A 122,205-nucleotide genomic window follows, 5' to 3' on the forward strand; every position below is an offset into this window, starting at 1 on the left:
TGCCACCTCTCGACCAATAACATCTCACACGCCCCCGTAACTCAACCTCTCCACCAATCACATCTCACACCATGCCACCTCTCGACCAATAACATCTCACACCACACTCCTAACTCAACCTATCCACCAATAACATCTCACACCATGCCACCTCTCGACCAATAACATCTCACACCACACTCCTAACTCAACCTATCCACCAATCACGTCTCACACCATGCCACCTCTCGACCAATAACATCTCACACCACACTCCTAACTCAACCTATCCACCAATAACATCTCACACCATGCCACCTCTCGACCAATAACATCTCACACGCCCCCGTAACTCAACCTCTCCACCAATCACATCTCACACCATGCCACCTCTCGACCAATAACATCTCACACCACACTCCTAACTCAACCTATCCACCAATAACATCTCACACCATGCCACCTCTCGACCAATAACATCTCACACCACACTCCTAACTCAACCTATCCACCAATCACATCTCACACCATGCCACCTCTCGACCAATAACATCTCACACCACACTCCTAACTCAACCTATCCACCAATAACATCTCACACCATGCCACCTCTCGACCAATGACATTTAACACCATGCCACCTCTCGACCAATAACATCTCACACACCCCCGTAACTCAACCTGTCCACCAATAACATCTCACACCACACCCCCAACGTAACCTTTCCACCAATAACATCTCACACCACACCCCCAACGTAACCTTTCCACCAATGACATCTCAGACCACACCCCGAACTCAACCTTTCCACCAATAACATCTCAAACCACGCCACCTCTCGACCAATGACATCTCACACCAGACCCCACAGGCTGGAATACTTCATTCTTTTTCCCCATCCACTCCTCAGGCTTACACAGTTGAGTTGTATTTTTCTTCCCATTATTACATCCATCATTCATCGTCATCTTAACTTATTTGCTGTTGTTTGTCATATGCAGTAAATTTCCGTGTGCCTCTATTTTGAGCCTTTTGATTATGATACTGCGTTTTTGCTCGCGTCTCGACCGATTACGACTAACATTTATTTCTGTCCATGAGATATGAATCTCTTGTGTTCTCTTTTGCAAAAAAAAGAAAGAAAGTTACATACATTTCAAATAGCTGTCAGCTAAAAACCCAAACTCTTCCTTTCGTCGAACAATTTCAATAAAAAGGCACATTTAAAAAAAATGTAACTTTTCCCCCTCGTTGGGATCCTAACATTCTTGCTGTGTTTCATCATTTTCAGTATATGAGAAAAAAAAAAAAAACACCTTCTGGCCCAGTTTTTGTACAGTTTTTATTATTTATTATTTCTTTAAAACCCACAGAAGCCTTCCCGCTGCCAGTTGTCTCGGCGCTTGTGAGCGGGGCACTGTGTGCAGAGCACTGTGTGCAGAGCCCGTTTAATATGAATGTTCTGGCAAAGTGAGCAGAGACAGGCGCGGGCTCCAGGTCTGACGGCGTGAGATTAGCCCTGTCCCAGGGAGCGGGGGAAGGAGGCCACGTCAAAGCCCCACTCCTGCAGGCAGAACTGGAGCAGAGCCAGGGAGGAGAGCCAGACTGTCCCACATTCACACCTTCCTGCGGTAGTGAGGAGTTCCGGTGCGCTGAACTACAAACGAGCGTGCATAATTAGATTGGATGCTGAGATATAAGTCCGTATAACATTACGTAACATTATAGTTATTTAGGTGAGTCTTTATTTTTTTTTTTCCAAAGCGACTTCCAGTTTATTCAACGAAGCAGGGGACAATCCCGCCAAGAACAATGCGGGGTTAAGGGCCTTGCTCAAAGGGCCCGACAGCTGCCTGGATCGAGTCATGGCTACACCGGGGGCTTGAACCACCAACCTTCCGGGTGCCAGTCATGTACCTGAGCCACTAAGCTACAGGCTGCCCCTGCTATATCAGGGCCCTGTTATCTATTGCAGTACAGGAGTTTGAGAGGAGGTAATTGGGTAGAGTTGGAAAATACAGTGGTGACGGTCTGGAAGTTGATCAGGCTTACTGTGTGACTTACTGGGCCAGTTTTACAGAAACAAATTAAGGATTAAATTACATTTTAGATTCTCTACTCTGTATTCCAGGGCAGACTTTTAGTCTGTCTGCAAAACCAGTCCAATATCTGATTGTTCTGTGAATAGCACTCGCACATGAATGATGGACGAGTCTATTTGTGTATCTGCATAATGTGTGGACATGTGCACTCTGACAGAAACTACCCCCCCCCGTTGTTCTAGATGGAACAGCCCTCGATGGACCCGAAGCACGTCCCGTGGATTTTGGAGCCTGGGCAGGAGGCGAAGAGGGGAGTTAACACCAAATATGAGACCACCATTTTCTAACGTGCGCACACTGCACGGGTCCCGGGTGGGCGCACAGTCTAGAGCGCCCTCTAGAGGCTCCTCCCGGCGGAGTCCCAGGTCGAGCGAGCGTCGCCGCCAACCGCATGACACCGCCACTCTCTCTCTCTCCCTCCCTCTCTCTCTCTTACTCTGGAGGGGTCTGCAAACGCACAAGCACCACCCCTAGGGTGCGTTTCTCTGTCCCGCCCTGTAGGGGGCGCTGCTGGCCGTAGTGTCAATCCCTATCTAATCGCCCCTCACCCCCCCCCACCCCCACCCCACGCCTCCTTTCCTCCCAGAGCCTCTTTCGGGCAGATATTTAAACCTCTCCTTTGGTAACATTTTGGCTGGGAGTGGGGTGCCATCTAGTGGTGAGAGTGGAGGAACTACAAGAGAGGCTTTTTTTAATTATTTTTTTTAAAGAGCTCAGCTTTGATGTGTAGGAACAGACTGCTAAGGAAGGACGTCTTGCTTTTTACACGATGTAGCAAACTGTACTTTTTCAGAAGTTGAAGCCACATGCCTTGCAAAGCTGTCATTCTGTCAGGCTGCTTTTTTCCTTTCATGACTTTTTGAGCCGCCATTCTTTTTAACGTTCTTTTTATCGCGATCCTGCCGACCTTTCCTGTGGCCAGCGTATGTCGTCCGCTTGAAGCAAACCGATCCGGTTGGATCGTCGCGAACGGAGACCCGACGCAAGAGGGAGCTGTCGAGGGATGCAGAGTTTCCCAGTAAAAGCCGGGAGGTTGAGCCGCTGCTTGTACGCCATCTTGTTTTGGTCCTCCCTCTAAGAATAGAATAGAGTAGTTTGTGGGGCCCAGTGCAGCACGGGAAGTGTAGTTTCGGGAACGTGGGCAGAGGGGAAGCCATTGCTGAGTTTACCTGGGAAACTTGGCTGCGGTCGGTGATGTAATCTCATTCACAAAGGCAGTGTATGACAATCACGTCTCTCACTGTGGATTTCAAGGAATGTAGCCAGCCTCGAAGCCTGGACCAACTGAACACACCGCGAGCACAGTCGCCAAGTCACCCAAACACCGTCACATGCGGGACTGTGAAGCTTTTAACTGAATGTAAACTTTGTACAATGTATGTTGTAATGTTCTCAGCCCCTTCCATGGGACATCCCCCCCCCCCCCCCCCCCACACACGGTTTGACCTCTGAACCCTGGACTGATAGATGTCTGGAGGAAAGTAACCATGGTTACCTTAAAGAGATACACACGTGTGTGTATAAGCGACCTTGTCTCAGAAGCACCAGTGGGGATGCCTGGTCCAGCCAGAGGGGAGAAAGGACTTTTTTAAAGATTTGAGGGTCTATTTTTGGTCAAGACCCATCAGAATACAAATATAAGTGATTATGATTATGAATATGAAAATGAATATTAATGTAAATAGTAATTATTCATATTATGGATATGTCTATGAATATAATTATGGTTATGGATATAAATATGATTGCAGTTACACTTATGGTTATAGATATGATTGTCATGGTTATGAATATGAGTGTGAATATGGATATGCTAATTGTGAATGGACTGGCCTTGTGAGAATTATTAAGCTACTACTTGGTGACCGGCACAAGTTCATGAACTTGTGGATGACACGCCACCCCAGCAATAGATTTACCAACAAATTCAATATTAAATTTGATAAACGTTTAGTGTAAGATTATTACAACTTGACCAATTTTATTATTATCATTATTATTATTATAATTATTATTATTATTATGTAACTATAGTCAATGTTGTCTTGTTACATTATTTTTTCAAAGATTTTCCCCACCTGAAGTTATATTGAAACTAATTGGCATCCGACAATGAATAGAAGAACAAAATTTTCCAACCATCGGATGGGTCGATAGCTACAGTGAACCTGAGTTTAAGCTAAGAACAATGTGTAATTTCTTGTTTGGCTGAATTGTAATTAATGTCACACGTAATATTTTTGCTGCAGTAATACTGTAAAATAATACAATACAGTCCTCTTGTAAATGAATATATTGCCAAATTATTGTTCATATATGTCAATTAAATTCTTACATAAATATGGTACCAAATAAAAAAAACATGTTTTATTATTATTAAAAGGGTGAAATTAAATTATATGGTGCCTGTTTCTGCTTACTGATGCTTGTACATGGGCTGAGTTTTCCAACTGTACTCACAAAGACCGATTAGCGCACATATGTGATACAGAGATGTGGTACTCTTATCTGTTATCACACAGTTGTCTTACACACTGTAATACAGAACTGTGTTAATGGGCTCAGAGCTTACATAAACCACTCAGAACCTGAAGCACTGTGTGTGTGTGTGTGTGGGTGTGTCATGGGGAAGCACCGATTCATCACAAGCTACAGCAGAGATGTTCAGCAGCACCTGTTTGGTAGGCCCACCTGGACCAAACGCCTCCCTGCAACACAGCTGCAGTGTGCCTGAGTCCGATTCCCCCGGCTCTGCATAACAAGGTACTTTCAATTACCTGACAATTATGAATTAACACAAAATGATGCCGATCAGCAAAAAGCTTTTCTCTCTCATTTCGTGATTCTGTTTGCATCAACCGAGCAAAGATTTCAAAGGGAAAAAAACCCCCAAAAAAACCCACAAATTCTGAAAGATCTTTGAATTATGTTGTTCTCTGCTTTCTGGAGCTTTTGGTTACGATATCATGTCCAACTGTCTCTGGTCTGCCACACTCTTAACCCATCTGGGTGTCTCCCTAACATATTTAAACATGGGTTTAACCCACAGTGGCCCAACCCTAACCTTATTCGTTAGCTTTCGAGTTCAGTTTCGCCAATTGGTACGAAGTTGCCCCCTAGTGATGCCAATATTTTCGCACAAAAAGCCTATTTTCCCATTGGACTCGTTTCGTGTTTTAAATAAAAATATTTCTGCCCCATACATTGACATTATGTCTATGCTACATATTCAGTACTGTGTACACTCTTATGAGTCAGTAATTGTCTCATTTTGCTTGGATTTCAGCCAGAAGTTTGGATAGCTAGGTCGACAAAATTTCCGCATTGGGCATTCCTCCTTATAGAATTGTTCATGCTCAGTAAAACTGCATGGTGAGCACTGATGGACTACACTCTTGAACTCATTCCATAGATATTCAATAGGATTTGGGTAAGAGATTGGGTGAGAGAATTTACCTCTCTCTTGGTCGCGGGAGCCCTCTACTGGCTATCCGCAGTAGCGCAGCCGTTTTGCGTTTGTCTGTCACCCACAGAGTAAATGAAATCGCCAATCCGAATGGCATTTCAATAAACAATTTCATTTGGAACATTTGCGGTGTCAAGAGGGAAATGTAATTCACATATTGAATAGATTCATTTGATTATGGGCAGCTTTAGACGTGAAGGGAAAATACATTTCCCTTAAACGAAATGTGTACGATTATAGAAACAATTTATATTAACGTATCCAGGACATATTAAATGGTTGTCATCACAAAACAAAATTACATTTTGAGGCAAGAAGTGATGCATTTATTGCCAGTATTTGTACATAACAGGAACATATAACCGAGGTGCTTTCAGTGTCATACATATCTAATTGCTAAATAGAGTTATGATTTTTTTTCCTTTACTGACTTAAAAGCGTTAGCTCAGCGTTCGAACTTTTATTTTGATATGAGCACACCACTCCCCCACAGGAAGTGGTTGGCCATGTTTTTTTTTTTTTCCAACTTCACTGTCAAATGGTTGTAATCAGCGGTTGAGCACGGGTTTATAGTTTGTAAATTCAGTCTACTTCCTTGAGTTGTATGATCATTCATCATCAAAGGATCTGCAGCGATGGAAACCAAATGTTTCTCAGATAGCAACGCAGGTAATGTAGCTAATTATGTAGCTGCCCACTTCTGGCGAGCTACTGGTTACCGCTGTAATGTTCGCTCAAAAAGCTTCTAATGTTATGTCTTGCTTCTTACTATTAATCCTCAGTCAAGTTTTATTATTATAAAACTGAAAATGTGTCAGTTAATTTTATAACATTGTTACGAACTTGCAAGCTGCCTGGCACTTCGTGTGCGTATTGTCCAGGTACAATAACGTTACTACTTACTTCATTGCCTGTTCATTTACTAGTTTCAATGGCAACGCTACATGGCGGCATGGCTGCAGAATTGGACAGAGCAGTTCCTGTGCCATGTAATTAAAGCAGGAGGTAGAATATAACTTGAGTTTATTTTCTTTGTGTGCAAACGTGTTGGCTACACCGACGCTATATCGTGGAAGCATATTGTTTTAATTCTTACTGGAATTGTCTGCTTGTAAACTACAATTAATGGCTCCACAGAGTACAATTTTGGGAAACCTTAAGAACCCCTTCGCAAAGTTACACGTTTACAACGATTACAATGACCTTGTGCGTTTTGAACCTGTAAGGCAGTGTTGTTATAAAATGTATAAATCGAATAGCTGTGTGAGAGTAATGCAAATTATATAGGCTAGTTAAACTGTTAGGCAGCTAGATAGCTTATTAAATAGGCCAACAGGCTGACACTGGACGAGGGCAGAACACCATTACATTTCGGAATGTATTGTCAGGTGGTTGGGACCACTGAACTCTAACCTCTGATTTGCGTGGTTGGGTCAAACCATGTCGCGTGATGATCACTGCTGCTTTCTGAAGTGTTTTTATGGGGCATGCTTCTTCCGGTTCTCATAGCTCACGCTCGCGTGAGGTGTGGGCACGGATTTTTTCTGGCTACTTCCTGGTGCTTCCCAGAGATATTATGATTAGCACCAAGCTGTTTTTTTCCCCCAGGTAATTCCCAGTAAAAAAAAAAAAAAATTGTTAGACAATTATGATGTCATTGTAATGCAGTAATTATTCCTCCCCATCTCTGTAGTCATTTTCTAACACTTTCATTATTCTTTTTTTACAGATACCTCCTTTCCTCTCTCCTCCCTGCGCCTCCTGGTTTCTCCGCTGCATTTGGCCTCTGCGGCCATGTGGCAAATGACTCAGCGGGGAGAAACGATGCATTATGGGAAGCTGGAGGAGTTTGTGACGCTGGTGACGGAAACAGTTCCGGAGCTTTTGACGTGCAGACAAAGGGCCCAGCTCATCCAAGGCCTGCGAATGAGGGTGAGAGACAGAGAGAAGAAGGAAAGGATAGAAGAAAGGATAAGAATGATGGGTGGGATATGGTGTCATTGTAAACAATAAGATTATCAATCAGTGTTTTGTGAAGCCCAGCTCTGAGATGATTGGGGAGAGTTTGGGACACGAAAAGCAAGAGAGGAAAGTAGGCAAAATAGGCAAAGTAGGCAAAATAAAGACTTGAGAGAGGTGTGAGGATGTAGACAAGGGTCTAATCGTGCAATGGAGGGCCGAGGTTCTCAATCCAATCTGTCATTACACCGGCTAATTAACACGCCTTCAACCAGCGAGGAGGGAACTAATTGGTGAAATCAGGTGGTGTAGTGATTGGTTGGAATGAATACCTGCATTCTCTCGCCCCTTCGTGGCACGTGATTGGGCTCCCGTGATGTCGACAGAAGTGGAAGGGAAGTAGCTTTGAGAGCGTATGGAGAACGCGAACCAAACTGAATTGCAGTTCACAGCACTGACTCTATCTGACTGTTTCAGTTTATTCTGGAGTTGTGCCGCAGTGAGCCCCTGGCAGACCCACAGATCATACAGGCCCATGTAAACAGGCTGCAGTCCTACAGCGCCCCCTGCAGTCCAGCAGGAGTAAGTACAGTATAACCAGACAGAGCTAAAGTGTTGATTCAGCTGCAGCTGATCTGTATTGGCTATAATGGAATGTTACCTGCCGTGTTTTCCAGGTGAATGATGCAGAAGCTGAAGTGTCGGAAGCAAATTTTCTGGAGCTGGTGCAAACCTTGCTGAAGGACCCAGCGCAGAGAGAGCACTTTTTCCAGGTCAGATATCCTCAGAGTTTCTCGCTGTGTTTCCTCTCAGTCATATAATGTCTTTCAACCTCCAGTTGAAGGACAGCTCTGCATGTGTGTGTTCCTCACCTCATGTTTGTACCCACTCATCTTGTGCCAATACTGGGTTCCAAATTCACCAAATTTTTTAAATCCTCTCTCTGCCCCCTCCTCTCTCAGGACGTGTTCCCGGTACAGTTTGGACTGAAGTATGATGCCACTCTCCAGGCACTGGTGTGGGAGTTCCTCTCCAGGCTGGAGCTCCTGCTGCCCGTCCCAGATCTTACACAGGTACCTCCAAACCACCATGGTCCTATCCGAGGTCCTACTGCTCATCACTCTTTTATACACTTGGCAAACATGAATAAATGTATACATTATTTAGCTGAGGCTTTTATCCGAGGCAACTTGCAGAACTTGCAGCAAATACCGTTGTGGTCCCAGTTCTCCTGAACATCTCCCAAGCCATATAAGGGGCAGGTTGGCTCCGTCACAACAAATTCACGTTTCCGGTTCCGTCTCTGCAATGACGTCAATCATATTTGTTTACTGCTGTGTGAAATAGGCTCTGCATCGGCAAGCTAGCGAGGCTTTTGTGAATACGTAGTGCTTCATCTGTAATATATCGATTATTTATATACATTGAACCACGAAATAGGCTACATCTAGCTAGCTAGATAGAAGATCCATAGCTAGCTAGGAATAAAAACCAGCTATGGCTTATCTTCCTTGTTAGCGGCTGTCTAGATATTTCTTATTTTGCTAGCTAGGGAGCAAACTTAAATGTATATACTATGTCATGCTTATCTACTTCTTTACATATATTTATTGAGGAATACTGATATTGATTTACTGGTACTGATATTAGTCCACCGAGAGATGTGCACTAGTTATCTCTCGCTATCTTAAACTGTAGGGAAATTGGCAATTTATATGTTTCGAGAACTTACATACACCGGGCTAAATAAATGCTCGACAGAGTAATGACTAAGCGTATGCCGTTCACAAAAAGACACGCTAGCCAGTTGACGCTACCGTACACATCAGGGGAATGTATCTTAAAGATCGCATCATAGCAACCCAAAGATAAAGCTTGGCAACCACGCTGTCGACTTGACGCTAACTCATGACGCTAACTTGCGCATGAGGGGAACGTAACTGAAAACCGGATAAGTTTTGTAAGGGGAATAGAATACAACAAGTTCTATCCCCTTTACAAAACGTATCCCCTCCAGAGTCATGTTTCTGGTTCCGTCTCTGAAATGACGTCAATCATATTTGTTTACTGCTGTTTGCAATAGGTTCTGCATCGGCAAGCTAGCGATGGTTTTGTGAATATGTAGAATAAAAAAACAGCTATGGCTTATCTTCCTAGTTAGCGAGCGATCTATCCGTCTGGCTGTCTCGCTAGCTAGATATTTCTTATTTTGATAGCTTGGGAGCGAATAAAATATATCTACCCGTGTCATGTTTATCTACTTCTCTACATATATTTATTGCCGAATGGTTTGCTGTCCATTTCACTAACTAACTAGCTAGCGGTACTTATATTAGTCCACCGAGAGATGAGCACTATCTATCTCTATCGCTATCTTAAACTGTAGGGAAATTGGAAATGTATACGTTTCGCTGACTTGCATACACCGGACTAAATAAATGCTTATAGACAGTAACCGTATGGCGTTCACATAAAGACACGCTAGCCAGTTGACGCTACCGTACGCATCAGGGGAATGTATCTTATAGATCGTATCATAGAAACCAACAGATAAAGCTTGGCAACCACGCTGTCGACTTGATGCTCACTCAGTCGTTAAGACGTCATGACGCATGAGGGGAACGTAACCGGAAACCGGAAACGTGACCCCGGAGCGGATAAGTTTTTTAAGGGGGATAGAATTTGTTGTGACAGCTCCTTCAACCATCTTGTCCCTTTCTCTCTGTCTCTCCCTCCCTCAGACGGCATCCTTGCTCAGTGCTGCCCCCGCTGGTCTGGAGGAGTGTATGCAGTGTGCTTCTCATCAACAGCAGCTGAAGACTCTGCTTCAGCACCATAAATGCTTTGGACAGCTCACCACGAACAGTAGGTCTCCGGTGCTCTGCAGTGCTATGTAGAATAAACTGTAAAGGGGTGAAATGTGTTTATGGCCAGTCAGCTAGTACCTCGCGAAGCTAGTTTCCGAACATGAGAATTACTGAACCGGGAAATTCGCGGTAAACAAACGGTAAAATTAATATGATTAACATCGACTAAACAATATAAAGTCGTGAAACACGGAGAAAGAATCACGTTGTTAGGTTACATGAACTTTCTAACACTGAAAATTAAACTTACATGGTCAGTGACTTGTTGCACCGGTAGTGACAGCATAAAACAGAAGCCAATATACGACACGGGAATAAACGGAAACAAACCGTCCGGATAGAAGCGTTAATTTCAGAATAAAAGTCTCTGAACATGAATAATTCACAACAAAACTTCATAAAATTGGTGGTTGGAGAACATCTATAATTTGTCCACAATATCCAATATGGCAGTTAGACTATGTGACGTATGGGCGGAATGTTGATATTGAAGACCACACAGCACAATGTTGTGTGAGTGGTTCAGTCTTTCAGTATGTGGGTATGTGTTTTCTCTCTGTTTAACATCTACGTATTAGATGTTGTTGTCTTGTGATGTGTAACAGGTGTGAAAGTAGTTGAGGTAACCCCCCCTTCTCTCTGTCTTTCTCTCTCTCAGCTCTCCCTTCCATGGATGACAGCATGGTCTCCTCCCTGTCCCTCCCTCCATTGGCCGAAGTCGCGTTCGCCTCTGAGCAGCCAGACTCTGGTGGCCAATCGGAATCCACGCACAACCCCATCGGCGCTCTAAGCCCCTCCTCTTTTGGCAAGGAGGCGGTGCCGGAGTGTTTGATGGACAGCACGGATTACGCCGGGGTGGAGGTGGAGCTTCGGACTAGTGTGGGCTTCAGCGAGGGAGGGGAGGAGGAGAACGGAGGGATAGACGGAAGAACAGAGCCCAACTGTTCGGAGATGGAGAAGGATGGGCAGGGTGAGGGGAAAGATGAGCATACCCCCAAGGGGGACCTGGGACTCAGCAGAGAGAGGGAGAAGGAGAGTGGGGGAAACAAACTCATCCACGCGCCCAAAACTGGAACGACTCACCCTGAGGCCAGGCTGCGGACCTGGAAGGAGGCGGTTGTCACGGGGAACAAGAAGACTGGGAACAACCTGGTGATCGCTCTGAAATGGCTCCCTGAGTCCCAGGGGAAAGTGTAAGAAAAGAGGGGGGGGGGGGAGGGAGGGGTGTGGAAGGATGTATTTTTGTGTGATATTTCTCCATCTGACAAACTCAGAAATAATGTGTTCTTTGTCGCTCCGGTCCAGGAATGTGAACAGACCCCGGAATTTCTCCACCAGGAATGGGAACACAGGTGAGGAAATGCTTGTTGAATTTAGGATGCAATGATTATTCCAGCTTTGATAAAGATCCTATTATTCTCACCAACAAAAACTCAATCTTTTGGCTTAAATATTAGAAATTTACATGTATTCAGGCTAGGCAGTAGTAGCTTCCAGTAGCTTCTGAAGATCTAGCTGCAGGAGACTGGTAACAGGTGTATACATCATACTTAATTATGCTGCCATGTATTGCAGGTGTACTAAAAAAAAGTGTTACCCAGGGTGTTATTCGCTAGTAAAAGGAAATACTTGTTCATTTGCTGTCTTAATTGGTCCAATTATTTGCTCTGTGTCTTCTGTTATTGTTGCTCTCAGGGACAGTTCTGTGTCCATTGTTTCATGTTTCATGCTTCTTTTTAACCTCCTTTTGATAAATTTTCTATTCTGTTTAGTGTTTTATCAGCTCTGTTTCCTGTTGATTTCTCCTCAGGCTGGACCGTGGAGGCCAACGCCCGTGTCTTCGCCTGCTCTAAGTGCCTTGTGTTTCACTCAGACGAAGGGTACCTCCACCAGCACATCAAAACCGTTCACCCGGAGGAGTGCAAGGAGTTTCTGTGGGCCGGAGAACGGAAAGCGGGGAACCCAGTGACCCTGACCGTCGCCCGCCCGGCCCCTGCCCCTGCCCCTGCCCCTGCCCCTACCCCTACCCCTACCCCCACCCCCGAACCCCCGCTCCTCGCCCCAGCCCGGCCTGACCCTGGCGTCCCCCGCACCCACTCCTGCTCGCTGTGCGGCAAGAGCTTCAAGTCCCCGTCGGACCGCACGCGGCACGAGCGCACGCACACCGGGGAGCGGCCCTTCCACTGCGCCCAGTGCGGCAAGCGCTTCATCACGGCCTGGGACCTGACGCGGCACCGGCGCACGCACGCGGGCAAGCTGCCCTTCTACTGCGCGCAGTGCGGCGACAGCTTCCGGAGCTCTGCCGAGCTCGCCCAGCACCGGCTGACCCACCCCAGCCAGCGGCGCTACGGCTGCCGCCAGTGCGGCGGGAGCTTCGACTCCCTGCTGGAGCGCGCCCGGCACCGCCAGACGCACGCCGTGAGGCGGCAGCACAAGTGCCCGCAGTGCGAGAAGAGCTACACGCGGCCCTCCGACATGCGCCGCCACCAGCGCAGCCACACCGGCGAGCGGCCCTACCACTGCTCGCTCTGCGGCAAGACCTTCCGCTCCTCCACGGGCGAGAAGAAGCACCAGCAGACCCACACGGGGGAGCGGCCCTTCCCCTGCTCGCACTGCGGGAAGAGGTTCACCCGGCTGCCCATCCTGACCCGGCACGAACGCATACACACCGGCGAGCGGCCCTACCTCTGCTCCAAGTGCGGCAAGAGCTTCCTCTCGCTGGGCGAGCTGTCCAAGCACCAGCGGTGCCACACGGAGGAGAGGCCCTACCTCTGCGCCCACTGCGGGAAGGGCTTCAAGCGGGAGGGCACGCTGATGAAGCACCGCAGGACCCACACGGGCGAGAGGCCGTACAGCTGCTCCCACTGCGAGAAGACCTTCACCGACCGCTCCGGCCTGAACCGGCACGAGCTCATCCACACCGGGGAGAGACCGTACAGCTGCTCCCAGTGCGGGAAGACCTTCCTGTCGTCCGGGGAGCTCCTGAAGCACCAGAGGTTTCACACGGGCGAGCGGCCCTTCAGCTGCTCGCTGTGCGGGAAGACCTTCACGCAGTCCTGCTACCTGAAGCGGCACGAGAGGAGCCACACGGGGGAGAGGCCGTACAGCTGCCCCCAGTGCCGGAAGACTTTCTCCTGCTCCACGCAGCTGAAGAGACACGCCCGGGTCCACGCCGAGGAGAAACCCTTCCAGTGCTCCGAGTGCGGGAAGGGCTTCAGCCATTCGTACCTCATGAAGACGCACCAGCAGACGCACGCGGTCAAAGAGTGCTGAGGCGAGCCGTTCGTCGGGTTGTCATGGGGACAGCGAGGGCATTGGTTTGTGTGTCGATGTTTTGACAACGTCTTTGTTCGATGCGAGTTCACGACAGATCAAAATTGCTGCGTCACAGGTTCGGTTGAAATGTAAGTTATGTTAACTCATGCAGTGATTATGTTCACCCGTACAGTAAAATCTGAATGTATATTAGGGTCTGATTCAGCTTCTTTCAAAAAGGGAATTTTTTTCAAAAAAAAGTAAGCTCTGTTGGGTTAAAGACAGCTGCTTAAAGTGTACTGGAACTAATTGCACTATTTTTGCATTGTTTGTTAAATGTTGATTGTAAAATCTGTAAAACTTGTATAAATGTCAAATAAATAATGTTTGTGATCACAAAGAAGCATGAGGAGCATGGTAATCCCACAATAATTGGGAGAACACATTGTAGTTGTTGGATGAAATGAGCGAGGAATTGATTTAATAGCGACTTCCACGAATTGCACTTCTGTGTGGAGAACACGCCACAGTGTTCAACCGTGTCCGCGTCGTGTTTTTATAACTTGGAACCGTGACCGTTTATTTTTTTTTTTTATTATTATTTTTTTTTATTATTATTATTTTTTTTTGATATTCGTACTGAACTTATATTTTCAAACTTTAGGCTAGATGCAAGAAAACCATTTATTTTCCTTTGCACTTTGTTGGAGGCGCTTAGCCTGAGCCTCCACTAACAGCTAGCGCTCTCTGCAGACACTTGCTATCTTCCATCACCGGGATCTGTCGCATCGCTACAACGAAGAGAAGACATTGACCTAAGTAAGTGAAAATGCCATTGAATGTATGCTTGAAGCGTGCTGAAGTCGTTGTCGATTGTTCGAACTAAAGCCACTACAACATATTTTTCTGCACAAAAAACAACTTCTAAATATAGCTACCGGATTTGACCAAATTAGCTTTTAATTTACTGAAACTTGTATTGATAAATTGTCATTTTATTTTATGGTCTATTTCATGCGGAAATTGTTTCAGAATATATACTACGGAGTCATTCATCCCACTGAAACAGAAAAATGAACTGATTTAATCCACGAAGAAGATTTCAAATTAATGCAAGTTTCATTAGCTCATTTTCAAATGTTAATAAAAAAAAATAGAATGAAAATGTGTTCCTTAATTTACGTGGTACCTCGCTGCAATTACACCTACTGGGCGCTGGGAGTCGCCAGCCACACAAATTTGATTTAACCGGCGATCCTTCGATAAATTAAACGCCTGTTCGGTCTTTAAATGCTCAAATAACTGAAGTCAACGAACAAAAAGTCCTGTGTTGTTGATCTGCTTTGACGATATTCAGGTGTGGGGAAAAAGTTATCTTACTGTTGCCTGGAAAGAGTTAATACAAACTCCAGTTAACTGACAGTTTAAAAAAAAAAATGAATTATCCATTTGTTTATCCAGGAACATATTAAGGCAAAACCGAAGTGCTTTCAGTTTCATACATACCTAATTGCTATTTTTTTTCTCTCCTTTTCTGATTTAAAAGCGTTAGCTCAAATGTTAGAACCTTTATTTTGATATGAGCCCATCTCTCTCCCACAGGAAGTGGTTGGCCATGTTTTTTTTTCTTCTTTTTTCCAACGGTTGTAATCAGCGGTTGAGTACGGGTTTATAGTTTGTAAATTCAGTTCGACTATAAGTTCCTTGAGTTGTATGATCATTCATCATTAAAGGATCTGCAGCAATGGAAACAGAATGTTTCTCAGGTAGCAACGCAGGTAATGTAGCTAATTATGTCGGTGCCCACGTTCTGGCGAGCTACTAGTTTCAATGGCAACGCTACATGGCGGTATGGCAGCAGAACTGGACAGAGCAGTTCCTGTGCCATGTAATTAAAGTATTCAAATTATCAAATCAAATTATTGTTTTAATTGCTTCAAACCATTGCCCGAAGTGAAGGAGTTCAAGTATCTCGGGGTCTTGCTCATGAATGAGGGTAGAAGGGAACATGAGATCGACAGGCGGATCGGCGCAGCGTCAGCAGTAATGTGGGCGTTGTGCTGGACCGTCATGGTGAAGAGGGAGCTGAGCCGGAAGGCGAAGCTCTCGATTTACCGGACGATCTACGTCCCAACCCTCACCTATGGTCACAAGCTTTGGGTAGTGACCGAAAGAACGAGATCGCGGATACAAGCGGCCGAAATGAGCTTACTCCGTAGCGTGGCTGGCTCAGCCTTAAAGATAGGGTGAGGAGCTCGGATATCCGGAGGGGGGTCGGAGTAGAGCGGCTGCTCCTTCGCGTCGAAAGGAGCCAATTGAGGTGGTTCGGGCATCTGATCAGGATGCCTCCCGGGCGCCTCCCTTTGGAGGTTTTCCGGGCACGTCCAACTGGGCGGAGACCCCGAGGTAGACCCAGAACCCGCTGGAGAGGTTATATATCTCTCCTGGCCTGGGACCGCCTCGGGATCCCCCAGGAGGATCTGGAATGCGTTGCTGGGGAGAGGGAAGCCTGGAATACCCAGCTTAGCCTACTGCCACCACTAAGCGGGTGATAATGGATGGATGGATATTGTTTTAATTCTTACTGGTATCCTCTGCTTGTAAACTGCAACTAATGGCTCCACAGAGTACAATTTTGGGAAACCTTCATAACCCCTTCGCAAAGTTACACGTTTACAATGACCTTGTGCGTTTTGGACCTGTACGGTAGGGTTGTTATAAAACGTATGAATCGGAACAGCTGTGTGAGAGTAATGCAAATGCTATAGGCTTGTTAAACTGTTCGGTAGCTAGGCCAACAGGCTGACACTGGACGGTGGTTGGAACCACTGACTTCTAACCTCTGTGAGTTGGGTGGTTGGGACATACTATGTCGCCTGATGATTACCGCTGCTTTCCGAAGTATTTTTATGGGGCATGCTTCTTCCGGTTCTCATAGCTCATGCTCGCGTAAGGTGTGGGCATGGATTTTTTTTTTCTGGCTACTTCCTGGTGATTCCCAGGGATATTATGGTTAGCACCAAGCTGTTTTTTTTCCCCCCCAGGTAATTCTGAGGAAAACTTAAATATTGCTGAGACAATTGTGATGTGATTGTAACGCAGTAATACTCATTACAGGCCATCTCAGTCATACAGTGTTATTCCTCCCTATCTCTGTAGTCTTTTTCTAACACTTTCATTCTTCTTCTTTTTTTTTTCTTACAGATACCTCTCTTCCTCTCCTCCCTGCGCCTCCTGGTTCCTCCGCTGCGCTTGGCCTCTGCAGCCATGTGGCAAATGACTCAGCGGGGAGAAACGATGCATTATGGGAAGCTGGAGGAGTTTGTGACGCTGGTGACGGAAGCAGTTCCGGGGCTTTCGACGTGCAGACAAAGGGCCCAGCTCATCCAAGGCCTGCGAATGAGAGTGAGAGACAGAGAGAAGAAGGAAAGGATAGAAGAAAGGAGAAGAATGATGGGTGGGATACGGTGTCATTGTAAACAATAAGATTATCAATCAGTGCTTTGTGAAGCCCAGCTCTGAGATGATTGGGGAGAGTTTGGGACACGAAAAGCAAGAGAGGGAAGTAGGCAAAATGAAGACTTGAGAGAGGTGCCCCTGGCAGACCCACAGATCATACAGGCCCATGTAGACAGGCTGCAGTCCTACAGCGCCCCCTGCAGTCCAGCAGGAGTAAGTACAGTATAACCAGACAGAGCTAAAGTGTTGATTCAGCTGCAGCTGATCTGTAATGGCTATAATGGAATGTTACCTGCCGTGTTTTCCAGGTGAATGATGCAGAAGCTGAAGTGTCGGAAGCAAATTTTCTGGAGCTGGTGCAAACCTTGCTGAAGGACCCAGCGCAGAGAGAGCACTTTTTCCAGGTCAGATATCCTCAGAGTTTCTCGCTGTGTTTCCTCTCAGTCATATAATGTCTTTCAACCTGACTCCAGTACTCTACATTTTTAAATCCACTCTCTACCCCCTCCTCTCTCAGGACGTGTTCCCGGTACAGTTTGGACTGAAGTATGATGCCACTCTCCAGGTGCTGGTGTGGGAGTTCCTCTCCAGGCTGGAGCTCCTGCTGCCTGTCCCAGATCTCACACAGGTACCTCTAAACCACCATGGTCCTATCCGAGGTCCTACTGCTCAACACCTTATATACTGGGCAAACATGAATAAATAATAAATACATTATTTAGCTGAGGCTTTTATCAGAGGCAACTTGCAGTTGATTCATTTCTGACTTCATAATCAAAATAACATGGCTAACAACAGCCTGGTGGGGAGACACGGTCCAAATACTGTTGTGGTCTCTGTTGAGACAAACAGAACAAGCGTTAGCATTTATCCAGTTCTCCTGAACATGTCCCAAGCCATATAAGGAGTAGGTTGGCTCTGTCACAACAAATTCACGTTTCCAGTTCCGTCTCTGCAGTGACGTCAATCATATTTGTTTACTGCCGTGTGTAATAGGCTCTGCATCGGCAAGCTAGCGATGCTTTCGTGACTATGTAGTGCTTCATATGTAAAAATATTTATATACATTGAACCACGATATAGGCTACATCTAGTTAGCTAAATAGAAAGATCCCTAGCTAGCTAGGAATAAAAACCAGCTATGGCTTATCGTCCTAGTGAGCGAGTGATCTATCCGTCTGGCTGTCTCGCTGTCTCGATATTTCTTCTAATAATAATAATAATAATAATAAATACATTTAAAAAACGTATACCCTCCGGGGTCACGTTTCCGGTTCCGTCTCTGCAATGACGTCAATCATATTTGTTTATTGCTATGTGTAATAGGCTCTGCTTATATTCCTAGTTAGCGAGGCTGAACTGAACCTGAAACCGGAAACGTGACCCCAGAGGGGATACGTTTTTTAAGGGGGATAGAATTTGTTGTGACGGCTCCTTTAACCATCTTTTCCCCTGTCTCTCTCTCTCCCTCCCTCAGACGGCATCCTTGCTCAGTGCTGCCGCCGCTGGTCTGGAGGAGTGTATGCAGTGTGCTTCTCATCAACAGCAGCTGAAGACTCTGCTTCAGCACCACAAATGCTTTGGACAGCTCACCACAAACAGTAGGTCTCCGGTGCTCTGCTATGTAGAATAAACTGTAAAGGGGTGAAATGTGTTGATCAACTTCATAAAATTGGTGGTTGGAGAACATTTATAATTTGTCCAGAATATCCAATATGGGAGTTAGAATATGGGACGCCCAAAATGTTGATGATTGAAGAGGCATCACATGCCACACAGCACAATGTTGTGAAAGTGTTTGAATCTTTCAGTGTGTGGATCAACGGCATTTTCTCTCCGTTTAACAGTCTGTGGTTTGTATGTGTATGATTTGTAACAGGCATGAAAGTAGTTCAGGTAATCCTCCCTCTTGCTCTCTCCTTCCCTCTCTCCTTTTCTCTCTTCCTCTCTCCCTCCCTCCCTCTCTTCCTTTCTCTCTCAGCTCTCCCTTCCATAGATGACTGCGTAGTCCCCTCCAGCTGGAGAAGGATGGGCAGGGTGAGGGGAAAGATGAGCAGAGACCTGAGGGGGACCTGGGACTCAGCAGAGAGAGGGAGAAGGAGAGTGAGGGAAACAAACTCATCCACGCGGCCAAAACTGGAACAACTCACCCCGAGGCCAGGCTGCGGACCTGGAAGGAGGCGGTTGTCACGGGGAACAAGAAGACTGGGAACAACATGGTGATCGCTCTGAAATGGCTCCCTGAGTCCCAGGGGAAAGTGTAAGAAAAGAGGGGGGGAGGGGGGGGTGTGGAAGGATGTATTTTTGTGTGATATTTCTCCATCTAACAAACTCAGAAATAATGTGTTCTTTGTCGCTCCGTTCCAGGAACGTGAACAGACCCCGGAATTTCTCCACCAGGAATGGGAACACAGGTGAGGAAATGCTCGTTGAATTTAGGATGCATTGATTATTCCAGCTTTGATGAAGACGGGGATCCTATTATTCTCACCAACAAAAACTCAATCTTTTGGCTTAAATATTAGAAATTTACATGTATTCAGGTTAGGCAGGAGTAGCTTCCAGTAGCTTTTGAAGATCTAGCTGCAGGAGACTAGTAACAGGTGTATACATCATACTTCATTGTGCTGCCATATATTGCAGGTGTAGTGTAAGTGCTACCCAGGGTGTTAATTGCTAATAAAAGGAAATGCTTGTTTGTTGTCTTAATTTGTCCCTTATTTTTACATTACATTATTGGCATTTGGCAGACGCTCTTATCCAGAGCGACGTACAGTTGATTAGACTAAGCAGGAGACAATCCTCCCCTGGAGCAATTCAGGGTTAAGGGCCTTGCTCAAGGGCCCAACAGCTGTGCGGATCTTATTGTGGCTACACCGGGATTAGAACCACTGACCTTGTGTGTCCCAGTCATCTACCTTAACCACTACGCTACAGGCCGCCTATTTGCTATGTGTCTTCTGTTATTGTTGCTCTCAGGGACAGTTCTGTGTCCATTGTTTGATGTTGAAGCCTTTACATCAATGTTGTATGCGTAAATTTGTGTGTTTAGTGTTTTATCAGCTCTGGTTCCTGGTTATTTCTCCACAGGCTGGACCCTGGAGGCCAACGCCCATGTCTTCGCCTGCTCTAAGTGCCTTGTGTTTCACTCAGATGAAGGGTACCTCCACCAGCACATGAAAACCGCTCACCCGGAGGAGTACAAGGAGTTTCTGTGGGTCGGAGAATGGAAAGCAGGGAACCCAGTGACCCCAACTGCTGCCCGCCCCGCCCCTGTCCCTGTCCCTGCCCCTGTCCCTGTCCCTGTCCCTGTCCCTGTCCCTGTCCCTGTCCCTGTCCCTGTCCCTGCCCCTGTCCCTGCCCCAGCCCCCGAACCCCCGCTCCAGCCCCCGAACCCCCGCCCCAACCCCCGAACCCCCGCTCCCCGCCCCAACCCCCGAACCCCCGCTCCCCGCCCCAACCCCCGAACCCCCGCTACCCGCCCCAACCCCCAAACCCCCGCTCCCCGCCCCAACCCCCGAACCCCCGCTCCCCGCCCCAGCCCCCGAACCCCCGCTCCCCGCCCCAGCCCCAGCCCGGCCTGACCCCGGCGGCCCCTGCACCCACGCCTGCTCTCTGTGCGGCAAGAGCTTCAACACCGCCTGGGACCTGACCCAGTGACCAGTGCAGCCACACCGGCGAGTGACCCTTCCCCTGCTCGCAGTGTGAGAAGAGGTTCACCCAGCTGTCCGTCCTGACCCGGCACAGGCGCATACACACGGGCGAGAGGCCCTACCTCTGCTCCAAGTGCAGCAAGAGCTTCCTCTCGCAGAGCGAGCTGTCCAAGCACCAGCGGTGCCACACGGAGGAGAGGCCCTACCTCTGCACCCAGTGCGGGAAGGGCTTCAAGTGGGAGGGCGCGCTGAACCGGCACAAGCTCATCCACACCGGGGAGAGACCGTACAGCTGCTCCACGCCGAGGAGAAACCCTTCCAGTGCTCCAAGTGCGGGAAGGGCTTCAGCCATTCATACCTCATGAAGACGCACCAGCAGACGCACGCGGTCAAAGAGTGCTGAGGCGAGCGTTGTCATGGGGACAGCGAGGGCATTGGTTTGTGTGTCGATGTTTTGACGTCTTTGTTCGATGCGAGTTCACCACATATCAAAATTGCTGCGTCACAGGTTCGGTTGAAATGTAAATTATGTTCAGTACAAATCAGAATGTATATTACGGTATGATTCAGCTTCTTTCAAAAAGGGATTCTTTTTTTCTCAAAAAACGTAAGCTCTGTCGGGTTAAAGAGAGCTGTTTAAAGTGTACTGGAACTAATTGCACTATTTTTGCATTGTTAAATGTTGATTGTAAAATCTGTAAAACTTGTATAAATGTCAAATAAATAATGTTTGCGATTACGAAGACGCATGGGGAGCATGGTAATCCCACAATGTCTGGAGAACACATTGGATTATTGGATAAAATGAGCAACAGTGTTGCAATGTAATGTAATGCAAGGTGAATATAACGTTCAGAGTGTTTTGTGGTGGTCTATTTCAGAACACTAAATACAGGTGCGAGGAATTAATTTAATAGCGACTTCCACTAATTGCACACCTGTGTTGAGAACACGCCACAGTGTTCAACTGTGTCCGCGTTGTGTTTGTATAACTTGGAACCGTGACGTTTTTTCATTTTATTTTATTTTATATTCGTACACTAAACTTATATTTTCAAACTTTAGGCACGATGCAAGAAAACCATTTATTTTCCTTTTCACTTTGTTGGAGGCGCTTAGCCTGAGCCTCCACTAACTTCGTTTTGAGTGCACGCAACCATCACCGGGATCTGTCGCATCGCTACAAAGAAGAGAAGACATTGACCTAAGTAAGTGAAAATGCCATTGAATATGTGATTGAAGCGTGCTGAAGTCGTTGTGGATTGTTCGAACTAAAGCCACTACAACATATTTTTCTGTACAAAAAACAACTTTATTATAAAAATAGCTACCGGATTTGACCAAATTAGCTGGTAATTTACTTAAACTTGTTTTGATAAATTGTCATTTTATTTTATGGGCTATTTCATGCGCCCAAATAATCGACGGAGTCATTCGTCCCACTGAAACAGAAAAATGAACTCCAAGAAGAAGATTTAAAATGAATGCAAGTTTCATGAGCTCATTTTCAAATGTTTCTAAAAAAAAAACTAAAAAAAACGATAAAATAATACAAAAAAGATTTATAAAAAAAATATTTTTGATAGAATGAAAATGTGTTCCTTCATTTACGTGGTACCTCGCTGCAATTATACGTACTTGGCGCTGGGAGTCGCCAGTCAGCCACATAAATTAGATTTGGCTGGCGATACTTTGATAAATTAAACGCCTGTTCGGTCTCTGATTTAAATGCTCAAATAACTTAAGTCAACGAACGAACTACTAAGTTATGTGTTGTTGATCTGCTTTGGCGATATTCAGGTGTGGGTTATCTTACTGTTGCCTGTAAAGAGTTAATACAAACTCTTGATAGCTGACAGTTTTTTTATTAATTTTTTAAATTTCTCATTTATTAGCACAAACAAACGGCACGCGGAAATTCAGCCGTTGACTTTCAGCAATGTTTACTCGCATTGTAGTTTATTTACATTCTTTTCGGTATGTTGGCAATAATAACGTTAGGCTAGTATCATTGTTATTCAGTTAAAAGAGGCCCTGAAGCTATGTCTCTATACTTACTAATTTGTTGGCTAGCTAACAAATATTCACTTGCTACGATAGTTAACGTTACTCCAGCTAGCTAGCTAACTAACGTTAATTAAGTTGTTAGCAGCAGGCTATCGTCTTGCTTGTCGAAAGTGTTGGTCGCTAGATAACTAACTTGGTTATCTTCTCAAGCTATTTAAGCCATTAGTTATATTTAGTTTGGTAATATTTAGTTATATTTAGTTGGGTGGCTTATTTCATATTGATAAATGTATTTAGGCAAGCTTGGTTTGCTAGTAACGTACCAGTAACTGTTAATTTCTGCTCCTCTCCATCCTCGTAAACATTGGTATTTTCATTCGTATACTTGCGCTGCTGATCCTTGATAAAGCTTTTGCGTTTGGAAAAAGAGGAAATTGCAATACGCGGGGGCAATATTTCAACTGCCTTTCTTCTACATCTGATAATTCTCTTATTTGTTTTTATCAGCTGCAAGAGGGGGGACTTTGAGACCAGAAAAGAGACAGTGTCGAAGAAAGAGACGGTTCTGGGATTTCACGGAGATGCATCATGGCGTAGTTACGGTAATAAGTGCATTTTCTTGGCGATTGTATTAACTTCATGGGATATATCTAATTATAATTTAATGATACACGCATGGATTTATGAATTATCAGCCTTTAAACAGAGGTTGCCTAAATTACACCATTTCACGACAGTTACAAGAATGGCTCACAAACAGTGGGTCTCCAATTGACAACTGATTTGACAGCCCCAAACAAGCCCAGTTGATTTTAAAGTCAGAGTTTTACAAATACTCAGCATTTGTGAATCTGCACATGCGTCTCGACTTGAAAATGAATTGACAGTCACAATCGCTATAATCACAATATTCAGAATGCAACATCTTTGCCATTTCTCCCATATTCTACGAAAAACAGAATTATGCATGAATGCAACTTCTGGTTCACGTTGGTTTCTATGGGTGAATCTGAGTACATTGTGAAAAGCAATACTGATATCTTAGCATAAATGAACACTGAATCCAGCACTGTTCTAGAATTTTTACATTTTATTTTATATATGATGCACAATACCTCGACAACATATCATCACTTCCAAATACTATAGAATGAAAACATTTTCCTGGCTTTTTGGCTGCAAGTGGTAATAGCAGTGTAAACGAGCATTTTAGAATTTGTATTTGTTTAGTGTTTTTAATCACTTGTATGTTGGGAATACAAAAAAATACAAGAATTTTATCTTGTGGTATTGAAATCGATTGTTGAATGTTCGCTATTTGTTGGCCATTCAGGTCTTGGCCAGGGTTTCTGCAAATAAATAAAACTGTAATGTAAAAGAACATGAATTCAAGATATTATAGGTTATAGCTTGTGAATTCCATATTGGGTTTTTGCCTGAAATGCACAGAAACCCGGTTGCTCTACATCACAGGTGGACAATTCCAGTCCTGGACAGCTGGTGTGTATGCAGGTCTTTGTTTTCATCGATTACCCTGGCTACACGAGCCAATTGACTGTTTTCACCAACACTGGTTGAGTCACACTGTAGATTAGATTGCATCACAGTAAAAGTGACAGTCTAGGGACACAATAAGTCTTCAATGTAGCCAAAATGTCAGTCAGCCGGCATAAACGTTCGGGGCCGATTCAGAAATTACTGCCGAAAGTCGGCATGACAACCGTAATCAGATGCGGCCCTCGTTGCCTCCCTCTGGTTCTTCCGGTTCTCCTGGTTCTCCGCCGTCGGAATGCGGTTCTTTAGCGTTCCCCCTCAGTTCTCGGAGGACCTGAAGGCTCAGCCGAAGCGTTTGGTCCACGTCCGCCAAGCGCCTCTGCATCGCTTCCAGGACGTCGAGTTTGGACGGTTTTTGTTCGATCGATGACGGGTTCCCGTCGTCCGGCTCGGTGTGTCCTCCGCCGACCCTGATCGGGGGTCGGCTGGACGAGGGCCGCCGTGACCCCGTGCTGTAGTCCGGCCGAGTTTCCACCGCAGACGGGCTCGTCACCGCACCCCCCCTCACCGTTTCGAAGTAGGCGTCGATGAACGCTTCCAGCTCTTCGATGGTGCTGGCGGTGTCCCCGCTGCCCGATCGGACGGGCCCGTCGCCCTCGTTCAGCCCCTCCACGCGGGTTAAAAGGATCGCGGCGAGCTCCGCCCAGACTTTACCCGAAACCTCCCCCGCTCTCTCCCGGGACCTCCAGCTCGGCTGGTCTCCCGGGAACACCAGGATGGGCCTCTGAGGTTTGGGACCAGAGGCGTTCACCACCTGTCCCGCTGTCCCGTCCCTGCTCTCGTCCCTCTCCATCCGCAGGGGTGGTCCTCCTGGCTCCTGGGCCCGAGACCCCTCCCGCCCCCTGCCTGGTGTAATGCCTTCTCCCGCGCTTCTACCAGGTCTGCTCCTGCTCTGCAGAATTAGGCTAAGCACTGGCAGGATGTGGAGCTTTAACGAGTCTTGCGTCTCCAAAGTCTTGCCTGAACTGCCCCACTTTGTCTCTGCAACACACCAGTAAGCTCTGTTAGAACATTCACAATGTGGCAGCAGTAATGATCGCAGTGCTCTGTGTAATTGAACTGTGTTAGGACTGCAACTCCAGTTTTATGGTTTTAAACTTTTCACTGAAAATCTAATGGTGGACTTCACGGACCATTTCTATTTATAACTAAAAACTAAACTGCTTAATGCTTAAAAAGCCTATATTCCTTCAAAGTGTGAACTTGGAAAGACCGAGCACATGCACCAGAATGTAATCCCTGGGATTCATTGGTCAAACAACTCACCTGTCCATTTTCAATGTATAGTAGAGAATTGGTAACACCCAGGGTTTCAATTTCTTGACTTAACATCTTTTGTAAAATGGAAGATTAGAATTTCAAATCTCACGTGATTACCAGTATACAAAGCTCCATTGAATGAAATTTCTCAAATGCTCATGACAAGATCATGCTTAAGTGTTTAAGACTATATATTTTGACAGACTGCTGAGATGTGATCATGTTTGGCTGTAATAACAATAAAAAGAATAAAGGAACAATAAAAATAATATGAAGTAAAATAAAGGAACGATACGGTGTCAGTATTGATTAAATCACGTTGGCATTTACCGCAGCGATGGTGACCAGTGCAGACGGGTAAGAGCGGATCTGTGTCCAGCTCTTCCTCCAGACGCCGTGCGTGGAGCTGGGCGGTAATCTCCTCGTTCCTCTGCTGTCGTTCGGCCTCCCTCCGCCCCGCCTCCGTCTCCTCGATCTTCTCCAGCAGCTCTCTGACCTGCCCTTGAGCGTCTCCCTCGCTCTTGTTGTCGAGGACGTGGTACCTGTTCCCGCAGCGGTCCACCAGCCACCGGAGGGCGCCACCCTCCGCCTCGATGCGCTGCTCCACGGCGGTGCCGCCCAGCCAGTCGCCGTGGGTGAACAGCACCAGGGCGCGGCTCCAGGCCCCCTCTCCCAGGAGCAGCTCCAGGCCTTCCTCCGTCGCCCTCCGGTGCGTCTCCGTGAACGACGCGCTCGCGTTCACCACCAGGAGCAGGGCGTTCGGTTTCAGGGAGCGCAGAGACGGGGCGTCCCGAATCTCCCGCTCGCCCGCCTCCGAGCGACCCGTTCGCCAGCCCCGCGTGTCCACCACGGTGACCCGCCTTCCGCACGCCCTGCCCTCTGCCTTACGCCAACGCTTTGTCTGCAGGCCGGCTTCAAACGCCTCTCTGCCCAGGATTGTGTTTCCTGCTGAGCTCTTCCCCACACTAACGCCTCCCAGGAGCACAACCGTCAGGTCTGAGAGCGTGGGGATGCCTCCTATCAGGGGGAAAAACAACATTTATTACCCAACTTCAGCAGTGGAATAACACCCGAGCTGGTTATTATTTTAACACTGTGTTGGTTCTGCCTTTTATGTTTACGCTTGAAAAATCAGTACACACTTCAGCAGTTTGCACCCCCACTGATTCCAGCTTTCAGTCTATAATCGGGTTAAAAATGGACTTCATTCCATAAGGAACTGTAAATGAGAATCCTCTTCTTAATTGACCTGCCTGGTAAAATAAAGGTTCGTAGTCCATTACTGGAAATGAACACATGAGTTTATTACACTTGTTAAAAGGGGATGTGAATATGGGTCCTGGCTATTAGTGACATAATATCATCCCTCAATATATATTAAGAGCCATTTGTTATAGTACAGGATTCTCAGTAATGGACAGGAACCAACCCTGCATATGCTGTAAAATAGTAAGGACAATAGAATGTATTATGGCTTGAGATGGACAGACTGTACTCACCGGGGAGGAGTGATCTAATGGCCCTTCTTTGTTCCTGTGCTTTGCTCATCCTTTCTTTTGCTCTCCGCTCCACTGCGTTCCTCCTCTCCTCCTCCGCTTCCCGCGAAATCCCGCCGGGTGCGTAATGCCGGCCTCCGTTCCCCGCCACCGTCTCCTCGATCCTCTCCAGCAGCTGCGCGACCTCGCCGCCGTTTCCGCTGCCGAAGACGTGGCTCCTGTTCCCGCACTTCTGCACCAGCCACCGGAGGGCGCCACCCTCCGCCTCCACGTGCTCCTCCGCGCTCCTCCCGCCCAGCCAGTCCCCGAACGTGAAGAGCACCACGGCGTGTCTCCAGACGCCCTCCCCCAGGAGCTCCACGTGGTCCTCCAGTGCCCGCCGGTGCGTATCCCAGAATGCCCTGTCCGCTCGCACCGCCAGCAGGACGGCGTGGGGCCCGGGCGGGCACAGTCCCGCGCTACGCCGCACCTCCCGCCTGTCGAACTCCGCCGACTCGTCCGCGCGGTAGTTCATCCACCAGCCCGGCGTGTCGATCACGGTGACCCGCCTCCCCGCGGCTCCGCCCCGCCCCGCCGCGCAGCTCGCCGTCCTGGCGCCGACCCGAAACTCGCCGCGGCCCAGGATGCGGTTCCCCGCCGAGCTCTTTCCCGACCGGTGCGCGCCGAGAAGCACGACCCTCAGCTCCGGGAGACTCCGCACCGCCCCTGTAATGCAGTTGTTAGCCAGGTCACTGTTCCCCCTGCAGTGCATCTGATTATCCGGCTCATTAACATCCCATGCAAACACCTCACCCTTTATATGTGAGTATGAGTATGAATGGGTGAATGAGGAGTATCAATTGTACAGCGCTTTGGATAAAGGCACTACATAAATTCCAAACCATGTTTCTGCAGTGCTGTATTAGCACGTTAGCAAGTTTGAGGTGTGACAAATACGTTACGACAGTGTTTTTCAACCATAGGGTCGCGACCCCACGTGGGGTCCCGCGGAATTGAAATGGGGTCGCCTGAAATGTGTAGTATTTGATAAAAAAATTTTTTTTTAAAATTATTATTATTTTTTTTTAATCAAGCCTTGTAACTTACCTAACTGTACATGTATTTCCTGATCAGGGAAAATAAAATGTCACTTTGTGCACTAATCTGGCTACTCTGTATTTGCAACATAGTATAACAAACATGATCAAGAACTAATTCTAGAAAAAAAAAAAAAAAAGTCTCTATGGTCGCCAGAAATGTGTGATGTCAAAATGGGGTCATGAGCCAAAATGAGCCAAAAAATGTTGGGAACCACTGCGTTACGAGGTATCTTTCAGTTGTATGATCACTTCTGAGAATATAATAGTGTCTTGATTGCATAATCTGACTGACTAAATGGCAAAATAGCAAGAAAGGTAAGATTCAGAGTTCTGTCTCACAATAGAAGCTCAAAAATAGGTCATTAATTTGGTTCATTGAGAACTGCAGTTCACTGATGAGTCTGACCATTATGTGTAAAGCTGTGCAGGTGGGAATAAACTCACCTGTAAGGAGGGATCTCTGCTTCTTCACCTCCGCCTGTCTCTGTTTCACTCTTTCATTCACCGCCTCCCTCCTTTCCTCCTCCTCCTGTAGAGCTTTTCTGTCCGTCTCGTAATGTCGACCGCCGTTTCCGGCGACCATCTTGTCCACCTTGTCCATCAGCTCTGCGACCTGGGCAACAGTCGTCGGGGCCTTGTTGCTAAGCACATGGTACCTGTTCCCACATTTCTCAACCAGCCACTGAAGGGCCTTCCCCTGTTTCTCGACGTGTTGGCGCACGGTCGTGTGCCCCAGCCAATCCCCCCAGGTGAACAGCACCAAGGTGTGCGCCCAAACCCTCTCGCCGAAAAGCGCCAGGTGTTCCTCCGCGGCTCTCCTGCGCTTCTCCGTGAAGGCCGAGCTCGCCTTGACCGCCAGGAGAAAAGCGTGGGGCCCAGGGAGGGACCGAGTGGCACCCCGCCACACGATCTCCTGCTTGAGCAGCTCCGGGGTGTCCCGTGCCTGGAAGTCACACCACCAGCCGGGCGTGTCCACTACGGTGACCCGCCTGGTGCCTGCCTGTCCCCGTCTCCCCACGCACGCGCCGGTGCGTACCCCCGTGGGGAACGTCTCTTCGGCCAGGACGGTGTTCCCTGCCGAGCTCTTCCCCGAGCGTCGCCCGCCCAGCAGAACGAGACGCAGCTCCGAGCGGCCGTGCTCGTCTCCTGCTGGAGGTAAGGAGAACGTGGGTCTGCTTTAAAGCGAGCTGCTTTAGCCCTTTAAGGTTGTAAGATCGTCTTACAGAACATTCTAATGTGCTGATGTGACAATCGCGACTGTTGTGTGAAAGCGAGGGAGTTCTTGAATACTGACATCGACATTCCAAAACGCGTGCTCTTCAAATGTTTAATCCTGGTACTGCAAAATCGGATGTCAAGATTTTTCTGTAAAAACCATAATCACTTCAGAGTGCTGAAGTATAATAAAACGCAGCCTCTTGCATGCATTCTTTGATGGAATTGTGTGCAGTTTATTTGTAGCCACAGTTCTCCACCTACGTTTATAGAATTACAGATTTGAATGTCAAGTCGTGTTGGTTTTATTGTAAATGCAGAGCAGAAAAAAAAAAAAAAAAAACTTACCACCAATGGAAGATGAGCCTCTGTTATCCATCCCCCCCCCTCACAGATTTAATTAAAAGTTTTCCAGTGTGGCTTACAAATTCTGAACATATCTTCTGTGTCATCGGCGACCACAGTCGTCTGGTGAGGTGAATTCAGCCCTGCATTTGGCTGCTGTCATATAACTTTGGATAAACAGCTGCATAAATCAAACGTTCATCCGTTCCTTCCGTGTGTTTTTGGACGAGTGGCTTTATTGAGTTTTATGCGTTTATGGTTCTAAAGGTTAAGTCTGTGCGTTTGGGGCCACTCCCGCATTGTGCTGCCAAGCTCCTCGCCCTTATCCTTGCGGTAGGTCAGACACAAATCAATCCGAACCCAGGTAATTACCTGAACAATCGGTACCTCAGCCTTCACGCCCAGGTTAAAGGGATGGGGTGGGAAAAGCGGCAGTTCTGGGCCCTCGAGGAGCGTGATTTGAGGTGCGGGGGAAGAAGCGGTTTCGTTGAGAACGTTATTTGAGTTGCACATTTCCGGGCGTGGCTAATGCGCGTTTTATGCCTCAGACCTCTGGACGATCTGTGCGGCTCTTTGCCAGTGCTGACTCGGTCGAATCGGGCGGCAGGCTCTTGGCGCTGGGCTCGCTAGACCGCTTTACCGTACCTTTCCCCCCTGCTCTGCCTGCTTTCTGTCTTCTGCCTTCTGCCTGCCCAGACGTCTGCTCGTCAGGTGGGAATTGACTTCATGTGCAACTCGCGGGCTATTTATAGACACGTTAACAAGGTGGACGTAGTAGGCCTGCTTTGGTTTAAACTGGATTGAGACATGGAGCTGGTTCTGGTCATTTTCCTGTTGTTGTACAAGGGTCATTTTCCGAGTGATCACTTGGAAACGTATTTCCCCCCCGAGGGTTTTCAGGGCACTTGTCCCGGGTTATGATTCACACTTTATTGTACGTCGCTGTGGATAAGGGTGTCTGCCAGATGACTGTAATATAAGCAAAACTGGACGAAACTGGATTGCGATGTTTGGTGTTCTGCAGTGGGGGGATGACTGTTTAACCGGTGCACTGAGAAGGGACTGCAGTGACCTCGTTTCTAGGATGGGAGCAGTTCAGCTTCAACAAAAAGTCACAACCACTTCTGGGACGTGTATGTTACTGGTGTACAGTGAGGTGTAAAAAGTCTCTCATTCCTTGTGAGTAATCAGCATATAGTAAGACACTGCCCTCTACTGTGAAGTGTTTAGCTACACTCAGACATGGTTAGTTCTGACAGGGCACCACCTAGTGGTGTATCCAGTGGTGTATTGTTGCAATAGCGATAGATTGATCGTTACATTAACAGCACTTTTCTAGACACTCAAAGCGCTTATGGTGAGAAGGCGGAAAGTCGCCTCAACCACCGCCAATGTGTTGTACCCAGCTGGGTGATGCACGGCAGCCATTTTGAGCCAGAAGTGGGGAGGGAGAGAACAATGTTTTTGCTAATTGAATCAGAGGATGATTAGGTGGCAAGAGTGAAAGAGCCAGGGTTGGGCATTGCAGCTATTCCCGCAGTGTCATACGCTGTGATATTCTTTTGAGTTTGAGGAACCGAAGGTTCCGATTACGCAACATTTCTGTGCCTATTCCATCCCTGGGAGATGTCAGTTCCTCGAACTCGTTTTTGCGATCGGGAGCCCAGCTGCACTCAGAAGGGTTTTTAAAGCAAGTGGGCGGCCTGTCGCGTAGTGGGTAAGGTGCATGACTGGGACCCGCAAGGTTGGGGGTTCGATCCCCGATGTAGCCGCAATAAGATCCGCACAGCTGCTGGACCCTTGACCCTGCATTGCTCCAGGGGAGGACTTAGTCAAGTGTAAGTCCCTCTGGATAAGAGTCTGCCAAAATGCCATTAATGTAATGTAATGTAATATAATGTAAAAGTGTCTCCATTCATGGCTTCTGCCCAAAGGCCACATCAGGTTCAGCTTTACCAACACGGTTCTCTGTGCCAGGAAGACCGTTTCCCCCCCCATTGTGTATGTAGCACACCACCCCAAAAAAAGAGACTGAACCCCGTGGTCACTGGGATAGATACTGAAGCCTTTTTATTTTTTTTTTGGAACACACACATTTAGACTGAGGCAGCGGCCCCAGCGCGGCTGCCCCAGCGCGTACACGATCATCCTTCTAGCAAAGTGACGAAAAAAATGCACACGAACGGCACCAACGACGAACAGTCTGGACTGGACGCACACGCCGCACAAAGAGAACCGTGGAGAAAAAAAATCAAAATAAAAGTGCTACCTACCTATACACGACACTCGGCTTATTTCTCTTCCTGGTCTGAGAGAAGGCTGGGGAGGTAGGGAGAGAGGAGAGTGTTTTTGTTTCGCACGATCAACGGGGGGGGGGGGGGGGATAGCTCCCCCCAGGGGCGGAGCTTAGTCCATCCTGCGTCATGTGACCGCCTTTCCGGAACAGTCTACGAACAGTTTCAGATGGACAGAGGAGGCCATGTTCTGCCTCTGCCATTCTTTAGTCCATTCTTTAGTGGTGGAAAAATTACAGAGGTCCTGCGTGGATTGAAAGTGTCTTTGTGGGCCTGCAAAATAAAATCGGTAATCGCAGAAGTAGTCGCTCCGTTTCGTAGTAGTGCGCCAGTTCCTATGCTTGGATGTGCCCGTGGCAGGGGTTCTGTCTCCTGCTTCGCCCAGTCAGGGCGGACATTTTGATTCCTCGAGGTGCTCAATGCTGCCCCCCTGGTCTGGGAATGGCGTTTGGGAACACATTAAGAACAAGCACTGCACAGCCATTTCAAATGGACCACAAGACAATGCACACCATGTTACATTTATCACTGCCTGTCCATGCAAAAAAAAACCAGGTTCTCTTTGGAGATGGCTGCCTCAGGTGTTTCCACTGTTTTTACAGTCTGTTTGCATCATTACTCAAAGGACCTCATGGATTTGTGGAGTTTCTCCTGCTGTGTGGACTGACTCAGTTTGTTTTGGACAGAGAATAGACTCTGTGGCTTAACTATTCGGTGCGTAATTTATGGAACAGTACTTTTGTCTGTTAACACTATGTTGGTCATGGACAACAGTGACTTCAAGTCATTCAGAACACAAACCCGTACGTTCCATATTTCTGGGGGATGTAAAGTGTGACTGTGTTGAGCAAATCCAGATCCTGTTTGGTTTCACTTTTGCTCAGTAATCATGCCAACACTGGCTTTGTGATTTTGATAAATAGCCGTTTAGGTTTTGGTTACATTTAGGTTTTCATAGTGCAGAAAACCTCAATGCAAAGCAATCGTGTTGAAATTGGAGTTGAAATTGGAGTGTGGGGAAAATGTAAAACGATACCTTTAAATGCACATCAGGATATTTGAAATGACAACTTGGAAAAGGGCGTGTGTGTGCCCTTGTCAGCCCAATTGAGTTCAGTGCAAAATTACAAGAGACACAAAACTACTTCGTGATCATCAATGAACAGTTGGTCATTAAATTTGCACAAACATTTTGTTTTCCCGGACACCACACTTCATCATCATTTTCATGATTGTAGCTCAACACCCTGATAACATAAACATGGTTTAATCTTGGTGTGACGGCCCTATGGTTGTACATAAGAACACAGCAGCAGTAAGAGGCGAAGTGTAGCCATTCTTCATTCTGCATTCACAATGCAAACGCATAGGAGTGTTTTTGTGTTTGAAACATACAGAGATCGCTCCCCTGAAGATCAGACAGTGTGGAGGCAGTGGTCTGGTCTGTGACTCTTGTGGGACGTCAGGAATGTTGTTTGTTCGAATCTCTCACGCGGAACTTTGTTCCTTTGCTTTCATGGCAGCTTGTTGGGAAATAAAAGCGAGTTATTTCGGGAACTTGCAGTAGAAAATGTAAATTCTTTCTCAGGCAGCGAAATCCTTTTATCATTTCAAGATTTTCTTATAAAGAAAAAAAAGAAAAGGCATTTTTTTAGGCCTCTTCTTGAAACACCTTTCAGATTTACAGCCATGGGTAGAGAATTAATTTGCAGTATCTATATTTATACCTGTGGCACATTTCATAGCTTTGGCTGCTAAAACAAAGTTGCATTATGAAGGCTGTATGCCAGCAACATTATTCGCTTCGCACATAAAATAAAGTTGAGCACTGATGGCTTCTGCTGAAAATGATGGTGCTGTAATTTCAACGGACACTCCTGTTTTAACCTCTAGACTTAATCATTTGAAAAGCCTAATTGAAAAGAGAAGAACTTAATCTGAAGGTACAACATTGAGAAATTGTTTTAGTTTTTTGCGTTTTGTTTCTTTTCCATGATGAAAGTGATGCTTGCAGCACTACTCATAATTTAGGTCTGGAACCTGCTAAGGGGGATTGCCATAAAATGTGTAAAACAGTTTACTCAACAAGAGTTAACTGGAAAACCCAGCCTGGAACGCATTCCCCCCTGCTGATGCTGTACTTGTACACCTCCTGTTCTGACTGCACAGCATCAGTGTAGCAGTGCTGATGTAGTACTTGGCTTTTTTTTCAGACAACCGGTGCCATAGCAGTAGAATACGGAGCAGATACTGTATAAGTGCTTATTATGCATATGTACACTATGCAACTGGCCTGTGACCATTCCCCCCCCAAGGTCCTCTTCTGCCTGTGATTGGCCACTTTCCCGTTGTGGATAAAACCACAAACCCATGCCGTTGCCATGCCGATGCAGCGGTAGCGTGCAGAATTCCCGCCCCCCCAGCCTTCTCTCCGTCCCGGACGATCCACGGTGCGCATACAACGCACGGAAAATTCCGGAGTCTCCCCCGGGGCTGTTTTGTACGGTTTAGACTTACACACAGATTACGTTACGTGACCCCATGGGGTGGCAGTGTGGTTTCGATTCGCTCTCGCTGTCCCCCCCCGCCCCCCATCAGCGATACTCACGTCGCTGTGGCATTATGGGTAACAACTCACTGTAGCTACTTTAAAAAGTGTGAAAACTAAAGCTACCGTGTGACTGGCTTACGATATGTAAAAACAAAAAATTATAATAAAGTTGTCTCTCTGTGAACTACAATTCCCAGCCTCCCTCGAAATGTCTACGGTCGTTCTGCGGTTTTCGTACCACGGCAGTGCGACAACTGGGACAAAACACAGGAGCCTAACATTGTCCATTAGCCACGTTTTGGCTAATCCTGAGATCAACATAAACTAGAACAAAACCAAAAAAGGAATTGTCGCTGACAACGACCGTCAGTTCCTCCGTTCCGCCACTAGAGGGACGGCTCTCTGTTCTGACCCAGATCTGTGGCTTGTTGCAGTTTGGTGAAAAAACGCCGTTCAGGTTGGGGAGGGGTGTGGGTGTGTGTGCGCGCCCGTTAAAGCCCCCTCCCCTCCCCCCTCCCCCCTCCCCCCGGCCAACCCATTTCAGTCGGTTTGGCGACTTGGTCCGTCGAGCTGAAAATCGCCGGGTCTGTCTGGAACGCGGTTGGTCACTGAAGACTCTTTAAGGCAAGGTTCCTTCCCCTGCTTCCACCTCTCAATCAAAAAAAAAAAAAAAAAAATCTGCAAAAACATTTAGTTTTTTTTTTGTTGTCGTTTTTTTTTTTTTTTCTTCTGATCTTGTGTTGACTTTTTGGTCTCAACGAAAAGCCTGAAGCAAGGGAGGATGGTGAATAACCTGCAATTTTTGGAGGGGAAGAGCAGGGGAGGGCGGGAGAGAAAAAGGGAGAAAGAGTTGCTTTTATCCCAAGTGACTTACAGTTGATTAGACTAAGCAGGGGACAATCCCCCCTGGAGCAATGTGGGGTTAAGGGGCCTTGCTCAAGGGCACAGCTGTGCCAATATTATCGTGGCTACACCGGAGTTTGAGTTCGGTTATTTCTCCACATTGAGTAGGCGAGTCGGGCACTCACATTGCACGGTTAGGACTTGGTCACGTTCTCGTAGATGACGTCGCTGGTGACGGACTGCTGTTTCTTCTTCCTCCCCATCAGCTGGACGCACTGGTGGATGAACACGTACTGCTCCTGGGGAGGAGAGGCTTTTTTAAAACGGCTGGTAGCTGGTTCGACCAGTTCAGACCAACTCAACATGGTTTGACCAGCTCAAGCTAGGTTTTGAAACATCTGATAGCTGGTTGACCAGTTCAGACCAGCTCTATGCTCGACACAGTTTGACCAGCTCAACCTTGGTTTTGAAACGGCTGATAACGGGTTAATCAGTTAAGACCAGCACCAACCTGCCGCCATTTTGAGCTCACCACACATCAGCTGAGGTGGAGAGGGAGAGAACGATTATAGCTGATTAAATCAGGGGACGATTAGGTGGCGGATTGAAAGAGCTGATTTGGGAATTTGGCCAGGACACCGGGGAACCCCCTTGAGAGTGTGAGAGTGTGAGGAGTGTGAGGAGTGTGAGGAGTGTGAGGAGTGTGAGGAGTGTGAGGAGTGTGAGGAGTGTGAGGAGTGTGAGGAGTGTGAGGAGTGTGTGAGTGAGAGGAGTGTGTGTGTGTGTGTGTGTGTGTGTGTGTGTGTGTGTGTGTGTGGAGTGTGTGTGAGGAGTGTGTGGCCGGCGTCCTCACCTCCGTCTGCACCATGCAGAGCCGGTGTGAGCGCATCTGCGACACCATGCCCAGGATGTCGGCGAACTCGTGCTCCCGGATGTGCTGCATGAGCCGGTCCAGAGCGATGAAGGTCCCCGTCCGGCCCACGCCCGCGCTGAGGGCAAACAACACGGCTGTCAATCAAACTGCTCTACCGACGACAGGGCTGTCAGTCACACTGCTCTACCGACGACAGGGCTGTCAATCAAACTGCTCTACTGTCGACAGGGCTGTCAATCAAACTGCTCTACTGTCGACAGGGCTGTCAATCAAACTGCTCTACCGACGACAGGGCTGTCAATCTAACTGCTCTACTGTCGACAGGGCTGTCAATCAAACTGCTCTACTGTCGACAGGGCTGTCAATCAAACTGCTCTACCGACGACAGGGCTGTCAATCAAACTGCTCTACTGTCCGCCCCACACCCGCACTTACGGCTGTCAGTCACACCGCTCTACCGACTACAGGGCTGTCAATCAAACTGCTCTACCTCATAAAAAGAGACTTGAAATGTGTAGCCCAGGGATGTTTGTGGCCCTCAGGTTTTTATGCAAGCAGCTGCCTCTGATTAAAGTACTGTTTTAGATTTTAAGTTGTGAGTCTTTGGCCAAGCTCTTGGCCCATCAAATACGTCGTTGTAGATTTCAAATACGCTTTTCTACACTTTAATCAGCTTGTCTGGTGTATTGGAGCCAATGGAAGAAGTGTTTTTGACCTTACGGTCTGCTCTTGACCACTGCGCGTTGCCATGGCGCGGTTGCCGGGTGTCGGTTGCCGTGGTCGCGGCCGCGACCCTACCTGCAGTGCACCACGATGGGTCCTTTCGTCCGCGTGGCGTGCTGCCGTACGATCTGCACGAACTGCAGGATGCTCTCGATGGCGTTGACCGTGGGCACGCCGTGGTCGGGCCAGGACGTGTAGTTCACGTGCAGGACGTCTTGCGTCTCGTCCGCCTGTCGGGGGAAAAAACGCCAAACCGCGTCGCGTGACTGACGGCACCTTCAACCGCAGTACTGCGAGTCGCAGCGCTGCCCCGTGTGGCCAGCAGGTGGCGACGGGTTAAGAAAATGCTGTGAGTGTTCTTGCTTTCTTGAGCCAGCACCCACAGCCCATATGTTCAGATACGTGACCTCTCCTGGCTGGAAATAGATTATGAGCAGAAGGTATCCACACGGGGACCGGGGGACTTAATTAGTTCATGGTCTTACTTCCCCCACGACCCCCATCTCCCTTTTAGCATGACCCGTTCCTTGCAGTTGACAAACGCATACAAGCAATGATGTGAATTAGGAGAACGGAATGCCCATGCTCCGTCAAACGTCAGTTCGAAGCCACGTCGGCTACAGACGTGTTGAAACGTCAAACTTTCTGAATGAATACTTCCGCAAAGGATGCGCTGGTGTTTTCTACAGTGTTCCCCCCGTGACTTCTACTTCTAGCTCCTAGGAGGAACATTCGAGATGTTGGAATGTCCTTAAAGATGGCGGACCTTGCTCGATTTACGGAAGGGAAAGAAGCGGAGAAAAAAAAGTGTATTGGAATGAGCACATGGTCTTATCTGCTAGCACTCCTGGGTGAACTCACGTAGCTCAGTCTGAAGTTCCTCATGGTCCACTCCGGCGCCTCCTTTTCCGAAAGCATCTCCACCACAATCTCCCCGTAGGCCACCGGCTCGTCCGTGAAGGGCCAGTAGTGGTCACACTTCACCTGCAACCATCACAATACGACTACATTACGATTACAGTCATATAGCAGGTCCTCTTATCCAGAGCGACGTACAACAAAAAGCAAATCATAACCAGGGACGAGTGCGCTGAAAACCGATTGAAGCGCTAGCGTGATCAAATTCATAATGACTAACCGTTATAAAATAGAATATATATATAGAATAATCGGATAACTGAAGTAGCAGTCCAACCATATCCTATAGTCGGTTGATCTGTCAGCTGATTTTTATTTTTTGTACCAATCGGAACTCCCGGTGCCGGATGTGCGTAAAAGCTAGTGATGCAGAAACCGACGATTAACGATGGGAAGAGACCTCTAAATCAGAGTTTGAAAATGCACTAAGCCTCTGAGTGGTCTCAATTATGCAGCGATGTGGTCGGCCGTTAGCGGTGTAAAAAATCGATAACCGTGACCAGCAAACGGGACGGTTAAGAACGGACTGTCCCTCACGTCACGTGGTTTCACTCCGCAAATGGTAATTATTGCAATGCGAGATGGCTGCAGTGCGGTCCGTCGGTAATTTCGCTCCGCTTTTAAAATCCTGCCTTGCCCATATTGTCGAGCTGGCACAGCAGATAACCGATTTGTGTTTTATCTTTTTGTGCTCCGGCTCTCTTGTTTAAGTATAAGCTCTCTCATAATACCCACCCCCCTGTACAGACATAAGCATAAGCAGATGTAAGACTTCACAAATAATCCTGTGCTGATCTGGGTAGATTTTCTTTTGCAAATATGTTTACTGTTGTGACAATTAAGCCCAAACGTGGCACTGCTGGTAAAAACAGGGAACGAGACGCAAAATTCAACAGCATTTTCCTCCGTGAAACATAATCTACATACATCTGTTGTATGTAAACGTTGTTCTCATTACATTACAGTACATTGTTGGCATTTAGCAGACGCTCTTATCCAGAGCGACATACAGTTGATTAGACTAAGCAGGAGACAATCCTCTCCTGGTGCAATGCAGGGTTAAGGGCCTTTGCTCAAGGGCCCAGCGGCTGTGCGGACCTTGTTGTGGCAGTTCAGGATGCATGGTTAAATGGGTCCCGGAAAGTTGTGGTTCAGTTTCAACCAAAATCCCAGTGGCTGACATGTCTAATATTTGTCTGTGTACCAAACGATTCTGTTCATTGTGGGTAAATTTCACTCTGATTGGTTCTCTTATTGGCATGTGACGTATCAGAATTAAGTATGCAAGTTTACCATCTGCATTGAGAAGAATGTGAACCAATTGCACTAAGAATATAACTAAAAATAGTGTGTTCTGTTCTGAGATTTTGAAACAGAACTTTGCTAAGGTTAACTAGTTGCCGTAACTTATTTTTTGTATTTTTCAAAGGCGGTTATTGTAACATCACCACGAGCAAGTTTGCAAACATGTCCAATGCACTGCCTTGCACTCCAGCCATAGGGTGGGGTTTCATACTCTGAAAATACCATGGGATGCCAGGCCACTGGTTTATTCCAGTACGGTCGAGTGCTGGCTCCACTGCTCCCAGTGGTTCTCCGTGTGCAAAAGAGCTTCTGGAGGCTCTCGTGAATTGTCCATGTGAAGTTTAGAAACCATTGAATTTGTAGGATTATAATGAAATAGGGGGCGGCCTGTAGCGTGGTGGTTAAGGTAAATGACTGGGACACACAAAGTCGGTGGTTCTAATCCCGGTGTAGCCACAATAACATCCGCACAGCCATTGGGCCCTTGAGCAAGGCCCTTAACCCTGCATTGCTCCGGGGGAGGATTGTCTCCTGCTTAGTCTAATCAACAGTACGTCGCTCTGGATAAATAAGAGCGTCTGCCAAATGCCACGAATGTAATGTAATGTAAATATCCATTTCTTGTTTAAAGACCGAGCCGATCGGTGGTGGTGTTTTTTGGGGTGTTGTCGTTGCCGGGGGCGACGGGACGTGATTGACAGGCGGGCGGCCTCACCCTCCGGCGCTCGTTGCACTGCGTCAGCATGACGACCACGCGGCACTTCTGCTGCAGCACCATCTTCCAGAAGTCGTTGCGCGTCTCCGGCAGCGGCCCCTGGGTGGCGATGTACTCGCGCGGCGACTTGTACCCCTGGGGGGGGGGGGGGGGGAACACAGAGCGGAGAGGCCTGGCCAATGGGAACGCGGCTCAAATCCCGTACAGACAAGAGCTTCTTTTTCTCTCTTTTGGCTGTGTCCAAAAAAAAAAGTTTTTTGGACCGTGCAACCGTTATGTCACCCCGCTGACTCATGTGAAAAGCATTTTGTAAACAGGTCGACATGACCGATACTGGAACCAATCGCAGTGGCTCTCAGCATGACCAGGAAATGAGCTTCAGGGGATAAAAAATAAAAAAAAAAGCCTTCAAATCAGTGCACTTGACTACTGTTGAGTCTACTTGTTGGGTATGCTGGATGGGACTGTTAAGTAGGTGACATTTTCTCTAAAAGTTCTTGAAGTCAGCGGAAGATGTACTAATTTATCTGTGGTTTTGCAGAGTGTATTCAGGAGCACCCTTTTCAGGAAGTAAGCTTTACTTTTTAGGGGTTCCCACGGAGTGGAAGAGGCAGAGCCCTTTTTACTACAAGGGCAGGAAGTCTTACAACACTTCCGCAGTACCACTGGAAAATAGTATGGAGGATATTTCTCACATGCTTAAACGTATGCACTAGACAGGATGCTTAGTCGACAGATGGTACATTCTTTGCGGACACAGTTGTTCTTTTTCAATCACAGCGGTGCCATGAGGGGTTAACCTCCTTCAGCTCATCAGCTGAGCTGTGTGCCCGTGTCTGTGTCTGTGGTCCAAACCGCGTAGTTTGCTTCCTACTTGTACTACATTTAGATGAAAATTGAACCTGAAATTTAGTGTGGGTAGTATGGTAGTGTGTGTTTTCGTGTCTGCGCCTGCCCTGGGTGAGTGCAGCTCGGCAGGAGGACTTACGGGAATGTAGTTGGCGTTGATGTAGTCGGAGCCTTCGTCGTTGTGCATGGAGATCAGCTTCACGCGGCTGAAGTCGTCTGTGAAGGACAGGGAACCCGGAGTTTGTGTGGGATCGCTTCCACGTCATTATCCCCCCCCCCCCAGCTAAAAGCTTGCTCAGCACGAGGGGCCGTGCCAAAAAAAACACACTGCCATCCTCCAAAGATTCATTGCCTGATGTTGGCTGATAGCAGGACTGTCCTGTACCTCCACAAGGCACTGCTCTGATTGTGCTTGAATGAACTCGGGGGAGGGTGCAGTGGACAGCAGCAGAGCTGAGCACGGCGATGGCCAAAGAAGGCGGAGCTGTGGCAGCTATTCCTGCGAATCCCCAAAACCTAGGATGCGATCTGCAGAGATGTTGACTGTGAAAGTGTGCTTCAGAGACGGTGACCCTGTGCGTGAGCCCCTGTCTGATCTGAACGGCTATGTTTGCAGCGCTGAGGGCTGGGGCGAGGGGCGTGGCCAGGGCTCCTGGTGGGCGGGGCCAGTCCCAGCGCACAGGAAGTGTGGGGCTGGCACTCACAGGATGGTGGTTTTTGGGAGGGCACTCACAGGGCAGGATGTTGGTGTAGCGGTTTTTGGCTCTGTTGACGGGCAGATCAGCAGCTTCATGGGACAGGTCCAGACCAACGCTCTTCAGCTCCTGGAAACCCAAAAAAAACGGTGAGACACGATTTCCTTCTCTTAAACCATTAGTTGGGCATTGAATATGATTAATCAGATGAATTTCATTTCAGGCCCAAAAAATGGTGCAGATCTAAGGGCTTTCTTTTGGGATAGGATCAACTTCCATTGGTTAAGCAGTATGACCCTTAACCTATGGGTGAAGTTTGACTATGGGACAGCCTATAGCCTAGTGTCTACGGTACACAACCAGGGACCAGGAAGGTTGGTGGTTCAGTCCCCGGTAAAGCCATGATAAGATCTGCACCACTGTTGGGCCCTTAATTGCTCTGGGGGGGGGTGTTGTCTCCTGCTTAGTCTAATCAACTGTAATTTGCTTTGGATGAAAGCATCAGCTAAATAACAGTTATGTAATGTAATGAAACGCGCACCCCCCCCGGGGCCGGCCGGTGAGCCCGTGAGCGTGTCTCACCTCAAACTGCAGGGAGAACTTGTAGGCCGAGTCCTTGCTCATGTCTTTCAGGTAGGCGTCAAAGTCATCCAGCTGCACTGGGCTGAGGGGACAGAGGGCGGCGGTGGGTTAGACCCTCTACAGGGCGATCTGCCATTTCCTCGGTTTGGGTGGATGTAGCGGCCACCCACGGCTTGCAGTCAAAACAGGTTTATTCTACACTACAATTCCCATAGTTCCCTGTGACGAGGAACTATGGGAATTGTAGTGTAGAATAAACACGGCCTTCTCGCGCGTTTTCCTTCTTCTGATCGTTAGGGTGGTTTCCATTTTTAGGTCACTTTAGAACGATGGATGAAAGTACAAAGTAGTAAAGTTACTGCAAACAAAGACTGCTGTGCTCAAACTCCTCTTGTGTTTATGCAGCTCAGACTCTCCTGTGTTACTGCGAACTACACATCTCCGCACTCACAACACTCGTTTCTTCCATTGGCTTCTGTTGTTTTTCTGTGTATATTTACATACAGAGCGGGAGTGGAGGGCCTGCCACAAACTAGAAATATTAATATCAGAAATGAAATGAAACCATGCAAATGGCCTCCATTGTCATTGCTAGAGAAATGCCAGTGGGAATATGTCTCATATATGGTGTTTGTTCAGATGAAAAGAAATCGTGTTGCCAGCTTCATCTGTGTTTTTCGATCTGTGAAACTGCCACTCCCGAAGAATAAACACGTTTTCCACTGGAGCGGTCACAAGCCCTCCGTGTCATTAGCCGCTATCGCTATTGCTGATGCTGCATCTTCCAAGATGTCTCTGGGAATTGTTTGAGTTTACACATTTCCTTCTACCGCTGTGACAAAATGGGGAAAAAAAAAGTGTCATAACTATATAACTATAACTGAATATTATCTTAAAAGTGCTTTCCAGACGTGACCAAAAAGCCACGCACTCAGCACTCTTGCCTGGCGATATTACAGACGGTTGTGATGTCACTGACAACCCCCCCCCCGTGGCTTTACCTTGTCAGCTTCCGTTTCTTTAAAGCAGTCTTGCTCCTGCAAATGAACACGACAGAGAGGCATTCTGGAGTGAGCGCGCACAGAAACCCGTCCCGCTGTACAATTACACTGATATGGGGGTTTTGGGAGGAGGGTGTGGAGAGGGGGGGGGGGGGGGGGCAGGGTGTGGAGAGGGGGGGGCAGGGTGTGGAGGTTATTCCATTCCGTTCCCGAGTCCCGCCTTGACCGTTAACCGTTACGTGCGGTGCGGAGATGCGTTTAAAATCTACTTAGGGATCACTTACGGCGGTGTCTGTTAACGGCACACTCTGCGGCAGACTGCAGAGTCATTGTCTGAAAGCATCTCGTGCCCGGAACAGTCGTAACACCTCAGGTGCTGCATGACGAGTTCCGTAAGCCGGCGGTCTGATTAAATGTGATGCGATATACCTTTACAGATGTCTCTGTTTTTATAAAACTGAAGAAGCGCTCGCTCTGGATAAGAGCGTCTGCCAAACGCCGGGTATGTAACGTAAAACTAATTATTTTGGAATTCCATTAAGTGGGCAGGTTTCACAGACACGGACTGGACTAAACGGGGAATCTCCGTTCGAACTCGAGTTTAGTCGAGGGCAAGGCTTGAACTGGGTCTGTGAAACTGACCCATTGAGTCGAAGACCCTGGAATACTCATACGTCCAACCAAACACCTTCTCTGCGATTTAGTTTTTTCAGAGAAATACCCGTTTATCCAGCTATTCAGGTTCAATTTTCTACAGCATCTACTGTGGCTTCATACAGTATTCAGACCACTCCACTTTATACACACTTTATTGATAGGGGGAAAAAAAATGGCATTTTAAATGATCCATTTAAAATTAAATCTACAACACAACAAGTGTGCCAAAAAAAAATGAAGGGGTGCGAATATTTTCTGGAGCCACTGTACATGTACAACTGACAACCCCAGAAAAAAATACGCTGGACTGTTTAGGAGTTATTTTCAAATTCTCATTAATGCCCACTCGTGTCGCAGTTCATCACACACGCATGCAAGCATCGTATGAGGATTAATGCCAAAGCCTTGTTCTTATTAGTGCCTCGCCATTAGTGGGTACATGTACACGCATGTCTTCCCTTGTGTTTATTAGTTATAACCATCGATAAAGTTCCTCGCTTCACTTGCATACATGCAGTTCCCTGCCAGGATAGACCGAGCACATCCAGCCTGTAGCCTCGTGGCTAAGGTACATGACTGGCACCCGCAGGCTTGGTGGTTCAAGCCCCTGTCTAGCCACGATAAGATCCGTGCAGCAGTCGGGCCCTTGAGCAAGGCCCTTAACCCCGCATTGCTCCAGGGGGGATTGTCCCCTGCTTAGTCTAATCTACAGGAAGTCGCTTTTGGATAAAAGCGTCAGCTAAATAACATGTAATGTAAATGTAAATGTAAAAGACCTGACCGAAAAGGGTGACTATAACGCACTGTGACATACCTAATTCCGTCATGCACCACAGTTTGCCTTGTATCGTGAGAAGCCCGTTCTAACCGTTCTGTTATCTCTCTTGTGTGTTTAGAAACCAGCAGGCTGTTGCTTTCGTACCGTTACCCATGATGCAGCGGGGGGGTGGCCGTCAGCCAGCGCTACTTACCAGGGATTAATATAAAAAGCCAAAAGATAGTCAGTCCAAAGGCAGGATGGCAGTAGTGTAAGGAAGGCAAAAAGGCTTCTTCGCCTGGGGAGTTTAAAAAACGGGGTACAGATAGGGACAAAAACATTGGGCTCTGTTAGTAAGTGCTGGTAGCAGACAGTGCTTAATAATACTCAATTAGTGGTTCATTAGGCGTTAAGTTGTCATGCAGCTTTAAAAAAAAAAAAAATGTTTTAAAATTGTCACAGAAAAAATAAATGGATAAGTTTGACAGCGGTGTGGCAACCTCTGAGCTCTGTCCAGGGAAACCCCGTTTTACCCCGAAACCCGAGGTGAGTCTTCTCTTTCGAGTTCATGAGTTCATCTACTGCTTGAGAATGTGGCCATTTTTTCAGACATGGTTCCATCCTACTACCTAGTGCCTCTGCTCAACCTAATTGAGTGATTTCATACTGCACTGGTTTGTGAAGTCCTACTTGCACATAATTACTTCCAACTTAGAAGATTAATGGAAATCAGATGGGCTGTTTTGAGTTATTTGACTGGAAGAGAACCAGATTTAGCTAAAAGCACATTTAATTTCTTGTCCCTGGGCGGTAGGTAGGTTACAGCATTGAACGCAAGCAATAATCATAAATTAATTTCATAATCATTTACCATGTTCAATAAGAGCCTTGACAACACCGTGACAGAAATAAGCAGAATCCAGGGGAGCTATTCGGAACAATTTAGTAAACACTCCATGCATGTCTTTGTGAAACGTGATTTAAGCTTTTCAAAAAGCAAGCTTCAAAAGTTCCCAAGCAAATTGAACCCCCCACCCTCCCCCCATAGTTTTTAGATAATGGTATGGCCACATCGTATTGTTCTTTTAAAAAAAAACTGCCACACAGCAAAAAAAAGGAAAAAGAAAATGGATGCCACTCCGTTAATAATTTTTCTTTACAAATGAAGGCCAAAGTGTAATGCATGAGGGCAAAATTCCCTCCTAAGTTGATGACATTTCTTTTTAGGTGTCTGCATTCGCTCATGCCACTACAGTACATGTTTCACTGGCTAAGAACGCTAAGTGTACACTAAGTATTAGTAAAATGCCTAATCTTTCCAATCCTTTCGCCTAATCTGGCAGAACATTTGACTCTCCAGGTCTGGTAGATAAGGGAAGCAACTGAATTAGATGTCACTGTAATCTTTAGTGGCTGCCACATGAACTCAACTCTGCTGTGCTCTGTTTAGGGGGGGGGGGATAATCTTATCACGTCTGAGGACATTCTTCAATTTAAGGGAGCCATCTTGAATTTGTAATCGCTTTAGGCCTGGATCCCTGGGTTCCCTGACATGGGGACGGACTATTAAACAGAATCGCTTAAAATGAGGGGGCGCGCTCCTACCAGTTGTACGGCAGTTTCCCGTCCCTGTCAAACGAGGCGAAATTAACGAAGGTTCCGGCCCCGCACTCCCTGGAAAAAAGCAACGCAAAACGTTGGGTTAATGGAGCGTTTTCCACCCCTTGCGTGAACGCTGTGAGCAGTCGGTCGCCCTCAGCTACTCAATGCAGCCCCCACTGAATGGAGCCGAATGGACGTTTTACTGGAGTTACAGGCTGTTGAGCCGGCAGAGGGAAGATTCTGCCGGCCGTCTTAAAGTCAAGCTGAAATAAAAATTCACTTTTTCCTCAATTTAGTCAATTTTTCGTTGCCAAACGGACACGTCTTAAAGCGTATATTCCAAAAAATTGTAAAAAACTGTAATGCTTCTACTTCCTGGAATACGTGATTTTACGTCATGGTGTACGTTGTCTGTAAGTTGATGAAATGTCTCGTGTTTCTGTTCCCCTCCAATCAGTATTCTGTTCACACTGTGAGCGTGCAATCTCATGTGACTTCCCCCCCCTCCTCATTTGACATCAGTCCTTCAAACGTTCCCCCAAAAGATCCTGTATACGCCATCTCGTGGAAGCTAGTGCTGCTCCAACTTCTGTTTCGGCTTGTCTTTAAGCGTAGTTGTTGCTCTCTCGTGTCAGTGAAATAGTATTCATATCTAGTCCAGCTGGCTGGGGGATAATGTTTTTTGCAACGTTTTCCAAAGGACAACTTGTCAGCATGACTGGCGCTTTGCAGCAACATCAGAGAACATTTCATTACATTGTTACATTTCATTAGTCATTTAGTAGAAGCTATCCAGAGTGCTGTACAGAACGGAGCTGGCACTTACCTGGTCATCTGCAGGTGTTTCTTGCGAAGCACCAGGAAGACGAGCACGAGAAGGCTGACGAGGAGCACGCTGAGGACGACCAGAGCCGAAATGGCCCCCACGCTGGGGTTCATCTCTCGAGCTGAAAGCACACAGGGCCAAAGCACAGACTGAGGAAACAAATATGGACCAAGGACAACCAGAGCCAAAATGGCTCCCATGCTGGGGTTCATCTCTCGAGCTGAAAGCACACAGGGCCAAAGCATAGACTGAGGAAACAAATATGGACCAAGGACAACCAGAGCCAAAATGGCTCCCTTGCTGGGGTTCATCTCTCGAGCTGAAAGCACACAGGGCCAAAGCACAGACTGAGGAAACATATATGGACCAAGGACAACCAGAGCCAAAATGGCTCCCATGCTGGGGTTCATCTCTCGAGCTGAAAGCACACAGGGCCAAAGCAAAGACTGAGGAAACGTATATGGACCAAGGACAGCCAGAGCCAAAATAGCTCCCATGCTGGGGTTCATTTCTCGGGCTGAAAGCACACAGGGCCAAAGCATAGACTGAGGAAACAAATATGGACCCTAGTGCCTGTCATGTCATTCACCGACTCTTCATGGGCTGATGAAAAGCACTTTGAAGCCCGGGAAGTCAAGTTTACCTGTGCCGCCACGGTGCGACAGGTACGGAGTGTGGGGCGGGGGGACCGCGGGGATGCCGATGCAGGGGGGGAGAGGGGGGCCGTTACCTGGGGTGGAGACGGTGATGTAGGCCGGCTCGCTGGGCGTGCTGTAGCTGTAGCTGGTCACGCTGCAGTTGTAGGTGCTGGAGGGCTGGAGCTTGGTCACCGTGGTCACGTGCGAGTGCACTGCCTGGGGCTCCCTCACCTGCAGAGAGCGGGGGAAGTGGCGTAGCGCAGCGGTTAAGGTAAAGGTAAAGGTAAAGGACTGGGACACGCGAGGTCGGTGGTTCTAATCCCTGGTGTAGCTGTAGCATGGTTAGCTCAGCTAGTTCGCTAGTAACACGGATGGTGCAGTGAAAGCGAAGGCTGGTAGCAGGTTATCGCGACAACACTCCCCGATGACGTAACCCTCAAATTCAAAAGAACGTTGCCCTTGGCTAGAGGTGAGTTAGCTGACTGGTAACGCGTTCGTTCAACAAATATTTGGACAAGTGAGAGGCCAGGGTTCAAATCCCACCTCGGACTCAGGCAATTTATCACCTGTTACATAGCCACAATAAGATCCGCACAGCCCTTGAGCAAGGCCCTTAACCCTGCGTTGCTCCAGGGGAGGATTGTCTCCTGCTTAGTCTAATCAACTGTACGTCGCTCTGGATAAGAGCATCTGCCAAATGCCAGTAATGTAATGTCATGTAAGTACAATTCTACTCATTTCTACTCTACTCTATTCTACTCAATAAAAATCAGCCTGAAATTTAGTACGAGTGGTGGCGTGCTAGTGTGCGGTTTCAACACAGCCCAAGTCATTCAGTGCCTCGATCTGTATATTTTGCAGATTAAAAAGATAGCCTATATGATACCCTCTCACAATGGCGTTTTCGTAGCAAAATCGATTCAATTACGGCGCTCATTCATATGCTGTTTTCCCGCTTGTGTCAGGTGCGACATTCCCACCCTGTATTTACATGTGTGTAAATAATTTAATAATTATTAATAATTTACACGGGAATGTGCATATTTGGCAAAAAATTAAGTGAAATAGGATTTTGAGTGTAAATATAAAAAAAACTTAAAAGTACCGTTAAAAGGTATCACCAAGTATTTTAGTGTAGTTTGCTTTCAAAATAGTCATGAGTCTCACCGTCAGGTCTCTGCTGGGCCGGACCTGTCTGCAGAGCACCTGGTAGAAGTCCACCACCCCCTCCTCCACCCACAGCAGGGTCACCGAGGTGTGGGTGGTGTTCACGGCGTACAGAGATTTGGGCGGTGCCGGCTCTGTGGAGGGGAAGAAAAGAAAAAGTGAATTTTCATTACTGCCCTCGATAACCTAATACAGCAAGCATAGCCTTTGTGCATTGTTCTGTAAGAATACTACATATCCAAAGCGCTGTGCAATTGATGCTTCTCATTCACCTATTCATAAACACACTCACACACCAACGCCTATTGGCTGCCATGCAAGGCATTTAGGGGTTAGGTGTCTTGCTCAGGGATACTTTGACACACCGAGGGCGGGAATCGAACTTGTAACCCTCCGACAGCCAGACGACTGCTCTTACCGCCTGAGCCAATGTCGTCAAAAAATAAAAATAATGTCAGGAATAACTCCCTTGTTTCCTTGTCCAGAAATAACAAACGTGTCTTATTGTGGTGGCCTGCTCTTGTCAGAGAGGGTTGAGTAACATGTCTTATTGTGGTGGCCTACTCTTGTCAGAGAGGGTTGAGCAACGTGTCTTTTTGTGGTGGCCTGCTCTTGTCAGAGAGAGTTGAGCAAACGTGTCTTATTGTGGTGGCCTGCTCTTGTCAGAGAGGGTTGAGCAACGTGTCTTATTGTGGTGGCCTGCTCTTGTTAGAGAGGGTTGAGCAACGTGTCTTATTGTGGTGGCCTGCTCTTGTTAGAGAGGGTTGAGCAACGTGTCTTATTGTGGTGGCCTACTCTTGTTAGAGAGGGTTGAGCAACGTGTCTTATTGTGGTGGCCTACTCTTGTTAGAGAGGGTTGAGCAACGTGTCTTATTGTGGTGGCCTACTCTTGTTAGAGAGGGTTGAGCAACGTGTCTTATTGTGGTGGCCTACTCTTGTCAAAGAGAGTTTAGCAAACATGTCTTATTGTGGTGGCCTACTCTTGTCAGGGAGGGTTGAGCAAACGTGTCTTATTGTGGTGGCCTACTCTTGTTAGAGAGGGTTGAGCAACGTGTCTTATTGTGGTGGCCTACTCTTGTTAGAGAGGGTTGGGCGTAGTGTGCAGGAGGTGAGCTGCTTGTCTGAGCGAGCAGCAGGGCGTTGCGAGCAGTAGCTGACCCAGCTTGATGATGTGCGGCATGGAGCTGTTCCGGTAACGCTCCGTGCAGGCGGTCACGGTCAGGTTGTAGATGTCTCCGGGCGGCAGGGCCAGCATGGCCTTCATCACCGTGCGGGTCACCTGGAGGGGGAGGAGGAGGAGCGAGGGCCTGTCAATCAATCTGATCCCTGACAGCCTTGAAAGGCTGATCACAACAACGCATCTGTTTTCACCCAATCCTCACGCCTCTTTAGAGCGGCTAATTTGTGCTGCCATTGCGTTTGGTTGTGTGGGGGCGTGATTATTCTGGGCGGTTTTCCACTGGGGCAAGTTCCGCTAGGAAATTTTTCACCGAGCGTCGACTTGATCAGAACAAAACGGGGGAAGGCAATTCATTTCAACTGACAAATAAGAAATGGGAAAGTAAAGAAGTTTTGTGTGACTCATTGGCGTGCCTACGTCTGCAGTGTGAACTAAATCCTTCCTTCTGTTCTCTCTGACCCACAGCTGAAAGACCTTCGTCAATATGGCAGTTAATTCCCGTACACTGCACTACGCTATGCTGTACTGTCGCTGCACGCATGTTTCACATGGGACGGTAATTACCGAAATCCCTCTAGTACCCATTGGGGCTCTCGAGACGGGTTTAGTTTGTGAAACATTCTCTCATTAATAATCATGCCTTCTGTGTGAAAGAGAGCTCATTACGGCTCACGTACAGCAGCTGAATGGCGAGCAGGAGAAGGCAGGCAGTTTGGATCCTGCAGGACTTAGACAATGCCAACCGGCACCATACCTGCCCGACTTTAATTAGGCTTCAAACAGGCCCTGACATCCGCATCAATATCGCATCTCTTGTGGACTAATTATCTGCCCTCTCTTCTGCTCGACTCTCTGGCTGAGGAGGAAATAAATCTGTTAAAACAGAGCTCGCAGTCTTGTGAGAACATCAGGGAGTCGTGTTGTTGGAACCTTTGGAAGTCCTGTGGCTGATGGGGAAAATGGGTCGAAACTAAGCTCTTTTTTTTTTTTTGTTGTTGCACATTTAGGAGTCGTTGTCAGAACGACATGGACTCGTGTTGCGAGAATGTTAGGAGTTATTCTGTGAGAAGGTTTACAGCGTGTGAGAACTTTAGTTGCGAGAACATTAGGGAGTGACATTACAACAACGTTAGGCAGCTGCATCATAAGAGTGTTGGAGAATAACAAGAACATTGGGCAGTAACTTCAGACAAACGTTTTAAAAATGATAGGGATTAACGTTGTGAGAACATTTGGGAGTGACGTTGTGAGTGTTGGGAGGAACGTTGTGAGAATGTCAGGGAGTAATGTTGTGAGAACATAAGGGAGGAACATAGTGAGAATGTCAGAGAGTAATGTTGTGAGAACGTCAGGGAGGAACATTGTGAGAACCTCAGGGGGTAACATAGTGAGCATGTCAGGAAGTAACATTGTGAGGATGTTAGGGAGTAACGTGAGAACATCTGGGAGGAACGTTGTGAGAGCGTCGGGGAGTAACGTTGTGAGAACGTCACAGTCCTCGGCGAGCGGCTCACATCGGCGGAGATGCGCCTCTTCGAGCCCTTCTTCCCCTCGGCCACCACCAGCCAGTGCAGCATCCTGGAGTGGGTGAGGTCGGTGAAGATCTCCCCGTAGGTCCACCGCACGTACAGCATGCTGCTGCTGTACTCCACCGAGGAGATGTGGGGGGCTTCTGGGGCTGGAGAAGAAAGATGGTCTTTTCAGACACTACCCTCTCCTATTCACCATTACAATGTTATTTGGCTGACTCTTTTATCCAAAGCAAGCAGTAGACAATCCCCCCCCCCCCCCCCGCTTGTGGTGGGAGCAATGCAGGGTTCGGGGCTGAAGGTCCCGACAGCTGTGCGGATCTTATCGTGGCTTCACTGGGGATCACATACCTTAACCACGAAGCTGCAGGCTGCCCCCACCAGTCAATATTCCAATTACACACACGTACTTATGCAGAGAAGCCTACTAAAGTGCACGCAGACTGCATCCAAGAGACCGTTCTCGGATATTAATGACGCGGCTGATGGTCGTTAGATAATCCTACGGCATTCCTGGGAATCGGGGAAGAAGCTTAAGAGCCCGAAAGCTGCCAAACGGCACTTTTTTTTTTAACGAGCGTTTCTGGACACGTGGTGCTTGGTGGAAAATTCCGGCACATCGGCTTGGGCGGTACCTGTGATGAAGCTCGTTGTCGAACTCTCGCAGCAGCTGAGGGCTGGGTCGCCCCACGTCACCATGGTTACTCGGAAGCTGTAGTACCAGGCAGGCAGCAGATCCGGCACTTTCTATAAGGGGGGGGTAAGAGTAGAGGAGCAACACTAAGACCCTCCATCTCGTAGAGTCAATTTGCAGAACATTTGGTCAATAAGCCCTCCTCATTGGCTCGTCTGGTCACATGACCAGGACTGTTTTTACGAAGAAGTTGTAGTACCAGGCAGGCAGCTGATCCGGTACTTTCTGTAAGGGGGGGTAAGAGTGGAGCAGCAACACTAAGACCCTCCATCTTGTAGAGTCAATTTGCAGAACATTTGGTCAATAAGCGCTCCTTATTTGCCCGTCTGATCACATGACCAGGACTGTTTTTACGAGGAAGTTGTAGTACCAGGCAGGCTGCAGATCAGACTCTTTCAAAAGGGGAGACGCTAAGACCCTCCATATTAGGTAGTCATTTTACAGAATGTTTTGTCATAAGCGCTCCTCATTGGCCCGTCTGGTCACATGACTGGAGCCGTTTCAGCGGTCTGCAGTTTCCCCACTTGTCCTTGTATTCCTCCATTGGCCAAGTGCCACTGAGCCAGGGTCCAGCAGGGTGGAACGGGGCGGGAGGACCGGGGGCAGATGGCCTGCCGAAATGTCTCATTATCTTTGAACGCCGTGGGACGTCTCGGTGGTGACTCACCATAAGAGTCAAAATAAACAGGGGGATCCAAAAAGGAATATTATTCGGCCGAGAAGAATGGCTGTTTTCTCTGTGGTTTTCTCTGTGGAGTCATTTCTAGGTAGCATCCAACACAAATGGACGTTTTACTAAGGTAAAGAACGCATAACATAACAATAAGCAACGCTCGCCTTTTCCTACCATTAAAGTGTACCGACTGCTTAGTTTACCTAAAAAGCTAAACCGTATCCAGCACCGTATCAAGCCTGGTCTTGAAAACCAGGCAAGCGGTTCCACACAGTGACCACTCTCTGTTTAAATAAAAATGCTTACAAAAATAAGAACATGCATTCAAGGCTTAAAGGAATGTTTGACAAGGAGACGTACCACTCTGCCTAGCCTCAGGCAAATCTGGAACAACTTAATCAAAGTAACGCTTTGAACCTTAGGGGCCCAATAATAATGGCGCTCCATCTGGAATTTTAGGTCTGCTGCTCTACCCACCGATGCACACTTGCAGTCTAAATCTAAATCCATCACACCTACTGGCTGCAATAACAACTTAATGGATTACAATTATAACGTGAAACCATCGCGGCGATAGGCTGTAATTACATTTTAATTCACGAAAATTACAATCTAAAAGCCATCGCAGCTATAGGCCCTAATAAATGCATTATAATTACAGTGTAATTACAGTCTGTGAAGACACTGAAATGGTACAGCTGGGCTTCTGTATTTCTGGTGCTAATTAAGATGAGTGCAGTAGCAAGGGAGGACAGGGCCTTGTGCCTGCAAGTCCGACTCTTGTGTGCACATCTTCCTCAAAAACAAGCGCTTCAGAACTTTTCATTGCAAGTGCAATTTTTCTCATCGGATATTCCAAGTATGTTGAGGAAAAATATTAGCCGATCAAAGTTACGAGAATGTGTCAATCAAGGAGGAGTTTAAATTACATGACCCTTTATCATTAAGCATGATGTCTGAGCTAGCAAAAATATAAGAGGGTTCATAAGAATATATAATGACAAGAGCAGGCCGTTCACCTGACTTGGGGGGTCATCATTTATCGGCAAAACTACAGAACCCAGCAAGCTTTAAGCCTGGAGTTGAACAGCCAAAGTGAACGAGTTTAAACACCAGCAGGTTGAACAGCCGTAACATTATTAAAAGGAGCCGTTACCACGGACGGAGTGACCGAGGCGGTGGCTCCGATCTCGTAGTAGGTGGTCCACTCGGAGGTCATGGTGGCGGGGTTGAAGAAGAAGGTCTCCAGGGCGTACTTGCGGAAGGCCACGTGGTACGGCCGCCTCCAGCTCAGCATGGCCGCCGTGGGGCTGAGCGGGTAGACCTCCAGGTCCTCCACCCCCGTCGGCTCTGCGGAGCCCACCACAACCCAGTTCAGTCAGTTTATTTACATTTTTTGGGAGCCAGTTGTGTTAGCTGGGGGATACACCGCTTACGAACCCCGTCCCTCGGCGGCCCAGATGGATCAAGCGATCCTGAGAACGACACGCCTTCTGCAAGCCGCCCAGTCTCATAGTCTGTGACCGTGATTCCGAGGTGACCAGGGCGCTGTTGTACGCTGCGATCCTACTAGCCCTCCCTCCCTCGGCGCAGCGAGCCAATTATGCCGCTCCACGTGACCTGGCCAAACTCGACTTTGGCAGGACTGGGAATCGAACCCCGGTCCTCAGCGTGCAACTGACAATAACATTTATTCTAAGCCAATAAATACATTTTATTGAACCCTGTGGGGTAATATTTACTGAGGAGCTGTGGGCAGCCACAGTGCAGTACCCAGGGACCAACTGCAGGCCTCTGCTGTGGTCAAGGCCAGTGGCAGGAGTTCACCTGACATGCATATCTTTGAGTGTGGGAGGAAACCCGAGTGACTGGAGTTCCCAGAATAAACCCACGCAAACACGGAGAAAACATGAGAGCATCCAGCTGGCCAGGATTCCAACCCAGAACCTCCTGGCGAGGCAACAGCGCTAACCACTACGACACCGTGCCACAAAATATTAACAATTTCATGCGTTTCATGCATTTTTTTAAGCGCTAAGACAGAATGAGACGGCATGTGCTTGCAGTCTTCCTGCAGTACGGTCTTTAGAGGGGGAACGGTGGGAGGCGTACCTATCCCGAAGATGAAAGGCTCCGATGGACGACTGACCAGGGGTCCGTTGGTGTGATAGACCACCACTCTATACTGTGCGCCGGGGGTCAGATTCATGATGATTTCACTGGTGGAATTTTCCTGTGGAATATAACGATGTACAGTTAAAAAAAAAAATCCATAAAACTTGCATTGTTAAACACACATTATCACACACATTCATTATCTACAACGTTAATCGTTCCTAATTCTATATGGTTTACCTTTTGTAAAAGCAGAAGTGCAGTGGTCCTGTGCGTTCGGCTCTAAATTATGCAGATTAAATTCACCGCTTTCTACCCGCTGCCTCGAGGTGTAAAAACGGGAGTAATGAGGCTCGGCACGGTTTCCAAATGTTAGTAATGGAGGGAGAACCCAAATTAGCCCGCTCCTGAGAGAAGGCAGTTTGAGGGCATGTCTACTGTATCCCACAGCCTGTAGAGAAAATGGGGACCAAGCATCAGTGCTGTTACCTCTTGACTTTAGCGTGTGCTGAACCGAAAGTCTGGTACTGAAGGAGAGATTTTTTTTTTTCCCTAGGCTTGGAGAGTAGTTCACGGAAGCCTGGTCTCTCCCGTGATTTGAAGGTCGCAGCACCACTGTTACCTTGACGTTCAGTTGTGTTTTATGGGAGGCGGTGTTCAGTAGTGTGTATATAGGCCACAGTGTTGGGGAGTGTTGAGTAGTGTTGGGTAGTGTTGAGCCCCACCTCGCTGCAGTAGGTGCTCTCCATCCTCTGGCTCAGGCTGGGCTTCAGGCAGGCGTGTGCTCAGTAGTGTGTGTATATAGGCCACAGTGTTGGGGAGTGTTGAGTAGTGTTGGGTAGTGTTGAGCCCCACCTCGCTACAGTAGGTGCTCTCCATCCTCTGGCTCAGGCTGGGCTTCAGGCAGGTGTGCGTTCAGTAGTGTGTATATAGGTCTCAGTGTTGGGCAGTGTTGAGTAGTGTTGGGTAGTGTTGAGTAGTGTTGGGTAGTGTTGAGCCCCACCTCGCTGCAGTAGGTGTTCTCTGTCCTCTGGCTCAGGCTGGGCTTCAGGCAGGTGTGCGTTCAGTAGTGTGTATATAGGTCTCAGTGTTGGGCAGTGTTGAGTAGTGTTGAGTAGTGTTGAGCCCCACCTCGCTGCAGTAGGTGCTCTCCTTCCTCTGGCTCAGGCTTGTGTTCAGTAGTGTGTATATAGGCCGTAGTATCGGGTAGTGTTGGGTAGTGTTGAGTAGTGTTGGGTAGTGTTGAGCCCCACCTCGCTGCAGTAGGTGCTCTCCATCCTCTGGCTCAGGCTGGGCTTCAGGCAGGTCAGGGACAGCACGGACACCAGGGAGCCGTTGTGCGTCTCTGGGGACGGGGCCCAGGAGACCACCGCCATGCTGGTGCCCAGCATCTTCACGCTCACCGCCTGCGGCCTCTCCTTGGGCTGCTCGAACCACTCCCCGCTGGGGCCTGCGGCACAGATCTCAGATCAGCCCGTCTCAGCGCACGCTCCGGGGCTGTTTGTCTGAACGCACAGACCCGACTGACCTGAGGTCAGCTCATCGAAACGCATACGCCTCATCTGTTTATCTGAACACTAAGACCTAACCGATCTAAGGTCCGTTTATCTGAAATGCATAGGCCAAAAAGATGTCTGAGATCAGTTCATCTGAACACATAGACCTAATGGTTGAGATCCATTCAACTGAGGGTGAATGGCAAGGCCTGTCATACAAGCCTGAGATCTGTACTATACACCATATACTATTTTAAGTGTACCTGCCTCACAGTTCCTGTCAACTCCCTGCAACTTCATGCCAACCACAGCGCACTTACTGGATTTTCTACCAGTAAGATGATGTCACCACTGTCTTATCAGCAGTTTAATACCGCTGCTCCCCACAAGGAAATGGCAGTTTATGCTGGCTCCTGATAAAACACAAAGATGAATCACAGAGAGGGGGCTGATTCCAATCGCTTATCGCTTGTACTCCTCTTTTGTCTTTTTCTTGCTCCTGACCTGGAACGCGATCGAGGTCCGCCATCCTTAAGGACATTCTAACCCCTCAAATGTTCCTTCTGGGAGCTAGAAGTAGATGTTAAGAACTTTCCTTTCTCGTGAGGTACTATTTCCTAAAGTGCGACGTATATAACTGATCGGTCGGTCCCACCTCTCCCCCAATTCACGTTTTCTCGATTTCCCGGTCCTAGCCTCTCCCCGATGTGTGGAGCTCAGGGCAAGAAAAGGAGAGGGGGGGGGAAAGAGGATAAAGATAAGCGCTTGCATTGAGCCCGGCAGGCTTACTGAGGTAGAAAGTGAAGCTGGTGTCTCCAGGACTCTCACGCGGGTCACAGTCTCCGGCCGAGCTGATCGTGGTCACCAGGGCCCTGTAGACGCCCGCCTCCGTCAGCTCCACGAAGAACTCGTGCGTGTTCTCGTCCACGGTGGCCATCTCCGTGCAGTTCCCTAATGACGATACAACCTCTAAATCACGCCTGTCACCGGTGGTCTCATTTCATTACATTACATTACATTATTGGCATTTGGCAGACGCTCTTATCCAGAGCAACGTACAGTTGATTAGACTAAGCAGGAGACAATCCTCCCCTGGAGCAATGCAGGATTAAGGGCCTTGCTCAAGGGCCCAACGGCTGTGCAGATCTTATTGTGGCTACACTGGGATTAGAACCACTGACCTTGCGTGTCCCAGTCATTTACCCTAATCACTAGGGTACAGGCCGTCTCCAACCGTGGTTCCTGGAGAGCTGCAGGGTCTGCTGGTTTTTGTTGTTACTCTGCAATTGTACGTTTTAATCAACTGCTCACTTGGTTACTTGGATCTCAACAGAGTGCTGATTTTTAAGGCAAAAACAAAGACAAGTAGACCCAGTAGCTCTCCAGGACCAGGGTTGGAGACTGCTGCCTTACACAGTGCCCTCCCAAAGCATTCACATCCTTAATCAAGATGAGCAAAGAACCCTGTTATATAATGAGCGCTATTCTGTACGTTTTTTGTAGTCGATTTTGTTTTTGTATTAATGCAATTACTCAATGAAAATATTTTGTTTGATAGGAAGCAAGATTTTGTCATTCAGTTCAATGCTTCTGGAAAAGGAACTGAATGAAGTCATTGTGGGGAGGATACTGTGTTAGAATTGTGCTTGTTGCTGTTACTCAATCGAAATTGAAATCAAAAGGAGTGAACAGATCTGAACAAAGACTTGAATTGAGGAATGAAGTTAAAGTTATAGTTGACTCATTACAGTCATCTTCTAGAACTAGACTTCTATTTGTGCCTTTACAACCAATCATATTTTAATTGTACCTTATCCAAACTGTTCGGTTTGTTCTATGACTTTTATATACACTTTTCTACGTCGCTTTGAATAAAAGCGTCTGTTAAATAAAATGTAACATCATGACATTTAGTGGGAAATAACAATTTAATGGGGGGCTGGAATTGGGGCAGAATTGGCCCCAACCCATGGCACCCATGGTACCCAGGATATGACTCATCACAATGGGCCTGTAAGTTCCTCCAGACGAGAGCGTTCACCGAATAAGCAAACGTTAGTTTCCCCCGGGACCCGAGCAGCAGGCGGGAACGTACCGTCCCTGTAGATGTAGATGTTGAACCCGTCAAAGGTCGTGGGCGGGCGGGGCGGCTGCCAGCGCAGCTCCAGCAGTACCGGTGGCAGCCTGGTGGGGGCGACGGAGGGCTCGGGAGACAGGGGCAGGCCCATGGCCGATCCCGGCTCGTTGGAGTCCTCGTACTCCGGCACCACCGCGTTCACGAACTCCTCCTCTTCCTCCTCCTCCTCCGTGGGGGCGGGGTCCCCCGTGGCCGGCGGCCAATAGGAGTCCGTGGCGATCCCGCCCCGGTCCTCGTCCGCCGAGACGTAGGTGTCGTTGGCGCCCTGGGCGGGGCCGTCCTCCGCCGCTTCCTCCTGAGACTCCGCTTCTTCCTCCCGGGACCCCGCCTCTTCCCCCTCCATCAGGAGGGCGCTGCGGGTTCGGCGGGAGTGGGGGCCCTCGTGCGCCCCCCCCAGAGGGGCCCCCCTGCTCAGGTGAATGATCCTCAGGGAGACGTTGAGGGGCGGGTTGGGCACTGCGTAGGACGGACACGGATGATGTGACAGGGGTTCTAACATGGCTAACATCTGCTAACATGGCGCGGGATTTGAGCGTGCAGGACATCGTGTGAATTCAAGTTGAGGCATATCAATTTTATTAGTCTTTTTACAGAAAGCTGTCACTAAGACACTTTACAGAGTAACAGGAGGGCAGAACCCCCTCATAAGAAAGGTAAAACTCCCCAGTGGGGGTGAGAAGAAATCTCGGGAGCAACCTGGCTATAGAGGGGGGAGCCCATCCTCCACTGGCCAGCAAGATATTAATAATGATTATAATGATAATAATAATAATAATATACTTAAACTCCATGGCATCATAGGTCAAGACATTACAAGGTAATGTAATGTAAAGGTAGAGTGGATGTGACTGATATATAATAAGAAATCTATCTCATAGATTATATTTATGCTGCTGTACACATATGCCCCCTAAGTTTGGGATAGAAGGAGTGGCGTATGAACCATCTCCTCAGGCCCCAGGACTTACCTGTCCTGTGGTGGGGGAGCTCATGCCCCACTGCACTTTGGCGCACCAGCGTGGTTCTGTTGGCGGTCGCTTCGGACACCAGCCGGAATGTGATGTTGCTGTAGCAGGTGCCTGGCAGCCAGTGCTTGAAGACAGTTTTCCCTCTGAAAAAATCTGCACCGGGGCGGGGGAACCAGAGCGTTAGCGCTAGCATTAGCATCATCGCTGGCATTAGCGCTAGCATCAGTGCTAGCATCAGCGCTAGCATTAGCATCATCACTGGCATCAGTGCTAGCATTAACGCTAGCATCAGTGCTAGCATTAGCATCAGTGCTAGCATCAGCGCTAGCATCAGCGCTAGCATTAGCGCTAGCATCAGCGCTAGCGTTGCGACTGCATCACGGGCAGAACCTCAGAAAGCACTGTGACTGTACACACAACAGGAGGCGCAGAGGAGCCTCAATCAACTCCTTTAATGCCTTTTAATCAAATTAGCATAACAGCAATTACCATGTATCACCATAATTTAAGGTTTGCTCTGTTGGGCTCAATTTTACTTAGAGCATTCAGTCGGCCTCATTTAGCGTAGTTTAGCGGAGTATAATTTATCTGGGATAAATTATCCAGCACAGTTTAATCCCTTGTTCAACAAAACTGAAAGCACTTAACAGATTACCCTTTTTAATGCTCACAGACACACAAAACAGATGCACACACACTGGTGCACGCACACACACACACCGATGCTCACATGCACTTACACATGCGCACACACACACACACACACACACACACACACACACACACACACACACACACACACACACACACACAAACACTCCAATTCTAAAATCAATCATTTAATGTGGGTCCTTGAGGAATTAAATGATCACCATGGCAGTAGATTGCACAGTCTATCTCCCTGGTTCTTGGGAGAAGGGGTGCTCTGACCAGGGCAGACGCACAGGTGTGTGAGGCCGGGGCGTGGGAAAAGGGACCCACCTTTATACAGCATGGACCTCGGCTCTCTGCCCTCCGTGTAGCTGATGTTCACTCTGCTGAAGACGTTGTTCTCGGCCGTCTTGAACTCAAACACCACCCCTGTCTCAGGGGCGGGCTGGTAGTCACGGACTGACACATTTTCAACCGGAAGAGGCTCTGGTTAAAAACATAAAAATATATTTATATATATATATATATATAATATACACATTTCCCGCCCACTTTATTAGAAATGCATTATTTTCCATAGTTTGTGAAGTTCGTTTCACATACACAGATTAAGCCTAATCTTCGATTTAATTCAATTTTGGATCAAGTAAAACAGCTGTAGTTTTGGTAGAAGTATGCTTATTTGTGGCATTTTTCCTGGGCTGTCTGTAATGGGATTTCCCGCGTGACGTGATGTACGTTTGCGAAAAGTCAACGCAGAGCTCACCACAGGAGAAGGAGACTGAGGGGGTGGAGTTAGGGATGTTTCGGAAAACTTAGGTCAGTGCTGGTTGTGAACGTTTTGTGGGCGTTTCAGATACTAAACAGAGCGCTGTGTGCGTGGGCCTCTACAGGCAGTGGGTAGAGGGTCTTCCATGCTGATCCAAGTTGCCACACTTTGGCAATTTTGGTGGAAGTATTCATATTTTAGGGTCTAACTGCCATTTATCTGAGTAAAAGTTTGTAAAAGGATTTCCCACGTGACATGATGTACGTTTGCGAAAAAGTCAACGCAGATCTGACCACAGGAGAAGGAGACCGAGGGGATGTGGTTAGGGACATTTCAAACCTACATCACTGCTCGTTGCGTGCGTTCTTTGGTCATTGTAGAAGCTAAAAACAGAGTGCTGATGCATGTGGGCCTCTACAGGAAGTGGGCAAAAGTGGGTGAAAGCAATACACAGGAAGTGGGTGGAAGCGATACACAGGAAGTGGGTGGAAGCGGGTGAAAGCGATACACAGGAAGTGGGTGGAAGTGCTACACAGGAAGTAGGTGAAAGTGATACACAGGAAGTGGGTGGAAGCGGTACACAGGAAGTGGGTGGAAGTGCCACACAGGAAGCAGGTGAAAGTGATACACAGGAAGTAGGTGAAAGTGATACACAGGAAGTGGGTGGAAGAGCTACACAGGAAGTAGGTGAAAGTGATACACAGGAAGTAGGTGAAAGTGATACACAGGAAGTGGGTGGAAGAGCTACACAGGAAGTAGGTGAAAGTGATACACAGGAAGTGGGTGGAAGCAGGTGAAAGCGATACACAGGAAGTGGGTGGAAGCGCAACACAGGAAGTGGGTGGAAGCGCAACACAGGAAGCGCGATCGCTATCAGCGGGCGAAAGCGGAAGCGCTCACGTGTGAGGACGGTGACGGTCTTGAGGGGCCGGGACCAGGGCGCGCCCGTGTTGCTCAGCAGGCTGACGGTGTAGCACAGGCCGTGGTACGAGGCGTTGAACACCAGCGGCGGCGGCGGGGAGCTGCCGAAGTCGTCGAACAGCAGCAGACGCGCCAGCGGCTCGCCGCCCACACGCACCGCGTACGCCGTGGCGTTCTCCACCAGGTCCCCCGGCTCCAGGGACACGGCCAGGCTGCTGTCATCTCGCACAGACACCCGGAAGGACGCGGAGCTCTGCACGGAGGGAGGAGAGAGGAGAAAGATATCACAGGATATATCACTTATTTTATCGCCATCGAGATGTGGACGTGCACGATGAAGGGCCGCGGTGTCTGCTGGTAAGGCCTTGAGAACAAGGTGTGTGGACTCTTTAGCCAGCAGGCACTGTGGCCCTCCGGGACTGGAGTTAAACCAGCAGACACTGTGGCCCTCCAGGACTGGAGTTAAACCAGCAGACACTGTGGCCCTCCAGGACTGGAGTTAAACCAGCAGACACTGCGGCCCTCCAGGACTGGAGTTAAACCAGCAGACACTGTGGCCCTCCGGGACTGGAGTTAAACCAGCAGGCACTGTGGCCCTCTGGGACTGGAGTTAAACCAGCAGACACTGTGGCCCTCCAGGACTGGAGTTAAACCAACAGGCACTGTGTATCTCTGACCCCCTGACCCCATCAACATGGCCCCTGGTGTCACGTGACACAAACATCCATCCATTCTAACCATGTACCCAGAACGCGAGTGTCGATCGTCAAAAATACTCCAGTTCTCATTTCGAGATGAACAGAACCTGCTAATCCTGCTGTGGATTCGTATGTAGGGAAACCAGGATCCCAGCGGGAATCTGTGACAGGCATACGAGACTGAGGAGCTGCGATGGCTTTGGGCCGCAGGATTACCCATGAATCTTCAGTGCTCTTGTCGGGGATTACACCGTGCCAACAGGGTTAAGACACTGGCATGTCCCCGACGGTTACTTCACGTGTTGTGAATAAAGCTTTGTTTGCGTTCGGCAGATGTCAGTTTTCCTAGCAGGGGTAAGACTTGAGGACAATTCCCGACCAGCTCCGGGAACTACGGGAACGTTCTCCCTTTTTCTTCCTGTGTCAGATGAACAAAGAACTTTGTGCCTGAGAAAATTATTCTCCAGGAGTTTAATCGAAGGCCTCATCTGCTGTGTTTTTCTTTTCCGCAAATTATGATCCCAGACATCAGGCTTTCTAGGCACGCCTGGACGTTTTTAAAAACAAATCTAATAAAACCCACACAACCATGCAGAGAGCTGTCGGTTTCATTCATGAAGAATAATTGAAATATCTGGCAGTTAAACTACACGATCTACACAAATGCTTTATGAAACATGTTTTCATCTCATTCAGCCTTCTGCTGAATGTCCCCAGCATGCGGCCAGCTGTTAAAAGGTCCAAATTCACCGTTTTTATCACAAAGCAAGATCAAACGGCTACGCTCTAACCAATAAATCCATTCTTCTGCATGTCGGCTACACACAGGGGACTTTCCTGCTGCTTCTCCAAGTTAATCTGTGCCGATTCTCCACTGTCTTTCACACTGATGGATTAAGGCACCACAACAAAGAACTGGCTTCACATTTTTTTTTTTTCCTTCTCCCAAGCAGCCTTTTATAGCATGCATTTTCAGCAAGATTTTCATGCGAGACCCATTTTTTGTGTTCAATTTTACGTCAGGGCTGCCAAACCCTCTTCCAGGAGATCTACCATCCTGTAGGTTTTCACTCCAGCCCTAACAAAGCCACTCCACATTCAACAGCGAGAGATCTCAACCTGCAGGATGGTAGCCCTCCAGGAACAGGTTAGGGTAGCCCTGCAAGGTATCGGTACAAAGAATGTGCTTGCAAGTATAAAACACTGCAATGGTGATTCAGATTTGTATCCCCCCCCCCCCCCCCCACACACACACACGCACACACACACACGCACAACCCTTTATAGCTTGCAATTTGTTTTCTCTGCCGTGGTGGTTTTGGGCGTTCCTGTTAGAACCTGCTTGGCTCAAGGCACACGATACAGACACACGTTACGGGGGGAGCGCTGGGTCTCATCTCTCCCCCCCCGGCTGGACAGAAAGGGCACTCTCTCTCCCCCCCCTCTGCTCCCCCCCGTCCTTTTCAGCCAAAATGCCAATATTTACATTTTAATCCGCGCTCCGCAGCCGTTTCCCCTGGATCCGGGGGGGTGGGGGTGGGTGGCCACGCCCTATCCGTCGCCATGGCGACGGTGTGCCGCAGGAGGTGCAGAGTGTGTGCGTCTCGACGGGCAGCGGTCGGCGCTGCCGAACGGCGTGTCTCCTCCTTCATTAAACACGCCATTACACCGCCCCTGCTCTCGGGTAACTCCGGCAACAACTCTCTCTCTCTCTCTCTCTGCAGCGAGACCTTTTTACATACAGTCTCGCTCCTAATGAGTCCTGCTTGTCATTTTGTGCTCCTGCAGAAAAGTCTTGTCCTGGCGCCGGCTGTTTCTCAGGAGGAAAGGAGGAATAGAGAGGATCATTTTCTCATTTTCTTTTACGAAAATCGCACATAGGAGTCGCGGGTGCTGATTGCCAGCAGACCAAATGTACTATATTTTTATAATAAGACCGGTTCTTGTGTTGCACCCACAAACTACACAAATCGTTTTTTGACACAAACATCTACGTTATGGTTGCATCAGGGGGAAAATAGCCATTGAACTTGCTTTGCTGTCCAATGCTGGTACAACTGGTGATGCCAATGTGCAGGTTATGATGCAGATTATGACAAATCGTTACACAAAAAGAACCCCCTAGGACAGTTTGACATGAGCGGAAGTAAACAGAGATTTGTTGCCGTATATTGCAATAAGCAGAGGAATGTATGTGTGTATCTGTAATCTGATCAGAGCACTGCATTGGCTGTCACACACACACACTCACACCCGCATACACACACACACCCGCTCACACACACACACACACACACACACACACACACACACACACACACTAACTACACACACACCCACACACACTCACACGCACCCGCACACGCACACACACACTCACACACACCCGCACACATGCACTCGCACACACACCCGCACACACACACGCACTACACACACACACACCCGCACACGCACACACACTACACACACTACACACACACTCACACACTCTCACACACACACACGCACCCGCACACACGCAGATCCGCACATGCACACACACCCGCACACACACACACACACTCACACACACACACTCACACGCACTCGCACTCGCACTCGCACTCGCACTCGCACTCGCACTCGCACTCGCACTCGCACTCGCACTCGCACTCACGCACACACACTCACACCCACACACACGCACGCACACACACACTCAGCCGGTCGGTCTGGGAGGAAGATGGGGGGATCTGGCCGTCAGACTGAGGGGACCGGGAGAGATAATGTGTCTCCGCTTCCCGACGGCAGGCGTCAGGGAGGACGTGCGGGATTATCAGCGCCGTCTGTGAAGTGACTGTCCTCTCCCTCTCCCTCTCCTCTCCAGGATATTCATTCAATTACTCAATCACGGGGCGTCTGCCATCCGCCCCGGCCTCCGTCTGGGGTCTCCTGAGTGAGTGCAGCACGCCACAGCTCTCCGCCTGCCCGTATTTCATCTTTAATGGGGACACGCCATTAAGTAGATCGGGGTTTTTTTTTTTTTTTTTGCCAGATCGGTAATTATGCAGCACAAAGCCACTCGCCAGGGGAACTTTTGAAGATCTGTAGCTTCTACATTGATTTTCCCCCCCCCCCTTTCATTGCTGCGGAAGGGGAGCCCTGTGTGGGGGTATGTGGCCTGTGAGCTCCTGTAAGGGGGATGTGGCCTGACTTGTTCCCCTGGTCCCATTCAGCCCTGACTAAAATGTAGCAAAATGTTTATTTAAACAGAAACGCGTTGAACGTCCTGTTGCTGACCGTGGGCGGACTGACTGACGTAGGTACAGTTTGTGCCTACGTCTGTGAAGGCGTTCTCCGGGCTTAAAAGCACAGGCTTTGCGTCATTATTGATTCGGGCTACACCCCCCCCCCGACACACTCGCCAAAGGGGAGTAAACATACCTCAAAGCCCGTTTCAAAGTGTTGCACCCCTTTGGGAGAAAGGTTACTTGATGCGGAAACGTAGCGAAATGTGGCTTTGAACGTGCCCCTGGTCGTGTTTCCTGATGAATCACACGAGCCGTCTCCGTGAGAAGCCGAGGATCAGGCTTGTGGCTAACGGCTAACGGCTAACGGTGACGTATCCTGGTCCTTCAGTGCGTTTCCTCTCATGTTCCCCCCCCGTGGGCATATGATCAAGACGGCGAAATAAAAATGAAAGACGTTTGCCATTTTCTGTAATGCCGAATTGGCTGATTAGGAACCCTGCGGGAACCAACTCTGTGTACACATTGCTGAAAGGTATTTGAACTGGCAATTTTTAGTTTTCACTTTTCTGCCCTTTCTAAAGAGAGAAAGAGCCCACCATCTGCTCTCAGCTGGGAGGGGAGGGCAGGGCTTGACCTGAGCAACATTCCTTCAGTGTACTCCTAACCAAGCAAAAATGTAACGCTAATAAACCCCCCCCCTTTTTGCTGATGAAGCATTGTAAAATGCCTGTAAAATGCACTGTAACACCCTGCTTTTTCTAGCTAGGGAGGCTGTGATCAAGTACGTTAACTGTAAGAGCCGGATACTCTGGTGCTGATGTAAAAACTGGGTCAGGATCGTTTTGACATGCTGCGTCAACACAGATTGAGGAAAAACATGCTGTTACCTCCATGCTGCCCCCTGTGGGACATACAGGTGTCCTGCAGTGGGATTGTTGCACTCGTATGCAATATAATGAGCCAGCGACTACTTCAAAATATAATAATATAATATCAAATGGTTCCATATTGTACACCTTTCCAGTGCTTTTTTGTAGATCTTGAAATCCACGAGATAAATGTTTGTGTGATTTTTAAGGACCAAAAACAATCTCTGTCCAGTTTTACGTGTCCGTTCTCCAGCTCCTCTCATGAGCTTTAACCAAGAACAGGCTGTTTTAGTGACTGTGTCTTTAAGACTCGATGACATCAATGAACCCTCTTCTGATTGGCTGGTTAGCTCCGACAAGCTCAACGGTGTCTGTGCCTATTGCTTGGATTTGTTCCGGCCGCAAGGTGGGCCGTGCTGAACGAGCAACGAGCGTTTAGTTGTGATGTCACAAAGGGAAATGTCACAATATGGGACCTTTAAGCCCAGCCTTCCGCACAGGCAAACAGGTGAAAGCTAGCAACTGATCACAGCGCTAGAATATCTCTGGCTTATTCTGACTGGTAGCCTGTTGGTGCCTGGATGTCTCGTGTGGCCGTAACATGAGGAACAAAAGCCCATTCTGTTCTGTAGCCATGTCCTCCTGCTCATAGTCATCGTATGCCACGGCGAGGCTAAAGCTCAGGCCTGTCGCCTGTCACCTTCACCAGCTGAGTAAGGCCTACGACAGGTATCTAGATCCCCGTCACACAAGAAAACGCATCAAAAAAGGAACATTTTGTAACGAAGTTGGTGCAATTAAACTGTCTGGGATTGATCCACTTTAAACTCTCTCTCTCTCTCTCTCTCTCTCTCTCTCTCTCTCTCTCTCTCTCTCTCTCTCTCTCTCTGTCTTTCTCCCTCTCTCTCTCCCCCTCCCTCTCTCTGTCTCTCCCTCCCTCTCTCTCTCTGTCTCTCTCCCTCTCTCTCCCTCTCTCTCCCCCTCTCTCTCCCTCTCCCCCTTCCTCTCTCTCTGTCTCTCTCCCTCTCTCTCTCTCTCTCTCTCTCTCTCCCCCTCTCCCTCTGGACAGAGTCGAGTGTGCGGAGCGCATTATTTTCTCAGTGAGATTGTTCCGGGACCGTCGCCCCGTTATAGGTTCCCAGGATGCCGAGCGGTTCCCGCCCGAGGCGCAGGGCTGTCGTCAAAAACAGGGACAATATTATCAATTTGCCAATTACCACTTTCTGGATCCGAGGACTTGTTTCCTGCTCAGGAACCTGACTGCGTCTCTCCTCTCTTCCTCTGAGTCGACTCGACTACCTGCAGCTCCACAATTTAACAGCTGTGCAATGGACTACCGTGCAGGTCTTAAATTGCTCAAGATTGGCGATGTGGGTGTTTTTTTTTTTAAAAAGGGCATTTCTGTTCTTTGCCAAGGAGCTTCAAGGTCTACATCAATGTAATAACCTCCCCCCGTGGTTAGTGTACTCGCTGTAGGGAGAAATGGGAGGGTACTTCTTCCCGTTGCATCTGGAATAAAGCCGCAAAGATGGGGATGGTGATTACAGCTGCCGCTGTAGCTGGGGCTTAAGCCCAGGCGCAGGTATTTGTTTCCGTTCTAATGCACGGGGGCGATGCAGCGTTACGTTGTTACTCTTTAAAACGCCCGGCCTCTTTAGGCGACGGGTGAGTCCATTTGCCCTGTCTGGTTTGAGTAGTGTTTTTCAGGCTGTTACGTATGCGTTACACATGCGTAGTAAAATTATATTGAGGGGGAGATGCTGCTGTCCCATGTGACCCACTGCACACAGCTCTCCTTACGTGTGGTTTGTAGAGCTGGATGCTTAACTGAGCCTGTTCAGGTGTAGTCCCTTGCACACGGGCGTAATCGCTATGCCTCCGTGGAATCAAACCTGCAATCAAGCCAAGTTCCCCAGCATCCTGTGCAACGCTACCCCCCGCAAGTAAACAGTCAGTGCAGTATGGACCCATTTCCTTCTCCGGTGTGTCGTGGGATCGTTATTTGAACGAAGAGACCGTTTGAGAATAGACACGCCTCCTTTTAGCTCTTAATGCGTTGTGCTCTAAAATGCACCTTGACGTTCATCTGGAAGGCAGGCTTCAGTCATAAGAGTCTGGAGATCCTGCCCTCCAGGAGCCTCCTCCTCCTCCTCCTAGCGTGGGGTGTAAAGATTTTGGGTTTCAGAAGAGCAAAAAGAAAAATGTGCGTATCAACACGGGCACGCGGGACGATAAATCATCGCCTGGCTGGACTTACAAGCAAGCCCTCAAAGGACTGGACACGTCCACCGCTGATTTGCGCACTCCATGTATTTCCAGTATATTATGAATTCCTTCACGTTGCCGGGCAGCGGCCACTCCGCTGACTGCCGGACGTGTGCCCCTGGATGATTTAAGCTCTTGTCTGATCCGGGAATATTGACCAAGCAGGCCCTGCTGCCGATTGCACTCCATCACACCAACAACATCCCCCCACGCGCCCACAGCCCTGTTCACTCATACTTCCTGTCAGACGTCGGTTAATTACGCCATCGTATTTCTCTTCGTTGGGTCAGAATGACCGTGGATAAATCTCTCATTCTCGAAAGTGTTGACCCCGCCCCTAAGCACACGGGTAGCCCTGCCCAGTTGAAATCGTGAATGTGGTACATTCATTTGGTATTTGAGTCGGCTAGTAGCGTAGTGGTTAAGGTACAAGACTGGGAAGGTCGGTGGTTCTAATCCCGTTATAGCCACAATAAGATCCGCGCAGCCGTTGGGCCCTTGAGTTCAGCCCTTAACCCTGCATTGCTCGAGGGAAGGATTGTCTCCTGCTTAGTCTAATCAACTGTACGTCGCTCTGGATAAGAGCGTCTGCCAAATGCCAATAATGTAATGTAATGTAATGGCATGGCTACCTTGAAATGAACGGGCAGAGGGAATACGCAGTCGTAAATTAAAGGCGTGTTTTACGAACGTATCATCAGAGCGAGCCGTGCTTGTTTTTAGTATTAGCGCTTAAGGAAGCGCAGTAGCGCAGGTGCATCGAAAGCGCTCTTTCATTTCTTTTTAATGGGCGAGTCTCGCCTTCCCATGGTCCTCCCCATAAACCGCGAAAGACCGGCGGGAATAGCAGGCCGCTCGTAAACGCCGCCATTAAACGCGCGAAGAGCCCTCCCTCGCCCCCGCCGTTAAACCGAACGAACGGCCGGGCCGACCCTGAGCGGTTCTGGTCCTCTCCGGTCTCTCGAAAAGGGCCGCACGTTCGCAACGAGAACACCGCCGGGGGGGGGGGGGACTGCAGTTTTAAATGCTTCATACCCGTCAAACGTGTTCCTATAACTCGCCAGATGTGCGACTGTTTCTGAACAGCCGTTGTGCTGTATGTCTTTCTGGTCGTGTTCATTTGTGGCATTATTGTCTTAATCGGACATTATCTAATGTTGGCCTAATGATGACGGTGAGCGAAGACTGCTAGCGTCCGTTTCCTTTCCTTCCCACCTCGGTTGGGTTTGGTAATGATGAACGTGCACACAAATCTGCTGATGGCAGCCGTAGCCTATCATCTCTGCCCTTTAATGAAGTTATCTGTTTTCCGATCGGGTGGATTTTGAAATGGCTGGCCAATAAAGAAAATCTTCATCGTTTTGCGCGGTGCAGTAGAGGCCGCCCACGTGAACAGATGCGATCTCGCGAAAGCATTAGGGCTGTAAAAGTGGATCGGTTGATGCATTCAGACGATGCTCATCACTTCCTGCCGCCTCAAAGCTCCCCGTAAAATGACCTAATACCGTTCCGTAAACAACCTGTGACAAACGCTCGCTTTTATGGACTTTTTTTATTTCCATAAAGAAAGAGGGGGGGAAGTGGACATGGAGAGATTGTGTCTTAAATGTGATTTAAGTACTCCGCAAGTGTGAAGACTCCGATACAAGTGACCTCAGCCCCAAGAGTGAAATTAGACCCTTTTATAGGGTTATGCTACACATTCGAGAAAAATTCTCGAAGTGTTTACGTCCTAAGATGCACGCAAAGTCTAAAGGGACGACATTCCAAATTAGCAAACGGATTTTTGTTTTGAAGTAAAACAAGTAAAGTTTTTGAACGCATTTCTCCCTATCAAATAAACGTAAAATAAATCCAATAAAGCCTGGTATCTCAAGGCAAAATTTATCTGGTATTTGAAGCGTAAAATTGAAAATCGAGCGGAGTTTTGTGCTTCCCTCATCGGTATTGCTGCTATATCAGTGCACACCCGCCATATTTCACTTTCCAAAGTATCAAAAAAAATAAAAAAGACTTCCTAAAACCTCTCATTTCTGGAGCTAAAACGGGAGCTAATCCCAGCAGTGAAAGTGCAGTAAGAGTCCAGCCCCTAATCTCCGCTGCTCAGATGCTCCGGCCCCAGGACCGCTGGAGGCCTTTAGATCGAGATTAGCCTGGGATTGGGTTCACTCGGATTGACAGATGCAGCTGCGTGGGCCAAACTCAATCAGCATGAATTAGTAGGCAGAGGGGGGGGGGGGGGGACAAATCTTTTGTTCCTTCTTCTCAAGTGCAGGATTGCGGCCATGTATAGAGAGCTGCGGATTTTTCTCTGAAAGCGTCCCCCGATTAAAGTTTTTGTCTTAAGTGTGCCTGCTTCCGGGGGGGGGGGGGGGAGATTGTGTTTGTATCCATCGAATACAATGTTTTTCTTACTTTCGAGGCATACACATCGCCAGCCAAAGCCAGTCAGGCATCGTATGCATATCGACCAGACAATGCGACGGGTTTCGAACAATACGGTGTTTGCCATAAGTGCAAAATCTCAGTTCTTTTGTTGTAGATTTTTTTATAACTCGCCTTGGCTGCGGTTTTAATTCAGCGCATTGTTTGCAGTCTGCGCACGGGTAATTCCCATAAACACTTGGTTTAGTGCGTGTTGTCGTTTTTATTTAAATTCATAATTAGTGTTTGTGTCTCCGTCAGATTTACGGTGCAGTTGGGCCGCCTGCTGTCCGCTGCACGTGACCTTGCTCGTTCGCGTGTTTGCTCGTTTGCCATTTTGCTCGTTCCCTCGTTCCGTTCTGCTCGTTTGAATGCTCGGGGTGAGGTCGCATGAATAAGTGATAACGCGCTGCCCACATCGCCTGGGATCCTGTCCGGCCGGCCCATAAGCAGCGAAACCGCATTGGTTTTGCTGGTATCTTTGCCATTTAAATTCAGGGTTATGAATCACGAATGTAATCGAGCTTCGGTCGAGATCAAGGCGACGTGTTGCGCTTCGGGTAAAGCGAAGCTAGCACGTGAGATGCACCTTTATCATAGTCTTCGTTGTTTTTTGTGCTTTCTCCGAAATGCACATTAAAGCTGAGAATGGAGCTGTGTTTAAATGAAGACATAAAGGTTTATGGAAAGCAGCTGTGATACTTTTCTTTTCTTCTTTTTTTTTTTTTTTAATTCCCAGCAAACAAAAGCAATTTTTTTGGGATAAATTGTACAGATCAACTATACACTCTATACACTGTACACTCGGCTGACAAAATTCACGGCATGAGATCAACAGCTTAACATGGTGCAACTTTTGTGTTGACCCCTTCAGTCCATACCATCAAGAAAATAACAATACCTAATGGCAAAAGCATTTTTCAAAGATAAGCCTACCGATTTAAAAAGATGTCACCCTAAAAGGGTCAGCATTGGTGTGACGCATCCACACACAGAAAGCAAGATAGGACATCTGCAATGAGTGTCCTAAAAACCCACAGGGCTGGACAGTCCCAGAATGTACAGTGAGGTACCTTACTGTACAACATTGCAGTGTTTGCCATCAGAAGGAGCCCATGCAGGTCATGTGTACTGTTATAAAGTGTTGGCTATTAGCCAGTGAGCTACACTTTAATGAGATGAATCATTTTCACCCCCAAGTAGTATCTCTAATTAGCATTAACGAGCGGGGAATTCCCTGTCCAAAAATTACATCAAACCGCATTCTCGCCAATTACCCTGTTGTTCTAAAGATTAAACGGGAACGTGAGACTAACTCTTCCACAGAGGTCCCCCCGTCTCCCAAAGCGGAGCGAGGAGAGATGTGGTCTCACTGGACCAGAAGGGGAAACTAAAAACTGTGGAACCCATCAGCGAGCGAGTGCCGTTCCAAATTTAGGGCGGCTGGGTTAATTCGGAAAAATTGTTTCTCGCGTCCAGCGTTTCGAACTAAAGTGTGAAAACGACGTGCGTCTGGAATCTTAACCGGCTGAAACGGAGGTGCTTCTCTACGCCCTATTAAGACGACACGGCCCTTCCTCCTCAAAAGACAAAGGAGAACACTTTTAGAAACCAAAGTAGCCGGACTCATAATTAGACAAACACGCCTCGGTAACACTAACCAGCAGACAGTGACCGCCCTGGCTTCGCTGTAGGATGTTTTAATTAAATCTTGGGGCACCGGCGACGGGGTTGCCTCTCCCTTTGGTCTTTTAATTAAAAGCAAACACATTTGGAGTCCGCGGGACCCCCCGCGTTAGCAGTCGGACCGAGAGACACCCACTCGGAAGACAATGAGCTCTCCCCCCCCATCCTGGAACCCACCCACCGGCCGACTGAATGCCAAGCCACAAAGCCTCCTCACACTGGCTCAACACCCTCCGACTTTAATGAGGCCAGCAGACTGCCGAGATGGAGACGCTCGTAAATCTGTCTCCTCGAGCCCCCGGGGCGTGCGTTTCCCTCGCCCTGACGCCGGCCAAACGCGCGGGGTTCTCCCGACCGCGCTCCTGGACGGAACGGACGCGCCGCGACCGCATCGTTCGCGCCCGTTCCGCTGATGGTCTGTTCGCCCTGAGACGGTGACGTCGTCGTGAACGTTCCCCAGGGGGTGTGAGAGTAGAGTGGAAGAGCGTGACATCACAATTCCCCTGTGAGAAGGGCATTGTGATGTCATACGTCATATGACCTTACATTTCCAGGGCCCAAATGTTAGTACTTTTTCATTGCTGCCTTCATCACAGTCCTGTCCTTGTGTAGGTGTGAATTAGTATTATGATGGCATAATGAGGTTTGATGTGACCAGAAGATAAGGTGCAAATCGCCTAACAGATTGAAGAAAAACTGGGGTTTTTTTTGGTCTTGATCTAATTCATCCAGTGAAGAGCTTTTACTGACCATTTTGTCAACAACCCTAGTACCTATGGTCTAAAGGCAGCACACACCCACACAATATCACCATGACAACGGTTCCAGGAACATGACATCATGAGCTCTCCTTCGTACACTGCAAATATTCACAAGCATCTTCTCTGCAAGTTTGGGCCCCCAGTTCTTGCTAAAATATTTAACTTATTTCATATGATATCGTCAGACCCTTTTCCCAGAAATACGACAACTAGGTGCAATAGTTTTTAGTTCATCATTTGTTTAATAATGCATGAGTAACTACACTGCACTGTCTAAAGACATTGTTAATAGTCCTAAAGAACAGTTTCCAAATAACAAGGTTACAATAACTCCTGGACTCCTGGTTAACACATTTATTAATATAAACTATTGTTAACTTACCGTCAACCAAATGTCATGACATATAATGCTTTTAAATGAGTATATATGTGACTATATTACGTTATTTTCTCCTGGCGAGCCACACAGATTCACTGCAGGTCAAATGTGCAACACTCCACTGGAATACAGTTGCACGATCTGTGTTGACCGATCCGATAAACCTAATTTTACTGTTTTCCCAAGACTAGCAAGTGGTTTGGTGGTGGAATGGGGGTGTGGGGGGTGGTGGTGGGAGTGGGGGTGGCCGTGGGGGGGGGGGGGGGAGGGTTGCCCAGAGACGGACTGCCAACTTCCTCTCTTTCTGCCTGGTGACAAGCAACAGAAGACTTTTCTGCTTAGCCAGGGCCCGTCAGGCCCCCGGGAAAATAATGCACCCTGACAACCGTGGATGAGCACAGCGGCCGTGTACTGTATAGAGAGAGTGACAGGGAGGCCTGACGACCCCCCCCCTCCCCCTGCATAGGGGCCGGGGTACTGGAGCTGAAAGGGCACTTTATTCCCCCTCTCTGGGCAGGTTCTGACCCGCCAGTGCGGCCCACAGCCCATCCAAACGCCGCACACTCGGGGCCCATTCCCTTCTATGGTACGGTCCTGACAAAAGAACTGCAGCCCAATACGCTGGATGAACACGGACTGTAAATTCACTGCCAAACGACTGCAGCGCGTGCATTGTTTGTAGCTGAAGCAGTCGTTATTGTTAAAAATATACATACGTACTTTGTTGCATTGCCTGAATGCGAGCTAACAGCGAGTTGCTGACACCCCATTGCATTAAAAAGTCTGATGAAATCGGTATGATTTTGCAATCGGATGTACATTAGTGACTTTTTGAAGACAAACGGATAGAATGAGCTGGATGGATAAAGCGATTCTGACTCATTAAAATACGACTCAAAGTGCAATCTCTTTGATCAAAATATGTGCAATTAGTGGGGACTTCAGCATGTAGATACATTCACATTGTCGTGTGAATCATTTGCTTTCACAGAATTTTTAATCAACAATATTTAGGCCAACTTGCCGGCCTGGTTTAATTATTATGGTAAATAAGCCAGTCATTATGCAGTTTCTTCAAATAATAAAGGCAGATCGAGGCTCATTAGGCTTTGTTCATACCATGGGTGATGTATTGGTGTATTGGTATTAAAGATCAAAGCCAGAATTTGAATTATATACCAGGCATGGTTGGCTTTGGATGCACATTGTTACTGGTGCTGGCACGCTGCGTGTTGATTAGATCATTATCACACTAATTACAGTGATGGATCCAGACTTTATCACGGATTAGCCCAGTATGGATTTATATATCTATTTTGTTTCTGCACCACCACACAAATAAGTCCAAGTTTCAGCATAAAGCACCGTGGCAGTTATACTAAATCCAGACCACAGTGCACAGAAACGTATCCGCAACTTGGCCACCGTATGGCCATCATGCTGCAGCTAGGATATACTGAAGTACTTATCAGAGTAGGGGGTTCCCTGGTGTCCTGGCTAAATTCCCAACCCTAGATCTTTCAACCTGCCTCCTAGTCATCCTGTAGGAACCCCCTAAATACCCCAAAAAGCAGAAGTATCTGAGAGGCTGTGGTGGAGGTAGAGGCAAGTCTCCCCCTCATCACTGTAAAGCACTTTTGAGTGTCTAGAAAAGCGCTATAGAAATGTTATGATCCATCTGTCTATAATATATGCTCAGGGCTCACTGGAGTCCTGCTATTAATCAGAAATCACGAGTGCACAGTTTAAATGCTTTGCTGTCTCTAGTGGTTTGCACTATTGAGATCAGCACCTTGGTTGTAAGCAGCTGTAGTAAATGGTGGGGATCTACCTTCTACCACTACTTTAAGGTTGTGTCAACCTGCTTGGGACAGCCCCGAGTTGGATCATCAGATTGGAGATAAAGTTCTGGGCACTCAAATCAACCAAAGTGCACATGTCTTTGAAAAAAATGCATTTGCTTCACATTTTACTGCTATAGCATTTGCTACCTTTTTAAAAAAAAGATTAATTCTTCTCACCCTCACCTACAGCTGGGCTGATTGACAGGTCTAATTACTGTACACTACCTGCTGTTAGCTTCCTGTCAATTAGCACAGTCTTATGGGGCTTCATTAGCTTGTGAAACAACAATGCTTTGTTCTAGCAAAATACCACACTTGGAAGGAGTTCCTATTAAGTAGAAAAACCAGGGTCTACGTTAAGCACAGGAAATGCGTATCCAGTAGTTATGATTTTTTTTTTTTTACGGCATAGCGAGTCATTCAGAATGGCATTTGAATTTGCCTGCTTGTAATGAACACCATTATTCCTCTCCACTTCCAAGGAATTAATCAAGAGAGTCTACAAGAGATGCCACGTAATATTTTAAGCCGGGCAAATAATCCCTTCTTTTTCCTTGCTTTTCCGCCAATCTCTGCCAAAAATAACCCCGGCTGCTCTAATCCACCCCCCCCCCCCCCCCTGCACTGGCGCACACCTGGAAGTTACGCCCTCCTGGATCTCGGCATCAATTCAAATGAGTGCAGTCGCCCCTTTCTCGCTGCACACCTCCGTTCTACGTCGAACGGCAAGCTCTGCACACCCGCAGAGCTGTCGCAAGGACGTTGAAAAGGTTTAGGCTACATTTTGTGAAACGACTGAAGTGTGTTGTCGCAGGGACTGGGGTGGCAGTTTGAGGGTGGGGAGCGTATGAAGGGGAAACCAGGACGGATGGGTTATATGACACTCCGTACCCAGACCACTTCACGGGGAGTATCCCGGAATGAGAGATGGTGGTGCACCATAGAGTGTACAAGAACATAGAGTTCAGTGTGGTGCACCATAGAGTGTGTAAGAACATGGAGTTCAGTGTGGTGCACCATAGAGTGTGTAAGAGCATGGAGTTCTGTGTGGTGCACCATAGAGTGTGTAAGAACATAGAGTTGAGTGTAGCACACCATAGAGTGTATGCAAAGGTAGAGTTCAGTGTGGCCTACACTGGTCTCAGACACATATGCACTGAGAAAATGGTAAACAGAGAAATGGCAGTGTGTTTGTGAGCAATATGCTCTGCATCTCATTGCTGCAGGTTTCTGTCCCAGCTTGCTCTATACGGGCTACGGAAGGTTAAGTAGGAACAGCAGTCCAGCCAGATCCTCAGTGTGCATTATACAAAGCGATGATTCATTATATCCACAGTGTAAGACAGAAGGGAGGGTAGCGCTTTGCGTCTCTGGGTATCTTGCCTGCCATCCGTGCTGCTCTATAAGAACCCGAGGTGATATTTGTGTCTTTCTGGCAAGGTATCTGACCTAAATAAGGGTTTGAACTCATTTGTGGCCTGAAATAGACTTCTTTTTTTTTATTTATTTTTTTTACTCCTGAGACCCTGCAGGAAACAAAGGTTTACATTGCTTGAATTTTATCACAAAAAAAAAAAAAAAAGTTTCAGTGAAAATATTTTCTAAAAAATTATTTATATATATATTTTTTTTATTGAATGGCCCTTGTGTAGGTTTCGGTTTCAGCACAGTAGGAAATACGGCTCTGGAGATTACGTCCAGGGACTGAAAGCTACTGAGTTTCCCCTCCCGGGTCTTAAGAGGGCATATGAGCGAGCGCTGACCGCCCATGGCCCACCGTATGCTCCGTGCGTGGACTAATCCTTAATGTGGCCCTTCTGCTGACCCCGTGATGTGGAGCACCCGGCTTAATGCCCTGATTGCGTGTGCACGCTCCATCAAATGTGATTCAGCTGAGGGGCCAACCCCAGGGTGCTGCACACTGAGGGCCAGCCCAAGGGTGCTGCACTCTGAACCAGCCGCACTGAGGGCCAGGCCAACCCCAGGGTTCTGCACTCTGAACCAGCCGCACTGAGGGCCAGGCCAACCCCAGGGTGCTGCACTCTGAGCCGGCCGCACTGCGGGTCAGCCACAAATGCAGCCTGTAGCGCAGTGGCTAAGGTGCAAGGACTGGGACCCGGGAGGTCGGTGGTTCTAATCCCGGTGTAGCCACAATAAAATCCGCACAGCTGTTGGGCCCTTGAGGCCCTTAACCCCGCATTGCTCTGTGTTTTCCCCGATCGGAGGCCATTTTTGTTTGCCGTGCATTACCTTTTCCAAACGGTTGGCTAACGTCGGCTAACGTTTGCAGTCTTGAACGCCGGTCTGGTGAATATGCGTGCTAAGTGGAGAGAATTCTCCTGAGGTGTTCATAACCTCTCCTGAGGTGTGCGTAATCGGGGAACACCAGCCCTGCTCCTCAGAGAAACGGGGGCAGTTGAGGTCACAGCTACACTGCTGGGCTGGGCTGATCAACAGCGCTGAGACTGCTCTCCCGGTGCCCTGCATGCTGAGCCCTTCCAGGCCTTTCAGGAGATCAGCAGTCTTTAAACATCCTGTGTCATTTCAGCTCTTAACAGGGAGTTTGGTGCACAAGGGGAACTTTAGAGGAGAGGCAAAATGAATGTTTGAATGAACCAGGGTTTTTTGGGATGAGTCTTTAGGTTTTTACCCTCTATTTGAATTTAGCTAAGGATGGCCCAGCCTATCTAGATAGATCTCATCAGGAGCTTTCTTTTGATATACTGTAATACTCATTTTGGCCCGAAATTTCACTTACGGCCCTTGCATGCCCCAAACCCTCGATATGGTCCTACACCTGCACCAGAGCAGAACCATATATACTCCCTCAGAGTGTATTTAACACTGGACATTTTACTCTGCACCCCAGTGCACCAACTAGCTTCCTGCGAAACCTGGAATGGCTCAAATTTCCATGCGCCAGGAGTGTTTGTGTTTTTTTTTTTTTTTTCCCATCCCCAGCACTGCAATAATGTAACCAATATCTCCTGCCACTCTGATATTCAGCCACTGGTTATGTAATGTGTCTGCACAGCAGCCATTCAAGGCACACATCCATTCACCAGGTTTCCAGGCCTTATCCGTGTGTCAAATCACTGATCACTGATCGCCGACACGCATTCATGAGCCACTGCGCTCAGCTGGACAGGTGGAATATTAAAGATCCAAACCAGAGATACGACTTGGGATGGCTGTCCAAGATTCAGGCCTCCATGATATGCTGGGACGTATTACACTATTTAACCCCTTTGTCTGAGGCTGACTGAAACCCACTCCGAAAATTAATTTGCAAATGACAAAAATTTTTATTGATTTCACGTTTCAGTCATAAAAGCGGATACATTAGTCAGACTATGATCACAACAAATATGAACTCTGAACCTTGATTGTTCAGTAGACCGTGGTAATGATTGTTTGTTAACAGAGAAATTACATTTACAATGAAACCGCCAATTACACAGTAATCAGAAAGTCAAATGCCTACACTCTAATTGTAGTTTCATTAGAAGATGCAGTTTTCAATGCCATTGAAAGGGACTTAGTAGCCTATTGATGATAAATAATCATTTTCAAGTGTTATAATGCTTCATCAATAAACTGCCATTTATTTAGCCGAGCCTATATTTCCCGTCAATATATCAATATTGTCCTGAGCAATTAATGTGCAATAAACTCCACTTTAAAATCTATTCCATAAAATCGATGTGTAAAGACCCAATTCCATTGTCACTGGACAGCTCAACTTTTTTTTAAGGGGCCGTCGTGTACACCAGCCATCCTCTAGGAACGACCATTCGCTCTTCCGACCCCCATTGCGGGGTTGAGAGTGGCAAAGCTTGCACGCTCAGACCAGTACATCCGCAGTGTACCCCGAAGCCGAACGGCACACACGCAAAACACACCGAGGAGGCGGTGATATCCCCTGCTCTGAATTGAACGTCTCCAAGTGATAATATGCATACATTACAAAAAGTAAAAAGGAAAAAGGAAAAAAGAAAAGAAAAGGCTACGAAGGGGGCAGTTGTCTGTGCTGGTGTATTGACCCGAAAATTCGGCATTAGCATGCATTTCAGAAGTTAATTTAATATTAAAGTGGTTTGTTTAAGCCGGGTTTGTTTAAATCTCTGCGAGATTAATTTCATAGGTGTTCCATGCAGGCCAACGGTGATGGGTGGACCGACCCATTGTTTCGTCTTTTTCCATATCGAGATTTGAACTCGTGTTGGAAATTTACAGGTGGAAATGTTGTCTCAATGGGTAGGCTGAAGGAAGTCTATTCGCGAAACTTGGTTCAGGAACGCATTAAAATATATCGTCTAAGACACCCGGCTCGGTTCAACGTCTTCCTTTGTCAGTCAGTGCCGCTTTTCTGCATTTGCATGAGGCTGAAAACGAGCACTTAATTGCGCGGACGGCGGGGGGATGCGGGCGAATCGCAGTGAATACGCTCAGCCCAAATGCCCCCATTTCGCCCGAGGAAACATCACTGAACCCGACGGCGTACCACAACGCTCGCTACTTTATCCAGAACGAGAAACGACTAAGACGTGCATGCGTTTTGAAACTGTCAGTTTATAAAATAGAAATGGAAATCCGTATATCTGGCCACTCCGTGCCGCAAACCGAACCTTATTTCGCGAAACCCCCAGACACAAACGGTTATGCTTGGTACGGCAACCCAGACAAACGTATGGCAGTCCATTGAATTAAAGGCAAGTCAGAAATAACGGTTTCCTACCTGGATGCTGCAGATGAGACATACTATGTAAGGCAGCATTGAGGTGACGATAGCGACGAGCTCTCCGCAGCACATTGATTTGAGGACTTTTTTGTATTTTAGTGTCGTTGGGTCGCCGGCTCATCGAAACAATGGCGAATTTTCTGCAGCATCAGACCGCTGGCAGTCAGTCCCCCCCCCCCCTCACAACCGACCCAAGGCGAACGAGGAGAGTGTGCTCTCCGTCTCACCAATGCGCCGGTGTGTTGTAGGCTGCGTTCCTATGTCAACGGGCTTCTAATTTCGTCCATCGGTTGTGAATAATGATCGATTTGGTTCGCGAGGCTCGGCGTTCGCGACAGCCCGGCGCGATGAAGGGAAATTAAGCGCTACCCATCACTTTACGAACGAGACTGACACACACACAGGCAACATTCTCCCTCCCCGCGAACGCCCCGCCCTAGTCTCCCATGAAGCCAGCAGCCAGCGAACAAGACTCGCTCACAACCAGGAGAGAGGGGGGGGGGAGGAGGCAATGAGAGGAGAGGGGGGCACACTGCATCTTTTCATACTTTTTCCGTCTCGAATCCTGCCGCTACTGTTGCGGCCAAAGGGCATTGTTGCCCAGAGGTTAACATTGGTCCTGTCCCGCTGTGTGCGTTCTTTTAAATTAGCTGATGAACGCAGAGGTGTGTATGAAAGAAACGGTTTTTTTTTTCTGGAGACGTTTGCATATTGAACCAAACAGAGTCGTGGGCTACTGTGTGGTCTGTGCATATTTACCATTCAAACTTGTGGGCAAATTGTAGCTTTTGGTCCACATCTCTTCAGCTTTCTCAAGGAGTACTGGCCAACTCGAGTGCATTTTCCCCTTTTTGATTTATGTAATTATCAACGACTGTTGCTTTGACAACCATATCCCGAGTTTAGTTTGTAAGGACACTGCAGTTCTCATGCCTTTATCACAACATGACCCTGGAGAGAAAGAAAATATTTGGAAATGGCACTTGGTGCGCCGGGGGATTATTTAGTAAATATTTCAGCTTGCACAAAAACAACCATCTCCAGCACAATAACCTTCCTGGAATTGCCCTTCTGGGTTTAAACAGAACCAGTACACCTCTTCCTCAACGTCAATTGTACTTTATTTACAGGCTGTTAAAGGCTATTTTCTGAAAACACTGTCTTTAATTTAAAATTCGAGACCAAAAAATTCGTGCCTGGTTAGTAGTTTTATTTTCGTCATTTCAAAATAGGTCCGAGGGACAAATATTTAATAGGGTGACTGTTTTGTCTCCCAACTCGCAAGATCCAAAAAGAGTCACTGGGTGTATTTCTTGTTCCAGTCCAACAAAGCATCACCTGGATTATGTCACTCTAAATGTCTTGTACAGTTAAGATTATTCATCAACTATTTTTACTGCTGATTTTCGATTAGCAATTAATTCCACGGTGGGAAGGACCTGGGTAAAGCAATGCACTTCCACCCATCAAAAGCTGTTAACTTACAGCATTCTGATATTTGAAAATGCACATTCCAATTTTCCCGTTCTATGTGTTTAACGGTCATGCACTCTAATTACACTCTAATGACTTTCAATATCGCCAACATCGTGTCATTGGCTTGCTCTTTAAAAATCACGCATGAGCGATCCATTAAAATATAATAATTGAACGCAAGCAAACTGCGATCTCTTCCCGTCATCAAACAGCTGGATGCCGACAGCTCACAGGAAATATGTCACGGTGCGGTACATGGCTTGCAACGGAAGATCCATTCCGCGTTTTACCCCCTCGCGCGCTCCAGTGACGCTTGTTTAGCGTACCCCACAATCCAAACAATGCAGCGGAACGGAAAGCTATTTTCTCCGGTCCTTAGCTCCAGCTTTCCACGAGTAACACAGTGGTCCATACGCGGGGAGGAATCAAACCAATGGCGGTCCCGTTTTTTTAGCAACAACAATGGATTCAACCAATGACGTTGTGTATGTCAACCCTGCCAAAAATCCGAACTGCCATTGGGCGGTGTGGTTATTTCCTGCTTCGCCAATCCGGTGGAATTTAGAACCAGAGTTTGGCGTTTTCGGGGCTGCAGTCTCCTCTCCCATTCCTGCTGACTGACTAATGTTATTACGCACGCACACACACACACACCCACAGACACACACACAAATAAGTGTTTGTAGGTCAGATGTTATTCATATAGCATTAATCATTTAATTACATATTGTGTACACTTGGTGTGATGAATAAAGCCTGCCTTCGATTTGAATAAAAGCCTCGTGTTAAAGTTATAATTAATTTTGGCCCCGCATTTATGCCAATTTCTATCCCTCAATGAAATATGATTGAACATAATAATTAAATATATTAAACAACACATTAAGCAATTTTGTTTATTTCACAGCATTCGGCGACAGGATTGAATGCCTGAGTGAGATTGCCAAGGTAGCCATTGTTTTTAACAGGTCTTTGCTGCTACCTGGTGGTAGAACTTGATATTGCACTTGTTCCGTTTAACTGCAAGATGGCAGTCGGGGACGATCACCGAGGAATCATCAGCTTTCCTCCCTTTAGATATAACGTTGATTGCAAACCAGCTGTTGAGTTCTGCTGCCGTATCACTTTTTCCTTTCACCTGTGTGTTCAGTTGTTTGGCAACTCTTCAATGTTTTTATTTGCAAGCCAATGATCCGGTCGGTTTGCGGCGTGTTGAGCTGATAATAATTAATCAGTGTGAGTTTTGTTTAGTTCTCCGCGGTTTGGTAAAGTGGAAGTGGAAGCATCATATATCTGTTTAGACAGACAAAATCAATGAAAGAGTCTGCTGTTGGCGTTCTTACCCGAACGAGGTAGCATAAGTATTTGGACAGTGGCGCAGTGCACTGTGCTGTGTACGTTTGGGTGCCACGTTGGACCGTCCCAGGTTAGCACGTGTCACCGCACTTCTCATTGGCCTCCTCTGGCTGCCTATTGCTGCACGCATCCGCTTCAAGGTGCTAGCGTTGGCTGCTAAGGGGAGTTAAAATGTAAATGTATGAAATTGTAAGTGTAACTCAATTACAGTACATCCGATGTAGGTCTAATGATGCTGATTAGCAATGCTGTGTGTGGTTTGCGAAGTTACTACTTTTCCCCACTGTGGCAGTGCAATAGTGATTCTGAAATGCAAAAATTTGATTTCAGTTGGATTACAAATCGTTTAGAAATGTAATTGATTCAAAGGCAGGTTATTTATCCAATAATTAAAGTAGTTGGCTTTGACCTGCCTCGGTATAAAAGGGACGTAGTTAAGGGATTGATGAGGATGTATTTTGGGATGTAATTATGGGAACGGAGTTGCTCTATAGATGGTACCGATTTGCAGTAATTGATGTGGGGGAAATATCAAACGGAAATTGTGTGTGTCGAGGATACATACGAGAGAACACGGGGAATCAACCGCTATATAATTTACATAAGTAACACACAGGCTATATACAATTGGAATTGAATTGAAGGAATAGAAAGGAGATTGAATTTAGCTGTTGCAACGTGGAAATGCTGCCCATCCTATTATAAGACACATCAATAAAATCGTATACGTGAATTAATATAGCCGTTGCAGAATATAATATTCCACGGTGCTCTGACATGTGGTCGTAACAATGCGCAATACAATGGAAACGCTTTCAGGAGCCAGGGCGCCGTGAAGCGTCAGTGTATGTTGCGCTGTGCTGAAATCACGCCAGAGGGCTCTAGTTCGCTGCCTGCTCGGAATACAAATGCGGCGGCATGTACAGCAACGCTGTGCTCCAACAATCACTTTTGCGTTTACGTAACTGAAGTGCGGTGGCTCCACTCGGCGTATTGCGATTGACCCTCAATCAGAGAGAGAGAGAGAGAGAGAGAGTGAGTGAGTGAGAGAGATTGAGAGAGAGAGCGAGAGCCCGTGTCAGTCCGCGGTGCTGTGCAGTTTCGTCGGCTTTGATCGGACAGTAACCCGAATGGGCTGGCGCTTGACCGAGTCAACGCTTCGTGTGCAAGCCTCGACCAGCACTCGATAATTCAGCGCGGGCGGTCAAGCGATTCCCACCACCTCCGGAACATCAATGAACTCGCGCTATTTTCGCAGGTCTGCCAACAATTTCGACATCGCCCTTCTTGTTAGGTGAGTTGACGTTTTGAAATGTTTATTTTCGTCCGCGCACCACCGATGTTGGTGTGGCATTTGCCGACAAAAATAACTTGCCCCAACTCGGCTCTTTTTGAGTTTATGCAGCGAACTTTATGAAACGCCTTACTACGTGCATGTTAAGATCTTTTTAGCACATTTATGCCTTGGACATTAAAAAAAAAAGAATCTCCGTTTCTATTTTTAGTCGGACGCGTAGATGCCCAACTCAATGTTAAACCAATTAGGATATTATTACCAAAACGTCAACCTGTTGCAAATGCTAAATGAGAGAAGAATTCAAGTTTTTTTAATGGTATGGTATGGAGTGCAAATGACTGAGCAAAGAATATTGTTCGATTATTGGTCCAGTTGGGTATGCTTAAGGGACAAACGTGTAGGGCACTTCTCAGCACGGTTGCGTTTCTTTGCTCGATGGGGGATTTCGGGGCTGAATCTGAATACCTTGACAGATGCATTCTCCTTCAACAAGAAATGACATGAAACAACCCGAAGACAAAAGCCATGTAAGTGGTTGGGGAAAAACTGTAAGCCGTGTCACAAATGCGAATTTAGCCAAAGGATTCGTGATCTGTCGCAGCGCAGGGGAAACCGTGCAGGGCACACGGGGGTACCGTGCAATGATACCTCGTCATAAATATTTAACCCCCACCCGAAGCAGAGGTTATATAGTCATGTTTTATGAACAGACAAATGGCGTTGCACACCCAGAGCGACCCGATCCTGTGCTGCAGCAGATATCTCCTAGAAGTTGAATCAGGTTAGACTGAGGGTACTAGTGAGTTGAACTGGCTCGGAGAGCGATCCTAGTCGCTCACTAGGCTACTCTATACACACGCCTTGGACTCCCCTCCCCACCTATAGCTTCATATTAGCATTCATCTCGACAGCTTGCGGGTCAGGGCTGGTGCACGTTGTGACGCGCTATAATGCATTTGATCTTGACGGGAATAAAGGCGTTGTGGGTAGGGACAAAAATGATTGGAGGGAGGGTGGGTTGTGTGTCGTTCTTACTGGTTACCACCACACAACGCCAACTACGGTGTCATCGTCCTTTGAATGCATTACATCACTCTTTATCATTCGGAAGTCGGATGAATACCCTACGTCAAATGTATAGCGGTGGCGACCTGTTATAAAAAAAGGTTACATTTAGTCGTTTCCACCTTTTGAATGGTATATGCAGTGACCAGAATGGTATATGCAGTGACCAGGAAGTTTCAGGCTATTGTTTGTGCTTCGATTGCTTGTGCCATATTTAGACCAGTTTGTCATTAGGTGCAACTTTGCCCCGCCATATCTGATGACAAATTTTTATTTTCAGAAATAGTTTTGAATCATGAATAAGTGACACATTTCGGTGGGAATTAATCCAGTTGTAAATAACAAAGCAAATAGAAAAAGGGTACTTCTTTTTCTCTCCCAATGTTTGTGGGTGGACCTGAAATAACATGTACTGTATAATGTCAGTCATCAAGATTTATTACACGTAATTACATTAGTCTAACTGTGTACATTAACTTTCAAGAAACTGCAACCAATTGAGCGAATAATGTAATTTTTTTAATTGTTCCGTTTAATATTAGTAATGTTAGACTTACGTTTCAACGGAGCCGATGTTGTAAACCACTTCCGCGATACGATATTGCTCATATTACGCTCTGGCATCCACTGCTTATAACGCCCCAGTAATCAATGATTTAACAAGGAGTCGGTGCTCTCACAGGACAGTGTCACCATGGAAACATTGACGGTTACTCTTTTGAACGTTTTTTTTTTTCTTTTTTTTCTCTCTCTCTCTCTCTCTCTCTCTCTCTCTCTCTCTCTCTCTCTCTCTCTCTCTCTCTCCAATGTTCCATTGTGCAAACACACACGATATGAACGGTCAGGTAATTTGACATTTCAGCGAAGCAATTTGAGGTGTGGGCGCGGAGTCCTGTTTGCGCTTCTCGGCTCTCTTTGTGCCGGGGCAGACCGGGTGACAACCTTTAGCTCTGGGCTTTGAAACAACGGAGCTAACTCCCGGACCACAAGCCCTCACCTGCCTCCCTGACCGCATGCCACAGTGCATTAGGAACACGACCAGAAAAGAGCCTTCTGAAAAGATTTTAAATTGTTTTATAATTAGCTAAGATAGGGGTCCACTTATTGCCCCCCAAACACACACAATGGTAAATGGAGTGCGTGTATACAGTCACTTTATCCGAGGTGCTTTAAAATGGATGCTTCTCACTCACCCATTCACGCAACCACAGCAGTAGGCTGCCATGCAAGGCACCAATCGGCTCGTCAGGAGCAATTGGGGGTTAGGCGTCTTGCTCAGGGACACTTCGACACACCCGGGGCGGGGGGATGGAACCGGCAACCCTCCGACTGCCGGATGACCTTACCCTGCTGATCGAATGTCACCCCGACACACTAGCGCTGTTCAGCTCCGTCGCCAATCACGAGGGACTCGGGAGACTGTCGCCGGGCAAACGTTTTGACGCGGAATGGGTCCTGCTGGTCGAGAACGCGGAGGCGGAATCTCGCCGCATTCTCTGCGCCTCCCTTCCCCCGGCGGACACCCTCCGATGACTCCGAGAGAGAGAGAGACCAATCGCCTGGCCGTGGTCCGATGCCATCAGGAGGGGCTGATTGAAGAGCCCCCTGTTTAAACTGTGTCCGGCCCTGCCGTTAATGACCGGCCGCTTGTGATGGATTCGTCTGGTCTCTCTCGCTCTCTCTCTCTCTCTCTCTCTCTCTCTCTCTCTCTCTCTCTCTCTCTCTCTCTCTCTCTCTCTCTCTCTCTCTCTCTCTCTCTCTCTCTCTCTCTCTCTCTCTCTCTCTCTCTCTCTCTCTCTCTCTCTCTCTCTCTCTCTCTCTCTCTCTCTCTCTGACTGCAGAAACGAGGCCTTGGGAAGCCACACTCGAGGCACAACATGAGATAGGCTCCGAGTGACTCCAGCAGGGCTAACTGAGAGGCGAGGCTCCTCAGAGTGACTTCAGAAGTGCTAATGGAGGCGCTAGGCTGCTCAGACTGACTTGAGTAGTGCTAATGGAGACGCTAGGCCCCTCAGAGTGACTTCAGAAGTGCTAATGGAGGCGCTAGGCTGCTCAGACTGACTTGAGTAGTGCTAACACACGCTAGGCTCCTCAGAGTGACTCCAGTAGTGCTAATGGAGACGCTAGGCTGCTCAGAGTGACTCCAGTAGTGCTAATGGAGACGCTAGGCCCCTCAGAGTGACTCCAGTAGTGCTAATGGAGACGCTAGGCCCCTCAGAGTGACTCCAGTAGTGCTAATGGAGACGCTAGGCCCCTCAGAGTGACTCCAGCAGGGCTAATGGAGACGCTAGGCTCCTCAGAGTGACTTCAGAAGTGCTAATGGAGGCGCTAGGCTGCTCAGACTGACTTGAGTAGTGCTAACACACGCTAGGCTGCTCAGAGTGACTCCAGTAGTGCTAATGGAGACGCTAGGCCCCTCAGAGTGACTCCAGCAGGGCTAATGGAGACGCTAGGCTCCTCAGAGTGACTCCAGTAGTGCTAATGGAGACGCTAGGCTCCTCAGAGTGACTCCAGCAGGGCTAATGGAGACGCTAGGCTCCTCAGAGTGACCCCAGTAGTGCTAATGGAGACGCTAGGCTCCTCAGAGTGACTCCAGTAGTGCTAATGGAGACGCTAGGCTGCTCAGAGTGACTCCAGCAGGGCTAATGGAGACGCTAGGCCCCTCAGAGTGACTCCAGTAGTGCTAATGGAGACGCTAGGCTGCTCAGAGTGACTCCAGCAGGGCTAATGGAGACGCTAGGCTGCTCAGAGTGACTCCAGCAGGGCTAATGGAGACGCTAGGCTCCTCAGAGTGACTCCAGTAGTGCTAATGGAGACGCTAGGCTGCTCAGAGTGACTCCAGCAGGGCTAATGGAGACGCTAGGCTGCTCAGAGTGACTCCAGCAGGGCTAATGGAGACGCTAGGCTCCTCAGAGTGACTCCAGTAGTGCTAATGGAGACGCTAGGCTCCTCAGAGTGACTCCAGCAGGGCTAATGGAGACGCTAGGCTCCTCAGAGTGACTCCAGTAGTGCTAATGGAGACGCTAGGCTCCTCAGAGTGACTTGAGCAGTGCTAACGAGGACCTCCCCGCTGGGACCTTGCCTTGGGGCCCTAGCTGCAGCCAGGATGCCATATAAGGCCCCAGACGGGGAGGGCTCCCCCCAGACAGGACCCCTGGGTGTGCCTCTGCGGAGAGACGCTTCGGAGCCGAAGGTTACCGGCTCAGATGCCAGACAGCAGGAAAACTCCAATGAAGCCAAGGGAAGTCTGACCTGTTTCAGTTTCCCAAAGACGAAAAAAAAGGCCATGTCTCACTTGGACAAATTATGTTCTATTATTGTTGTTATTGTTTTTAAAAAAACCGACTCCCTAAAACGCCGCGCTCCTCGAAGGTTCCTGCCGTGGATTGGCACAGCTGCTTCGCCATGCAGGTGTTCATTTGCAGGTTTTGTCACCGTCGGGAGGTTTTAACTGGGACGTTTCAGCGCGGCCATCTGCCTCGTTGCGTCTCGATTCTGTACAGCAGGCGCTGGCTGCGGTTGCGAACGTTTCCGACCGTCTCCGTCTCCCGATTGCTCGTTCACAGCTCATTATCTGCGGCACGAGCTAGCCTGCGAAGTTTGACGAGCACCGCGCGTCATCCCCCTCTCCCAAGACAAAAAATGTGAGTCGTAATTGGATGAGGTAACGCTCCCCTGAAGATCAGGCCGCCTGCGTTTCCTCACGCACTTGGGGCGCCCCATCTGGGCTGGCTCCCCACCCCATCAAACTCAACGATTGCAGGAGAGCGCAGGAGCATTGACTGTTTGGAGAGGCGTGTTATCCACCTTTATTATTTTTTTTGAATGAGTAATCGGATGGCGCGTTTCCACGGAGATGCCGGTTTTCGAGGGCCTCCGTCCTGCCTGCCGCTGTTGTTCTCGGCGTGTGGGTGGGGATTCAGTCTCTCAGCGGAGACCCTTGGTCCCTGCCTGCCCACTCTGCGCGCTATTTGTGCTCCTGGAACACTTCATGAAATATGTGGGGGCGAGGGGAAAACACATTCGCAATTTTTCGAGATATTTGTAACATTTTAGGTTACCTTTCAAACCAAAAAAAATGAGAGTGGCTTCGTGTGGCTCTGAGCTCCAGCGTTCGGGCTGGTTCTGGACCCTGAGAGTGCTGGTGCCGGTACAGACTGGGGCCCCACAGTGGAGTGGGAGGGATCCGGTTGGAGGGATTGTTCTGGTCTCATTGCACTGAAACCTGGTGTGGTGGACGGAAGCCAGCTGCACAGACTTTGAATACTGTAAGCTTGTCATGGGGGGAGCTCAGGGGGGTATAGCAGGGAAAGCTACCCTGGGCACCCAGGTGTATGGTGTCTGTGTGTGCACGTGCACAAATCATTTCTATATCCATCCCTGATGCAAGTCTACACTCTCACTAACGATGGGTGTCACGTTGATGAGACTGGTCTAAAGCTACTGATGCTCATTCCAAGTTGTAAGAAGAGCTTTTTTTTCTGTGCCGGTGTCTTTTCCAGGTGTTCCCCGAGCGGGAGATGCTGAGGCGGGAGTGGGCCTGCCGCAGCGGGACTCAGCAGCGCAGCGACTTCGCCGCGGGGCGTTAGGGCGGGGCCGGCATGGCGAAGAGCGCCGAGGTCAAGCTGGCCGTGTTCGGCAGAGCCGGCGTGGGAAAATCCGGTAAGAATTCCCAACGCTCCCGATAACACATTCCCAACACTCCCAATCACACATTCCCAAAGCTCCCAATCACACATTCCCAAAGCTCCCAATCACATATTCCCAAAGCTCCCAATAACACATTCCCAACACTCCCAATCACACATTCCCTGCGCTCCCAATAACTCATTCCCAAAGCTCCCAATCACTCATTCCCAAAGCTCCCGATCACACATTCCCAACGCTCCCAATCACACATGGGTACATTGTGCTGACCACTTGGAGCTACAATTTGAAGTACTTTCAAGTTTGTCAGTATTTCATCAGAAATTAGTCGGTGAGAAAGGCAAGCACAATCTAATGGCCCCTCACTGAATCCTACACTGGCGTGTGTCAAGTAGTATTTAAGTATTCTAATGTTTTTTTGACACAAGTGCCTTGGATAATGACAAATGTAAGTATTGTGAAGTATTTTCAAATATGATATGATGTCGAATGTCAGTTGTCGTGGAGGATTCAGCATGGAAGAACATATGGTTCTTGAGCTCAAGACCAGAGACTTGGCAGCTATAAGATGCACCAGTTAATGTTCTTGCAGTGTTACTGGAACGTTTTGTCAACGTTTTTCACTGCAGTGCCAGTCAGGCGGGCTGTGACATTCCTCCTCCGACGTGAAAACGGAAGAAAAGTCCTGACAGCAGAATCCCCAAATGATCCCTCAAATTGGCTTAATGTGAAAATAATTTTTCCCTGTCATGTCGCCTTCTGTGTTCTACATTAAACCAAAAAACGGTGCTAATTCCTCCGCGGGGACGGGCCCGTGGCCCACTGAGCTCTGTGATGTGCGCGTACGGTAACAGCCCCAGACGCGCCTGTTTTCATCATCTTAAGCTGCCCTTTTTTTCCCCGAGTCTCTTTGCTGCTTCCATTGATTGCTTTGCAGTGAACGTTATCCTCGACTCGCAGCCACCAGTAAGAGCACTTTACCTCTGTCTGCGGGGAAATGCTCTTAAACACTGTCAGTCAGAGAGCCGTTAATGCTTCATCTTAGCAAAGACTGGCAACCCTTAAATATGAAATTAATAACTGACGAATGTGTAAAATACAAGAAATAATAATGATGTAATATATGTTACACAAATGAAGACAAATTAACATTATATAGATATATAATATATATATATATTACTATTGAGATATATATATATATATATATAAAGTAAATGATTGTGTTATTGCAGTATAAGCACATTTTATTTTTGGTTTTGAGTATGGTCTTTGAGATATCTTATTTTGACCGATACTGAAAAATGTTTGGTCATTCTAATCTTGTGTTAAATATTGAAAAAGCACAAAGCCGCTGCACCTACGCAGGAAACACTTCACTCGGGGAAAAAAAAAACAAAAAAAAAAAAAAACTTCAGAGACAAGGCAGAACATTTTCACAGATTTCCAGCCGGCTCAGGTTTCCTCCTGCGACACAAATCATTTGTGGGAATTGGCGGAGATGGCAAGCGAGATTCCGCTTCCACACGCTATAATACGGCTACTGGGGCGTAACTGATACCTGTGGAAAATGTGTCCGTGCGGTTAAGTGTGTCGCTGTGTTGGAGAGCCAGAGCTCGGCTGAAGTGACGGTCCTTCGCCTACAAATTCCTGAGCAAAAACCAGGAAGGAGAGGGCACACCCGGGAGTCATTTTACCGTCTACGGTTGAAATGTTAAAAGCGCTTGTGGCAAAACACGCTGGCTGGCTTCCTGGAGGAGGAATCGGCCGGCTGGATCTCCGCAGGCTTGTTTTGAATGGCTGCTTATTTATGGCAGACGAGCCACTTTAACTGTGTTCACTTTCCTTCCGTTTTTTTTCTTTTCTTTTTTTCTCCCCTCCATTTTGGGGTTGGCAGTTACCAGTGCTGACCTCCTCCTCCTACACGAGCAGCGCTGCAGTAGACTCCTGACTGTTGTGTGCGCTGCCAGATCCCGTTCCCCAAAACAGGGGTCACGCAGTACATCCGGAGCAGAGGCTCCTCTGCGTGGGTGTAACTGGTCACCCGTGGGCGCCCGGCTCGTCCTGGGCAGAAGCGAGCGCGGCTAGAACGGGGGCGCACAACTCCGGTCCTCGGGGGGCCGGTCTGCGTACTGGTTTTTGTTCCAACCGACCGCCTTGTTTTTAATTTGCCGACAGCTCTGTCAATGACCCTGGTTCAAGCCTGTACTTGCAGCACAGTAAAATCATTAGGATGCACTTGCAGCTGTAGCCCGGGCGCTCATACACACGTCAGACGAGATATGATTGAGTCAGTGAAATAATTAAGAGCACAAGTTGGCACAAAATCCTTATAATGGATCGTCCCTTGTTGCGCACCCCTGGGGAGGCTGCTGAGTTCACCCCCGTCTGACTCCCGGGGCCTGTTCTTCAACATGGACTGAAGTCAAAAGAGCTGCTCTGGGTTTTTACTCGGCACAGTTATCCGGCTAGCTCAGTAACCCTGCTTCGTGAAACACCCTCCAGGTGTCACAGAGCCAGCTGAATCACGGCACAAAGGACACACAGCTATAGCTGGCTAACGTGGAAGCTGGCTGCTCATTTCTGCTGTCTAGGCTAGGCTCAGTCAGTGTTCATGATGGGTGTGTTAACTGGCTGATCTGCCCCAGAGACCCTTCTCACAGTACAGCTGTAAGGATATTGTGCTAAGCCGATCTGCCTTTGACTGATGGAGTGGAGAAATCAGTATATTCCTACAGCTAGTATTCCATCACCGAACCTGCTGAAATTAACTAAAAACAAAAGCTATTAGCGTTGACACAATTATACAATACCGTGACAAAAATGGATTCTGTCTTCATAACGACATGAACTAATTTGCTGTACATTTAAGCAGAATAATCAATAATTATCCAAGGAATAATCCAGGAGCCAGAAACATATTTTTAAGACAGTTTAAGACCGTTTGTATTGTTGTATTTATGATTGGATCGGCTGCAAAACCTGAGAAAAGATCCTGTTTCTGCCCACTCGACTCACCCCGCTGTCTGTTGCCATACATCACGGGCGAAAAGAAATGAAACGCGAATGGAATGCCCTCTTCCCGTAACGTCTGCAGGCTTTTTATGAGTCCTGTGATGTGATTTTTTTTTGGTCCATAGTATGGCTCGCATCTCGCTCGGCAGGGAATATTTCATTAATGTGACTTAGCGGTTAGCTAATTCACGGGCGCCGGCACGCAGGCCCATTGGCCGCCTTCGCCCCTTGAGAATCAGTGCCTTGCGCAGGTAATTTTATTTGACATTTGGCAAAGAGGGTCTGAGGCTATGATTCACACGAAATTGGCACTGGAGTGCCGCTGCAGCTGCAGCCTTTCTAGGGTAATCAGTCTCTCCCCCCCCCCCCTACCCCCCGTCGATATTAATGCACTAATATGATATTGTGCCGTGTACCTGTGGGTTTGTGCTGGAGCATTAGCTTTTTAAAAGAATACCGATCTAGGGGAAGGTAATGAGTAAAATGTACCGAGTATTCTAACAAACAGCGCCTTGGAAAAATCTCTTCTATTATTGCATAATGGTCACACTAAATGGTTTCAGATTTTCAGGCGCAAGGTAATGTTAGACAGAGGAAGCCTGAGTGGACCCGCTGCATGTGGAATGACTCATGTCGTGTCACGGCTTGGTAAAATACTTTTAACCGAAAGTTGTGATGAGGGGAAAGGGCATTGCTTGCTGTAGCAATAACTCTCGTAACTTGCGCAGAGACGCAGTGTAATTCACGGCGATGGAGTGTTTCCAGCCGAAAAGGTGGCGTTTTTAACTTTCATAGGCCATTAAAATTCAGTCCAGCATTTCATTCACAACCGAGAACAAATGAAGCCGTGCTCACAAGCAGCAACAACAGCCTCGACGTCTCGGCCCGACGGCGATGTTGTTAGATTGCGTTTGAGTGCTAATTGATTTCCACTGCGAGGGAGCAGGTGTGGTGCCGGCAGAATAAACATCTCTGGCTGGAGCTGTGTGCGGAACTAGCCTCTCCAGGGCGCTGTGTGTGGAACTAGCCTCTCCAGGGCGCTGTGTGTGGCACTAGCCTCTCCAGGGGCGCTGTGTGTGAAACTAGCCTCTCCAGGGCGCTGTGTGTGGAACTAGCCTCTCCAGGGGCGCTGTGTGTGGAACTAGCCTCTCCAGGGGCGCTGTGTGTGGAACTAGCCTCTCCAGGGGCGCTGTGTGTGGAACTAGCCTCTCCAGGGCGCTGTGTGTGGAACTAGCCTCTCCAGGGGCGCTGTGTGTGGAACTAGCCTCTCCAGGGGCGCTGTGTGTGGAACTAGCCTCTCCAGGGAGCTGTGTGTGGAACTAGCCTCTCGAGGGCGCTGTGTGCAGAACTAGCCTCTCCAGGGGCGCTGTGTGCGGAACTAGCCTCTCCAGGGGCGCTGTGTGTGGAACTAGCCTCTCCAGGGCGCTGTGTGCAGAACTAGCCTCTCCAGGGGCGCTGTGTGCGGAACTAGCCTCTCCAGGGGCGCTGTGTGTGGAACTAGCCTCTCCAGGGGCGCTGTGTGCAGAACTAGCCTCTCCAGGGGCGCTGTGTGTGAAACTAGCCTCTCCAGGGCGCTTTGTTTGGTTGTTTCTGGAGACGGCGTTGCACCTCCCTGTCGCGGTTCGTTTCCCTGCGGCCGGGCAGCCCAACGAGGTTCACACGGACAAACGGGAACACGGCATATTCCATTCTCGCGGCACCCACACCAACGCAAAATAAAGAATAAAAAAAGTCTTCGCCCCCCTTCCCACTCCCAAAAATAGCAAAGGAACACAATGAACTAAAATAAGAAAAGAAGGCAAGAGATAGTGGCTGCTTTTCGGTTACCCGCTCGGAGCTGACCTTCTCTTCAGCCGATCGGCTCCTCCGCCTCGCCCTGCTCTGTGGAGACGAGCTCACCTGGAAGCACCTAGAAGCACCTGGGCCCCGGTTAGCTAACGCACCCGCAGGTGCACCTGTACATCTCTGCACCTGCAGCCGTGGTGCAGCTGAACGCGATTCTCCGCCGGGCCGAACACTCCGGACGTCGTCTTTTCTTCAGCGGTACGCGGCGTTCTCTCGTTTTAATGCACCATATTCCTCCTCAGTGATTGGCCCTCTGCTCAGCCTCACGGGCAAGTGAACCTTCAGAAAACCTTTTTTAGTTCAAGAAAGTCGCACAAAACGGGGGTTGAGTTGAGTGCAACTGAGGCCTTTATATGATAATCATGCTCTCCCCCTGACAATATTAATAAATTGATATCATACAGTATATTGTGCTCACAAGCACTGGCATTTCCCCATGGGTTTGTTCTGCAATAATAGCATTTTTAAAAGAATACTGATATGAATGATGAAAATGTACCATGCGTGGGCCATATGAACAAGACTCCTAACACCTAATTGCTCCTGACGAGCTGGTTAATGCCTTGTATGGACGCCTTTTTGGTGTGTGTGTGTGTGTGTGTGTGTGTGTGTGGCATGAATTGTAAAGCACATTTTCTGTAGCCATAGTTGATTCAAAAAGCAACGTAAACACAGTCTGTTCACCATTAAAGTGTGTTTTGTTGCCTATGCTCAACATCGATAACATTAAGTAAAAATGAAACGGGACCACTCAATGGATCCATTTTGTGCCACCTGTAAAATTGTCACAGGAGTGTCTATCTGATGCTTATATGCTAATGCAGGAAGATAATTGCAGGGCAAGGCAACGGTATTCAGGTAAATGTCAGAGGTGATTTTTATTCTCTCTCAATACGAAGAGCAGAGTGCCTGGATGTTAGATTGGACAGAGGCCATAATTATGTTGTCAAAAAAGATGTTTCCTTTTTGTGTTCATTTTTTAGGTCTGTGCTCTGTACTGAGGTCACCATCCTCAGATGCACAAACAATGTTCCAGTCTGGAGGTGCGGTATTAATGAAAATCTATTTTTATAAATGTCAAGAAGAAAAACACTTCGTTTTCTGCCTTCATTTTAAAATGAAAAACTGCTGCTGAGCTCCAGTACCTAACTGGCTCAGGGGCCCAGCCAATCGGCTTTTGAGGCGGAACCAGAGTGCCCAACTGGCCCAGGTACCTAACCAATCACCTTTTGAGCGGAACCAGAGTGCCCAACTGGCCCAGGTACCTAACCAATCAGCTTTTGAGCCAGAACCAGACTGCCTAACTGGCCCAGGTACCCAACCAATCAGCTTTTGAGCCAGAACCAGAGTGCCCAACTGGCCCAGGTACCTAACCAATCAGCTTTTGAGTGGGCACCAGAGTGGCTAACTGACTCAAGGAACCAACCAATCAGATTTGCTGCCATTGCACAACGAGGCAGTGAACATCCAACATCTGAACCGGCCCTCTCTTGGCAGTTCTACGGCCGGTTGTGGATGCGTTCGGGATGCGCGGGCCCCTGGGCCCCCCCCCCCGCATGGTCACCCCGGGACCCTGGGAAAGGACTGGCCCTGGTGTGGGCATGACCATGCTCTGCTCCCTATATCTTCATTTTCTCACAGTTCTCAAACCACAAAATCCTGTTATGGATTCTTCTGCGGATTACCGCTTAACTGTCCTTATCCTTTGCCCTAGTAATTTCATGGTCACTGTTGTCTTTAAGTAATCATAATTACATTTTCTTGTTATTTTTTTTCTTGATTTCCTTTTTTTTTTTTTTTTGGCGCCCCAGTCATACAGTCCCAAGGCCCCAGCCTCAGAATTCCTTTCCTATGAGTAAGCCCCTGAGCAGAAGGGAAATGGTTTCTCGCCAGGTGCTGGGGTCTGGGGTGAGTATCCAGTGCCATCGTTCACAACAGGGCACATGGCGATAGGTGATTAGGTAAGGGGCATTGATCATCCAGCTCTTAGTGTGTGTGTGTGTGTGTGTGTGTGTGTGTGCGCTTTATCGAGTTACGGCTGTGTCTGGAAGTGACATAAATCACCTGGCTGCCAGCCGCGGTTTCGCCCCTCCCAGGTCACAGCCATTTCGCGGCCAAATCAGACTCAAGTGGAAATTACGTTTATCGAGCCAAAAAAAAAAAAGAAAAAAAAAGAGAAAATTATTATTTTTATTTTTATTTTTTGGCCGTAAAAGGCTTTGAGGGCCTCGGGCTGCTGCTGCCGTTGTCTGATCCGGCAAAAAAACGAGCCTCAGAAACGCGAGCGTTTACGTCTCGCCGCGGTGTTTACGTCCGTGAATCAGGTCTGTGTGAGCGCTTCCTCCCTCAGGTATGCGCCCTGGCTTTTGTTGTCAAAACGCAGAAATGATGTGCTCTGAGGCCGGCGTGCTCTCGATCCTGGCTTCTCAACAGGCGGTCCGTGGACGTCTTTGTAGCGTTTGTAGGGGTCCCTTTTTCCCCCCTGTTTTTACCGTAAGGTGGGGGGGGTCTTAGTATGAGATAAGGTTAGACGCCGTTTTACATTGTGTGTTGCGGTGCCCAAAGAAACTGTGAGCAGACCTACATGCACTGGATATCCTGAATAATAAAAGCAAGTAGTTGTGGCTGTGCTGCTTTCTGTTATTATTTATCGAACCTTTATCCTTCCCAACGTAGACAAACATCCCACACAGGAGAACCCCCGTCTCCGGGGCTTCAGCGTCTCTGTGTTCTAGGCGTCTGTATGTTTGTAACACAAACAGCGCTGTCGCCATGTGTTGATGTGCATTTCTGATTCTGCTTTAGCGGATGACTGGTGAGCCAACTGACTGATTGAATGACTAAGTTTCGAGAAGGCCCCAGCTGGCCTGGCCACGCTCCACCCGCGACAGCTGAACCGGGATCGCGCTCGCCAAACCCGTAATCCTGGTGCAAACAGCGGGGGTGCCGAGTCCAGAATCCCAGGGCCGGGGCAGAATCAATGCCTGTGATTGGCCCGGGAGAGTTAGGGGGGAGTCTGCGATGTGTGTGTGAAGTAGGAATGTTTTTGGAGTCAGTGTTCCGGAACTCCAGCGCTTTCAGTCACCGGCAGTGATTGTGACATCAGCGTTAGAATGCTCAGTGAGGAACATTCTGCACTCGGAAATTAAGCGACAGATGCATTGTTGTTCTTCAAGGATCAAATTTACACATATACCATGTGAAAGCGCAGTAATGTTCTCTTTGGGCACAAATTCGTAATTTTTCCCAAGCAAAAAAAGTGCAAATTAAAATGAGCTAAACTAAATACATACAACAGTAATGTCAGTTAAATAGCTAGCTAAATGGCCAGTGTGGGAACCGACGACTAAAGCTGATGTTTCACAAATCCTGTTTGACTACAGGTTCTCAGGTCATTGCTATCACGGTACAAGCTCACCGGCAACGGAGAGGTGGGGTGGAGATGAAGTGAGAAATCCAGCCTCGTATGCCTTTAACGAGTTAAATTGGCCCAGAAGCTGCAGCCAGGGCTGAGGCGACATTTTCACGTTTCCTGCACGAGCCCCGTTTGGCAGGAAGCTGCAGATTTTCCATATTATTTGTTTATGGATATGCCTCTGGGATTAGTGCACTTAACTCCAATCCCAGACCGCTGAAAGGGAACATTTGTCTGGCAGGAGAAGTTATAGGTAACCGTAAGTAGTGTAAACAGAAAGCACACGTGCTTCCCGTTCAGATGACATGTCGGGGTCAGGGGACCCCGACGGGCCGACAAATGACTCTCACTGGGATCCCGGCAAAATTACCATGCATCACCTCTCTTCAAATAATATTTTGTTTATGCATTAGAAAAAAAAAAAAAAAAAATAAAAATAAACTTTCTGATAAAACGGACCTTAATTGGATTTGATGTCCTTGGTAATATTGTGGCAAATGCAATTCTGTTTCCTGTATTGCTTCCAGGAGAGCTGCTGTGTGTTTCTGGAGCGCTGAATTGCAGATGCGATCCCCCCCCCAAGGCCAGTAAAAACATTGCCTGGGAAAAAAGAATCGGCGCTTGATTAAGAAGCCAGACGCAGACCGCATGAAGTCATGTGAGCTTCTGGAACAGTCCACCGAGCTCGCTGATGCTCAGAGGGGCCTGGCCTGGCTGTGAAGGGCGTCTCTTATCCAAAGTGACTTACTGTTGATTAGACTAAGCAGGCGACAATCCCCCCCTGGAGCACTGCAGGGTTAAGGGTCTTGCTCAAGGGCCCAACAGCTGTGCGGCTCTTATTGTGGCTACACCTGGGATCGAACCACCAACCTTCCGGGTCCCAGTCATGTCCCTTAGCCACGAGGCTACAGGCTTGCTACTCAAGCTACTGGCCTTCTCTTTGTCCTCATGCGGCGTGACTTCACTGTGCGGTCAGAGTTCTTCCCGATAGCCTCATTTTTGTTGTACGGCTTATTTCACACAAAAATTGAAATTCGTAGAGGGTGACTCTCCATTCAGAATTGAATTTAGTCTTCAAATCGAGGCTTAATTTGCCATGTCGGGCCTTTAGAGTTTGTCACACAAATCTGACCGTTTTTAAAGCGGTTTCCAGCAGCAGTTCCACCCGTGATGGAAATGAATCGTTGAGCTGTGCTTTCCCAGTGCAGTTATTCTGTGACGACGTAAAGCGTGGCAGATTACTCTCCATTAGTCCTCGGCAAGATAATCTGAGAACAGAGCGTAGATTTGCAGCCGCAGCCAGCAGCCAACATGACCCCTGACTGCCAATTCAGTCCAGTGGCCCCACAAGCTCTCATTTCCTCCCTGCAATTTGCCAACGGTTGAATTTGCTTATTTCTCGTTGAAAAGCCGACCTGTAGATGGGCAGGAAAATGCTCCGGTGAAAAACGTAAACGGGACCGAGCAAGTCAATTCCGTTTTTTTAATCTCTCTAAACGCTCGAGCGCTTGCTCCGCGCCTGCGTTTAAGTCCGCACTGGAGACCCCAGACTGGCCTTTCCCTGCGCAGCCGGGATGGGGAGGCACGCACGCGGCGGGTTTGTTTACCGTCCGTGTTCAGCGCTGTTTGTCCCGAACAGGACTTTGTACCTGTCGCTCCGCATGTCAATTCGGGGGGGTTTGTGGAGCCCCCAATCCGCGGCTCCCATCCGAGGGGGGGGGCTGCTTCTGTGTTTTTATTTTTAGAGCCCCCCCCCCCTGTGTTTAGTGTTCGGCGGGGTCCCGCGTCTGCTCCTGTGTGAGTCATGACTTTCATTATCCTTTTAACAGCCTTTCCCTGGGTCCCTCCTGAGGGTTCTCAGGCTCTCTGCAGCCTAACGACAGGGCCGTAAAGACAGTGCGTGCGTGTGTGTGTGTGTGTGTGTGTGTGTGTGTGTGTGTCTGTGCATGTCTGTGCATGTCTGCGTGTCTGTGCGTGCGTGTGTGTGTGTGTGTGTGTGTGTGTGTGTGTGTGCGCGTGCGTGTGTATGTGTGTGCGCGTGTGTGTGTGTGTGTGTGCGCGTGTGTGCGCGTGTGTGCGTGCGTGCGTGTGCGTGCGTGCGTGTGCGTGAGTGTGAGTGTGTGTGTGTGTGTGTGTGTGTGTGTGTGAGAGAGTGTGAGTGTGTGTGCGTGCGTGTGTATGTGTGTGAGTGTGAGTGTGAGTGTGAGTGTGAGTGTGAGTGTGAGTGTGAGTGTGAGTGTGAGTGTGAGTGTGAGCGTGAGCGTGAGCGTGTGCGTGCGCGTGTGTCGCTCTCTGGTCTGGCCCGGGGCTGCAGATCGCCGGGGCTCGTGTAGCGTGTCTCTCGCCGCGGGCATCGTGGCCGCTCCTGAGCACAAGCCCTGTTTTTACACAGTGTGCGTCTCCGCCCCCCCTCCTCTCCCCCCTGCTCCCACAGAGCGCTTCTGGGCTTCGTTTCACAGTTTACCTTTCTTAAATCTGCCGTCTGCCTCCGCTCCGTACCGCCGCGAGTCCGCCTACGGCGTGCGCATGGCCGTTTGCACCGCCTCATTATTCTAAAAACCGCCTTTTGCTCCTCGTTTTAGAGCTTAAATCTCCGGTCTGTCTCAACACCGCGCTTCTGTTTATCGGCCTGTGTGCAATATATTTAAAACGTTCTGCAACTTCACTGCTTTTAATGGAAAGGATGCTGCAGAGAGTCTGGATCCTTGAAAGGCCGTTGAGATTTATTCTGAAGTTTCTGCTTGGAATTTGAACTTTGTTTCAAGGGCGCGGCCTTCATCACGGTGTCATCCCCTTGGGAGTTGAAAGTTTGAAATTTAGCTGGATGCGCCATATAAGCTTATTAGCCATTCTGAAGGTGACTTTATAAATCCTAAAACCTTCCTTGAGTTTAACTTTTTACCCTTTTAATGGATTCTTTATTTAATCCCCTGTGATTTAGCATGCCCGCGCGGAACTTCCCGGTCGGCCCAGATAAGGCCAGTATTTATTATCTTGCCGATCCTTGTGCCGTTTGTTTCATAAAAAGCGGCCGTTCTACGTCCTTCCCTGCAGAAACCCTGCACCCCGCCTCTCTGGACCGGTCTCCTGGACGCGCTGAGCAACGGGTAATCGAGCCTCCTTTCCGGGAACGTGGTGCAAAAAGGGGTCGAAACGGAAGACTTTGTCTCAGCCCGCGGAACAACAGGGTCCGGTGTCTCCTGCGCCTTTCTGAAGCGCAGGAAACCGAATCTTCAAAGCGCCGGGGCAGGGTAGACGGGGCCGGTCGCAATGAGCGGACCGTTGTGCTGCGTTCTCTCACGGCGGGGGCGAGCGCTGAGACTCACGGCTTTCGGGGCGGGACGGTGTGGGGAAACCCCCCGGTCTCTCACGGGGGGAGGGAGGGAACATGAGAATCCCATTCATACAGCGACCCCGCTTCTCATCTGCTCACAGCCTCCGGGCAGAAGTGAACCGCAGGACTTGTGCTCTGAAAGTTCATCTGTAATCGCAGGCTGCACACGTGGACAACGCCGGTGTAAGTGGCTCGCATTCTACGCTCCAGTGTTTCTAGTCCGTTTTAAGGCTTTCCTTCCCAGTTCTGCATTTTAGCATATTTCTGAACGCTTAAGGAGCGATTAAATGGGAAAAATGTGTGCTCGTCCTGCCAGTTCCCTGCCACGACCTTTACCCGTTGCTGGAAATGTCAGGTTCCTATCAGACACATTATTGTTATTAATAATGACATCGTAATCGGGAAGATGTTCACTGAAAGGCGTGAAGAAGGGAACATGGTGGCTCTCCTGAGTGGCCGTAGCCTGGGAGAGACTTGGCCCTCTGAGCCCTGGGGAGTGAGTGAGTGAGTGAGTGAGTGAGTGAGTGAGTGAGTGAGTGAGTGAGTGAGTGAGTGAGTGAGTGAGTGAGTGAGTGAGTGAGTGAGTGAGTGAGTGAGTGAGTGAGTGAGTGAGTGAGTGAGTGAGTGAGTGAGTGAGTGAGTGAGTGAGTGAGTGAGTGAGTGAGTGAGTGAGTGAGTGAGTGAGTGAGTGAGTGAGTGAGTGAGTCTGTGTCTGTGTCTGTGTCTGTGTCTGTGTCTGTGTCTGTGTCTGTGTCTGTGTCTGTGTCTGTGTCTGTGTCTGTGTCTGTGTCTGTGTCTGTGTCTGTGTCTGTGTCTCCCAGTCACCAGGTGCCCCGTGCCGGCTCATCATCACGCTGCTGGAGTTAATGCAGGAGAGCAGGTGGCACAGAGTGGCGGCAGGGACGACCGAAAGTCAATACAGGAGAGATAAAGGAGTGTGTGTGTTTGTGTGTGTGTGCGCGCGTGTGTGTGTGCATGTGTTTGTGTGTGCATTAGCTTGGAGCAGTGCTGCCCAACCCTGCTCCTGGAGATCTACCATCCTGTAGGTTTTCATTTCAACACTAATTTGGCACCCATCATTCTAAGAATTAGCAGTTCAAGATCTCTAGCTGTTGAATGAGGTGTTGCTTTTTCATGGTTGGAGTGAAAGCCTACAGGATGGCAGATCTCCAGGAACAGGGTTAGGGAGTGATGATGAGGCTGAGGCCGGTGTGGGACAGCTCTTAGGGTTAGGGGTTAGAGGTTAGAGAGCGACCAACATTCGCTCATTTCCAAACTCCGCTGCAAAACGCATCTTTAGCCCCTTAGCTGGATCTCGGTTGCTTTTATGGTCTGATGTTTATTTGTTCTTGATCGTACTTTAATTTGTTGCTGATCCGTTAAGCGTTTTTCGTTTCTTGAGCTTTTATGGCTGCAAACGAGTTACATGAAAGGTGCTCCCGAGCTACTCTTGTCATTAGTACTCGTGAGCCGTCTGCCAATATCCAGTCATTTGCTCTTTTTTTATTTCATTTCACCAAATCCTTCCTTCGGCTGAGTGTGGAGGGGTTTGGCGGAGGGCGTGAGCACGTTGAAACAAAATGGCGGCCGTTGCCACGAAACACAAGGCCGGAGGTCCAGAGGAGTGGCCGTGACCACAGCGATGGGGCTCTCTGGTGATGTAGTGCGGCTCTCAGTGGGAGGGCCCCTTGGCAGCCCTGTGATTTAGTGAGTTTAATTCCAGCGTGACCCAAGGCCCAGGAGATTGAATATTGGGACGGGTTAATTTTAGTCTGAACTATCTCCAGACCCCCCCCCCCCCCCCCCCCCCCCCCCCCCGCAACATCACCGTGGAGACACAGAAATAAACAATGCAACTGTAAAAACAGGATTTTGGCATGTGAAACAGTTACTTGTTTACGCAGTAAATCCGTATGCAAGAATCAATTCTTATTACTCCCTCAAAAGTGCATATTACACACACATGGTCATAGCCTGGGAGGGGCCATAAAATAATCTCTGAGAAATATTAGAAGCATGGAATTGCACTTGTTCAGGTGGTTGTACTGTAATTGAAATGGTCTGACACATTGTTTGTATGGGATTAATCAGAAGTACAAATGTCTTTCTTCATATCAAATTTTACCCTGAAATACATCATTTGTGATGTAGAATATAATTATCATTACGACTACCTTGAGGATAAACCGATCTGTGTTAAAATTGTGTTCGGAAAGTCCCATTGAAGCTGTTGGAAAACGAAATGCGCTCCGTTCTTTAAATCGTCTTTATAATTTCTGATAATAACTTGTGTAAATCGGTAGGTAATCACGCTGTGTAATTGCTAGAACTCGCAACTGCCATTATCTGTCCTCAGAGTTTTTTGGAGTGGGTCTGACTCCATCTTGATGGCAGTGTTGTTTCTGCACATGCTCAGTGCGGTCCCAATCTGCCAGTTTGTGTATCTCCTGCTCCATCCCGAGGCCGTTACGATCGATCTCCAGGTGCGTCGTGGGAAGGCGCCGAGACCGTTCCGTTCGCTTCATTATCCGATGAATCAAAGGATGTGACATTTTGTTTACTGCCCTAATAAAACCTGAAAAAAAAAAAAGCACAATGTTGTCTCCTGTTGCACAGCAGCTGCCTCTGTGGCAATAATAATTTAGGGAGTAATTGGATCATTTGGTGTGGAGGTGCTTTGTGTCTGGGGCTGTGTGGTGTTGGGTTTCTCCACAGCCACAGAGCATCACAGATGTAATCTTATCATTAGCGCGGAGGTCCGTGCCATTTTAACAGTGCCTTCCCCAGCCGTCTTTAAGCACTTCACCCTGATTATCCCCACACTGTGCACATTAACGTGAGTCAATAAGGCATTATAATGCATCATAAGGCATTATAGTGTTTCCCAGGGAGAATGGGATTTGGATGAAAAGGGCGTCTGTGGGTGATTTGAGAGCTGAGGGCTGATATTTAAAAAAAAAAAGATTCTCTTCTGTTACTATGTAAATCACCTTTGGGACAGTCTGCTGTGAAAAGCGCAAGACAAATATAATTGAATTGAATTGAATTGCATAGATGGGAAAAGGGATCTGTCCTCCAGTCCAAAGGATGTGGCTCTGATATCTGCATCATAATTATTCTTGCCTGCCTGCAATGTCAGTTTGCTTGCCTTCATATGGGTCTGGGAATAATTATAATTGTAGTTTTGTTCCGCATTAGATCAGATGTTTTTTTTTGGGGGGTTTTTTTCTCCAATTTGTCTTTTGGTTATATGAGGGAAATAAGTATTTCATTGCACGAACAGTAAAGGTCTTAAATCAGATTTAAGACGTTTGGTAATGGAGCCACACTCCCTGACTGTGTTTGCCTTCGTGTCCAGTGCACGTAATTGGCTGGCAAATGCACAGCTTGTCTGGCGCCATCTTTCAACTCTGGCCAACGAGAATCAGTCACACAGAACCAGAGTTTGTGTCAGGCAACAATTTTACGATTATTAATTCAATTTAGATTTCATTTTGAAATCTGGCATTACTAATTGGCACTGGGTTCCGTTCAGTCGCATTGCCCGCCGTGCAATTAGCTCCTCCAACAAAAGGGGGCGTCTTAACTTATCTCCTAATGATGCAGTGTTGTTATGGGGCCTGGTCAGCAACGGTCGACATTTACCGGATTGTAGCATTCCTCTTCCTGCAGCTCACGGCCCGGGCGGTTATTGGATCCCTGCTCGACGTGAGTCATTCTCGTTTTCATTAAGCACGCTTTCCCGTCAGAACTAAATGAGCCGCACAAGCAGGAACCTTTCCCCGTGTTCAGATTTTATAGGTATCAGGATTCAATTTGGACTGCGCGAAAGAGTACGTCTGTTCATTTTTCTGAAGGATTTAATAGTGTGTGGGGTAGGTGTGTTTGTGTGTGATTGGGTGGGTGGGGGTGGTTTCTGTATATTGTAAAACTGATTTTGACAAGCTTGACATGACTTTAAAAAGGTACAGTTTGGGGAATCACGCTATGCTTGTTTGATCTCTGCCACAATGAACATTGGCTGAGGAGTTTAAGTAAGTTTCTCCTTTAACCCGAACGTGTGGGGTGTTCTTTTCACACGTAAATGGCTCGTACGCTAATGTGCGTAACGGCTTTTAGGGAGTGAGTGGGGGGGGAAGAAAAAAAGTTTCTGAACTTGCACTGACCCAGAAGCGAAATATATAAGAAGAAAAAAAGTTTTTATTGAAAATATGTCTCATAAATGGTGAAATTATGGGCCAATTTATAAATTGAATACAGGTTGTTTGACTCCTGAGCGCGGAATAACTGAGTTTGTTTCTAAGAGAAAAGTGCTGTTCTGTCAGCAATCCTGGTTGGAGGCGTGACAAACTATGGCGAGATAAAGAACCGCTGAATTACTCTGAATAGAAGGCAATTACAGAGCAGAATGAGTGTGAAATGGCTGACTGACCCAGGGAAGGGAAAATGGCTCCCAGGTAAGATTTGCGAACGCATTTCACATCGTCGAGCACTATCAGATGCAATTGCCTGGAAAAGAGGATGTCTCTCTCCGTGAAGGAGAGATAATTACGGCAACTTTAAGGACGAACTGGTGTTCAAACGAGTTTCCGAACGCCTGTTCAAGTGCACTTCGCATCTCACAGGAGTGAAGGGAAAAAAAACGTCATGCAAATGATCGCGCTCACGGTCTCGACCCCACTCTTGATTTTACTAGCTAGAACCTGGGCTGTGTCGTATGTTACTATGACTGGGAAACGGTTGGCTTTTTCTATAAGGGTTCCTCAGGGGTTCCGCAGGGGTTCCGGCTCTCCTGCTGTGTCGCGTCCCGGTTTCCTGACTAACTGTGCTCATTAAAGATCCCCTGACGCTCTTCACAAAGAGTAGGAGGTTCCCCGGTGTCCTGGCTAAATTCCCAACCCTGGCTCTTTCGTCCCGAGACCGAATGAATCATCCCTTGATTCAATTGGCAAAAACATTGATCTCTCCTGATCCACCTCAGCTGGTGTGTGGTGAGCGTTCTGGCACAAAATGGCTGCCATTGCATCACCCAGGTGGGTGCTACTCATCAGTAGTGGTTGAGGCAAGTTTCCCCCTCATCACAGCAAAGCACTGAAAGTGCTTTATCTGTCAAATTGGCTATTGTGCTTGGCAGGGAAAATTGGTGTCTGTGTCATGGGCAAGAGCATTGAAGGACTACACGGGTTTCTTCTGACATTGGTGTGGGTGGCACTGTTGTGCTGTAGAGGCTGCTGGGAATTTAAAATTGGGGAGAGGGGAGAAAGGTAAAGTGGTCTGAGCTCACGTTCCTGCAGGTGTGGAGATGTCCTTCCGTTCAGAGACCGCTGGCACCGGGGGCTCGGCAGAGGATTAAATCGGGCGATGTCAGAAGGTTCCGTGTTCAAAGTAATGGCTTTTGGTGAAGCTAATTTTCGGAGGGGCAGAACCGAGACGGATGTTCTTTCCGGTTCGAGGACAAAAGTAATTTTCTCCGCTGTCTCGTTCGACGGAACACGCCTTCGCTCCTTCACCGGGAACGCGAGGGCCTGGGAGTTTAAAGTGGCCCATTCAGGCGCGTCTGGAGCCACTCGGGCAGGGCACGGCAGGCTCCGACAGCGGCAGAGAGCCCCGTCTCGCCCGACACGTGACCGTCGTTGGCGGGTGCTTTTCGTTGCCTTGCCCGCGTGGCCTAGGTGAAGTCTGGAAAAGGCAACTCTGAAACTGAATCTTTTCACAAGAGCTCTGCACAAAGATACTTTATGTTTAGGGGCGTCATTGGCTCAGGCGGTAGGAGCTGTTGTCTGACAATCGGAGGGTTCCCGGTTCGATCCCCTGCCCGGGCTGTGTCCCTGAGCAAGACACCGAAACCCTAATGCTCCTGACGGGCTGCTTGGTGCTTTGCATGGCAGCCAATCGCCATTGGTGTGTGAGTGAGTGTGAATGGGTGAATGAGAAGCATTAATTGTATAGCGCTTTATGTAGGATAAAGGCGCTATATAAATGCCAGCCATTTACCATATGTACCATATGTACAGCCAGTGCTAGATCAAGGAGGTCTGCAGCCACACGTCAACATCACCGACAAACAGAGTGTTGTTGTGTTCGATATCTCAGCAGCGTGTTGGATATCTTTGCGCATCCCAGAACAGAAGCTCCCTTTTCCAGGGCCCACCTGGGTGGAGGGTTACACATTCCTCTGCTGCGGTGTAACCGGGCCATCCAGTCGAGGGTCTTAAAGTGCATATCCTTCTTAAAATAAAGTGCTGAGTCAGCAGCGCGTACTGTACCGTCTGGAGGGGTGAAGCATGGGGGCGGCTCCAGTGCGAAATCCTCCAAAGACCTTGCACAAATATATTAGGTATTTGAACTCTTTTTGACACATTACAAAGTGTACAAAATGTGGGGCATTAATAGACGTTGTGCCCTTGAGCGAAGAACCTTAACCCCGCATTGCTCCAGGGGGGATTGTCCCCTGCTTACTCGAATCCACTGTAAGTCGCTTTGGATAAATTATTATTATTTTATTATTATTACGTCCCGTTATAGAGTAGCTTTCAGCGTAGTGGAATATATGCCTCTGGAGATGAAGACCCAGAGACCGGAGTCCCCTGTAGGGGGCAGAGACGAGTCACGGTGTCTCTGGGGGGTATTAATGCGTGTGAACAGGCCCGGGGGGGGGGGGTATTAATGCGTGTGAACAGGCCCGGGGGGGGTATTAATGCGTGTGAACTGGCCCGGGGGGGGGTATTAATGCGTGTGAACTGGCCCGGGGGGGGGTATTAATGCGTGTGAACTGGCCCGGGGGGGGTATTACTGCGTGTGAACTGGCCCGGGGGGGGGGGTATTAATGCGTGTGAACAGGCCTGGGGGGGGGGGGGGGTATTAGTGCGTGTGAACAGGCCCATGGGGGGGTTAGGGTTAGGCTTAGGGGGGTGGGGTGGGGGTATTAATGTGTGCGAACAGGCCCGGGGGGGGGGGGGGGGGGGTATTAGTGCTTGTGAACAGGCCTGGGGGGGGGCTGTTGGGCACAGGAATGTCTCAGGCTGTTTCTCACAGCGAGGGGAGATGAAGGGAGGCTAGCAGCGCCGCTCACAGAGGGCTGATAAATGGCTGCGTGCGTCTCTGAAATTAAAACATCAAAAAAAAAAAATGGCACCGAACGCCGGAGCAGAGGGGGCGAGCGTCCCCCGGCCCGCCGGGGAGGCAGACGGACTCTTATCTGAGCGCCGCGCAGATTAAACCCAGGTGTGTCCACGCGGCTGCTGTGTGACGGCCTCATTAATGTGGGGCGGAGCGCACCGGGGGCCCCGTCCCCGAAACTCCTTTCACATTAAAACCCTGCCGGGGGATCCGTGGGCCGGCCGCTGAGCGTGACGCACAGGGCTTTCAGACCTACACGGAGAACGATTTTAATCATGATTAAGCTGACGTTTTTATCCAAAGCCACTTGCAGTTGATGATTAGACCGAGCAGGGGGGATAATAATCCCCGCTGGAGCAATGGTGAGTTCAGGGAACTTCCTCGCTCAAGGTTGCCCGACAGCTGTGCTGATCGTAGCGTGACCGCGCCGGGGCTTGAACCAACAACCTTCTACATCACCACTAGAATGGCGGCAGTGGCTGAGGCAGCGTGTGTTTTAGAGGATGCGTTGGGAGTCTGTGCTCTAGGCTGACGTGCCGATGGATATTGCAGTCGGTGGAAAGCGCTCTGACATGCGGCTGTCTGTATGAAGACGGCATATTATTGGTGTACAGAGAAAAATGCGGATGAAACGATAAGGGCATGTGAATGGTCTGATAAGATCTGTCTCAGGGGGAACTTCAAAAAGGCAGGCTGGGATCCCCGTGAGTCCTGAGGGGAGGGGTGGCAGAGACATTTAAAGAAGAAGAAAAAAAAAATCTCATTTTGTTGACTACTGCAGTGGTGCACGGCTCTTTAGGTTCATATTAGGTTCATGCTGCTGGATATTGAGGCTGTTCAGGTTCAGAACTTTGCCGAGTTCCCGCCTGGGATTTGAACCAGGGACCCTTTGGTTTACAGGTTTACATTTATTAAATGTGCAACATCAGAAATACGGGCTTAGAATGTTCTTAGAATGCATCAGAATGTTCTTAACTGCACCTTCTAATGCTGATGTCACAATCGCCGCCGGTGTGGAACTCCGCAGTGGAGTTCTAGAACACTGAAAAAAGACTAAAACCGCTCTTCAAAGGATTAACCCCGGTTAATCGGCGCCCTTTTCTCGGAAGCGATGAAACTGACAATGCCTCTGTCTGTCTCTCTCTCTCTCTCTCTCTCTCTCTCTCTCTCCCCACAGCACTGGTGGTGCGCTTTCTGACCAAGCGCTTCATCTGGGAATACGACCCCACCCTCGGTAAGTCACACCGCCCGCCCACGGATCCACGGCCTCTTTGTACCCACAATCCCGCGGGGCGTATCATCGGTGGGAGCCCCGGTGGCAGGGCTCACCCCGCGTACAGTACCTTTCACACAGACGGGCCCATTCTTCTCCATTCTGAGAGGGCTTAATCGCCGCTACGCCCGACACACAGGCGTCTCCGCAGAGCCGCTCGGGGGGGGGGGGGGGTCGTCGTCTGCGTCGGGGTGTGTTCGTTTGGGAGAGATAACGTTTTGCGACACGCTCAGTTAATTTCCATTTCCACGCGTCACGCCTGCGCCTGAACTTTGTTTGACATTTTCCTGGGAGGAAATGTCAGAAGCACACCCTGGTGAGTCGTTCCCTGAGGGACCTTCCTCCACGTCATGTTTTTTTTTCCCGCGCTTCTCTGTATTTTTACACGCAGACGCAGTCGGTGCGTCTGAAGCGTGCTCGCTTTATTGGGCTCACTAGGTTTTGGAACATATTGTCCTCCGCCTCACTTGGGAGTGTGTACACTTACCCCAGCAGTTCAGCGTAAACACGGTTTGCATTTAGACAACCTTCTCGTCTTTTACATCATCTGCCATACTCCCGCTCTGGTGTCAGTGTAAGACAGAAATAAAGCAGTACTAGCTAGCATCAGTGAACTGTGTTGAGAGCATCTTTATTGCTGCCCTCGTCTTAATCAAAATATTCCCTCCGTGTCAGTTGAAGCTTCCCTTGTTGTGCAGTTCTTAGTGGCTATGTTTTATCGTCTCATCACCGATAACATGGACATCTCATCTCATCTGAGCTGTTTCGCTGTGGTGCTGGATGGTGAACAGTGGTTGTGTAGCTTCACTCACGCACACTACAGCAACTCCACACAGAAACGTGTTTACGTCTATGGAGGGTGGAGGTGGTGTGTCGTTCTGGATGTGAACAGTGGTTGTGTAGCTTCACTCACGCACACTACAGTAACTCCACACAGAAACGTGTTTACGTCTATGGAAGGTGGAGGTTGGGAGAAGTGGAATGCCGGGATAAATCCAGGGAATTTGCAGTATCTCCCGCTTAAGACCCCTTCAAAGAGCGCACTCACATCTACAGACGGTAGCAATTCCACAGGGTAATTACATTGACTCCCAGTCGTTAGTTATAATGGCAAAAGTATGTAGCAGCAAGAACATTCGCCCATAAATTCAGAAGCTTTGCGTGCGCTTGCTTTTTGCGTTTTGACCAAAACATTGTTGGGGGTTTTTAAGGCTCTAATGCAGTGTACATGGGTCTTGTTCTCTCGCGGGTCCAAACAAGCACGTTTCCCCAAACACAAAAGATCAAGGAAAAATGCAGCAGAAAAGCATGTTCCAATAGGATAGAGCTTCATCTCTCTCTCTCTCTCTCTCCACATTCTGCACAAATACAAATTCCAAATGCAAATAAGCAAACGACAAAATAGCGTTGCCCAAAAAATATCTATATTCTGAAAATCTGTACTGACACCTTTCTGTTCATAATGAAACTCTCCATAATGGTTGAGAATTTTACTTTTACGGTTCAGAAATCATCTCTTCCTTCTCAGATTCCAACGACTCCTCAAGAGTTTGTCATGGTTGCTTAGCGATATAGTTGAGTCACCCAAAACCTCCTTTTAATTCCTTCTGCCGCTCCAGTTGAGTGCGCAGTATTAAAGCACGTCCCTCTGCTCATTCCACACATCATAATGAACGCACAGGAGCCCTGGATTACAAACGGATATCGTCATAGTTCCCGTGTCAGGGCAGACTGGAATTATTGTGTGGGAAAAAAAATGTCCTGTTGGAAGACAGCGATGTCTTCTTTGTTGTGCAGTTTGTCTCACGAGCCTTCATTTTGCATGTGTTTGCAGACAAATTAAATATGAGTACATTTTTCATTAGATTGTATAACAGTACAACAATATCAAGCTCATTCCCCTGTGAAGAAACATGTAAAAGTGTTTGCTTTAAAGGCCCATTCTATTCTTGTTTTTAGTCGGGGGTTCAAGCAGTGTTCCATAACAACTATGACCTCAAACGATGACAAAGCTGTGTTTTGCTGCCCTTTTGCACTGCCCCAACTGGGAACAGCCTGGCTAACTCTGTAGCACCAGTGACCTGTTGATACGGTGGAGTCAGCCGTCTCGATCAACTGTTCCATTGAACCCTCCCATTGGCTATGTAAACTGTTTACTGTTCCCACATAAGTGTATACTTCATTATTCCTTGTGGGTTTTGTTCCTAGCACTTGAATCTGTACATCCCTCTTGCAGTGCACTTGTCCCTGGTTATGATTTGCACTTTACTGTACGTCGCTCAGGATAAGAGCGTCTGCCAGATGCCTGTAATGTCGTGTTGAATGTCACTCCCGTCGGCTCAGTTGACGGATGGGAAAGACGACAAACCAGGGGGCTCGGCATGAATCTCACAACCAAAATATTTGTGTTTAAAGAACTCGGAGTGCTGAGAAGGTCTCGTGGGGAAAAAACTAAATATTTTGAAAGTGGAAAAATGATTTCTCTACCGAGCACATATTGACCTGCCTGTCTAACACGAGGAAGAGAGAGAGAGAGAGAGAGAGAGGCTTTTCTGCAGCTTAAATCACCATGTTTCATTGCTCCTGATCCATTGTGCCCGCTCTTAATGGCTGATAAATTTCTGCGCAAATGAGAAGAGACAGACACCAACTTCCGTTATTAACTCCCCCGAACGAGGGCTGCATTACAATGCACCTGCTCGGTCGGTGCTTCCCCCCCCCCCCTGTAAAATGTTGGCCACAATCAGATTTCCCGCCTCAAATTTAACGGTGAAAGTTACGCACGATCAATTTCGAACACAAATCACAAAAATAACCGCGGTGTTGTCGATCGTCGCCCGTCCCCGATGCCGCCGGCACAGCCCTCCTCTGGCAGAGAGATGAGCCCTTGCTCTGGGCTCTTTGGTCAGGGTAGCAGGTGCAGGACTGACAGCTGAGGGGCGGGGGAGGCGCGCCCCGGTGATGAGAACATCGAGTTACCGCGCGCACTCTCTCCCGTCCGTTTGAGAAGCGGCAGAGGGTCTGGAAGCAGGGTCTCCGCGGGTTTTCACGCCCCGGCTCTCTGAGCTGCACTGAGAAGGGCGCAAGAGCGGCCAGTCCTGGGCCAAGGCTCCTGCAGCACCTCACATTGATCCTTAAAAAAACGTTTACTGCGCGGCGTGAGGGGCGTGATGATCCCCTTTTACACCAGCGCCCCTGGTGTGCGTGCCGTTCCACCTCTTCCGGTGCGATCCGCTTTTCCGACACAAATTGGAAACGGGGAAACGGCCGGAGCCCGAAGCAGCGATGCAGGAACTGAGCGTGTTGCATGCTCAGCTACCTTATCTTACATTCCAGGCCTGGTCTCATTTGGCTCATATAGTTTTCGTTTTCAGCCTTTTTTTAAGATCTCAGACATGTCGTTCAAATGTTCTTTGCCGAACGTCGTGACAGTCCCTGCCGGTAACTGAAATCAGTTGAGCTCACGAACACTGAATTGAAAAATGTAAAAAAAATTCAGGCTCGTTGTGGGCCCGATATTCCGAGATTCGGGAACGCCGACACGGAGCGAGACGGTGCAGAGCCGGCCCGGGCGCGGCGCTCCGGGGGAAAACCAGGCCAGACGAGCACAATCCCCGACCTCCTCAGGTGCCAATCACCCCCGCGCTCCGCTCGCTGGATAAATCACCGGACGCCGAGAGGAGTTGACGTTCCCGGAGACGTGCCGCGCTCTCTCCCCGTAGGGCGGCGGCGCGAACCGAAAGCGGATGAGTTACGGACGCGGGCCTGCTCCTGCGTGCATTTCCCCGCCCGTCTGCAGTCAGTCGGAGCGTTAAATCATCTCCCCTGTCAAAAGGCCATCCCAGACCTGCGGGGCCAGGATGTGGACTGACAGCTACGCTAATGGGATATTGTGCTCTGCGTGCTGGAGCCAGGGGCCTGCTTCTGCTCCACTGCGTCCCAACGGCCCACCACTGAGCCTGGTGCTAACAGCCCACCACTGAGCCTGGTGCTAACAGCCCACCACTGAGCCTGGAGCTAACAGCCCACCACTCAGCCTGGAGCTAACAGCCCACCACTCAGCCTGCAGCTAACAGCCCACCACTTAGCCTGGAGCTAACAGCCCACCACTCAGCCTGGAGCTAACAGCCCACCACTGAGCCTGCAGCTAACAGCCCACCACTGAGCCTGCAGCTAACAGCCCACCACTTAGCCTGGAGCTAACAGCCCACCACTGAGCCTGGAGCTAACAGCCCACCACTTAATCTGAAGCTAACGGCCCACCACTTAGCCTGGAGCTAACAGCCCACCACTTAGCCTGGAGCTAACAGCCCACCACTTAGCCTGCAGCTAACAGCCCACCACTTAGCCTGCAGCTAACAGCCCACCACTTAGCCTGCAGCTAACAGCCCACCACTTAGCCTGCAGCTAACAGCCCACCACTGAGCCTGCAGCTAACAGCCCACCACTGAGCCTGCAGCTAACAGCCCACCACTGAGCCTGCAGCTAACAGCCCACCACTGAGCCTGCAGCTAACAGCCCACCACTGAGCCTGCAGCTAACAGCCCACCACTGAGCCTGGAGCTAACAGCCCACCACTTAATCTGAAGCTAACAGCCCACCACTGAGCCTGGAGCTAACGGCCCACCACTGAGCCTGGAGCTAACAGCCCACCACTTAATCTGAAGCTAACAGCCCACCACTTAATCTGAAGCTAACAGCCCACCACTTAATCTGAAGCTAACAGCCCACCACTTAATCTGAAGCTAACAGCCCACCACTTAATCTGAAGCTAACAGCCCACCACTTAATCTGAAGCTAACAGCCCACCACTTAATCTGAAGCTAACAGCCCACCACTGAGCCTGGAGCTAACGGCCCACCACTCAGCCTGGAGCTAACAGCCCACCACAGACTCTCACAGAATATGAATCATCTTCCGGAATAATAATGACCCGTCCCGTCACCCACTGCGTGTATTAGTTTTTAAAAAAGCAAACTGACATTTGGAAAATTAACGGCTGCTACAAGGTACATTACTTAAGACCACCAACTGTGCTCAGCTGACAGAAAGATAAATCTTCTGAACTAAACTATGTACGTTTGTGTTTCCTGAGTCTGAAATGTGCATCTGGGGAGTGCAATATTGTCCTAGTTTGGGGTGATTATGGGGTTTATTCAAAAGCCCGTAAAAAAGCCTTTTTTAGCCATGTCCGTTATAATCCGTGGAATGCCCTACATAAAACATGTCTAACTGATATTTAAGAAATTTTTTTGTAATCGAGTCCTGTCTCAAGAAGCTGATGTCCTTATTCAAGCGGATGGAGAAGGCTGCATTTAGTACTCTCTTAAATTGTAAGTGGTATTTAAAAATGTTTTGCTTGACACAGCTAACCAAACTGTGTTTGGGTTAGGCATTCAAAGGAAGCAACAAACCAGATTAAAAAAAAATTGAAAGAAAGAAACCTTGATCTTAAGGTCAAAGTGCCTCACACGGCATTAAAAAAACGTATAACAAAGAAAGATTAAAAGAAAGAAAAAAAACAAATTACCCAGAGCAAATGAAAGAGTCGATTTGTTTTAAGCCGTGCGTGTCTTTGACAGTGTTTTGCTGGGGCTGCTCCCGTTGCTTCTTGGTGTGGGCAGGGTCTCCCATTATCACCCCCCCGGGCACAACTGCAGTCCGACACACACCGTGTCGTTTTAACAAGCAGGTTTCTCTCTCTCACACACACACACACACACACACACACACACACACACCTGTGCTGATGGATTGTGCCCCCCGTCTCTTTCCAGAGTCAACGTATCGTCATCAGGCCAACATCGACGATGAGCTCGTCACCATGGAGATCCTCGACACGGCTGGCCAGGTACGCCTATGCCCAACAACAACAACAACAACAACAACAACAAGACCTATTTCTGTAGCCCCTTAAACATGTAATTGCAGCCTAAATATAGATCAGATGACGCAAATGAACTTAATTGAAAATGAATGAAAAGGGTTGCGAAATAATCAAAGGAAATAATTATTATATTAATAGATGAATTGATATTGGCCGGGTTTCCCGATAAAGAACGTTCTTAAGAGATAAGAAGGCCCTTAAGAACGCTCCGGACCCTTCTTACAAAGCCTTCTTACGAAAAATCATCTTAGGCTAAGAAGGTGTTTCGGGAAACGCGCTTGCTTCTTAAGATGGTCCTTAAGAACTTTCTTAGCTTAAGAACGTTCTTAACGCGTTCGGGAAACGTGGCCATTATCATATCAGGCATTCTCCTTCTCCATATAATGCGCGTGGAGCCATCGGCACAATGACTGCACATGTGTGCCTGTCTCTCCGGACTCTGGCATCCCCTGTGTAACTCTACTCAGGCCACCCGTTGCTCATTAAAGTCTATTTTTACGCAACGATCGGAGCCTGGCCTCACAGTCGAAGGCTTTTGTGCAGGGCCTTTAAAAAGCCTGTGATTCAGAATCTGGCAGAGAGCGGATTTGGGGTTTAAAATATGTGCATTTATAATGCGGACAGCTTGAAAATTGTGTTGGGAGTCAAATCTCTTCATAATGCCTCAGAGCTAACATTTATTATTCATTTTATTAGCAGTGCTCGTGATAAAAGACCCGAAGTTATTGGTCGTTAACAATAACAATGAGATCATAGTCTCTTGGGGTGTGTAGACCAGTAATATGAAGGCTGTGGAGCAGGGTAGGTGAGGAATGCTTATTGGCTGGCTGCTAGTCACGTGACATTGCAGCATTCCGTACCAGGCCCCAGTGCATATGTAATGGTGGCATTTTGGTTCTAAGTTAACACTGGCTACTACTGTCAGCACTTCATCGTTCTTTGTTATTTTACTGATATCTTCATTCAAAGCGACTGACAGTTGATTAGACTAAGCAGGAGACAATCCTCCCCTGGAGCAATGCAGGGTTAAGGCTCTTGCGCAAGGGCCCAACGGCTGTGCGGATCTTATCGTGGCTACACCGGGGCTTGGACCACCAACCTTCCAGCTCCCGTTCATGTACCTCAGCCACTGGGATACAGACTGCCCCATGACATTAAACGTGGAGGCGAACACAGCGTAAATGTGTCTGGGCTGGGGCCAGTTGTGTTCCGCTTTATTGCCGAGCGTTCTCTCGTACCATCAGCAGTGACAGAGCGCGGCAGCTCTGGGGTTTTCGTGCCGGTGAATCACTCCTGCTCTCGCCCTCCTGAGACGATTTACATTACAGTCATCGCTTTAACAGATGCTCAAGTCCAGAGCGAATTACGATTAAGCAGCTCACCTCTTTTAGATTCCGTCAATTCACACGGAGGACAGGACGCACGGAAAGGGAGGAGGAGGAGGAAAATAAGCGATTGGAATAAGCCCCATGTTTTCATGCTAATCTCCCGCTAATTAGCATGCTAATCGCGGGGCAGCCTATAGCCTATATCCTAGTGGTGGTTGAAGCCCCAGTGTAACCACTGATAAGGTCAGTGCAGCTGTTGGAGCCCTTAACCCCACATTGCTCTGGAGGTGGGGGGGAGTGCCCTTGCTCTCAGTCTAATCAACTGTTAGTTGCTTTGGATAAAAAGCTAAATAAATGCCCGTTAATTATAACTGATGTAACCTGAGTGCATGCAAACCCCCCCCCCACAGGAAGACGTGCTGCAGAGGGAGGGCCACATGCTTAGTCTAATCAACTGTCAGTCACTTTGGATAAAGGCGCCCACTAAATATAACTGATGTAACCTGAGTGCATGCTAACCCCCCCCCCTCCCCCCCACACAGGAGGACGTGCTCCAGAGGGAGGGCCACATGCGCTGGGCGGACGGCTTCGTCCTGGTGTACGACATCACGGACCGGGGAAGCTTCCAGGACGTGGCGCCGCTGAAGAGCCTGGTGGAGGAGGCCAAGAAGCCCAAGAGCGCGCCGCTGGTGCTGGTGGGCAACAAGGCGGACCTGGAGCACGCGCGGCAGGTGAGCACGGAGGAGGGCGAGCGGCTGGCGGCCGAGCTGTCCTGCGCCTTCTACGAGTGCTCGGCCTGCACGGGCGGGGGCTGCGCCAGCGAGCCCTTCCTGGAGCTCTGCCGCGAGGTGCGCCGCCGCCGCGCCGTCCAGGGCAAGGCCCGCCGACGCAGCTCCACCACGCACGTCAAGCAGGCCATCAACAAGATGCTCACCAAGATCAGCAGCTAGGGGGCGCTGTGGGCCCAGCCCTCAGCTCTGTTTCTACCCACCCACGTCAAGCAAGGCCATCAACACAATGCTCACCAAGATCAGCAGCTAGGGGGCGCTGTGGGCCCAGCCCTCAGCTCTGTTTCTACCCACCCACGTCAAGCAAGGCCATCAACAAGATGCTCACCAAGATCAGCAGCTTGGGGGCGCTGTGTGCCCAGCCCTCAGCTCTGTTTCTACCCACCCACGTCAAGCAAGGCCATCAACAAGATGCTCACCAAGATCAGCAGCTAGGGGGCGCTGCCCACCCACCCACCCACCCACGTCAAGCAAGGCCATCAACAAGATGCTCACCAAGATCAGCAGCTAGGGGGCGCTGCCGCGGGCCCAGAGACAGCCCCTCCACCCACGCACGTCAAGCAGGCCATCAACAAGATGCTCACCAAGATCAGCAGCTAGGGGGCGCTGTGGGCCCAGCCCTAAGCTCTGTTTCTACCCACCCACGTCAAGCAAGGCCATCAACCCAATGCTCACCAAGATCAGCAGCTAGGGGGCGCTGCCACGGGCCCAGAGACAGCCCCTCCACCCACGCACGTCAAGCAAGGCCGTCAACAAGATGCTCACCAAGATCAGCAGCTAGGGGGCGCTGTGGGCCCAGCCCTCAGCTCTGTTTCTACCCACCCACGTCAAGCAAGGCCATCAACACGATGCTCACCAAGATCAGCAGCTAGGGGGCGCTGTTGGTCGGCCCTTCACTCCGTTTCATGCACAATCACCTTTTCAAATACAACGCTCCGCACAAGTGAACTTAAATGCGTATGTCAGGTGACTTTAACGAAGGCCTTGGTCGCCCTCGGTTGGGGAGGGTTGACTCGTCGTCATAATGACGGTTTGGTGCGCAAGGGAGCTTAAGAGCCATTTTCCAAATTTTACAGGAAGAGCCAAAACCCATGTTTGAACACACCAAGGTTTTTGGGAGGAGTCTATTGATTTTGACCCTCTATTTCAATGTAGTTAAACCTACTTACGAGCTGAATACATCAAACTTATAGGCCAGTGGAAGATGGGCTTGCCCCTATAGCCCAGTTCCTCCTGAGTTTTTTCTCACTACTGTTTGAGGGTTTTTCTCCCCATGAGGGAGAAATTTATGTGCTTTTGGGCGATGAGGGCTGATGTATTTTATTTCCATCTGTGTTACTCTGTAAAGCGTCTTTGTGACAGCCATACAAAGAAAAATTGAATTGAATTGAAGGATGGCTCATCTTATCTTTTGCCAGTAGATAGATCTCCTCAACAGATTTCTTTTGATGTACAATACTCGTTTTGGCCCAAAAAGTCACTTGTATGCCCCTTGCACACCAAACCCTTGATATATTAGACAAGTAGTGTATATAACCTATAAATAATGTAGTCAAACAAGTTTGCCTTTATTTCGCGTATGGGGCAGCTCCATGGATTCTCTCGAGAGTCCAACTCTGATGGAGGTCACTGGTCTGCCCGCGCTCACCGTCTGATTCTGAGGGACCCTGGGAAATTGAGTTTTTCCCGTCTGGAACAATTTCACGTTGAGGATGTCAGTGGACTGTTTTATAGAGCGTTGACTGCACCAGTTCCCCGGTGACTGGGTCCTTCCCCTTGAGTGGCCCTCAGAGATGCCCGTGTCGAACGTTCCGGTGAGCGTCGCTGATTTGGGGCGGCAGAGCGTTCCGTTCGACGGTCTCCAAACTCTTGCTTCCGCCGCCCTTTGATTGGCTGGATGTGTCTGTGCCTACAGGGGTTCACAGTTCCCTGAAATATTTGCCTGCTGTGATTCCTCAACAGAACTGGCCCTTTTCCACGTCATAATTTACTTTTTGTGCCCACAGGAGTGGATCTCGTCCGAGTTCTCGCTGGCTGATAAAACCCCCGTATTCTGCTGGTTTTTTTAATTTTTTTTGTAAAATCTCTGGACCCAAATTCTAAATACTTTTTTTAATGTCAGGACCCAAATGTGAAATTCCAGTATCTTTCAGGGACCAAAAACACACACGCACTAGCCTGGCCTCCTAGTCCCCTCCAGGCTCATTTTGGGACCCACCACTCGTGCTCCTGCGACCCAGTTTGGGTGCTGACGAGTGACCCTGCTGTCGGGGGAAGTGGGGAGGGACACTGCATTCTGTAAAAAATATATTAACTGCCGTAGTTTGTACAGCATGAATCTAAACCTTGAGCCGTCGCAAAGCTGAGGCTGCAGGCACACTTCTTTAATTCTCGCTTCTTTGTAATTTGTCACTTGAGCAACGGCCAATGAAAACGTTGCCGTCGCCTCTCCCGACCAGTTCAACCCTTCAGAGAGATGTAAAGATCTGGAAATAACGTCATCCCGCCACTGTGCGCCCCGCAGAACCAACACGGGCCTCTCGTATAAACCAGGGCCTGCGTTTAAAGCCAAAACAAGTTTTCTTTTCAGAAAATAATCAGCCCCCCCCCCCCCCCCCCTCCTCTCCTTGGCTGTGCATATGACGCTTGCCGAATAAAGTCCCTTGTTCCAGGTCGTTATACTTGTTATTCCTCCAGTTTAAACTCCCGAGGTTTCCTGGGAAATGTTCCTTGAATTGTAAAGTCTGTTGGTTTTTGACCCCAGTGGTTGGATGCAGTGATTTGTCCCTGTGTGCATCGCCTCATAGAGGCGGTAATAGACTCATGCAGGTGAGTGATTCTCTATGTACGTGTCCTGTACAGTAAATCCATTGGTCGAGGTCTCCTGTTCAAATGTTCGGCTCTCCGACCGTGTGTGAAATAACCCCGTGGATATTTCCTGCAGTGCAACTGTTAATTAAACGGCGTAAACAACAAACACACATTTCATCGATTGTGTCATTTGTTCCATTTATCCTATGTTTTTTAAGCAGGTTAGTCTCGTCGACAGATACGATCTCTTTATTTTCAAAAGAGACCCAAGTGTTAGAGTAACCGACCAACAGGCTAAGTAAGACACAGCAGACTTGCGGTTGCAGTTCGCTGCAGTTGCACACCAGGGACTGGGGTTCAATTCTCGGTCCTGCCAAAAGCCAAGTTTGGCCGGCTCATGTGGAGCAGCATAATTGGCTCGCTGCTCCAGGGGGAGGGACTTGGCAGGGTCAGCGGATCGCCGCACAATAAAACACCTCAGGCACCTTGGAATCACGGCAACGGGCATGAGACAAGACGGTTTGAAGAAGGTGTGTCGTTCTCCTTCGGGCCGCCAAGGGACGAGGTACGGGGTATGGGCGGTGTATCTAATACTAGCTCTAATTGAATCAGACGGGGTACAATTGGCTACCAAATTGGGAGGAAAAAGGGAAAAAATCCAGGAAAAAAAAGAGACCAAGTGTGATTTGTACTTCCTGCACTTAACCTTGATGTCTGTTGTGTTGAGCAGCTTGATGGGGATGGGTTATGTAAGCGGGCCTGTTCTGTAGGAGCAGCGTGAGAGACAGGGTGGCATTTCAGCCTTGTGAATCGCCCATTGTG

At 48.4% G+C, this 122,205-nt stretch overlaps 5 protein-coding genes and 1 pseudogene across 8 annotated transcripts; 4 read left to right on the top strand and 2 right to left on the bottom strand.

Annotated features, from left to right (window-relative positions):
• The window catches only part of LOC133118840 (ankyrin repeat and sterile alpha motif domain-containing protein 1B-like), a 33,625-nt pseudogene extending 30,984 nt beyond the window's left edge, over window positions 1–2,641 (top strand).
• A 3,436-nt stretch (window positions 2,642–6,077) lies between these two features.
• LOC133119191 (zinc finger protein 835-like) lies at window positions 6,078–13,963 on the top strand. 3 transcript variants are annotated; one of them, XM_061229667.1, is made up of 9 exons: window positions 6,078–6,217; window positions 7,278–7,480; window positions 7,985–8,089; window positions 8,185–8,280; window positions 8,470–8,580; window positions 10,249–10,372; window positions 11,033–11,567; window positions 11,680–11,726; window positions 12,185–13,962. In XM_061229667.1, exons 1-9 carry the CDS (start codon window positions 6,184–6,186, stop codon window positions 13,645–13,647), a joined length of 2,718 nt encoding a protein of 905 aa, XP_061085651.1. In that variant the 5' UTR covers window positions 6,078–6,183; the 3' UTR covers window positions 13,648–13,962. The 3 variants fall into 3 exon arrangements, with proteins under 3 accessions (XP_061085651.1, XP_061085652.1, XP_061085650.1); XM_061229668.1 differs by lacking the exon at window positions 6,078–6,217 and adding an exon at window positions 7,021–7,156 and having other exon boundaries at window positions 12,185–13,963; XM_061229666.1 differs by lacking the exon at window positions 6,078–6,217 and adding an exon at window positions 7,050–7,152 and having other exon boundaries at window positions 7,275–7,480; window positions 12,185–13,963.
• Window positions 13,964–16,926: 2,963 nt separating this feature from the next.
• On the top strand, window positions 16,927–20,351 carry LOC133118841 (uncharacterized). Its single transcript, XM_061229101.1, has 8 exons — window positions 16,927–17,020; window positions 17,153–17,301; window positions 17,397–17,492; window positions 17,606–17,716; window positions 18,566–18,689; window positions 19,070–19,348; window positions 19,456–19,502; window positions 20,179–20,351. Exons 1-6 carry the CDS (start codon window positions 16,927–16,929, stop codon window positions 19,309–19,311), a joined length of 816 nt encoding a protein of 271 aa, XP_061085085.1. The 3' UTR covers window positions 19,312–19,348; window positions 19,456–19,502; window positions 20,179–20,351.
• Window positions 20,352–24,474: 4,123 nt separating this feature from the next.
• Window positions 24,475–31,845, bottom strand: LOC133118843 (GTPase IMAP family member 8-like). The gene is made up of 5 exons (XM_061229102.1): window positions 31,800–31,845; window positions 28,582–29,283; window positions 27,062–27,763; window positions 25,893–26,579; window positions 24,475–25,283 (listed from the first exon to the last, which is right to left on the bottom strand). Exons 1-5 carry the CDS (start codon window positions 31,843–31,845, stop codon window positions 24,475–24,477), a joined length of 2,946 nt encoding a protein of 981 aa, XP_061085086.1.
• Window positions 31,846–35,052: 3,207 nt separating this feature from the next.
• Window positions 35,053–81,097, bottom strand: ptpro (protein tyrosine phosphatase receptor type O). Of its 2 annotated transcripts, XM_061229418.1 has the most exons (27): window positions 80,725–81,097; window positions 61,807–62,080; window positions 60,468–60,623; window positions 59,487–59,639; window positions 58,477–58,974; window positions 57,171–57,332; window positions 56,139–56,335; window positions 54,883–55,003; window positions 53,927–54,120; window positions 52,039–52,150; window positions 51,389–51,552; window positions 49,853–49,973; window positions 48,695–48,828; window positions 47,620–47,758; window positions 46,890–47,010; window positions 46,067–46,135; window positions 44,676–44,759; window positions 43,048–43,083; window positions 42,047–42,128; window positions 41,503–41,593; window positions 40,909–40,985; window positions 39,921–40,055; window positions 37,844–37,966; window positions 37,058–37,212; window positions 36,239–36,374; window positions 35,571–35,684; window positions 35,053–35,335 (listed from the first exon to the last, which is right to left on the bottom strand). In XM_061229418.1, exons 1-26 carry the CDS (start codon window positions 80,797–80,799, stop codon window positions 35,580–35,582), a joined length of 3,714 nt encoding a protein of 1,237 aa, XP_061085402.1. In that variant the 5' UTR covers window positions 80,800–81,097; the 3' UTR covers window positions 35,053–35,335; window positions 35,571–35,579. The 2 variants fall into 2 exon arrangements, with proteins under 2 accessions (XP_061085402.1, XP_061085401.1); XM_061229417.1 differs by lacking the exons at window positions 56,139–56,335; window positions 57,171–57,332; window positions 58,477–58,974; ... (2 more) ...; window positions 61,807–62,080; window positions 80,725–81,097 and adding an exon at window positions 55,611–55,657.
• Window positions 81,098–84,542: 3,445 nt separating this feature from the next.
• On the top strand, window positions 84,543–121,553 carry rerg (RAS-like, estrogen-regulated, growth inhibitor). Its single transcript, XM_061228963.1, has 5 exons — window positions 84,543–84,853; window positions 90,424–90,583; window positions 110,474–110,530; window positions 116,347–116,420; window positions 118,327–121,553. Exons 2-5 carry the CDS (start codon window positions 90,523–90,525, stop codon window positions 118,732–118,734), a joined length of 600 nt encoding a protein of 199 aa, XP_061084947.1. The 5' UTR covers window positions 84,543–84,853; window positions 90,424–90,522; the 3' UTR covers window positions 118,735–121,553.
• The last annotated feature ends 652 nt before the right edge of the window (window positions 121,554–122,205 follow it).

The sequence above is a fragment of the Conger conger genome, chromosome 19, assembly GCF_963514075.1.
Source record: "Conger conger chromosome 19, fConCon1.1, whole genome shotgun sequence".
Lineage (NCBI taxonomy): Eukaryota > Metazoa > Chordata > Actinopteri > Anguilliformes > Congridae > Conger > Conger conger.

What these genes read in the sequence shown, in the direction of transcription:
- LOC133118843 (XM_061229102.1), bottom strand. Translation starts at nt 31,845, where the DNA reads ATGATCGTGTACGCGCTGGGGCAGCCGCGCTGGGGCCGCTGCCTCA. An exon ending in CATTAGATCACTCCTCCCCG is followed by an intron (nt 26,580 to 27,061) that starts GTGAGTACAGTC and finishes TCCCCCTGATAG; the next exon opens with GAGGCATCCCCACGCTCTCA. An exon ending in CACTGGTCACCATCGCTGCG is followed by an intron (nt 25,284 to 25,892) that starts GTAAATGCCAAC and finishes GGTGTGTTGCAG; the next exon opens with AGACAAAGTGGGGCAGTTCA.
- LOC133119191 (XM_061229667.1), top strand. Translation starts at nt 6,184, where the DNA reads ATGGAAACCAAATGTTTCTCAGATAGCAACGCAG. An exon ending in CCCCCTGCAGTCCAGCAGGA is followed by an intron (nt 8,090 to 8,184) that starts GTAAGTACAGTA and finishes CGTGTTTTCCAG; the next exon opens with GTGAATGATGCAGAAGCTGA. An exon ending in TGGACAGCTCACCACGAACA is followed by an intron (nt 10,373 to 11,032) that starts GTAGGTCTCCGG and finishes TCTCTCTCTCAG; the next exon opens with CTCTCCCTTCCATGGATGAC.
- rerg (XM_061228963.1), top strand. Translation starts at nt 90,523, where the DNA reads ATGGCGAAGAGCGCCGAGGTCAAGCTGGCCGTGTTCGGCAGAGCCGGC. An exon ending in GGAATACGACCCCACCCTCG is followed by an intron (nt 110,531 to 116,346) that starts GTAAGTCACACC and finishes GTCTCTTTCCAG; the next exon opens with AGTCAACGTATCGTCATCAG. An exon ending in TCCTCGACACGGCTGGCCAG is followed by an intron (nt 116,421 to 118,326) that starts GTACGCCTATGC and finishes CCCCCCACACAG; the next exon opens with GAGGACGTGCTCCAGAGGGA.
- ptpro (XM_061229418.1), bottom strand. Translation starts at nt 80,799, where the DNA reads ATGTGCTGCGGAGAGCTCGTCGCTATCGTCACCTCAATGCTGCCTTAC. An exon ending in GACCGTCACCGTCCTCACAC is followed by an intron (nt 60,624 to 61,806) that starts GTGAGCGCTTCC and finishes GTTTTTAACCAG; the next exon opens with AGCCTCTTCCGGTTGAAAAT. An exon ending in GCCGCACATCATCAAGCTGG is followed by an intron (nt 48,829 to 49,852) that starts GTCAGCTACTGC and finishes TCCCCTCCACAG; the next exon opens with AGCCGGCACCGCCCAAATCT.
- LOC133118841 (XM_061229101.1), top strand. Translation starts at nt 16,927, where the DNA reads ATGCATTATGGGAAGCTGGAGGAGTTTGTGACGCTGGTGACGGAAGCA. An exon ending in AAGGGCCCAGCTCATCCAAG is followed by an intron (nt 17,021 to 17,152) that starts GCCTGCGAATGA and finishes CCCAGCTCTGAG; the next exon opens with ATGATTGGGGAGAGTTTGGG. An exon ending in CCCCCTGCAGTCCAGCAGGA is followed by an intron (nt 17,302 to 17,396) that starts GTAAGTACAGTA and finishes CGTGTTTTCCAG; the next exon opens with GTGAATGATGCAGAAGCTGA.